At 45.4% G+C, this 127,030-nt stretch overlaps 2 protein-coding genes across 5 annotated transcripts; both read left to right on the forward strand.

The window, feature by feature from the left end:
- Nucleotides 1–20,931: 20,931 nt before the first annotated feature.
- HPCAL4 (hippocalcin like 4) lies at nt 20,932–51,367 on the forward strand. 4 transcript variants are annotated; one of them, XM_069971411.1, is made up of 4 exons: nt 20,932–21,110; nt 44,704–44,881; nt 46,810–47,025; nt 50,071–51,367. In XM_069971411.1, the coding sequence occupies exons 2-4, from the start codon at nt 44,720–44,722 to the stop codon at nt 50,266–50,268; spliced, it is 576 nt and encodes a 191-aa protein (XP_069827512.1). In that variant the 5' UTR covers nt 20,932–21,110; nt 44,704–44,719; the 3' UTR covers nt 50,269–51,367. The 4 variants fall into 4 exon arrangements, with proteins under 4 accessions (XP_069827512.1, XP_069827511.1, XP_069827513.1 ...); XM_069971410.1 differs by lacking the exon at nt 20,932–21,110 and adding an exon at nt 31,384–31,466; XM_069971412.1 differs by lacking the exon at nt 20,932–21,110 and adding an exon at nt 34,205–34,262.
- A 32,423-nt stretch (nt 51,368–83,790) lies between these two features.
- Nucleotides 83,791–115,258, forward strand: NT5C1A (5'-nucleotidase, cytosolic IA). Its single transcript, XM_069971414.1, has 6 exons — nt 83,791–84,351; nt 90,212–90,379; nt 96,863–96,992; nt 106,932–107,054; nt 113,242–113,426; nt 114,903–115,258. The coding sequence occupies exons 1-6, from the start codon at nt 84,211–84,213 to the stop codon at nt 115,245–115,247; spliced, it is 1,092 nt and encodes a 363-aa protein (XP_069827515.1). The 5' UTR covers nt 83,791–84,210; the 3' UTR covers nt 115,248–115,258.
- Nucleotides 115,259–127,030: the final 11,772 nt, after the last annotated feature.

Below are 127,030 nucleotides of genomic sequence, written 5' to 3' on the forward strand. Positions count from 1 at the left end.
GAAGCTGGGGGAGTAGGAGGAGCATCAGTGGGGGCAGGGGGAGCAGCTGTGGGGCAGAGGGAGCAGATGGGGTGACGGGGGAGCAGATGGGGAGGCAGTGGAAGCAGATGGGGTGACAGGCTGGGAGAGCATCTGGGGGGTAGTGGGAGCAGCAGGGGGGCAGCTGGGGTGGCAGGGGGGAACTGGGGTGACAGAATCTGGGGGGCAGGGGGAGCAGCAGGGGGCAGCTGGGGTGACAGAATCTGGGGGGCAGGGGAGCAGAGGAGAATCTAGGGGGCAGGGGGAGCAGAGGAGAAGCTGGGGGGCAGGGGGAGCAGAGGAGAAGCTGGGGGGAGGGGGAGCAGCAGGGGGGCAGCTGGGGTGACTGAATCTGGGGGGCAGAGGGAGCAGAGGAGAATCTGGGGGGCAGGGGGAGCAGAGGAGAAGCTGGGGGGCAGGGGGAGACCTCAATGGTACACAGGCTCTGCACACTATAGAAGTGATTACAGTGCAGTTACTAATGACTCACAGGTGATGTCTTCTCGAATTGCCGTAGCTCACTTTTCGCTTTCTTCTCCATCTGACGCAGCATTATGAAGACTTCTCCGACCACAACTCAACTGCAGACGGGCAGCTGGGGGTGACTGGAAAAGGGAGGAAAGCTGGGGGTGGCAGGGGGAGAAACTGGGGTGACGGGGAGGGGGAGAAACTGGGGTGACAGGGGGAGGGGGAGCAGCTAGTAGTGGCAGGGGTCAGGGAGAATCTGGGGAGGTAGGGGGAGCAGCTGCCGGTGGTAGGGGAAGAAGCTGGGGGGGGGGGCAGGGGGAGAAGCTGGGGGAGTAGGAGGAGCATCAGTGGGGGCAGGGGGAGCAGCTGTGGGGCAGAGGGAGCAGATGGGGAGGCAGTGGAAGCAGATGGGGTGACAGGCTGGGAGAGCATCTGGGGGGCAGTGGGAGCAGCAGGGCGGCAGCTGGGGTGGCAGGGGGGAACTGGGGTCACAGAATCTGGGGGGCAGGGGGGCAGCTGGGGTGACAGAATCTGGGGGGCAGGGGAGCAGAGGAGAATCTAGGGGGCAGGGGGAGCAGAGGAGAAGCTGGGGGGCAGGGGGAGCAGAGGAGAAGCTGGGGGGGAGGGGGAGCAGCAGGGGGGCAGCTGGGGTGACAGAATCTAGGGGGCAGAGGGAGCAGAGGAGAATCTGGGGGGCAGGGGGAGCAGAGGAGAAGCTGGGGGGCAGGGGGAGCAGAGGAGAATCTGGGGGGCAGGGGGAGAAGAAGAGAAGCTGTGGGGCAGGGGGAGCAGCAGGGGGGCAGCTGGGGTGACAGAATCTGGGGGGCAGGGGGAGTAGTCGGAGAGGGGCAGGGGATGCAGCAGGGAGAGAATCTGGGGGGCGGGGGAGCAGTCGGGGGGCAGGGGATGCAGCAGGGAGAGAATCTGGGGGGACGGGGGAGCAGTCGGGGGACAGGAGAAGCAGCAGGGGACCAGGCTTCTCCTTCTGCTTCTGGGCCGTGTGAGCTTCCGACACAGCCTGTATTACACAGGCCGGAAGCTCACAGCTGCAGCCCCGCGGTCCCGAAACTTCTCTCCTGCTCGGCCGGCACATGTGACGTCACCATCACTGCCGAGACAAGTTCGGGCACTGCGGGGCTGCAGCTGTGAGCTTCCGGCCTGTGTAATACAGGCTGCGTCGGAAGCTCACCCGGCCCCAAAGCTGCAACCCGGCCGACCCATCAACCTCCCCACGACCCCCTATATGCCCGTCCGGGGAGAGCAAGTAGCCGAACGTGCATGTAGGGGGTTAGGACTGGCCCAGAGGGGGTCGGCCCCTCTGGCAAATGCCAGAGTTGCCCTATGGCCGGTCCGGGCCTGCTTGAGAAAGGAATCGGAGCGGTTCCGAAACGTGAGTCTTTTAATAAATTTTATACATATATTTTATACATATCTTTTAGTTTTATTTTTTTTTTGTTGGACCTGCGCCCTCACTCCCGTGTGTTTGTGGTTGGAGGAATCGTTGCTCTATTGATCCCTGGAGGATATCGGGAGTGGCTGCGGTCTGTCTCACTTGTGCTTCTGAGTGTTGTGCCTCCTAGCTAGCACAACCTTACCAGGTGAGGGTTACCTTGTTTTTTCCTCCCCTTTGTTTTATCTGGTTGATTCTTGCCATGGAGCGCTGTCTCCTTCTTCTTTTTTGTCTGACCTGACAGGGGCTTTTCAGCGTGTGATAGACCTAGATACCTTTAGCTGGCATCTCCTTGGATCATAACAATTACATCAAGCTGTTTTACTCAGGGCCGTCCCATTGGGCATGTTAGGCGGCTGCCCGGGGGCCCTTGCGTCCTAGGGGGCCCCTGCCCTCTGTGACATACCTGTATTTTTTGCTTTATAAGACGCACTTATAAAACTAATATATACACAAAGGTTCACGGAAGAGGGACTAAATCACCCAAATTTGTATTATAGCCTACTAATTAATTATGGCTATCGGTGTCACTCTCACTCAAATACCAGAAAAACCCACCACAAAGATGAATACAAAAAGGACCATGGGCATAAATTCTGAAGCACTATAAAATTTATTAATCACAGTTATGTTCATAACATGATAGAAATTTCACATAAAATATCATTAAAACGTATTTAAAAAAATAACCAAATACCATATATGTAAAAAGGTAGACCACAACATAAGATAAATGGGTGATAGGAGAAATTAAAATGAACTACAAAGATGTGTCCTGTCTCAAAGTAACCCGCTATTCTAGCAATCGTATGGCATAAGACAGAGCACAAATGATCATAAACCGTATTATCACTCACCCATCAATCCTATGTGGGTCACACACGTCCCTACGTACGTTTCACCACACCGGGCTTCTTCAGGGAACTCAGGGTTTAATAAATTTTATAGTGCTTCAGAATTTATGCCCATGGTCCTTTTTGTACTTATAAAACTAAGTGCGTTCTATAAAGTGAAGACCGCTTCCAAGCAGTGCTGTGCACCGCAAGGAAGCCGTCCCGCCCGCCCCCTGTATTGCCGCTCACTATGCATATGCATAGTGAGCGGCCCTGAGCGACCCCCTCCGCCCGCCCCTTCTATCGCTTCTCAGCTGAGCCGATCAGAAGCCCAGGAAAGTGCAATGAGCAGCACTTTCCTGGGCTTCTGATTGGCTCAGCTAAGGGGCGATAGAAGGGGCGGCAGTCCAGGAACTCACCAGTCCGCCGGCCCCAGCAGCTGATGTCTCCCGTCATCCTCCAGGAACAGGCAGCGGGGTACAGAGACGCTGCCTGTGTCCTGGATGTGTTGTGCAGCCGGACACTTCTGGCATAGGCAGTCTCTCTGTACCCCGCTGCCTGTGCCGGAGGATGACGGGAGTGGCGCGCTGACGGGAGAGGAGCTGCTGGGGCCGCCGGACAGGGAGTAACTGGTTTGTTGTTTTGGGGGACACTGGCTACTATAGGGGTAGTGGCTATGGGGGAACTGGCTACTATGGGGGGCACTGGCTACTATGGGGGGCACTGGCTACTATGGGGGCACTGGCTACTATGGGGGGCACTGGCTACTATGGGGGTACTGGCTACTATGGGGGGCACTGGCTACTATGGGGGCACTGGCTACTATGGGGGGCACTGGCTACTATGGGAGGCACTGGCTACTATGGGGGGCACTGGCTACTATGGGGGGATTGGCTACTATGTGGGTACTGGCTACTATGGGGGGCACTATATGCAATGATGTGGGGGATTTGATGGGGGCGGTTTGGGGGGGGGGCAATTCGCACCTCTGCCCAGGGGCCCATAATGCTGTTAAGACGGCCCTGGTTTTACTTTCTAATGAACTAAACCGTTAAGTAAAAGATGTATCAATGAATTTGGTTTCTCTAAATACATAGGAATGTATTTTGTAGGAAAACTTGGCACACTGACTATTTAGGGTGGGGAAATGCTTCACAGAGCTGTTAATGGCAGATGTTTTTTTTTTTTTTTTTTTTTTTTTTTTTTATTATTTCAATACCTAATGTAAAGATTTAGGTGAAATCTATCCACTTGAAAGTAAAAAGGAAAATAGATTTTATTAACATTACAGACATTACATTTTAAAAGCATATACTCTATTCATGCTTCTATACATATTAACGGATGTTGCAAAATTCATTACTGGTGGCCTGATTCACTATGTGATAAATTATTCCTGACTAGACTCTGGGATTAGAAAGTTGTAATTGTCTGCCACCTAGTGGTTGTTTCTATTACTTACATTACAAAAAGCTACATAGCTGAAGCCAACACCATTTACATAATAAGTATTTGTAAGATTTCCGACAAATCATGTCATCAATTCATTGAGACTGAGGAGGGGGGTTCCATATTTTGTGGATGCTCCTTTTACCTTCCAGAAACCAGTAGTGCGACTTGACCTCTGTTATCATTATAGAGAGGATGTCAGTCATCCAATGCAATAAATTGATTAAATCTTCTTACCTGAAAACTATTAGTAATACAACTCAGGCTCAAGCATGGGGTCTGGAGTATTTACCCAGTGGGGGAAAAAGTTTGTCTGTGATGGACACACAACTGTATGGCCCATTACTGTACAGCTAGCACAGCTTTGTCTTGTACTGAGCCATATACCTGGTCATCACATTGTAGAGACCTGGTATGGGCCTCTAAGTCTTGTTGTTGTTTCTTATTCACGGCTGAAGGAGACAAAGGGTTAACTGTTTGTATGTCACATGTGTTGTTTCATCCACTCACACACACGCTGCCCCCGTGACTAGTTTTGTCCAGAACATGGGTGTCATCAGACACAGTACAGATATTGAGTAAGAATACCTCAATAACAGGAACATTCAGCACATTCTCTATGGGGAGGGGTAAGCTGCAGCTCTTGCTACAGCTTGTCTCTTTCTGAACAAAGGGGTCTTCAGTGGTCTTCCATCATGGGCGACCCCTTACCACCACCGACATTATCAGACGTGGTGGTTCTAGACAGCCTCGTACAAACTAGATTGACAGCCAAATACACTGCAAGGGGAGTTGACCAACTGAGGCCAAGTTTGAGATTGAGGCCAAGTTCACATGTGGTTTCCCACTAGGGGTGTTACTGTTACATACACCCTTTGCAGAAGTCTGTACTTTTTGTGGTCTTATTATGAAGAAAGTAGTATTAAGAGTTGGCCACTAGATGTCACTGTATTGTGTATTACAGTATGGAGGCTGCACAGCTGAAGGATCGCAAAGGGTTATTGTGTTTATATGTTACCAGAATCTGTAGACCAGTAGGATTTCTGCTTTCTTCTTTCCTATCACCTCTCCCCTCTGTTCTTCTATTGCACTCTGTTCACTCAATCACAGCGCACCCTACACGCTATAGAGGAAGTTAGTCTCATGGGTGGGAGAGGAGCTAGAGTCTTCTGTTCAGGATGGTGTGGAGAAAGGACGCAAACTAGACAACTCTTCACAGCGGTCCTATCTGGGCCCTGGCCCTCTGCCAGGGTCCAAGTAGTCAGTCTTAGCAAGTACCGCACATGGGTAGGATGCAAGACAGTACACTGTTACCAACCTTCTCACAAGTACCTACACCAAGCACTATGCAGTGTTAAACCTCTCAGGAGATGACTAGCCGAAAGATAACTTAAACCCTCACTATGGACAAGGAGAAGTCACAGAGCAGGACAGTATCCACAATAGAGCCACAGAGCCAGGAACTGGTCTGGACAGAGCAAAGTTGCAGTAAGCCTAGGAACTCTGACTGGCAGCGCGGGTGTCAGCAGGGAACCCTTAGCATTCCGCTCAACCCAGCTAACAAGGTCTGGGGCCTGTGTCACCCATTAGTACGGTTCGGCCAACGCTAGTCGGCATAGGTAAGAAGACTGAAGTCAAAGGTCTATACACAGACACAGGTGTTCTTCTAATTCTATTATTCTATTACTTATTACTTATTATTACTACATGGGTTGAGACTCTCACGACATCCTCCTCTCTGCTACTTTACCTCAACACAACTCTATCGACACGACTATCTCCTACACTGCGCTTATCCTACAGATCTGGTCATCCTATGTTCAAGTCTTTACTTTGTCAAGTGTATATCAGAGACCTTCTGTATTACTTGTTGCACCTTTACAAGTGGTAAACCAACTCAACGTTACTCCAAGAGTCTGTGGTCATTTATCACCACCTGCTCAGCATCCACACACCGCAACCTTGGGACGATTCTCCTTTCTGTGGGTGGTGGGTCCTACTATCCGGGAGGGTCATTATACTGCTCTGGCCTCCTGTTACTACACCCTCTGTGACACTATACCAAGGGACCTGGTAGCAAGCCGGCAGGACACTGACCACAGGGGAAAAGGGTACAACCGGCCTTACCCACTAAAAGCAGGCGTGCCATCACATCTGTGTGCCCACCAGGCACTGGCGTCATGTGACAACTCATTTAGGTCCGGCTGTATCTCGGCCATCCACCACTGAAGAAGTGCCACACTACAACACCTAGCAAGTGACCGGCCGTCCCTCTGATATAACACCTCTGGGGTACACCACACACATACTGTATTTTACATTAAATAATTGCCGTTGTTGAAGGTTTGCAATAATGGCCATTGTTTAATGACAGTGGCCGATTACATTACAGCCTATGGAACCACGGCTGTAGTGTATACACACTGAAAACTGACATGTCTATTTTGTGTGGCCGCTATTCAGTGAACAGAGGCCACACAAAATAGACTGTGTACAGTCTACTACGGCTCCCGGCCGTACTTTACGTTGTGTGCTATGGCTAATTGGAGTGTGGTATATTACACCTATAAATGTATTCGGCGCCAACATAACAAACTATATCATACAAATTCAGATATAATTAACAAAAGCTTTATTAAGAATTATTGCAGAAAAAAAAGATTAAAAACAAAGACCTGGGAGGTGGGAGACCATATATGAGGACAAGGTATATGTTGCCAAATAAAGTGCAAGTGCACATATCAAATAAGTGTCCAGTACCTCATTGCAGCATGGTTACATAAAGGTAAAATAAAGTGCAAGTGCCAAACAAATACATTCCTCAGGAAGCGGGTGTGCGAAACGGCGTTGGAGTGTGAGGTGGGAGGCCTGAGGCTTTGGGATCTCTATCCCTGGCTTACTTTGTTCATGTGCATCTGCATACATTTTGTCGAGCACTTATCATATACAGCTTAGTGGTTCATGTATTTGTTTGGCACTTGCACTTTATTTTACCTTTATGTAACCATGCTGCAATGAGGTACTGGACACTTATTTGATATGTGCACTTACACTTTATTTGGCAACATATACCTTGTCCTCATATATGGTCTCCCACCTCCCAGGTCTTTGTTTTTAATCTTTTCTTTCTGCTATAATTCTTAATAAAGCTTTTGTTAATTATATCTGAATTTGTATGACATAGTTTGTTATGTTGGCACCGAATACATTTATAGGTGTATAATTCATAAGTAATGGTTATTCGGAGACCCTCTTTGGATTTTGATTTCAATAGCAGATTCTAGAGTTTATAGGTGTATTTAATTGGAGTGTGGACCAACCGAAAGTGCCCGCATTCCAATTCAAATAAAGTGATGTTCACATGGCCGATACTCTAGGGATGGGGATACAATACCTATAAAATCCCCCCCCCCCCAAAAAAAAGTAAGCGTTCCATGCTACTAGGTTAAACACCAAAAACAAGAATGAATGTGTGTGGACAATAAGATCCAAAAATGTATACTTTATGTATACATGCCATGGCTCGGGGTGCTGAGATGGCAACAGCAAGTGGGCTCTGGTGTTTTAACTGGGGCACTTGTCACAGACACACTGTCACTGGGTTTTGTAAGGGTAGCACAAGTGTGGGTGCAGGTTCAGGTGCAGCGGAGAAAAATGAGTCCAGGACTTAAACAAGGAATGACTTTGACTCAGTATCTTCATTGCAATACAGACAAAACACTTTTGTAGGTGCAGGTACAGGTGTAGGTTGTGCTTGAGGTAGTCACTTAGGGCCCTATTCCACTGGACGATTATCGTTCAGATTATCGTTAAATCGTTCGAATCTAAACGATAATCGTTCGGTTGAAATGCAGTTAACGATTAACGACCGAACGAGAAATCGTTGATCGCTTTATAAGACCTGGACCTATTTTTATCGTTGCTCGTTCGCAAATCGTTCGCGTTGAATAAGACATCGTTCGGTCGTTCGCAATAGATACGAATGCAATAGCGAATAAATAGCGAAGAAAAAACGATCGCAATTACGATCATAAGTAACGATTATCGTTCAATGGAAATGAGTGAACGTTTTCAGGTCTTTCGCAATAGTGGTCGTTTGCGATCGTTAATCGTTAATGATATGCAAACGATAATCGTCCAGTGGAATAGGGCCCTTAGAGTAGAAAGAAGTAGAAAAAGGGTTGCTCAACTTGGTAGACTGCCTTGTGTCAAACGAGTCCAGAGATTGTCAGGTTTGGTAGCACGAGTCCCAGGCTTGGCGAAGCTAAACCCTCAAGATTACCCGAGGAGTCCGAGTAGATACCAGTGGAATACTTCGGCTTCGGCCCTTTGTTCCGCTGGAGATCAATCCTTGACTTTAGATTGTCCTGGCTTGTTAGAAGGATCCCAGACCTAGGTTTAACCCAGGTGACAGTTGACAGGTGACCTTTAGGATTAGCAGTGCATAGTCTCTTCCTCAGACAAACTCTGGAAACTATGACTCTGTCTCCTTCCAACTCCACTACTGACAACAGACCCCTCCCACCAGGAACTAACTAGCTTATATAAGGGTGACTGGGTCAACCTCCTATTGGTTGGGAACATATTGGAAAGAGGAGAAGGAAGAAGTGTAATAGGTTAGAGTGTGTGCGATGTTCCAGGCCCCTAGGGGCCACTCCGCAGTGTAGATGGTGCTAACAGGCAGGAACCGGGGCAGCTGTAGGGTATAGCGTTGTCACAATGTAGGCACGAGGGTGATACAGCTGGAAACCGGGCTCCTGACCATGCAGGAATACTGGGCATGCGATTCCTCGTTTTCCTTAGTCAGGGCACCAATTATGTAGTTGTAGTTGTATATTTATTGTAACGGTGGTAACTAGTAGCAACAGTCTCTCCGGATGCAATCTGGAATAAGGCAATCTTGAATAAAGCAGAGTAATGGGTGATGCTGCAATAGGCTGTGAGAGTAGCGTGCTGAATGATGGGAGTAGTAGTGAAACTGAAGTTGAGATGCTGGGTGGAATGAGACTTGAATGAAATACGTGCTGTTGATGATTAGAGAAGATGATGAGAGGAACGACTGAAGAATCGACACCCAGATGAGAATCTTGAGACTTGAGACAGGAACACAGCCAGTGGACTGGAGCAGCAGAGCACACGCAGGCCTCTCTCTTAGCAGGGAGAGAGGACAAACAGCACCTATCCCCTCTGTGGTAGGGAATAGACTCACAACTTGTCTCCTGAAGGTGGAGGACAAGACTGAGGTAGAACAGGAAGTCACATGGTAACCCCAGCCAAAGCTCGATGACCATTGGAGTTACTATGGAAGCAGGGCACAGTCACGTGACATCCAGCCATTGCATCATCACACCATTAGGCATACACAGAGAAATATACATGAGAAGTACTATACTTGAACACTGGGGGGGGCGACATAATACCATTAGGCACTGATACCTGAATAGATATACAAGAAATGAATGGAATAGCAGACCTGAATACTGAGAAGGGTAACACAATACACGCAGTTTGCAGTGGACCATAGCTTTCCAGAACAGAACTGGTTATAATACAAGTGTGAGCATGAGAAGGGCTGTTCTGGGACACTGCATGTGTGTGGTACCTGCACCAGTGACTGGTCAGAGCAGTGAACAGAAAACCAGGCAGTTAATTTTAGACCTTCAGCTGTGCTTAGGACAAACAGGAAAAAGTGAGACACAAAGTGGTGCGAAAGGCACCCATCATCCCAGAGTATGATACATCACAGAGTTACCTTTGGACAGATTACAGACAAGACGTAGTGGCACAACTGTTCTGGGACACTACATACATACAAAAGGGGGGGTAAATTATATTATGTGTTTTCCCCACTAGGTGTCACTGTTGTATTTTTTTGTATGTACTGCACGGGGTATTTTTTGTATGTACTTTGCACAGCTAAAGGTCTAACTACTGTTAATCACATGTTATGTTTCCTCCTGTCACAGGTTCAGGCCTGTTTCCCTCACTTTTCCTCCTATTCTGCCTCTTCTTTCTTCACCACACACAACCCCACCAATCACACCCTAGCTAACAATTATAAAAAACTATAGTAACAACTATAAAAAAGAGCTAGTTACTGATAGGAAGGTTTTTTGGTCTCAGTAGTAGTGGGAGAAACACAGAGAGCACAGTTCCTGCTGCAGTGAGGCCAGGGCCTGGCTTAGGCCAGGACCCTTGTCAGGAACCAAGAAACATTCTTCTCAAGCAAGTAATGACTACTAGCATGCAGTGCTACAATCCCTAGGAGGCAATGCTCTGAGGAAAACTTTGTCTACGCCAGGGATACCTTCTGCAACACAAAGGGCAGTCACCTGGAGTTAGGTAATGGCCCCAGTAGGACAAAGAGTGTGTATGCCGACGTATCCTACTGCAACGCAAGGCTGTTCCGGGAAGTCTTGGAAAGTCTGCTCGACCCAGCGTAGGGACCTGAGACCTCATATTACCCTAGCAGAATGGGTTACTCAACACTGTAGGGAAAAAGGCAGTCAGATTACTTAACCTATACGTGAGTGTGAGTATCTTCTTCTATTACTTCTATTCTCTACTACGCTATCCCGGCAGAGTACATTGCTACATTGGACAGGGCCCCCCAAGATGTTCATGTACTCTGCCTTGCTGTTACAACCTTCTTACTACCTCTTGCCTGCATTTGCAGTTGTCGACGTGTACCTAACTTGTATTGCACTGAAGTTTATATCAGTAAACCAAGCTCTTCTAGTTAAGCCATTGGTCAATTATTTCTTGCACCTGCACCTCTACACCAGTTTACACTTGGGTTTTCAGAACCACAAGGCCAGTGCCCGTTTGTCCAGGGGTGGGTTCCAACACCACTCCTGGCCACCGTGACAAGTGCTCAAATGACCCTAAACCCACGCAGCAGCTGCAACACTGCATAGCTGCACCGGCATATGAATCAGGTAGTCATTAGGCCAAATTATCAATGGTAACATAATGCAACTACTGACCTTGCTCATTCCAGACTCTGATTTATTTCTAAAATTTAGTACCAAGTTGTTAGGAGAAAAGCAAGTAGCGTTCTGGCAAATAGTCTCCATTCTTCTGTTGTAGCTGGGATGGGACAAAATGGTAATCAAAGAACAAACAAGGTAAGAATTTGGAAACTGAGAGATCAAACAATACCAGCACTGTATAGGGCCCCTCATATGTAATACCAGCAGAGGACCCCCAATACACTGTATGGAGACCCTCATATGTAATATCCGCAGAGTACCCCAATGCACTGTATGGAGACCCTCATATGTAATACCAGCAGAGGACCCCCAATACACTGTATGGAGACCCTCATATGTAATACCAGCAGAGGACTCCAAATACACTGTATGGATATCCTCATGTGTAATACCAGCAGAGGACCCCCAATAAACTGTATGGAGACCCTCATATGTAATACCAGCAGAGGACCCCAAATACACTGTATGGATACCCTCATGTGTAATACCAGCAGAGGACCCCCAATACACTGTATGGAGACCCTCATATGTAATACCAGCAGAGGACCCCCAATAAACAGTATAGAGACCCTCATATGTAATACCAGCAGAGGACCCCCAATCAACTGTATGGATACCCTCATATGTAATACCAGCAGAGGACCCCCAATACACTGTATGGAGACCCTCATATGTAATACCAGCAGAGGACCCCCAATACACTGTATGGAGACCCTCATATGTAATACCAGCAGAGGACCCCCAATCAACTGTATGGATACCCTCATATGTAATACCAGCAGAGGATCCCCAATACACTGTATGGAGACCCTCATATGTAATACCAGCAGAGGACCCCCAATACACTGTATGGAGACTGAAGAGGAAGACCATGTAAGCGGAAGATATGCAGAAAGAACAACTGGGCCAGACGAGGAGCGGACGGTAGTCCAGGAAGAGCCACAAAGTGAGACATTTTGGAGAAGCGGTCTGTGACCACCCAAATGACTGTGTTACCCGCAGACGGAGGCAGGTCTGCGATTAAGGCCCTTCCTATGTGGCACCAGGGACGGTCTGGAACTGGCAAGGGCTGTAGTAGGCCGGCAGGTCTTAGACAGGAGGACTTGTTCTTGGCACAGATGGTACAGGAAGCCACAAAGTCCTTGACATCTTGGAGTAGACTAGGCCACCAGTAGTGGTGGGAGATCAATTGCCCGGTCTTTTGGGCTCCTGGATGCCCGGCCACCAAAGAGGAATGTCCCCACTTTAAAATCCTTCTTCGGAGTGCAGGGCGCACATAGGTCTTTCCGGGAGGTACTCTCTGGAGGGCCGAGGTGGCGACTGGCATAAGACGATCGGGAGGTATGATGTGGCGTGGAGACTCCTCTCGTCCCATGACATCAGAAGCTCGAGAGAGGGCATCGGCTTTCACGTTCTTCTCAGCCGGACGAAAATGGATGACGAAGTTGAAGCGGGAGAAGAAGAGTGACCACCTGGCCTGTTGGGGATTGAGGCGTTGGGCCGATTGAAGATAAAGAAGATTCTTGTGGTCTGTGAAGATGTTAACCGGATGCCTAGCTCCCTCTAGGAGATGACGCCACTCCTCCAGGGCCAACTTAATTGCCAAAAGTTCTCTGTCTCTAATAGTGTAGTTCCTCTCAGCAGGGGAGAAGGTCTTTGAGAAGAACCCACAGGTTCTGGTCTTGCCTGAGACGTCCTTCTGTGAGAGAAAGTCTCCAGCGCCCACCGAAGATGCGTCGACCTCTACAGAAAACGGCTTGGTGGCATCTGGGCGGACTAAGGCAGGTGCAGAGGCGAAGGCCGACTTCAAACTGGTGAAGGCTTGCTCAGCCTCGGGCGGCCAATGCTTGGGGTCCGCCTTTTTCCTAGTGAGAGCCACGATGGGTGCGACCAGGGTAGAGAAATGCGGGATGAACTGCCGGTAGTAATTGGCAAATCCCAGGAAGCGTTGGATTGCTCTGAGTCCCACAGGACGTGGCCACTGAAGAACGTCCGAGAGCTTCGTTGGATCCATCTGCAGACCCCGGTTGGAGACAATGTACCCAAGAAAAAGAAAGCTGTGCTGATGGAAGACGCACTTTTCTAGCTTGGCGTACAGATGGATGACCCGTAGTCGTCGCAGAACCTGACGTACTTGTGTCACGTGGGTCTGCAGATCAGAGGAGAAGACCAGAATGATGTCAAGATAGACAATGACACAGACGTAGAGAAGGTCACGAAATATATTGTTGATGAATTCCTGGAAGATCGCTGGGGCATTGCAGAGGCCGAATGGCATGACCAGATATTCGTAGTGCCCATCTCTGGTGTTGAAGGCGGTCTTCCATTCGTCACCCTCACGGATTCTGATCAGATTATATGCTCCCCTGAGATCCAGCTTAGTGAAGACCCGGGCTCCGCGGAGACGATCGAATAATTCGGGGATGAGCGGAAAAGGATATCGGTTCTTCACTGTCACCTTATTAAGGCCCCGATAATTGATGCAAGGGCGGAGAGAACCGTCCTTCTTCTGCACGAAGAAGAATCCTGCGCCGGCAGGGGACGTGGATTTGCGGATGAAGCCCTTCAGCAAATTCTCCCGGATATAGGAGGACATCGCCTCAGTCTCAGGTACGGAGAGAGAGGGTACACTCGACCACGAGGAGGAGAAGTCCCGGGAAGGAGGTCAATGGGACAATCATATGGCCGGTGAGGAGGTAGAGAGTCAGCCTCTTTGGCAGAAAAGACGTCAGCCAAGTCTTGGTATTCTGCCGGTAGGCCTGATAGAGGCTTGACGGGGTCAGGTGACGTCACAGAGCACTTGAGCTGAGGGGACTTCAGACACCGGTTTAAACAGTCTGGACCCGAACTTAGAACTTCCTCTGTTCTCCAGTCTAGCTTAGGGGCAGTGGCGTAGCTATAGGGGTCGCCATGGCGACCGGGCCCCTACGCTAGGGGGGCCCGCACGGCCCCCCCTTGCCACTTGTGACAGTGTCACTTTAAGCATCCCGAGAAGCTGCGGCCGCGCAGCTTCTCGGGATGCACAGATCGCTTTGATGTTCCGCCCGCACACTGAGCGGGCGGAACATTAAAGCGATCAGAATGCAGGAGAAGGACCTGTCAGCGTCCTCCTCCTGTATTCTCTCCCATAGGCTGCCGGCACTTCATACCAGCAGCCTATGGGAGGCCGGGCCGTGACCTCTCCGGCAGGCGTGAGGATGTGACGTCATCACGTCTGCCGGAAGTCCCGTCCCTTCGGCTCGCAAGATGGAGCCCGAAGAGGAGGAGGAGAGCTGCTGCCTGCAGCTACACAGCGCCGATTAGGTGAGTAGGATGTTTGTTTTTTTAGGGGCACCTCTGGGGGCATTATTAGTATATGGGGGCACCTCTGAGGGCATTATTAGTTCTTGGGGGCACCTCTGGGGGCATTATTATTGTATGGGGGCACCTCTGGGGGCATTATTAGTTCTTGGGGGCACCTCTGGGGGCATTATTATTGTATGGGGGCACCTCTGGGGGCATTATTAGTTCTTGGGGGCACTTCTGGGGGCACTATTAGCTCATGTGGGCACCTCTGGGGGCATCATTATTGTATGGGGGCACCTCTGGGGGCATTATTAGTATATGGGGGCACCTCTGGGGGAATTATTATTATATGGGGGCACCTCTGGGGGCATTATTAGTTCATGGGGGCAACTCTGTGGGCGTTATTAGTTCATGGGGGCCACCTCTGGGGGCATTATTAGCTCATGGGGGCACCTCTGGGGGCATTATTAGCTCATGGGGGCACCTCTGGGGGCATTATTAGTTGATGGGGGCAACTCTGGGGGCATTATTAGTTCATGGGGGCACCTCTGGGGGCATTATTAGTCCATGGGGGCACCTCTGGGGGCATTATTAGTTCATGGGGGCACCTCTGGAGGCATTATTAGTTCATGGGGGCACCTCTGGGGGCATTATTAGTTCATGGGGGCACCTCTGGGGGCATTTTTAGCTCATGGGGGCCACCTCTGGTGGCATTATTAGCTCATGGGGGCACCTCTGGGGGCATTATTAGCTCATGGGGGCACCTCTGGGGGCATTATTAGTTGATGGGGGCACCTCTTGGGGCATTATTAGTTCATGGGGGCACCTCTGGGGGCATTATTAGTCCATGGGGGCACCTCTGGGGGCATTATTAGCTCATGAGGGCACCTCTGGGGGCATTATTAGCTACTACATGATCTGTACTCAGATCACTACTACATGATCTGTACTCAGAGATATCACTGTGTTATCTGTGGTGTTACATAGGACTGCAGGTGACATCTACTACATTATCTGTACTCAGAGATATCACTGCGTTATCTGTGGTGTTACATAGGACTGCAGATGACTACTACATTATCTGTACTCAGAGGGATATCACTGTTATCTGTGGTGTTACATAGGACTGCAGGTGATATCAGGTGACTTCTCCAGGTTGCAGAAGTTCAAACTTCATCATGCCCTGCTGACAGTTTATAATGGGAGTTGTAGTTTTGCAGCATGTGGCTCTTCAGGTTGCAGCACTACAACCCCCATCGTTTCCAACTGGCAGTTCATGATGAGAGTTGTAGTTTTTCAGCTGTAGAGTCAAAGATTGGAATACAATGATTAGACAATGACACAGTACAGTCCATTAATTATAGGGGGCAGTAGTGCAGTACATGAGGTGGAGGCAGTGACAGGGCATTAGAACATGGTGGCACATTAGAGTAATTGGATATAACGTTAGATAGGACTTTGCCTGATCGGGGGGAGATGGGGGGGCCCCATGCTAAAATTTTGCACCAGGGCCCATCAGCCTTTAGCTACGCCCCTGCTTAGGGGAATGTAGTTGCAGCCAAGGGAGTCCCAACAGGATGGCAGAGGAGGAACGGGGCAGGACGTAGAGGGAGATCTTCTCCTGATGCAAAGCGCCAACCTGGAGCGTTAGTGGTGCAGTTTGGTAGTGCACGACATCAGTCAGAGTCTCGCCAGTGACCGAGGAGATAGTCAGGGATCTCGCAAGCCGGGTTACTGGTAACTGCCATCTTTGGACTAGCGTTGCTGCAATAAAACTGCCGGCAGACCCAGAGTCGAGGAAAGCAGTGGACTGGTGACTCTGTCCAGAGGGTGCCTGAATGGAGACAGGCATAGACAACCTTGGAGAGGAGGCATTTACACCTAGGGAGGCCTCTCCTACCGGACCTAGGTGCGAGCGTTTCCCGGATGCTGAGGACGTTGGGGACAGCTCAGCCGGAAGTGACCAGAGCCACCGCAGTAGAGGCAGAGATTCAGCTCCCGACGGTGAGTTCTCTCATCGGGAGCCAAGCGAGCTTGTTCCACCTGCATGGGTTCCTCAGATGTCGACTGGGATGCAGGGGTGATTGGATTCTGGAAGACCGGTGCCAGCCGGAGATGGCGACGAGGTAGGCTTAGTCGCCGTTCTTGCCGAACCTCCTCCTCTCTCTCAGAGAACCGCATATCGACCCTAGTATCCAATAGGATGAGGTCGTTCAAGGAAGTCGGAAGATCTCGGGCGGAGAGCAAGTCTTTCACCCGACTGGACAGGCCCTTCTTGAAGGTGGCTACTAGAGCGGCCTCATTCCAATTTAGTTCCACTGCCAGCGTGCGGAATTGGATGGCATACTCGCCAACGGAGGAACTCCCCTGTACGAGGTTGAGGAGAGCATTCTCTGCCGATGAAGCACGGACTGGCTCTTCAAAGACAGAGCGAAATTCAACCAGGAGATTGACAACAACCGGGTCATCTCGATCCCACAGCGCTGTAGCCCAGGCCAGGGCCCTACCCTCCAGGAGGCTGATGATGAATGCCACTTTAGAGCGCTCGGTAGAAAACTGGTTGCTTAAGAGTTCAACATGCATAGTGCACTGGGTAAGGAATCCTCTGCACATCTTGGGGTCTCCACCGTATTTACTTTACGGCCAGCCGAAGGTTCGGAGAGGATGCAGGAGGTGGTGCAGTTGGAGGCGAGCGTTGAACTATAGCACGCTGCTGTAAGGCGGCAGTGAGTTGTTGGATCTGCTGCGACTGTTGCTGGATCTGCTGAGCCTGTTGGGCGACCACTTTGGCGATGTCACAGATATCGGGCACTTCGTCGGGATCCATGGTTGGAGCCTACTGTCACGACTGGGGAAGTGGATCCTCTGTACCGTCACCAGCGATGGCATAAACTGCACCAGGGAGCGGAGTCTAAAGGGCCACTGGTTTTAACCAGAGCCCGCCGCAAGGCGGGATGGGCTTGCTGCGGCAGGCGACCCCCAGGTCACTACCCCTGGCTTGGTTTGCTGGTGACGGTGGGCAAGGTAAGCAGGAGCAGTAGGCAGTAGTGCAGATGGTGGTCTTAGGCGTAACCGCAGGTGGCAGAGCAAAGGACAGGAACAACGGACAGGGGCAGCGGACAGGAACAACAGGGAGCTCCAACACGAGGGACAGGGTATGCTGGGATTTATAGGGAGTGATAATGAGCATACACCAGTTAGGGGCAGACTGGCCCTTTAAATCTGAGACAGCCGGCACGCGCGCGCCCTAGGAGTCGGGGATGCTCGCGCTGGCCAGGAAAGACAGTGACAGGAGGGGGACGAGGTGAGATGCCCCCGGGGGCCGGCAGCGCTGGGTCCCTGCACGTAGACACCGGTGGCTGCATGAGACAGGGAAGGGGTGCGAAGGCGGCCCGGAGCGCGGGACACCGCCGCAGCCCTGACAATTAGTTACTAATTGGTGTTAGTGGCGCAGATGGGGCAGCAGTGTAATCAGCTAGATTCAATGTGCAAGATTCAATGTTTATCTTCAAGGAAGCAGTCAAGATGCAACAGACTAGAGATCGAGATAGAGGTGTAGTCAGGAACGGAGTCAGGGGTCATAACAAGCTCTCGAGAAGTGTAGAACAAAGAGTACCAGGCAAAGAATACAAAGAGCAAGGCATGACTGAAATATAGAAACATGGTATAGATCAAAATCAGAGATGAGCAAACCTCGAGAATGCCTTCCAGGGCTCCCTGGGCTGCTTCCAACTTTTTCAGCCACCAGTAATCAAATGCAGAGCGTGTGGGTTCAGATGAAGATCCGTACCGTACCCATACATCATGCTTTTGCTAGGGAACTATAAAGCGAGTGAGGACTGGATGATATCAGTAGCTAGGTCCTCACTATTAATGAAGGTTCGTAAAGATCACCCTGCAGCCTGTCATTAAAGGACAACTCCGGCCAAAATCTATTTTTTATATGTTATTTCATAATAAGTTAGACAAATTCCTAAAGTACGCTAAGGGAAATGCACATATAGTTTCCTATATATTTCCCTCAATTTAGTAGATCAGGCAGGCTTCGATTTCACTAAAAAAAAAGTGATGTCACAACCCGGTCTATGCCTGAAGTGTCCAGCAGGGGGTGCAGTATATATAGACCTTACATTTAAAAAATAACAGGGCCCTTCTTGTGTTTTGGGCACGAAATTTTGTAAACAGGTCATGGTAGGAGTTGTAGTTTTGCAGCCTTTGACCATCCAGGTTGCACAACTACAACATCCATCATATCCTGCTCACAGTTCATAATGGGAGTTTCAGTTCTGCAACAGATAAGAGGATGATACAGTATAGGAGGTCGGAGGCAGTGGCGCAGTAGAACTACATCTCCCAGCATGGTGTGTGTTAATATGCAGGATTACATCACATAATGGGAGTTGGAGTTCTGCAACAGATTAGAGGATGACACAGTATAGGAGGTCGGAGGCAGTGGCGCAGTAGAACTACATTTCCCAGCATGGTGTGTGGTAATATGCATGACTACATCACATAATGGGAGTTGTAATTCTGCAACAGATTAGAGGATGACAGTACACGAGGGGGAGACAGTGCCACTGTACACAAAGGGGAGACGGTGGCACTGTACCTGAGGGGGGGACGGTGTTAAGGAGACTGTACCACCAGGCCCAGGCTGAAGCACTGGAGGCGGGCTGGCCCACCCCCAGTGGGAAGAAACCCCAGCCCCTCCATGATGTGAATCCATTAGACTCAATGGAACCCTATCATAGAGGGGCTAGGGTTTCCTCCCACTAAGGGTGGGCCAGCCCGCCTCCAGTGCTTCAGCCTGGGCCTAGTGGTACAGTCACTTTAAGGTACACTAGGGGGAGACAGTGTTTTAGTACACTAGGGGGAGAATGTGGCATGATACACTAGGGGGAGAGGGTGACACAGTCTACTAGCGGAAGAGAGAGTAGCACAGTATGCTAGGGGCAGACGGTAGCACGGTACACTAGGGGGAGAAGGTTGCACGGTACCCTCGGAGGAGATGGTGGCACAGTATACTATGGGGAGACGGCACGGTAAACTATTGGGAGGCGATGGCATGGTACACTAGGGGAAGATAATGGCACGGTACACTCTGGGGAGACTATGGTATGGTACACTAGGTGGAAAACGATGGCATGGTACACTAGGGGGAGACGGTGGCACTGTACACTAGGGGAAGACGGTGGCACGGTACACTAGGGGGAGATGGTGGCACGGTACACTAGGGGGAGATGGTGGCATGGTACACAAGGTGGTAACAATGGCATGTTACACCAGGGGCCATGTGCGTACATATGATGTATATCATGCATATATGTATGTTGGCATACTAGACCATTACCTATTTTTTCTTTCCTGATCAGGATTTCCTGACAGTAAAAACTGACACGGACGTATAAAAAGGGGGCCCAAGATTCACAATCATAATTTATTGCAGAGAAAGTGTAAAAAATAGTAAAACATTAGAAAAGGTATGAAAACATGCATATTGTGTTCGGACAAAGGCATAGAATAAGGATAACATGTCAGTTTTACCATAAAGTGCATTGCCTAGACACGGTAACCCCCCCCCCAATGTTACAAAATGGGTTCTTTCATACATTTTATAATAGATTCCAAGGCGCCATTACACGGTACACATGTTCCTAAAAACAAACAAACCCTTACATGGCCCTGTAGATGGAGACATAAAAGCACTCTAGCTCTTAGAAGACGAGGAAGAAAAATCAAAATTGCAAAAATCTAAATTGGCGCCTGTTCATTTAGGCTACATTGGGCTGGGAGATGAAGGGGTTAAAAGTCAATATGGTCCTTTGTGTTCTGTGCAGATCCATCATGGTTCCTATGTTCCTATGTTCCTAGGGTTTCTGCTGCTGATCCATCATCGTATCTCTTTTCCTAAGCAGAACCTTATGTACAAGAGACCTATATATCATTTGTATCTTCATACACATACATCGCTTACGTCGTATTATTATACGGAAGCTAGATGGAACGGCAGATGAACAGATGTCTGCTTTTTGAAAATCAGAAAAAAAAAGGAAAAATGCTTCCATCACGGCATGCATTGTACCATTACTACATACGACATACTATGTCTCCTCACTACATACATGTGCGGTAGTCGTCCACTGGTTGGGGTGGCATTGCTCTATCCCAGTGCATTAGTAAATGTATGTATCTCCGTATGTGTACACATGTGAATATCAATTGCATCATTCCACCGGAGCGCTGCACATTTTCTTACAGAATCTGTTTCCATGGAAACAAGTCAATGTGTGCAGCTTCTTAATACCCTTACTGAACTAAACAGTCATTTGCAAGCCCCTAAGCTACCAATAGCCAAACCTGCCCCTGTAACAGTGTAATACTGAGCCACAAAGGCATCACACCTGAATGATTGATAGGCCCACCAATGACAGAAGCTAATCCGGACAGGAGGTGGGACTATGCAAATAAGTGACTGGGAAACATCGTGATCCAGGTTCTGTTTATTGCCCCCCAAAAGCAGCTCTTCGTGACCATTAGAGACATCTCCGACACGAGAACCAAGAACCAGATCGAGACTGTGGGAGAAAATCAGACGGAAGGCTAGCTATCTGTAAGGTGAGTCCATTCCTATTCAGCACTATACCTAGAGGGGGTTGTGTAAAGGAGGGTGTGCACTGTGCCATATGGCTGCTACTTGGACGTTCCGCACAAGTGATTTGACACTAGAACTCTAATCTACCATTTTCTAGACCTTTATTTTATACATCCGACCTACGACCGGTGAACAGTTACCTCCACAATAGACAGACTGTGTTAGTATTCATAGGCTTCTATGGGAAGGAGAATGGATTACCATAATCAGGGAACGCAATTGTGTTGTCTTTTTTTTATTTATTTTTTTGGACATCAAATAGCAGAGCGCACGTAGAACGCAACAGGTGTGACAAATACCAACAGACGGAAATGCGCGGCACCATCGTATTCATCGCTCGATGCGACGTATATCGATCGGAATACTTAAAAAGATCCATTTGCCCCCCCCCCCATAGACATCTTTAGACGCGTAAAAAAGACATAGTGATATCGCTATAGGCATCATTTTTTTGCTACATACACATAAACAAACAGGAGACAAGACCCTCCCTTGACAGAACCGTGTGGGCTTTCAGTGTGAATATAACAAGGAGGGGGGGGGGGGGGTGACAACGCTTTGCGGGGAAAGTGAGGCATATAAACACCCTCAGAATGCACTCTGGGAGCTCTGTGTGTACCAGGCAGTAGTTACCATGGAAACCACCTCAGCACCAGCTCACACTTCCACAGGACAGAAGAAGATGGGGCTGAGGCTGCATTTCTGAGCGAGTGGGAGAGAAGAAAGGGAAAGGGGACATTACCAATAATGTGTCTACATGCAGAATGCGCATTGCACTCCGTAGCGTCTGAGGTGATCCGCCTGAGTAGTGCCAGTCACACAATGAGAGGAGGCATCCAGTATTAACCCTAGTGACATTCATGCAATAGAATACAGGGAATAAAGAAGGAAACAGCGCCATCCACAGACATATATAGTAATGCACTTCATAAGGAATAAAGCACAATCCTTGTATAATTAAAAAAAATGGGAAACATCGAGTACATTATGTTATTTTATAGCATTTTCAAGATTGCGTCTCCTCTCCTGACCTCTTAGTTCTCACAGCTTAGGTGCTGCCACAGTGTACAATCCTATTCCAGCTATACTCCCACTAGGCTGGTTTCACACAGGGCAGTTTTTTTTATTGAAAGATGCTGCTGCAGTGTTTTTTTTTGCCAAAACCAGAAGTGGATTCAACAGGAACTAAAAGTACAAGTCCTCCCTTTATATTTTTCATCCCATTGGAATCCACTTCTGGTTTTGGCACAAAAAAACTGCAATGTGTGAAACCAGCATTATTTTATCTACACAGATTCATTGTAATAGACTGTGATTATTGTATTTATTTCACCAAGGATTACCTGGACTGGATCCATTCTATTAGCTGTAATACATGGTACTGACATTAAAGTTAATCTCTATTTCTAATAGGCACGTGTCTCCAGGAAGCCAGCGTGAAAATAGTGAGACTAAGGGCCCATTTACACAGAAAGATTGTCAGACAGATTATCTGTCAAAGATTTGAAGCCAAAGCCAGGAACAGTCTATAAACAGAGATCAGGTCATAAAGGAAAGGCTAAGATTTCTCCTCTTTTCAAATCCATTACTGGCTTTGGCTTCAAATCTTTGGCAGATAATCTGTCAGATAATCTTTCTGTGTAAATGGACCCTAAGGGCCCTATTACACGGAGCGATAATCATCCGAATCAGACCGATCGCACCGTGTAATAGAGACAACGATCAACCATACCTAAAATCATCAGGCGTTGGGCACACATCACTATGAGTAATAGCGTGGCCAATGGCTAATGATTAAATAAACTCCATGCTCCTGGTCTTCTCCTGCCCTCTGCTTTCTCTGGACCGCCATGGCCAGTGATTGGCTGAGCGCCCTGTCAGCTCAGAGAAGCTGCAGCGCATGGTGCCGGGAAGCAAGCAAAGGGCAGAAGAAGACCGTGGGAGCGTGGAGAAGACAAAGGGAGCATGGAGAAGACAAAGGGAGCGTGGAGATGTAGTGTAAAGGCTGAATGGACATCGTTAATGATGTCCGTGCAGCCCTTGCTAAACGATAATTGGGCCTTGTAATAGGCTCAGTAAATGAGCACCGATCTAGTAGACATTATTGATGGGCCCACCATCAGCCCGTCTAATAGGACCCTAAGGGTCCATTCACACATAAAGGATCTGCATCAAATTTTATGTCAAAGATTTTATGCTGCAGATGTCAATGTAACTAAGTGACTGTACACAGCATCAAATCTGCTGCAGATCCTGTACGTGTGAATGGATCCTTACAGTAAATGTACTGTCTAATTTTTTCAACTGGTCTATCTTTTCTAAGCTGTTTTAAAAGCATTTAAAAATATGCATTACAACCCTGTCCGCATAGGCATAATAGACTGGAGGAGATCCTGTTTACTTCTATGGGACAGTGTAGGCATGCTCTGTAATGGGTTCACACTATGTATATTTGAGGCTGTATTTGGTCCTCATGTAAGGTCCTCATAGCAACCAAAACCAGGAGTGGATTGAAAACACAGAAAGGCTCTGTCCACACAATGTTGAAATTGAGTGGATGGCCGCCATATAACGGTAAATAACTTCCATTATTTCAATACAACAGCCGTTGTTTTAAAATAACAGCACATATTTGCCATTAAATGGCGGCCATCCACTCAATTACAATATTATGTGAACAGAGCCTTTCTGTGTTTTCAATCCACTCCTCGTTTTGGTTGCTATACAGCCTCAAACATATAGCCTCAAATATACGTAGTGTGAACATAGCCTTGCTGGGGTATGCCACAGAAAAAGTAAGAATCCGCCTTTCTATGGTGTACACTGGGGCGTAACATTATTGAATCCCCCCTCCATCCCATTGAGTTTAATAACATTATTTCTGTGCTGGCTGCCACTAGAGATGTCCCATATGTGTGGATTTATATGCTAATATTAAGATTAATATGAGCTGTATAAGACTGTATGCATTGAGCTCCCCCTAGTGGTTGTTGCAAGCAATAAGTATTTTCTCATTTAAATGTTTAAAGGTTCTAAATGGACAGATAGCTTTCCCCTTTTTTTCTTTTTCTTTTCTTTTTTTTCATTTACCAAAAACATAACTATTCTTGTTAAAAGAGAAAATACAAAAATGGATAGTGTCTGTTAATGTATTAAAACAAGGCAAAAAAAAAAAAAGAACATGATCGGTGGAAAAATCTAGGCAATTTAGAGCATGACAAACAAGGTGGTCTGTGAACAGAAAATAAGTGAACAGCAGTATCACAGCGAGCACTGAACCCTAAGCACTGAACAGGCCGCACTATGCTGGGGTGATGATTTATGCAATACTATAGATGGCATGGGGGGCTACTAATGTACTGTGATGGCTTTGCAAGGTCCTGTGTGAGCAGAATTAAAGCGCAAGCACAGCAAACAAATAAGCCCTGTTGCTGAGATGGGAGGGAAGCCTTTACTTTGTATGAACAGTGCAGAAAACCTGGATGCTTAGAGCTTGCAGGTACACATGCTCCCTATCTTCCTGTAATTTGTCTTGCTGAGGCTGCTGATAGAGACAGATTTACCATAACAACAGTCAGTGGACAGCAGATTGCAGGGAATAGAGACACATAAAGATAAAAATTTTACACCAGTCGTTCTGGGAATCATTTTTGATAAATAAAGTCATTTACAAAAATGTTAGAAATCACATAGGCCATGAAGTTGTATAAAACTACAGGGACCATTTAAGCATACTAAACCAGCAGGAATGTTGTAACCTAAAAACTCCTCCAGTAAAAAATGGATATTAAACCATAATCACCATAAAGTGCCAATAATAATACATTTAACCTCATGGATAATAAACTCTTAGGCTATGTTCACACAACATGTGAGCCAGGCCTTAGGCCATGTTCACATGGCGTAAGACACCGACCATTCTGCGACCCGGCCGGGTCAGAGAATGGCCGGTGTCAGAGAAGATCATCCCAGCTGGTACTGCAGTACTGGCCGGATGATCTTCCCTTCTGATGAATTGGGATGTGGACGCGTCCGTGCACGCCTGCATTCCAATTTGCCGGTGCACACAATGGAGCGCGTGGCCGGAGCCGCACGCACCATTGTGTGAACTGACAGGTTCTTTGCAGCCGCTTTTCAATGAATAGCAGCCGCAGAAAACTGACATGTCAGTTTTTTTCTGCGCCTCTAGTGATCCCGGCCGGAGTGCATACTATGTGTATACACTGCAGAAGACAGGATTCCCTCAGCTGCAACACAATGTAAGTAAAGTATTAATCATGGCCGTGTTGCAAATCGGCAACAACGACCGTGATTAATACTTTATTTACGTTGTGTGAACATGGCCTTAAACTGTACATTTTTTAGAACTGCTTGCACCTGATAAATTAAGTGAAATGAAACATGATTCAAAGGTACAAGCATTACTGAAAAGTATTGTTATATGTACTTACCAATCCTCCATGTGCCTTCTTTGTTTTGCCCTGTTGCCCTTGGTTTTGACCATCTCAGGGTATCCACTGAGACAAGTCAAGTGTGCTCAGTTCAAGTGCATATTGCTTGTTTGTCATCACTATGTTTTCAACCAAGGGGGATTGTGTGAAAGTGAAATGAACTGTGACTCTGCTGTTGCCATTCAACAGTGCAAAGAAGAAGTGATCAAATCCATGGAGGAGAAAAACAGTTCACGTTCCCTCACATATATGTATATGGTACACATTTGATTTTAACAACTTTGCTTTGTGGGAAAACCCCTTTAACAGCTAAATAAATAAATATTATGTGAAACGTAGTAGAAACAGAAAGTTTGTCAGTGAGAATCATGGGAGGCATTTTGCTAAATCTGTTGTGGGTACCAATAGGTTTGTAAACCTCTTTAAAATTAATATTTAGACAAGAATTTTAGTTACACCCTTGGTTTTTATTCCAGTTTTGGAAACCAGTGTCTAAAAGGACTCTGTCAGTAGGATTAGGCTGTCCTATCTAAGGGTAGCATAAACTAATGACAGAGAAGCTGAACAGAATGATGTATAATTATATTTATACTGTGCAGCTGATCCAGAGATATCCTCCTAAATAACATGGACAATAAGTAGTCCTCTCCATTATGTGCATGAGCCCAGTAGTCCTCGATATTCATGAGAAGCAGAAAACTCTGCCCACCAACTTCTGATTGGCTGTTATCTATCCATGCTGTGTATAGGCAGTCACCTGTCAATCAACAGCTGGAGGGCAGGGTGGGGGGTTTGGCAAGAATCCTATTTTCCTGGATATTAGGAGAACGGCGGAACAAAATATGTAAGTAACACACTGATCTGTTCAGCATTTCTGTCACTAGTTTATGCTTCCCCCGTTTAAGACGGCATAAACCTAGTGACAGATACCCTTTAAAAATGGATTTCGTCTACTTTTATTCAGTTCTCCTTTTAGACCTTATTACTTTGGCTTCTTAAAGGGGTTACCCAGCGCTACAAAAACATGGCCACTTTCCCCCTACTGTTGTCACCAGTTTGGGTGGGGTTTTGAAACTCAGTTCCATTGAAGTAAATGGAGCTTAATTGCAAACTGCACCTGAGCTGGAGACAACAGTAGGGGGGAAAGTGGCCATGTTTTTGTACTGCTGGATAACCCCTTTAAGAGCACAGTAGCCCAGATGAACTAAAACTCTAAGACTGGGCCGACCACAATGCCTCATGCTGTGTCTATCTAGTCTAAGTTTGCTTTAACTGCACCAGAATGTTATGCCATTTTTTTCCGCAAAACAAATGAATGAGTATTCAGCCCAAAGTACTGTGGTGCAGAACATAACAAACAAACTCATCCGGCAGTGACAGCCTGCTCAGCCAATTACTGACCAAGTAGCCAGTGATTGGCTGAGCGGGCTGTCACCCTAGACAAGTCAGTCTCAGAAGTGAAGGCGGGATCTCTCAGCCTGGGACCTGAAGATGATGTAAGAGGACACAGTAGGAGCGTGGAAAGGTAAGAATAGCTGTTTGTTGTGTTCTCCCCAAGGGCAGCAACATACTGAAAGTTTTTTTGGGGTGGAATACCTCTTTATTGAACAGATCTGCAAAGGATCTTTACAAGTAAATCGCTCCTGAACCTATAATCAGGCCACATAAACCTGGACTTCTTGTATTAAAAACTCTTAAACCATAATTAATAGAGTATGATGACCAGGGTACCACAACAGCAACGTTGCTACCTGCAGTTATTGTATCACAAAGTCCCTTTTCTGGTTCAGTTCACACTGCCTTCTAATGCCGAAGCTGACCTCATTGATCCTTTACCATCATCTCTTTAAGAGGTTGTGTAGGTCATACCACAAATTTTCTACCCTCCTCTCCCCTAGAATTTTTGCTGCATGTTTTTTTTTAATTGTTCTTCTCAAATGCAATATTTGCTGCGGTAGATTCAGTGACACTCATTCACATAGCTGGATGTCCTGCTGCTTCTGGCATACATCTGACAGTATACTGCTCTTGGCTGTATCAGCTTACTCTGCTCTCTATTTCCTAACAGCAGAGAGGGGGAGGAATTCGTACATGGCAGAGATGCAGAAACAAAAGGATTTTGACTAGAAATTACATCAGTTATCTAGATGAGGATTATTCCCCAGTCAATGGGGTTCTAATTCCTGTCCAAATTTGCAGCATGAGGCTTTGTTCACACACTGTCAAAATGTCAGACATTTTTGTTGGACGGTGGTCATATAATGGCAAATAACAATCGTTAAAAATAATGGCTGTTATTTGAGGGTAAATGATGACTGTCCAATAAACATGGGCTTCACTTTCACTGTGTGAATATAGCCTAGGGGATCATAGCAGGGAAAGGTGAAGTCTCTGATTCATTAAAGGGAACTGCCCAGAGCAGGAGAAGTTTTCTATGGTGATTTGCTACTGCTCTGGACAGTTCCAGACATGGACAGAGGTGGCAGCAGAGAGCACTGTGTCAGACTGGAAAGAATACACCACTTCCTGCAGGAAATACAGCAGCTGATAAGCACTGAATGACTGGACATTTTTAAATAGAACCAAACTACAAGTCTATATAACTTTCTGACACCAGTTGATTTGAAAGAAAAAAAAATTGCCAGAGTACCCCTTTAATAAAATAGCAGCTGTTATGGAGATCATGGGTTTCTCTCAATAGGGAAATATTAAATGTCCCTTTTCAGAAATCAATAAGTATCAACAGTACAAGCGATTTTAAGAAACTCTGTAATAGGTTTTATTAGGCAAAAGAGTTTACTTCTGTACTAATTTTTTTTTCCTACCTCCCCCTCACTTCAGAAGCAGCAGGATTACTGTGTCCATTATGGTCTATGGAGGGGGGCGAGGGGGATGAATGAGCACAGAGAGGAGAAAACGCAGCCCTGCAAAACACTACATCCTGCAATCTTATCAGGTTTCCAGATATCCACTGAACTTTCTGACCTGTAAATCCAACAGGGCTGGTTCTCTCCTCTTCCTGCTTACTCATCCCCCGCCCCCCCCTCTATAGGTTATAATGGACTCAGCAAACCAGTCTTTACTTTGCTTCTTTGTAATGAGGCCGGCTTTGATTTGATTTTTGCAAAAAAATAATTAAATAACAGTTACACTTTAAGTAAAACATGTACATGACACATATATTAGGTTCCGATCTGATGGGCTAGAATTGGCAGATGAAGTCTAACCAGAAAGAATTTTATGGCTTCTGCCCCCACCCCACCTCTTTTTTGTTTTCCCACTGTGTGACCCTTCTTTCCCCCTTCTCCTCTCTCTTTGGGACAGGAATCTATGTTATGATTTATTGTGTCTGACTGTTCTATGTATACTTTTCCAGAGTTTGTCATTGCTGTCTTTAAAGAGGTTATCCAGCGCTACAAAAACATGGCCACTTTCCCCCCTACTGTTGTCTCCAGTTCAGGCACGGTTTGCAATTAAGCTCCATTTACTTCAATGGAACAGAGTTTCAAAACCCCACCCAAGCTGGAAACAACAGTAGGGGGAAAGTGGCTATGTTTTTGTAGCGCTGGATAACCCCTTTAGTGTTTTGCATTCTGAATCAAGACAGGACCAAAAACCTTTTTGTTACTATTGTTTTATTGTATTTAAATATAAATATTTAAGAAACAAATAAAAATACGTTTAAAAAAATAAGGTGCATAGAAATACATGAAAAATAAATAATTTTACCACTTTACAAATCAATACTCAAAATGCAAAAGCTTAAAAAACTGACCATGTGTGGTTTACAGGGAGTATGGTTAGTCTACTATTCTTAGACAAGCAGATGTCAACTAAAGCAGATGTCGACTAAAGCCAGCAGATGGTAGAAATTTTAGCACAAATCTACTCCTACTAACAGTCCAAACTGTGCCAAATTTGATAAAAGTTTGTGCAATTCACTCCGGCAGTTAATAACTGTGGGTCATGGGGGGATTTCAGAAGCTGGTCTTGAAGAGGACATGCGGTCAGTAGAAAAATTGAGTTATACTATTTGCAGCTTTGTGTGCCCAACTCCATATTTATTATTGTGTCCCCTCCACCCTTTGGAACACACCAACTCCCGCTAAGGCTCTTTTTTTGAAAAATTATATGCTCAAGGAGGGGGTGACTGAAAAAAGTAACCTACACTCACCTCCCTGGTTTTCTTGTTGCTGCTGGTATCGTACTGCTCTGTCCCTGCTGTGCGGCCACTTCCCGGTCCTGGGGTCATGACATTGCAGGCATTCCCAGCCAGTCAGTCGGCAGCTGCAGCGGTGTCCTTCCTCAGCTGCTGATTGGCTGAGGGGGCCTACAACGTCACGACCAGAGAACCTGAAAGCAGCTGCAAAGTTACTACAAACATATTCGCCCATTTGAGGGGAATGTGTGGTCAGAAAATAACTGATTGTTCAAATTAAGTTTTTATGTTCAATACATTTTTAAGAATTATTGGCAATTAGAGATGAGCGAAGGAGAGGCGTCGCAGACCTGGGGCAAAGACACACCAGTTGTACACAGAGCTGAAGATTAAAAGATCATTTTTTGCTCTAACCAAGTCACTGGGAGCATTTTAAAAGACACGACTGATACGGATTTACTCTCATCAACTGGATGGTACTAGCAGTTTAGTGTGGTGGGTTGGTGGATACAGAGTCGCTTTAAGGCTATGTTCACATCTGCGTCTGTGATTCGTTCTGAACAGACATAAAAAATGGATGTGCAAAGGAATACAAACTAATATAAGCCGTAATCCGTTTGTGCTTATTGAGCATATGAATGGACTATTTACATCAGTTTGCTTCGCTTTGCACATCCTGTTATGTGCAAGGCTCAGTTCGCTCGGTTCCAAAAATGATGGATGGATAGTAAACAAATATAAATGGAACTGCAGCCTCCCATCCGCTGTAGAATGACCTTTGCACAAGTCACAGAGCATGCTTACAAACCTGCCCCACACTAAGAATAGGGTCTGGAAATGCCCATTGTCTCTCTGTCCATCGGGCTTGCTGAAAAGCTTATCTTTATATGCATCTGCCCTTAAAATAATGTACAAAAAAATACAATTAGAAAATAGAAACAGATTACAAAAAAACATGTTTCTGTATCTGGACTCACTGAAAAGAAAAAAACTAGGGAACACCCCTAGAGACCCACATCTATCAGATATTCATGGCATATGCTATTGATATATCATAAATATCCAAGATGAGAATACTCCTTTAGGTTGGCCACTTTAGGCCGGTTTCACACTGAGCAAAACTAGTGGAATTCTGCGGCAGAATGTTCGCCGCGGAATGCCGTTAGCCTCCCTCTCATAATGGGAGTCTATGGGAGGCGCGCGCTGCTGTTCTCACAGCGTCTCTCCAAGCTGAAGAATGAACATGTTCATTCTTCAGCTTGGAGAGACGCTGTGAGAACAGCAGCGCGCGCCTCCCATAGACTCACATTATGAGAGGGAGGCTAACGGCATTCCGCTTGTTTGCTCAGTGTGAACCCGGCCTATAGTAAAATTGTTAAGTGTTCAGTATTAGTAAGTGTACTGTTTGTACTGACAGCAGTTCCCTGTGTACTCCATAGAGCTAAAATCAGATTCCCCTTCCTTCAGGCTGTGCTGCCCTGCTCTGCGGTGAGTCTGTCCATAAGATGGCCGACATGGAGGAGTATGTGACCAGGCCCCGCCCCCCAGTGTCCACCACTGAGCCTGTATATGTCTATGGAGGACACGGGGGGCGGGGCATAGTCACATGCTCCGCCATGTCAGCCATCTTATGAACAGACACACCACAGAGCAGGGCAGCCCAGCCTGGAGGATTTTCTCTCTATGAGGCACATAGGGAGCTGCTGTCAGTAAGTAATGTGAATACACTTACCTATACTACACACAGAACAATGTTAGTAGAAAATCGCCAACCCTTTTAAGTACAGTAATACAACATATTCCTATTCAGGCTACACACAGTAAAATTAAAAACAAAATACAACATAAAAATATATGGTATAAAGTGTTGTTTAAAGTCTATGGAAAAATCTCTGTCCAAACAATTTATATATTTTTTGCAGTGTGCACAGACAGCTGTTTTTCCATAATCTTTAGACTAGATCCCAAATGCAACGGTGTTTTGTATTTATTTTACCGTATTTTATCATAGTTTGCTTTTATCTTACTGTGTGTGAACATAGCCCTTAATGTTACGTATAAAGCTTGTTTCAATCTGAAATCTAATAAGAGTATTATGTTACTAAGTGAAGCAGTAGTTAGTAAAGGATTAGGATTGCCCAAGGATAAAAAAGGATCAAGATATCTAACACTATAATACTAGTCCAAAGCTGTTTCCCATGAGAGATTAGCGACCAAGGATGTAAAATTATCAGAAATTAATTTTGCTAATATACTAGAAAATTACCCAGCGCTACTTAAGATTTGTCTTTTTGTGTGCTCATTGGATTTCCTCCAAGTGGTCCCAGGAGTATTATAAATCCATGCCCTTCTTGTTTTGTTTAACCCCTTAAGGAACCTTGAGGACATAGCCAATGTTCATTTTTAAATTTTTAGGTAATGCTTTTTTATAGTCAAACCGACATGCTATCTATATTCTGTAGGTCAGTCTGAATACAATGATACCCATGTTTATGTAGCCATGGTTTATATAATTTTTATAGATACCATATTGAGGTAGATGGGGATTTTTTATCTCTTTTTATTAAAGTGACTGTGTACCCACAATCTGCCCACCCCAAACCGCTTGTACCTTCAGATAACTGCTTTTAATCCAAGATCTGTCCTGCGGTCCGTTCGGCAGGTGATGCAGTTATTGTCATAAAAAACAACTTTTATACTTGCAGCCCTGTGCCAAATGGCTGTGGCCTGGAGTATCTGTGCCCTAACTTTGTACCACCCCTCCATCCCTCCTCCCCACCGTCTTCATCATTAGGAATGACACTGGCAGGATTTTTCCTATTCCTTTGCAGTGAACCCTGCACAGGTGCCGTGTTCTCACAGCTGATGAATAGTATAATATCTGCCTGAAGCATTCCTAATGATGAACAGGGCGGGGAGGAGGGACAGAGAGGTTGTGCCAGCCTAATGCACAGTCACTCTAGGCCACGACAGTTTGGCACAGAGCTGCAAGTTTAAAAGTTGTTTTTCAGGACAATAACTGCATCACCTGCTGAACGGACCGCAAGACAGATCTTGGATTAAAAGCTGCTATCTGAAGGTACAAGTGTTGGGGGGGGGGGGGCAGATTGTGGGTACAGAGTCGCTTTAACTTTTTGTCTGATATATTGATATATATAAAAAATCTGTAATCCTGTCTTTTCTTTCCGCTTTTATTTTTTAACAGTTTGAACTATTCCGCACATTACAGTACCAAATTTTTTTTTATTTGCATATTCTAGTAACAGATCATCGATCAAACTGCAGGAGATGAGTAAAAGTCCTCCGGCTATCAACGACACACTAAGGGCTTATTACCACACCACGTATTCCACAGATCCTACAGATAGGTTAAGCCCTGTAGTGGACTCTTTCCCCGACTGGCATCATATATCAATATGATATCAATATCAATATCAATCTTCGTGGCAGTGTAATGAAATAGCCGCGCAGCTGCTTCATTTAAGTGCTGCGAAGATTCAAACACTTAACTAAATACTATAGCAGAAGCTCATGTACAGTTATGCGTTGAGCGTTAAAGCTCAGGCAGCAATGCAGTAACTGTAGATCATGGGAGAGATTTATCAAACATGGTGTAAAGTGAAACTGGCTCAGTTGCCCCTAGCAACCAATCAGATTCCACCTTTCATTTTTCAAAGAGTCTGTGAGGAATGAAAGGTGGAATCTGATTGGTTGCTAGGGGCAACTGAGCCAGTTCCACTTTACACCATGTTTGATAAATCTCCCCCCATGGGTTGTTAAGGGGAAAATACTAGTGGCCATATATATACTGGCAATTATACACTGTTAATTTTTAACCGCATAACTACCTAACAACCAAACTGGCAGACAATGAAGTCATAGGACATTGGCAGTTTTATTTACCTGATCCACCTCTGGAGCAGGCAACATACAATCGTCCATACTAGAAACATGCAGAGTCACCTACAATAATTTTCATTTGTTCTTATTTATCATCACTGCAAATGACAGTTTAGCTAGGAACTGTAATTATTTAAAATGGATTTCTCTAAACTGGTGTAAAAGAAAAATAGGACCATTGTCCCTAGCAACCCATTTTGATTTAGAAAATGACAGTAGTAATATGGTTGCTATGGGCAGTGGCATCTCTGTACTGCTGCCGTCTGCCTGCTCTGTGAAATTTAAGGGAGAAGTTTTATCAAGCTGCCTTATTGCCCATAGCAACTAATCACAGCTCAGTTTTTATTTGTCCCATTGCTCTGATAAAATAAAATCTCAGCTGTGATTGGTTGCTATGGGCAACAAAAACTAATTTCTCATTTTCTAGACTACTTGATAATTCTCTTCTAAACTGTTCAGGCATTTGGATGCCTATAGACATCAGGCTGATAACAGAGAATCACAGTTAGCGAGTGCTGTATGTTCAACAAGTTTAGGACCTTTACCTTTAAGCCTTCCCAGGCACCCAGTGTACCTACTTGCCAAATTGGGGTCAAACAGTTGAGGTGCTTAATAATACAGATTCTTGTCTTAACATATCCTTGATCTGTTCTTTAGGCTGTGTTCACTCATTGCTGTTTCATTGTATTACTGCATCATTTAATTGTGTTACTGCATCATTTAATTGTGTTACTGGAGTGAAACTCCAACCCGATTGAACAAAAACCTAAGGGTACTATTACACCAGATGATGATCAGCTGCACATGGCTGATTACCGTTCCGGCCGACAATCGTTTAGTCTAGGAGTTCATGTTTAAAGGCAACGATCAACCGTGATGCACGAAGTTGGCTGATTGCTGTTTTAAAGCTCAAACCAAAACTACAATCCCTATATCTACAGTCAGCAGGCCATTGCTCCATTTAATAGAAGTGGCGAGAACAGAAACTCACACCCAAGCCCCGCTCAATGCCTGTAATAGCACAGACACAGAGCTAGGAACGAGGACCAAGTGAGTGCTGAACTGATAGTGGTCTTTGATGTTTTAATTACTTAAGTGGGTACTCCAAAAATGAAATGCTTCCAAACCTAGTGTCAGGAATAGCAGGTGAAGACAAGACACTTGACAGTGGGCCCTGAATCTTACCCCACCCACTGTCACCTGCCTACTTGCCTCGGTCGACCCTAGGCGGTCGCGGACAACCACGAAGACAATCCCTATGCTGTATACGTGCAAAACATAAAACGCAGACAGACAGACAAACACAATGCGGGGAGTAAACTAGCCGAGTCAGAAACCAAACGAGCAACGCAGTACAAAATCGGAACCGAACGGAGAGTCAGGGGTCAGGCAAAAGGTCAAAATCCAGGCAAGACAATAGAGGAAGGATAGGGCAGAATACAAGGGACTGGGGAGCTGGGATCAGAAACAACTAATAGCCAGCGATTAGAGGCTGGTACTGACAACACTTTATACTGGACCAGGAGTCCGGACCAAAGGCTGATTGGTCCGGCCTCCTGAATCCAGACACATAGCAGCTGGTGCACTGCAGGCTGAGTGGCAGAGAGATCCGTCACTCAGCCTGAGTCCAACAGCACTCAGCTGCTCGGCCGGGCGGCGCTCACTGATGCGAGACCCGCGGCTCCCCTGGTTACTAGGGACGCCGTCGGGTCTCCGTGACGTCACCCGGCCCTGCCGAGGAGGACGGCGCTGCGCTCCAGCCGGCCCAGACGACGCTGGAGCGCGGTCAGGTAAGTTACTGACATTACCCCCCCCTTCAGGAGGGGCCTCCGGACCTCTACCTAAGGGACCAGGCTTAGATGGATTATGCAGATGAAATTGTCTAACTAGACGTGACGCATGCATATCCCTACTAGCTACCCAAGTGCGCTCCTCTGGCCCAAATCCCTTCCAATGAACTAAATACTGCAAAGAATTCTGAACCCGACGAGAATCCAGAATTCTCTCTACCTCATATTCTAGTTCACCCTGAATAACCAACGGAGCGGGAGGAGCAGACGGTAACACAGGATTAACATATTTTTTCAACAGAGACTTATGAAAAACATCGTGAATTCTTAGACTCCTAGGCAACAGCAACTTAAATGATACTGGATTTATGATCTCTACTATAGGATAAGGACCAATGTATTTTGGAGACAATTTACCAGATGGTGTCTTTAATTTCAAATTTCTAGTAGAGAGCCACACCTTGTCACCTACCCTGTACTCAGGGCCAGATATGCGTCTTTTATTAGATTGTTTTTTACAATTTTCTTGGGCTTTAACCAGGTTCTGCAGAGCCTGGGCCCAAACTGTGCACAGTTTTCTGTAGATTCTTTCGGCGGATGGATTAATGGATTCGGACGCATGTACAGAAGAACAACGAGGATTAAACCCAAAATTACAAAAGAACGGCGACATTTTAAGAGACTGACTTTCATGATTGTTTAGGGCAAATTCAGCCAATGGTAAGTATTCTCTCCATTTCTCCTGTGAACCTGCAACAAAACATCTTAAGAATTGCTCCAGTGACTGATTCACCCTCTCCGTTTGTCCATTGGATTGTGGATGAAAGGCTGAAGAAAATGACAAAGATATACCTAGGCGACCACAAAACTCTCTCCAGAATCTAGATATAAACTGTACTCCCCTGTCAGAAACAATATTCTCTGGTACCCCATGCAAACGTAAGATATGACTGATAAAAAGAGAGGCTAAGGTACGAGCATTGGGAAGCTTGCTGAGAGGAATTAAATGACACATCTTCGAGAACCTGTCAACAACCACCCAAATCACCGTTTTACCCTTAGAGGGTGGTAAATCAGTTATGAAATCCATGGAGATGTGGGTCCAAGGTCTAGCAGGCAGAGGCAGGGGTTGAAGAAGTCCCTCCGGTAACCTGCGAGGAACCTTGGACCTGGCGCAAATCTCACAAGCTTCTACAAACAGCTTAGTATCTGTAGCCCAGGATGGCCACCAATAATGGCGAGACAGTAGATATTTGGTGCCAGCAATACCTGGATGACCTGCCAGTACTGAACAATGTGTTTCTTCCAACACTTTTAACCGAAGATTTGGGGGAACAAATAGTTTGTTTTCCGGGGTGTTTCTAGGCGCCATAGACTGAGACTGAACCACCTGAGCAGCCAGATCGGGCTGCAGTATAGCCACCACCACCCCAGGGGATAAGATAGTTTCGGATTCCTTTACGGGGCCTTCGTTAATATTGAAACTACGAGACAAAGCATCAGCTTTTATATTTTTGGAACCCGGCCTGAAGGTGATTTCAAAATTAAACCGTGTAAAAAATAAAGCCCATCTGGCTTGCCGTGGAGTAAGGCGCTTGGCTTTATCTAAATAAACGAGGTTTTTATGATCGGTTAAAACCTTAATTTTGTGTTTAGCCCCCTCTAAGAAATGTCTCCACTCATCAAATGCCCACTTAATGGCAAGGAGTTCTCTATTGCCTATATCGTAGTTGCATTCGGTTTTGGAGAATTTTCTAGAGAAGTAGGCTATGGGTTTGAGATTAGTGAGTGTTTCTGGACCTTGTGACAGGACAGCCCCTACACCCACCTCTGATGCATCTACCTCGACAATAAAAGGCAGTTCAAAGTCAGGTTGAATCAACACCGGGGCTGTAGAAAAACATGTTTTGAGTTTGTCGAAGGCCAGCATGGCTTCAGGAGTCCAGTTCTCCATATCAGCTCCCCTTCTGGTAAGATCAGTTAAGGGTTTAGCAATCACTGAGAACCCTTTAATAAATTTTCTGTAGTAATTGGCGAAACCCAGGAATCTCTGAAGAGCTTTCAGATTCCTGGGGCGTTCCCACTTTTCAATGGCTGCCACTTTAAGGGGATCCATACCAAAAGAACTAGGGGTGATCTTATATCCCAGAAAAGAGACCTCCTGAACACCAAACTGGCACTTCGACAACTTGGCAAATAACTGATTTTGCCTTAGAAGTTCCATAACCCTGCGGACATGGTTGACATGTGAGGACCAATCTGGGGAGAAAATCAAAATATCGTCCAAGTACACCACTACAAAACGACCCAGGTACTCACGAAACACATCATTGACAAAGCGTTGGAAAACTGCGGGTGCATTACACAACCCGAAGGGCATGACCAGGTATTCAAAGTGTCCCTCGGGGGTATTGAATGCAGTCTTCCACTCGTCACCCTCCTTTATACGAATCAAATTATAGGCCCCCCGGAGGTCGATCTTAGAAAACCACCGGGCTCCTACAATCTGATCAAACAAATTAGGAATCAAAGGAAGCGGGTGTTGACTTTTAATGGTGATTTTATTTAACTCCCGGTAATCAATACAGGGGCGTAATCCACCATCTTTTTTACCTACGAAGAAAAATCCGGCCCCAAGAGGAGAACAGGAGGGACGGATATGGCCCTTATGCAAACTTTCCTTAACATAATCCCGCATAGCTTCCCTCTCTGGTCTAGACAAATTAAAGATTCGCCCTTTTGGGTATTTAGATTCGGGAACTAAATCAATAGCACAATCGTATGGACGATGAGGGGGTAACTCGTCCACCGATTTTTCATCAAAAACATCAAGAAAATCAGACAGAAACTCGGGGATCTCCCCTTCTAATGCAGAACAACCTGTTAAATTTAAAGAAAGACAGTGAGCAGCACACTCTGGCCCCCATTGAACGAGTTCTCTGCTTGCCCAATCAAAAACAGGATTATGCTGGGTCAACCAGGGCAAACCTAAAATAACATTAGAAGACAAATTGTCCATAACCAAAAAATCAAGACACTCCGAATGGATCGACCCCACTTTCACTTCCAGAGGAGGAGTGATATATTTCACTCTACCTTGAGCCAATGGGGTAAAGTCCGCCCCAGTAATACTCAGCGGGCACTTAAGCTGAAGTGGGCATACCCCCAGACTGGACCAAAACCCGGAATTAATAAAATTAGCTGATGCCCCTGAATCAACATGGGCAAACCCCGAAATACATTTCTCACCCAAACATAGTGAGATAGGGACCATTAGCTTATTCTTATCGAGTGGTACCTGTGCGCCTGAGTGACCCCCTCGATAGTCACTCAGGCGCTGGAGTTTTCCGGCGATGATCCAGGCTTGGAGGTACACTCCCGAACACGGTGTCCAGCTTTGCCACAGTACAGACAGAGGTTATGTTGAATGCGATGGGCTCGTCTAGTTTTCGCATCGGTAGCACCGATCTGCATGGGTTCCTCCGGTGGTGGTAACAGGGAAGGAGGAGGTTTAGAAGGAGACAGAAAAGAGGTAGGGGTTTTACAGAGTTCAGCGGTACCTTTCTCCCTACGTCTGTCCCGCATACGACGATCCACCCTGATGGCTAACGTCATGGTCTCCTCTAACGTTTCAGGGGGTGGATAAGCTACCAACAGGTCCTTTAGCTGCTCAGATAGGCCCACCCGAAACTGATAGCGCAGAGCAGAGTCGTTCCAACCGGATGGGATACACCACTGGCGGAACTCTGCGCAGTATTCCTCAACTGGCCTTTTTCCTTGCTTTAAGGACGTCAATTGTCGCTCGGCTACCGCAGTCCTGTCAGGGTCGTCATACAATAATCCTAAAGCTGAAAAGAAATAATCAACAGAGGTTAACTCTATGGCATTGGGAGGGAGAGAAAATGCCCACTCCTGTGGTGGACCCTGCAGCAGCGACATGATAATCCCCACTCTTTGAGACTCGTCCCCTGAGGAGCGAGGACGTAGTCGAAAAAACAATCGGCACCCCTCTCTGAAGGTCAGAAAATTCCTTCTATCCCCCTTAAATTTTTCTGGGAATTGTACAGGTGGTTCAGGGGGAGAAGGGGTGGTCATGGTAACTTGTCGGGGAGCAGCCTCCTGCTCCTGGACCCGTTCAGCAAGACTCTGCACCACTGTGTTTAGGTTCTGCATTTGTTCCACTAATGCTTTCATCGGATCCATAATAGAGATCCTGGTGCACGTCACGAAACTGTATCGGCTGGCTATTCTGTCAGGAATAGCAGGTGAAGACAAGACACTTGACAGTGGGCCCTGAATCTTACCCCACCCACTGTCACCTGCCTACTTGCCTCGGTCGACCCTAGGCGGTCGCGGACAACCACGAAGACAATCCCTATGCTGTATACGTGCAAAACATAAAACGCAGACAGACAGACAAACACAATGCGGGGAGTAAACTAGCCGAGTCAGAAACCAAACGAGCAACGCAGTACAAAATCGGAACCGAACGGAGAGTCAGGGGTCAGGCAAAAGGTCAAAATCCAGGCAAGACAATAGAGGAAGGATAGGGCAGAATACAAGGGACTGGGGAGCTGGGATCAGAAACAACTAATAGCCAGCGATTAGAGGCTGGTACTGACAACACTTTATACTGGACCAGGAGTCCGGACCAAAGGCTGATTGGTCCGGCCTCCTGAATCCAGACACATAGCAGCTGGTGCACTGCAGGCTGAGTGGCAGAGAGATCCGTCACTCAGCCTGAGTCCAACAGCACTCAGCTGCTCGGCCGGGCGGCGCTCACTGATGCGAGACCCGCGGCTCCCCTGGTTACTAGGGACGCCGTCGGGTCTCCGTGACGTCACCCGGCCCTGCCGAGGAGGACGGCGCTGCGCTCCAGCCGGCCCAGACGACGCTGGAGCGCGGTCAGGTAAGTTACTGACACCTAGTTGGTCTTATTCACTAAGTTCCCCTGAGTATTTTGGGCCATCTCCCATCTTTCTAGTTGCTGCTGTTCCTAAGTTCCAAGTTTTTCCAAAAGCCGGTCTATATCCAAGATCGCGCCACCTGGGAAACTACATCTCCCAGCATGCATTGCACCACAAAGCCAACTGCCAAGTATCTGCCTCATCTTGTAGTATCTGCCCATCGCTGGCTCAATCTGCCTCTCCTTTTCACTGTAAACAAAATATCTATTTATCTATAGCTATCTATCTATTTATCTATATCTATCTATCTATCTATCTATCTACATAGATAGGTTAGAAAGATAGTGATAGATTAAACAAATGTGTTTCCTTTCCCCTATACTGCTCAGGAGGCTGTCACTGTTTTGTTCTTTCCCCTCTCCTTGGCCAGGTGCTCACTGATTGGTGGGGTGGGATGTCAGTGGTGGGTGGGGTTACAGATGAGGTGTTACAGCTTGCCTGGCAACAGAAGAGACAGATCATGTGACTTTGGTCTCAGAAGGGAGGGGGAGGACAGAGGATTGGAGACCAGGAAGTGGAACAGTTGGACCAGGAAGTGAGGATTTTCTGCAGCTTCACAATTCATGTAATAGAAACCTATTACAAACAAGCTTAGATTATGTGTAGGAATTCAGCAGGGTTACATTTTCTTAAGTGGAGGACCCCTTTAATTATGCACTGTTATACATATTCACAAGATGTCAAAGGGCAAAAACTGCACTGAAAATATCACCTTAAAATCAGCATGAAATCATTTGAATACTGTGCATCTTTTCTACATATCCCACTAAAATCAAAGCAGGGTGGTCTTTAAGGTCAAATTAGTAGCTGCATTGAATGGCTTACATAGTGGATACTGATTAAAATAGCTGACATCACCGTGCAACTAGTTACGCTCCACCAGGAGCGTCATCAGGCTAAGGAGAAAACTTCTGAGAGAAATAAGACATTCTCCTTGGACCTCCCGAGAATATTCAAACTCAGCATCAGGTCAGGCGTGTGGTGTCGGGTGAGGCGTGCAGCGTCTGCGTCGGGTCAGGTGTGTGGTGTCGGGTCAGGCATGCCTCAGCATCGTGCGTTGGGGCATTCGGCATCAGGACGTGCAGAGGACTTGAAGGCCCTGGACCCGACTGCCGGTTTCATAGGTCCACAAGGGGATTAGGTGAGTCCTAGGTAGCAGGGAGGGGCGGAAATGGGGGGTGCCTTACTTTCGGGGGGGGGGGGGGGGGGGGGGGCCTAGTGTAGAGTAGGGGGTGCCTTACTTTCTGGGGGATGCCTTACTTGAGGTTAGAGTAGGTGTGGTGTCTTATTTTCGGAGGGCGTCTTATTTTTGGGGAAACACAGTAAATTACAGCAACTCTTTCTATTACCTTTTATTATGTGTAGAATTATATGACTTCAGTATTAGATGGGTTGATACGGTTATGTCTGTAATTTACTGTCTGTCATAAATGCAGGGACTACCACTTGTTTTCAGTGATGTTTTCAGGGGTATGCTTCTGGTGGTAGTGAAATTTTCATCACATACCCAAGTCATATCAGCAATGACTGTTCACTCTTACATAGGAAGTAATCGCCTTTGAATAACTGGGGTTATCAGTGTTTGTGGGTCTCAGCATTGACTGGTAGGAGAAAATCTGACTTCATACATTTTCCTTTGAAAACATTAGAACGTTCAAAAAATCAAACTCAAACCTTATAGAATGCACCATACTGATCTTTAGTCTAGAATGATGAATTGTATGTGATGTATGAAGGCCTACATGATAAACGTTCTTTTAAATAGTATTACTTATTATATAATGCATTTTTGTGGGGACATACCTCTCCAAGCTTCCTGTTGTCCTATTAGCTTCATCCCGCTCCCAGCACTGTCTGAAATGACACTGCCGGGAGCGGGACAAAGCTAGCAGGACATCAGGGAGCGCGGAGAGGTATGTGTCAGCCGCACATCACTATTACATGTAGCAAGGTGCGCCCAGCGGCTGATGATTTTAAGTCAGGACAATATGACCGGTGTCATTGGCTGATCGTTGTCTTTTTTACACGGATCGATGATTGGCTGATTATTGCTCTGTGTAATAGGGCCCTAATGCTAAAACAACCTCTTTCCATTTAAAGCGACTCTGTACCCACAATCTGCCCCCTCCTAACCCCTTGTACCTTCTTATAGCTGCTTTTAATCCAAGATCTGTCCTTGGGTCCGTTTGTCTGATGATGCATATATTGTCCTAAAAACAACTTTTAAATTTGCAGCCCTGTGTCATATTGGCTTAGCCTACAGTGTCCGTTCTCTAGGCTTGCATAGCCTCTCCATCCCTCCTCCCTGCCCTCTTTCACATTAGGAATTCCCCTGGGCAGGTTTTTTTCTATTTATTACTAGAGATGAACAAACCGGCCGAGGTTCAGGTTCGTATGAACCTGAACCCTCGGCTTCTGATTCCCGCTGTCTGCCCGCTCCGTGGAGATGGTGGATACAGCCTGAGGGACGCCTGGAAAACTGGGATACAGCCATAGCCGTAGGCTGTATCCCAGTTTTCTAGGCGGTCCTCAGGCTGTATCCACCCTCTCCTTGGTGCGAGCAGACAGCTGGAATCAGAAGCCGAAAGTTCAAGTTCATACGAACCCGAACCTCAGCCGGTTCGCTCATCTCTATTCATTACCTGTCTAAACACTGCACAGGTGCCTGATCCATCACATGTGCAGTGTTCAGACAGAAGTGATGAACAGGAGAAACTGTTCTAGGTGCATTCCTAAAGAGGGAGGGGAGAAAGGACAGAGAGGTGGTGCAAGTCTAATGCACAGACACTAGGCCACGCCAATTTGACACAGGGCTGCAAGTCTAAAAGTTGTTTTTTAGGACAATAACTATCAATATATAAGGGGTGTACACCTTTAAAACTTTACTTTTATTAAATTTTCTAAAAACACACAAAGGAACCCCACATAACAAAACACAAGTCCAATAAAATCCGTATTTACACCAGTCCACAATTCAGCTCAATCTACACAGTCCCAGCCGGGATATATGAAAATAAAACCGGTTAGATCTCACCAGTCTGTCGTCCCGTGGTCTTGCTGGTATCTCTTCAGTAGACAGTGCTGTTAACAGGTTGTGACCAATCGGGAGTTGATTTTAACCCTAAAACGCCCTTTGTATGTATGCGTGTTGGTCACTATCCCTTCTCGCACAGGGAACTGTCGGGGCACTCGCCCTAAAAAGGGCGACCCCTGCCCCGGTCTATCCCTTTGTTCAGTCCCTGTACAGTTCAGTCGGTACCGAGGTCTGTAGATGCCACTGCACCAGACACTTTAGCTGATCATCTGCACGGAATGGCCGAGACTCTGATAGGCATTAGATTGCAACTGCACTTTACGGAAATAGCGGCTGAGCACTAGACACCTTTACTTTTGATTAGCTGCTAAATGCTTTTGCACTTTATGGTAATAGCCACAGAGCACTAGACACTTTATGTGAGGCCAGGCGATGTAGGCAATAGGGCAGTTTAGCACCACTGTGCATGCCATAGGTACTTCTGTTCTAAGTTATGTGTATTTTTCATGTATTTGATTTAAATTTACAGTAGTGTTTGTTACCCTAATCAGTGTTTTCCCCTGATGAATTTGGTTACCCAGAGGAAACGTGACACGATGGGAGTAAATATAGGGTATAACAGGGACTGAACAAAGGGATAGACCGGGGCAGGGGTCGCCCTTTTTAGGGCGAGTGCCCCAACAGTTCCCTGTGCGAGAAGGGATAGTGACCAACACGCATACATACAAAGGGCGTTTTAGGGTTAAAATTAACTCCCGATTGGTCACAACCTGTTAACAGCACTGTCTACTGAAGAGATACCAGCAAGACCACGGGACGACAGACTGGTGAGATCTAACCGGTTTTATTTTCATATATCCCGGCTGGGACTGTGTAGATTGAGCTGAATTGTGGACTGGGGTAAATACGGATTTCATTGGACTTGTGTTTTGTTATGTGGGGTTCCTTTGTGTGTTTTTAGAAAATTTAATAAAAGTAAAGTTTTAAAGGTGTACACCCCTAATATATTGATTCAATTCACCGTGAGGGTGGTGATTTTTGTCCGCGGTAAGACACGGATATTGGTTGTTGTTAGGACAATAACTGCATCACCTGCCGAACGGACCGCAGGACAGATCTTGAATAAAAAGAAGCTATCCAAAGGTACAATCGGTTTGTGGCGGGCAGATTGTGGGTACAGAGTCGCTTTAAGAGCTAATGAAAACCATAAAAAATAATAATAAAAAGATTATTTACGTGTGATTTTCTTTTTAAGCCTTTCTACTGCCGAAATGGGAAAACCAAACAGCAAGCTAGCTCCAGAGATGCTACAAGACTTAGTGCAGAGCACAGAATTCACAGAGCAAGAATTGAAGCATTGGTATAAAGGATTTCTAAAGGATTGTCCATCTGGTATCCTGAACCTACAAGAATTCCAGCAGCTCTATATTAAGGTATTTATGACCATAACTAAGGAGATCATCACTAGAACTTGGTTGATAACCAGTAAATTGAAGTAAATGGGGAAAAACGTGTGTGTGTATTGAACCCCTATAGTGGTCTTTTCAATGAAGAAAGTAATGCTGGGTTTACAGGGAACGATTATCGTGCGGATTTGCACGATAACGATCGAATTCGAACGATAATCGTATGTGTAAACGCAGCGAACGATCGCACGATGAGCGAGAAATCGTTCTTTTTGATCTTTTAACTTGTTCTTAAATCGTCGTTCGTCGTTCGCAAAAAATTCGCAGATCGTTCCGTGTAAACAGTCGTCACGTGAAAGTCCCGCCGCCTGCCGCCCAAAGTCCGGCCCCCCGCTTGCAGCCCGGCCCCCCGCTCATCTGCAGCCTGGCCCTCCGCTCATCCGCAGCCCCCTGCGCCAGCTCGATCACCACCCCCGCCGCTCCGATCGCCACCCTCGCCGCCAGTGCTCCGATCGCCACCCCCGCCGCCGCTCCGATCGCCACCCCCGCACGCCCACCCGCCGCCGCTCCGATCGCCCCCGCCGCCGCGGCCAAGAACATACGTTACCTGCTCCGCGTTGCAGGTCTTCAAAATCCCCGGCTCCCCTCTTCAGCGCATTGATTGGCTGAAGAGGTGAGCCGGGAATTTCAAACGGCTCCTCTTCAGCCAATCAGTGCTCCTCTTCAGCACTGATTGGCTGGAGAGGAGCCGTTTGAATTTCCTGGCTCCCCTCTTCAGCCAATCAATGCACGGCAGCGATCGGGGCGGCGCAGGGGGCTGCGGGGGGCGGGCTGCGGGCGCGCGGTCGCAAAACTATTTTTTTGTACGATATATCGTACAGTCTAAACGCTGATCGTTATAAAAAAAAAATTCGTTACTTCGAAATCGTTAATCGTGCAATCGGGCCAATAATCGCCTCGTGTAAACTTAGCATCAGGGTCCATTTACACAGAAAGATTATCTGACAGATTATCTGCCAAAGATTTGAAGCCAAAACCAGGGACAGACTATAAACAGAGATCAGGTCATAAAGGAAAGCCTGAAATTTCTCCTCTTTTCAAATCTTTTCCTGGCTTTGGCTTCAAATCTTTGGCAGATAATCTGTCAAATAATCTTTCTGTGTAAATGGACCCTTAGGGTCCTATTACACAGGCAGATGATGGCCCGATCAATACTGTAAACGAGGGCTAATCTGCTAGATTGGCGCTCGTTTACTGGGCCTATAAGGGTCCATTTATACAGAAAGATTATCTGCCAAAGATTTGAAGCCAAAGCCAGAAACAGACTATAAACAGAGATCAGGTAACAAAGGAAAGCCTGAGATTTCTCCTCTTTTAGAATCCATTCCTGGTTTTGGCTTCAGATCTTTGGCAGATAATCTGTCAAATAATCTTTCTGTGTAAATGGACCCTTACATGGCCCCATAATCATTTAGCAAGGGCTGCACGAACATCATCAGCGATGTCCATGCAACCCATGCCCAAACAGTTTACATTACCTGTCGATGTTCCTGGTGTTCTCCTGCGCTCTGCTTCTTCCCTGGTCCCGCACGCTGCAGCCAATCACTGGCTGGGACCACCACAGCCTGTCGGCTCAGACGGGCCTGCTCTGAAGCTGCAGAAGCAGAGTGCAGGAGGAGACTGGGAAAGTGGACAGGTAGTGTAAACTGTTTGTTGAATGGTCAGCCATCAGCCGATGATCGTTTCATCAGCTGATCATTCTATTACATTATCATTCTCTATTACACTATGGTTCTCGCTCCGTGTAATAGCGCCCTAAATATGCATAAGATTAAAATCTTTCACAGGAAACCTGCCCGGTATAACAGGTTGGTCTTGTCAAAGAGTTGGCCTTTTGAAGGGCTTTCCCATGTATGTATAGTTTACCAATGTATCTATTTATATTGTTTTTACAGTTTTTCCCATACGGTGATGCTTCCAAGTTTGCTCAGCATGCCTTTCGTACATTTGACAAGAATGGGGATGGTACTATTGATTTCCGGGAATTCATTTGCGCTTTGAGCGTCACATCACGTGGGAGTTTCGAGCAGAAGTTAAACTGGGCATTTGAAATGTACGATTTAGATGGCGATGGGAAGATTACGAGACTGGAAATGCTGGAGATTATTGAGGTAGGGTTCATAAAAGTGAGGTTTGTATGGCATAATGATACTACTGGGAAAAGGAGAGAGCATATGCATGAGGTTTTTCAATCTGTGCACAACCAAGAAAAATAGGCATTTATGACATCACAGGGACTTACATAGGAAATAACATCATAGTAGCGCTGGCACTTAGATGAAACTCTGAGTGTCAGGACAGCAATTTAACCCCTTAACACCCCTGCCATACCTTGTACCTGTTAGGGGAGTTCAGGGAGGGGTGGCGCTGCGACCCAGCTCTGAATCCGCTGTGATCCCTGCTGCTTTCTGCAGCCTGGGACCACAGCTATTAGGCAGCTGTCAGACATGTAAGACAGATGCGATCGCACAGGGGGGGGGGGATCACTTCTCCTTACCCAACCAGGCCCCAGCGCCGGAATAACACTGATGCCAGCTCGGCAATCGATGTATCTGGTCTGCAGCAGACCAGAGTAATACAGCACTGATCTAAACGATCAGTGCTGTATTATGTATACTACACTGATCTATATGATAGATCAGTGTAGTTGTATTAGAAGTCCCCCAAGGGGAATTCTACTTAATGTGTATGTAAAAAAAAACCCTTTTTTTTTATTAATAAAAAAAAATTCCTCCCCTAATAAATGTCCTCAAATGTTTCTTGGAACAACCTTAGGTCCGCTTTAAGGCTGCACTTTTTTTGTGGAGTTTACTTTAACGCCACTACTTTGTGATCTAGGTGAGGGTGTCTATAAGCTACATTAAAAATGAATGAACCTCTTGGACAGCCTGATTATCTTAATAGCAGTTGGTAGAAAAAAGGAAATACTGTATTCTCTCCAGTCTGACACAGTGCTCTCTGCTGCCACCTCTGTCCATGTCAGGAACTATCCAGAGCAGAAGAGGTTCGCTATGGGGATTTGCTCTGCTCTGGACAGTTCCTGTCTTGGACAGAGATGTCAGCAGAAAGCACTGTGCCAGACTGGATAGAAAACACGATTTTCTGCAGGACATACAGCAGCTGATAAGTATTGGAAGATTTTTAAATAGAAGTATTTTCGCCGGATAACCCCTTTAAGCACAAGACAAATAGAGATTTTACTCTTGAATGTAAGAGTAGCTGGTAACTGTACCTTTAAGACTGGGGTGGGAAACCCTCTGCCCTCCAGCTGTTGCAAAACTACAATTTTCATCATGCCTGGACAGCTTTGACTTGTAATTTTGGGAGTTGTAGGTTCCTGCGACTAGCAGGTTAACTTTAGAATGAGGCTCTAAGGCACTTTGGTAGATATATAGCTTGCTATAGGTTATGGAACTACTCCAACAGGTACAATTAGAAAAGACTCTGCTTATAAAGATCATGTGTTTATAAGAAAATATTCACATCCACAGCAGAAGTTTCCAGATCTGTCTCAATATTCCCAGAAAGACGCATGAGGGGGCAGGATCACCACATAGATGCTGATCAACATTGTCTCCAACCTGGGGCCTACTAAAAAAACAGCAGATGCCAGAGGGCCCTTGAGCAGAAAATTATCTAACCCAGGACAAGTAGAACGTAGAGCTTATCCTTGCAGCATGGACTGGAGTAGTGTCTTGGTTGTAGCAGGTTCAAGGCCTTGAAGATGAAACATGTCTCAGCGCTGTGGGGGAAAACATTTTCCCTTTGGGTGGACCTTTACTTCCCAGTCAATTGAGCTTAGCGGCATCTGTCTCACTGTTTCTCTCTCCATGCCTATGCTGGTACACATTATACTGTGAAAGCTTTAGCTTTATAGCTGACTAACAGAAGCTAACAGATATGTGTGCTGGCTAAAGCCAGGCTCAGATTTGTGCTCAAGCTGAAAGTCAGGCTCAAACTTGTGCTCTGGCCAAAATCCAGACTCCAGGCTATGTTCCCACTCAGTATTTTGGTGAGTATTTTGCAACCAAAACCAGGAGTGGAAGGCCGTTATTTAATGGCAAATAATTGAAATTGTTTCGAAACAACGTCTATTCTTGTAAAATATAATATTTGCCATTAAATGAGGGCCAGCCACTCAATTTCAACAGTGTGTGAACATAGCCTTTCTCTGTTTTCAGACCACTCCTGGTTTTGTTTGCAAAATACTGACCAAAATACTGAGCAAAAATACAGTGTGGGAACATAGCCTCAAACTGGTTTTATTTCCAACCATTTCCAGTTTAACAGGGGCTGGAGTGGGTATTGATTTCATTGGTTGAGAGGCATTATGTGACCAAAGCATCTTACTTTCATTCATGTGACCACTGGTAAAAACAGACCCCTCTGTGGGGGTTCTTTGTCAATTTTGATGGCAGGAATAGCAGAGCATTCAGTGTTATTTTGCTTATGCTTTGACAAAACCCGAACAGACTACACTTCGAGTCATTAGGGTAAACATTTGGATTAAAGATGAGCAAATTACAATAAGGGTATGTTCACACTGAGCAAATGGTGCGGAATTCCGCGGCGGAAAGTTCTGCCTTCTTCAGTGTCAGACGGCTCTCCACTGAAAACATTGACATGTCCGCCCCATTTGCTCAGTGTGAACATACCCTAATAACGAAGGGAATTGCTTTGTTATCTCTGCAGTCCGCTAATCAGCCTGCTGCCTTTTAAACTGACCGCCGCTAGGAAAAGCTGGATCCAGTCCTGGGAAATTTCTCCCAGTTTCCCAGGACTGGATCCAGCTTTTTCCAGCACCCGGAGAGGAGCAGCAGAGAGTTAAAAGGCAGCCGGCCGCAATTCCTTTCTTTATTACTGTAAATTCGCTCATCTCTAATTTGGATCCATCATACATAGCAGTGATCTCGAAACCATGATAGTTTTGGTTCCTTTCTCATTCTGCACCAAGAGCAGGAACTTACATTGTGAGAACAATAAAAGGAGATAACAGCCGAGGGAAGTAGACTGGATCTTCTATTGTGGGTATTCCCAAAGGAGCAGAGTGATTTGTTCTGGCTATAAATAGTCGCAGTGTTACACAATAGGACTTATTAGCTATATATATCACCTAATAAAGTGTTTCCTTTTCTCTCTCCCTATTTAACCCTTAGGCCATTTATAAGATGGTCGGCACTGTAATTATGATGCGCATGAACCAGGATGGCCTAACTCCACAACAGAGGGTTGACAAAATCTTCACAAAGATGGACAAGGACAGAGATGATCAAATCACGCTGGAAGAGTTTAAAGAGGCAGCAAAGAGTGACCCCTCCATAGTGCTTCTCTTGCAATGTGACATGCAGAAATAGCCTCTTCTCCATTTCCGCAGCTCTCTTGAGCACCCTGCATGCACCTCACTACCTTTCCCATCCCACAGTCTCCTGGGACTTTCTTCCTATTCAGTAACAGAACATCTTACACAGTCCTGATCTCATGAAAAGAGGAAGGTGGTGAATTAACTTCTCGACAAATGATGATATGAGACTGACAATGCCGGCGAGTATAACACACATGCACAGGAAGTTACACACAAACCTACACCGTTTTGTCGTGTACAGGATTTCAGCTCTCTCATAACCTTTGCTGGATTTAAAGTCTAGATATTATTAACAAAGTATGACACATGTGAGCCCGCCTGTCTCTGCCAATGCCTAAGTTAACAAGAACCGTCTAGTTTTTCATAGTAGAAATTGTTTGTATATGCTGTCATGGATGAAGTCATAAAATTTGTGTGGTGCTTGATATGTAAGCGATGTCCATTATACATTTTGTCTGTTGCTTGACGTTAAACACATGATCAGCAAGGTCCTTTTGCTACCTAAACTGCAGTCCATTTTGTAGCCGACATCATTGGGGTACATTTGGTGGAACCACATGAACATATGAGAGAATTAGGTCAAGGATATCTGCCACTTTGCAACCATTTTAAAGGAATGTCCAAGGCTGCTATAATTTTTGGAAGCAGCAGGGGCAGAGGGGGTAACATATTAAACAACACTACTTACCCGTTCCCTGTCTGTCCAGCGCCAGATCGCCACTCTGGAACCACCGCTGGCCTCCGAGATAGTCTTCTCAGCCGACGTCACAATCTGGCTGACCAGTCACTGATTGGCTGATCGGGCTGTCCATCAGCCAGAACAGGCATTTTCCCCCGAGTCGTGATGTCATCAAAACTTGGGCAAAAATGTGTCACTGAGGGGAGGAGGAGGTGCGGTAGGAAGGAGAGAACTTTGAGGGAACCAGTATTCCCTAACTCTAGTCCTTAAGGCCCACCAACAGTTCATGTTTGGAGGATTTCCTTAGCATTTCACAGGTGAAACCTGTTTGTGGGCCCTGAGGACTGGAGTTGGGGAACACTAACCTAGACAATGAGCTGTAAACAATAGGAGGAAAAGAGCAGCATATCAAGAAAAGGAGGCAAATTTGCTAAATGAATGTATTTGTAAAAATATTTAACTTGAGAAGTCTTACAAGTATAACTATATTAGGTTAGATGGTAATACTCCTTTAACTCCCTGAGAAAAAAGAGGTTGGACATGCCTGACCATCCTTTCTCATAACATCTGCTGTTAGGAGGTCCTATACAGAGTAGCTGGGTGGCCTTCCCCACCAAAATGAATATGTTTGCAGAGTTTGTAGAGAATTAGGATGTAGAGAAACTCATGACTACACATATGGCTTGTAGTCTGTAACCATGGAGACAAATAACTATGTATAGATACAGATTTTTGAACATATTTTGAATTTTAGTGGCATTGGAGCAATGCAAAAAAACACACACTGTACCCTTAAAAGTATTCCTAGAATAAAAAGCTAATGTGCTATACAATAAATGTCTAAATATCTAAAGTATTTGGGGGTGGGTATATAGCTGGTCAGAATGCAATTCCCATACAGACTGGAGGCAAATGTTATACTGCTATTTAGGCAGTTTACTTTAGTGAACCTAAAATTCCAATATACATGGGAGGGGGCATAGAAAGAAAAGTGACATGCTTGGCAAATGTGCCCTTTTATGAAATGCTAATGTTATCTACGTCTTTTTGTCATTATGGGTTGGGTTGTATATGGATGCCCGCTGCATCGCATGTGCTTTTATTTTGCATACATATGAATATTTGCATGTACCTAAGTAGAAAATCGACATGCTATTTCTTATCATTATGTTTTCTATGTACAGTGCAAAGTTGACGTGTCTGAGTGTTCTTCAATGTGATTTTGTGGCAGATACCACATAAGTGATTGAGAAAATTGTTCTTTTTCTATAGCGATATCAAAACACCAAGCGCATGGCAGATACATATTGGGAGCATCATTACCACATTGCTAGGTGTTTCGAGAGACAGGCACAGAATTTTGTTTGTAACAAGACTTCTATGGCAACAATAACTATTGAACATGAAAACCCTTATATGCCAAATAAAAGGATAAGCAAACAAAATGTTAGCCCTAATTGTGTTGCTATAACTAACATGGTGCAATTCTGCCCAAGAACTCTTTGTCAGCACTTTAGGGCCTGTTGGCCCCATACGTTCCCATAGCTGTCCCAGCAGAAGATACCCAGACCCTTGCCTGCTCTGTGTGTGAGTGTATAGTCTGAACAGTACAAGTTGACTTGGTATATTTTTCTATTTGAAAATAAAATATATTAAAATGATTAAAACATTTTGCATTTTGACTAAACACATTATAAGACTGAAAGTGGACCCGACAGGGCTATACCCAAGAAAAACTCAAATTTTGTATGGACATAAGTATAGGGCTATGTTCACACAGTGTATTTTTTATGAAAAGTACGGCCGCTGTTTGCAATGAAAACAATGGGCGTTTTTTTCATTGTGAAATGTGTTGCATTGAAGTCAATGCAAACAGCGGCCATTGTTCACACGATGTATTAAACAACGGCCGTGGAAATAATTGACAAATTAATTATTTCTGGACGTTCTGCCCAACATCAATGCTATTTTCAATGTCAGCGAAAAGAGACAGCCTTGTAGACATACATTATGAGTCCGACTTATCACATGACAGAGAGCTGAGAGCAGACTTCTCTTGGCTCCTTACAGGTCGGAGCACTCGGACAGATCCACGTCTCAAGTTTTTTTTTTTTTAATATCAACAGTGACACTTTAAAACTCTTTATTATGACACTTGAAATTTATCTCTGGAGACCTCCTTTTTTCCCTTGATCATCTTTGAGATGAGAAATCTAATGATTACTATGGCTGAACTCCAAAGATCTATGTACAGATGGTAGAAACTTCCGGAAAAAAACACATGAAAGCCCTCCTGGAGTTTGCAACAGAGCACCTGAAGGACTGTCCGACTATAGGAAGCAAGATTCTCTGGTCCTGATGAAACCAAGATTAAACTTTCTGGTCTTAATTCTAAGGGCTAATGCACACGTCCACAGAATCCCGTCAGCCGCACGGCTGTGTCAGTACACTAGCGCAAAATTTTAAACAGTATCTGAGCACTCGACATCATAATTATTCAAGATGCTGGTGGCTCCAGGGCCGTCTTACCCATTGGGCAGGGTAGGCGGCTGCCCGGGGGCCCTTGCGTCCTAGGGGGCCCCTGCCCTCTGTGACATACCTGTATTTTTTGCTTTATAAGACGCACTTATAAAACTAAGTGCGTCCTATAAAGCGAAGACGGCTTCCAAGCAGTGCTGAGCACCGCAAGGAAGCCGTCCCGCCCGCCCCCTGTATTGCCGCTTACTATGCATATGCATAGTGAGCGGCCCTGAGCGACCCCCTCCGCCCGCCCCTTCTATCGCTTCTCAGCTGAGTCGATCAGAAGCCCAGGAAAGTGCAATGAGCAGCACTTTCCTGGGCTTCTGATCGGCTCAGCTAAGTTGCGATAGAAGGGGCGGGCAGTCCAGGAACTCACCAGTCCGCCGGCCCCAGCAGCTGATGTCTCCCAGCAGCGCGCTCCCGTCATCCTCCAGGAACAGGCAGCGGGGTACAGAGACGCTGCCTGTGTCCTGGATGTGTCGTGCAGCCGGACACTTCTGGCACAAGCAGTCTCTCTGTACCCCGCTGCCTGTGCCGGAGGATGTCGGGAGTGGCACGCTGACGGGAGAGGAGCTGCTGGGGCCGCCGGACAGGTGAGTAACTGGTTTGTTGTTTTGGGGGACACTGGCTACTATAGGGGTACTGGCTATGGGGGAACTGGCTACTATGGGGGGCACTGGCTACTATGGGGGGCACTGGCTACTATGGGGTGCACTGGCTACTATGGGGGGCACTGGCTACTATGGGGGGCACTGGTTACAATGGGGGGATTGGCTACTATGTGGGTACTGGCTACTATGGGGGGCACTATATGGGGGGATTGGCTACTATGGGGGGCACTATATGCAATGATGTGGGGGATTTGATGGGGGCGGTTTGGGGGGGGGCCCAATTCGCACCTCTGCCCAGGGGCCCATAATGCTGTTAATACGGCCCTGGGTGGCTCTGAGGTCCACTGGTCTGTGCACGGCCAGAATTCTGTGGACACACATGTGCATTAGCCCTCAGTGTCATGCCTGGAGGAAAACAGGCACTGCTCTTCACCAGCCCAATATTATTCCTGCAGAGAAGCCTGAAGGCATCATCAGCATCATCATAATGCGATGGGTGGTGACGGGTTAAGCAGCCGTAACAGGGAGACTGGTCAGGGTTCAGGAAAAGATGAATGGAGCAAAATGTATTATATGTACTTTAGCACAAGGTTGTAACATAACAAATGTAAAAAGGTAAAAAGGGTGTGAATGCAATATATATATATATATATATATATATATATATATAGATAGATAGATACATACATATATATATATATATATATATATATATATATATATATAGTCCAATCAGATTCTACCTTTCTGAGTCTGTGAGGAATGAAAGGTGGAATCTGATTGGTTGCTAGGGGCAACTGAGCCAATTTCACTTTACACCATGTTTGATAAATTTTCCCCTTAACAACCCTATTACACATACTGTCCACCTACTTTTGGACATATATATATATATATATATATATATATATATACACACACTATATATATATATATATATATGTATATACTGTATATATATATATATATATATATATATATATATATATATTAGTAAGATCATCTCAGGGCAGGTCTTGTGTGGCTAATAGTTAGTACTTACTAAAAGCGCTCCTATGATGGACTACTAGTAAACTGGCAACAAGGTCAAAGGGGTCCAAGACTCATTGAATTGCATGGGAAGTGAAAGGTAATTGTATGCCTGGTCTTATTCCACAGAAGAGTTACCGTAGCACAAATCACTAAAAATAATAACTCTGGCTATCATACAAAGTCAGAACCCACAGAGCATCGCTGTTTGTCCCCTAGGGGGCTGCAGAACCACACTCCATGCAGGCCCTGTCCACTATTGGAAGCATCTACAACGAGCATATGAACGAGAGAGCTGAACTATGGAGATTGTGGCCCAGTCTGATACATCATGTTTTCTTTTACATCATATAGACAGCAGGGAGCTTTCGTGTGACTTTCTTGGGTAACAGATGTTGAAAAAAGGTATACTTTTGGTATTTTCAAACTATTTGTGCGAGAATCTAATGTTGTTACTTACTCGGTAGTCTTGAAACTCTCAATCGCAATGAAGTTCTGTGAGAAAATACGCCCAAACACAACTATTTCTACACCAGCTGAGTGACCCATCATACAGTATGTAAAGTTACACATGGCTCTCGACAATGTTTGCCTCTTTCTCATAGTGGCTTCTTCCATAGCTCCCAGCATGAGACCTATGAGAAAATAAGGAAACAGAACAGATGTGCAATGAGTCAAAAAGTATCTAAATGCAATATTCTAATATGATCTGTAGATATGCTATGCAGCTTTAGACTAAGTTCGCACAGCATATAATTTCATTAAACAACGGCTGAAGTTGCAGTTTAGCAACCACGGCCGATATTTTATGAAATTACTGATGACATTAAAGTTTATGGAATCCCGGCCAGAGTGTACACCCTGTATACACTCCGGCCAGGATTCCAATCGGCAACAGAAAAAACTGACGTCAGTTTTGTGCGGCCACTATTCATTGAACAGCGGCAGCACAACACTGACAGTTCAGACAATGTAAAGTTCGACTGGTCTACCCAAAAGTTCTCCAGATTTCTGAATATAGGAGCTCCAAATCACCCTATGAAGTCAGAGAATGCTGAAAACTCCAAACTGTTCAGATTTGGTTGTCAACCTAAATGAAGGTCCAGCTGCTCATTCTCCTGATTGGTGGGGGTCTTAGCAGGTCTGAGACCTTTGACATGCTAAAAGTTTTTTTTAGTGACTGGTACGTGAGACTTTTGACATGTGAAAAGTTTTTTTTAGTGTCTGGTACACTTTAAATATTTATGGCTTCAAACTTCCACTGCATGGGTAATTGAGTTCGTAAGTGACTTCTGTTGGGGGAGGGATATGTGTAAAATTTTAGACTTATGCAAATAACAACGTAAGGAAGTAAAAACCTAACTTGCAAAATAGAGCTCACAGCTTCTAAGACTATTTGCAACTAATATTTCCTACTGCTCTCTATATAAAGTTTCCATGTAGATGTATATGTCTGTAAGGTTACATACAAAACAGCAACCCCCCCAACCCACCCCTGGACAGGGGTCTGCATACATACTCAATCCTGCATGTCACAACTCTCAGTGCCGGTTTCGCCACAGCCCATCTGTGCGTTTGATATGCAAATGAACGGAGATGAGTCCGATGGCCATAGGAAATCACTGCTGTCTTGCTGCATGATTATTAAGCTGAGTAATAGGCTTGGTAAGTGACCTTCATTATAGCAGATCGGAGCTCGCTTATTCGGCAAATTGGACCGTGTAATACGGAACTTACTCTTCAATGTCCTTTCCATGACCATTTGGCATCACCTCACCTCAATAATGCTACAATTGTTCTATATGAATGGCTCTGCATAACAGTAGCAAAGTAAATGGCACCACCCATGACTTGGTGCCCTTTCTACAAGAATCCTGTAGCAGCAGCATGGCCCGTCTCTGTGGTACATATGTCCTTGTAATCTAGCGATAACCTTGGTCCCTTAATACTACATTACTAGCAGACTAGCTATGCCTTTTACTTTGAGTTGTTATGAATACTATAGGAACTGTCATCCAATGAATACTGATAAATAGTAACATAATTATCCAGAATTTTTGGGGGACTTTTTTTTTTTTTTTAGAAATGTTGTGATCAAACAGGGCACCACAGGTATTGTAGTCTTAAAGAGGTTGTGATGACGCAATGACTACATTGGTTTTGTTCTGTGACCCCTTTAGTCATAATTGGAGGGGCTAACTGGTAGATGGTCATCTTTATTCCTCTTGGCCACTTCCTGGTTAATAATGTTGTGATATGTAGCAATTAGGGTGCCCTTAATGGTGTGTACTGATGGAAACCAAGACACAGAGACTCGAGGAGGTAACTTTACTCAAACATAAAAACTTTATCTACAGCTTGGAGGCATTAAGCTCAAACAATTCTAACTAGTGGTACCTGTGATGGCAATGGATTCCTAAGGTGTCGGAGACATCTTGCCAGTTGATTCCTGTCGGTAGATGGTGGTCTGGCTGAATGGAGCTCCACAAAGACACCGACAGCTTACAGGCCCTCAAAATTGCTATCCCTTCAGACTTGAAGAAGAAACTTTTAAAAAAATGACTTTTAGGTCAGGGCAAATTTTGTACACAAGATATGTTTTGCAAGTCTACATGATAGCCAGTCCTGGTTACACATGATCCTGGAAAGTTTTATAAACTAAATAAAAAAGGGTATTCCCTTTTTGTAAGGATACAGCAAAAAACACAAAATCATCTGATGATATTGCACTGTTCTGATGAAGGGAGAATTACTGACCTCCTGAAACGCGTAAACTCTGTGCTTTGCTAATAAATTATATATATATATCAAGTTTCTCATGGTGCACATTTGGATTCTTTTTGGGACAGCGCTGTATCTAGTACCATTTTTTTCTTGGTTTTTGCTGTTACCTTACGGGCCCTGTTGGGAGTATCCTGTCCTCTGTATTTTTGGCTTTGCAGTCCCGGATCCTAGCCACCTGCCTACCGCTATATCCTCACAGATTTACAGCTACCCCAGAGGGGTGATATGCCTACAGCCCAAGGGGCACAAAGGCGAGTAGAATCACCCACTCCCCCTATTCTAGTGTCATCTCGGTAAGACACGAGGCGCTGGTGCCCTTGTTTTTTTCTTTTTCTATTTGCAGTTTTTGTAAGGATGGCATCCTGGCCCGCTCCAGCCTGTTTGTGGGTGTTGGAGGTTGTAGGGAAGGTGAAAATAGCCAAATTGAGGGACTTTTTGCATAACTCCCATTGACTTTAATAGGAGTTTCATAAACATTGTAGTCCTTTGAGCTACCCTCTTTACATAGCTATTGAAGTTACTGAAACAGCATAGCTTCCAGCGCTATGCCATTTGTGCAACTCCCATTAAAGCCAACAGGAGTTGGTTACTGCTGAAGAGGGTTTCTTCGCTGCAATGGTAATGTCTAGACCTCTGGAACAAGTGCAGCTGCAGATGTCACACCGGGGTCTCTGGGTGGTGATAAAAGAAGAGGCCTCAAGTGCAGCCCTTCTAGGTCTTGCCGGCTGCTGTGGATATTGCTCCCCCTCCTATGATGATGTACTGGAGGTAGGCGGCTCTGGTTGAGCAATTCTAGGCCGTGTATTTGCAGCTGCGCACTAGACACGCTGCCCCAGCATAGGTATAGGTCCTCAGGTAGGCCCTCTGTGGCGACTGGGAGCAGCTGGTGGAGACACAGTGGCTGGGGGCTCTGCTGCGGGATCCTGAGCAAGTGGTGAAGTTTCATGTCCTGCAAAGAACAGGTACCCTGGTTTGTGAGGCTCATCAGGTGTGGGAGCGCCAGTAGTTTGCTGCTGCATTAGCCTTTACATGTTACAGATGACTCAGGTTCCACCCACTTCCTGTCGTGGTTTCTCCTATTAGTGGACTTCTATAGCCTTAAAGGGGTTGTCCAGCGTGGGGGCAATTTTTTCATATGGCCGGGGAGGAGGTGGCTGAAAGAAAAGACGTCCACTCACCTCCCCGGTTCCAGCGGCGGGTTCCGCATCGTGTCGCTCCGGTGCCCGGTTCCCGGCCGCTTCCGGGTGTCTGACGCGGGCCCGAGACGTGACGTCTCAGGTCCGCTCAGCCACTCAGTGAAGGAGGCGGGATCCCGGGAAGGTCTTAGTTATTTTATAGAATAATTAGGAAGCTTTTACTTTCTAACTTTGAAAAGTACAGACCATTTTACAATTGTTACAGGCACTAGCATCTGGCATGTTATTGGTGGGAAAAAATAAGTACCATGCATCTTTTCCTCTTAAAGGAGTACTCCAGGCACCCCCTGTAAAATCTAAACTCCTCACACACTGGGGGATGGTTACTGGTTTCCTCTCTGTCACATTTCTTCCCACTCTGGCTGCTCTCGCTGCCCCCTGCACTGTTCTCTGTTGCTGCTGATTACATATCCAGCTTCCTGTTTGGACCAGTTCCTGTGTGCTGCATATTCCTACAGTCCCCACAATGCCTTGTTTCCCTGGCCTGCCTCTTTAAACCTCCCACCCACAAACATGTTCATATCCCCGCCCCCCATCCCTAGCTCCTCTATTCCCTGCCTTCCTCCATCTATTCCGCTCCCACTGCACAGCTTAGTCCACTACACAAGCAGTAATGGGAAATACTGACAACCCAGCCCCCTTATTTGGGTGTCCAGTGAATAAAAACTGCAGCCACCATTGTCTACTTTAAGGCTATGTTCACACTGCGTATGAATCCGTACGCAGGTCTTACGCTGCCGTACATGTGCGGCTGAAACTACGGGCGTGCGAAAAATCGACATGCGGCCGGATGCGTACGCACCACGAACATACGCCCGTAGTACAGTTATGCTTCCCTAGCTTGTTTCGAAGCAATCGGAGGCAGGTCATTTACTTGGAAATCTTCGCCCAGCCCCGTAAACCACACAGAACCTTTTGGATCAAAAAATCTAGTTCAATTTGACTGAAATAAATACTTCGTACGGGACCGCATGGAAATCCACGGCCGTGAGTTTCAACATTTCCGTCCTCAAAAAATGGTCTTGTTCATTTTTCACGGCGCCGCATACGATCCGGCCGTAAGCTCATACGTAGAGTGCACTGTGCGGGCGTATATCGTATACTTTCAAGCGAACGCATCAACCTCAAAACTACGTGCGTATATTCGCGGTTCACACTACGGACGGATTCATACGCAGTGTGAACATAGCCTTAATATGGCATGATGCTGAAGGTTGTGGTTGTGCAACCTGGAGTTGCACAGCTTAAAAAATTACTACCAGCATCTTGTCCAAGAGACAATGATGGTGGTAGTAGTTCTGGAAGTGTGTGCAACTCCAGCTCGCACACATACAACCCCCACCATCATGCCATGCTGATACTTGATGATGGTGATTGTGCTTATGAAGCACTGGAGACCTCAGACACCAGATTTAGCTATAACACATAGTCCAGCAGCTGAGAGCAAGCAGCTGCAGATCTCCTTCACAATTACTCAGAAGGGGCAGGTTCACACTGCGGAATTCTCGCAGAATTTCCGCTGGCCCCATAGACACCATTCTATGCGCCGGCGTATTCCGCTATACGCTGAAAGAAGTGTCATGTCACTTCTTTCAGCGGATCGCGGAATACGCCGGCCCATAGAATGGTGTCTATGGAGCTGGCGGAAAAGCGTGTGCCCGTGCGGGCGGACAGCTGACGGAATTCCGCGGACATTGTCTGCGAGAATTCCGTAGTGTGAACCCGCCATAGCAGAGGAGACCTGGGACCAGTAGTGGATTATAATAGGGGCGTTTTGGGCGGCAGCCCGTGGCCCTGAGCTCCTGGGGGGCCCATGACCACCCAAAAAGACTTATACCTTCAGTGGTGTACTGTCTCCTGGCTACACTTCTGCCATGATTTGCAAAAAATCACAGTTTTTTATGGCAATTTTGCACAAATCAGGACATCATGACAGTATCTATCTAGTACTATGAACGCCAGGCTAGTGCTGCCATAGTTACAGTGGGGTGGGGGGGCCCAGGCTTGGTGAACAGCCAGGGGCCTATGGTAAAGTTAATCCGCCCCTGCCTGGGACACCAGATTCAGCTGTAACACATAGTCCAGCAGCTGACAGCAAGCAGCAACATCTTTCAGGCGCTTGAACTCGGCCAGGATCTTCCAGGGAGCATTGAAACAAACCCTTTCAGCTCCAGAAAGATGTTGCTGCTTGCTGTCAGCTGCTGGACTATGTGTTACAGCTGAATCTGGTGTCCGAGGTCTCCTCTGCTTCTCAGTCATTCTGGAGGAGAATCCTGAAGCATCAGACACCAGTGATCTCCTAGCAGGCATCTGGCATTGAAAGGGTGCCAAATGGCTCCTATTAGATCTGTGACATCTGATGCTGCAAGCAGCTGCCGATCTCCAGGATGACTGAGAAGCAGAGGAGACTGAGATCGTGCAGAGGAGGGGGCCCGACAGATAATATAGTATGTATTGTAAAACTGGGCGGGCAGAGGAGGAGTGGGGCGGGCAGAGGATGTGTTGAGGGGCGGGTTTCCCTGTGACAGAGAGGAAATACATCACGTCTCAATATGGCACCTGTGGAACAGCACTGAGACGTGATGTGTTTCCCTATTGGCCTCACAATAGCTGGGGTGTTCTCACCCCTGTGGGCCACTAGGACGAGTGGAATTTTAATGATTACAAACTTGTAGCTCCTCCCACCCCAGTATATAAGGCCCCTCTACCTTCCACCTGTCAGTTTTTTATTTCGTCCCTTTGGGTACCGGGGGCGAGTAGTTATGTCCGGTCCTGGAGTGTCCGGGGCCGGAGGTAGCTCCGCTATTGCCTTCGGGCATTATTGCGGTGGTCCGGCATCTTGTGGTGTCCGGGCCGCTGTGTTTTTAGATTTGTCTCCTGGCTGGAGGCCACCATTTTGGCGGAGCCTGGGAAACGGAAGTGTCTGTGACGCACTTCCGGTTTAGGAGGGCGACGCGCCCGTATAGTCTCCCGGGCTTGGTATGTGCTACAAATATGCGCCGACTGCTTGCAGCACTTTTCCAGGAGGGCGGTTGAGGCCCTGCTGGTCTGAGGTCTGTGTGTTTTTCTGGTACAGGAATTAGGTTGTAACATGCGTTCTCAGCTCCGCCCTAAGGGGGCGTATTAGGGGTGGGGCTTGCAGTTTTGGCGCCAGTTTAGCGTTCTTTAGGTCTCCGCCTTATCCAGATCATTACCAGTTTCTCTAGATCTCTCTAGCTGGTGGACGTGCCTAGAGATTGTTGCTGCTTCCTTCTTCCCTCAAGCTAATGTAAGTAAACGCTCTTGGAGCTAGTTTTTTTTTTTTTTCCTTTTAGATACTTGTTACTCATTTTAATGTATGGTTAGATGTCTTCCAAGGAGGGTTCTGAGAGGAGAGCTTCTGATGGTAGAAAGACTGTGTCTAAGAGAAAGCATTTCTCATGTGCCGATTGTGAAAGAGACCTTCCTGATGGATGGGAATATTTAAAATGCCAAGAGTGTCGTAGGACAGCCTCAAAGGAGGAACCTACCATCCATGATGTGGTATGTTTACCCCTTCCTGACATTTTATCCCTGTTGTTTAGAGTCCATAAGTGGTACTTACATATACCTATCCCCACAGGTGGTGTGGGTAAAGCAGTCTCTGACGGGGATCCAGGACTCTGTGTCCGAATTAAAGGAATCCTTCCAAAAATCCAAGAGGTCAAGGAGGGATGAGCAGCCTACGTGTGTCTCGCCATCTGGACGTGAATATAAGATTGTGGATGAAATTGGCTGATCTACTGATGATGATGATGACATTGAAACCATAGGAACCTATTTTCCTGTTGAAAAAATGCAAAAATTTATTAAGGTGGTTAAGCAGCAAAATGAACCAGATTTTGATAATGAAGATAGACCATCCACATCTAGAAGAGCTTTTGATGGGGATGACACATCTATGTTTATGTTAAAAAATGAATGGCGCAAGCCTGAGAAGGCTCCTGTAATAAGCCGTAGGTTTAAGGCTATGTTTCCATTGGTAGATGACAAGGCCAAAGAGTGGCTCTCGCCTCCTAAAGTTGATGTAGCCGTGGCTAAACTATCTAAGCGTACCATGGTTCCAGCTGAGGACGGGTCCAGTCTGAAAGACCCCATGGACAGACGCCTAGAGGTGTCTCTTAAAAGAGCCTACTCTGCGGCCTCTGCTCAGGGTGCTGTTTCCATTTCAGCCTTTGAAGTAGGGAAGGCCTTGAGAAAATGGCTTATGAAAACGCAGGAGGATATCGAGTCAGGAGTGGGGAGAGATGAGATACTTACCGCCTTCAAGAAAGTTAATCTTGAATAGATTTTCTTTGTGATGCGGCCTCGCAACAGGTCAGGCTGGCCGCCAGATCTATGTCCCTGTCCACTGCGAGCCGTAGGGCTCTGTGGTTGAGGCCCTGGTCAAGTGACTGTGCCTCCAAGTATTATCTGTGTAACTTGAAGTATAGTCCAGGGAGACTATTTGGAACGGAGTTGGACCAGTTAATGCTTGATCTCTTGAGTCTCCCTTATGAGCAGAGAAAAAGTCGTTGCCAGTTTCGCAGAGATAGAACTCCCCAGAGAGTGCGACAGTTTCGTTACTCCACAAAGGGTAGAGGTGGTTATGCCAATAAAAAAGGTGGACAGCAGTCCAAAGGGAATAAAAAGCCAGATTTCTGACTATCCCCAACAGGTAGGGGGACGTTTAAGTTTTTTTGTAAAGATTTGGGAATCCAGGATAAAGGATCCATGGGTACTCAGGATCATTCGGGAGGGTTACTCCCTTTCTCTGGAGTCTCCCCCTCCAGAGAAATTTTTAGTTTCAAATCCTCCTCCTTCTCCAAGAAAAGAAATTCTAGAGGAGGAAATCAGAACACTAGTCTCCAAAGCAGCCCTGGAAGACGTTCCCCCTTCAGAAAGGCAACAGGGAATATACTCTCCGGTCTTCCTTGTGCCAAAGCCTTCTGGAAGGTGGAGAGTTATTATAGATGTCAGATTTCTAAATCGTTTCATAATAAAGAAAAAATTCAGGATGGAAACAATGAGGTCTGTTCCGTTTATTCTTTCACAGGGGGACTTTCTGGCGTCTCTGGACTTACAGGACGCTTTTCATTTTCATTTTCATATTCCGATTCATCCACAGTTCAGACGATTCCTGAGGATTGTGGTGTATCTCGATGGTCAGCTACCTACAATTCAAGGTACTCCCATTCGGCAAAACCACGGCACCCTTTGTTTTCACCAAGGTGGTTTCCGCGGTGGTAGCGGAACTCAGGCTTCAGGGAATGAGAGTCATCCCTTATTTGGACGACTGGCTAATCATAGCCCAGTCTGCGGAACTCCTAGACTCCCAAGTCCGTATAATTCTCCAGTTTCTACAGGAATTAGGTTGGATTGTCAACGAAGACAAGTCGGACTTTCTCCCAGCAACATCAAAGATCTTTCTGGGGTTTCTTGTAGACACTCTTCAGATGAGATTATTTCTATCACCACAGAGGAGAATGAGAATCCTTCAGGGTTGTGCTTTTCTTTCAGTGCCAAGACAGGTATCGTTGAGAACACTAATGAGATTTCTAGGTCTACTAACCTCCTCTGCAGATGCGGTTCCCTGGGCCTTGTGGCATATTTGAGTTCTTCAGATGGAAGTCCTTCAAGCATGGGACAGAGATCCGGCTACGCTGGACAGGAAGATAGTGTTATCTTCCCGAAGCAGACAGTCCCTGTCGTGGTGGAAGGATCTGAAAGAAGGGAAGAGTCTAGAGGAGCCCTGTTGGACCATAATTACCACAGATGCTTCAGGCACTGGCTGGGGAGCACATCTACAAGATCAACAGGTATCGGGAATCTGGACCAAGGAGGAGGCAGAACTTCCCTCCAATACCAGGGAACTGAAGGCAATATTTTACTCCCTCAAACATTTCTCTTCACAGATCAGACAGAAAGCGATTCGAATACGGACAGACAACATGGCGTCGGTTTGTTACATCAACAAACAAGGTGGCACGAGATCCCAATCCCTTCTGGAAGAAGTGGGGAGGATCTTCAACTGGGCAGAGGGGAGGATAACCAGGTTATCAGCATCCCACATCAAAGGAGAGCAGAATGTATTAGCAGATCGCCTCAGCAGGGGTTTGACGGTGCCGGGAGAATGGAGCCTCAATCAGGAGATATTCTCACAGATTGTGAAAAGGTTTGGACTTCCCCAGATAGACCTAATGGCGACAAGACACAACACAAAACTCCAGAAATTCTGCTCCCTTTACCCCACAGACAAACCTGTTGTGATAGATGCCATGACCATTTCTTGGGCATACGACCTGGCCTACATCTTTCCACCAGTCTCAATGATACCGCATGTATTGTTGAAAGTTAGGCAGGATCAAGCAGCTGTCATAGCAGTGATTCCATTCTGGCCCAAGAGATCTTGGTTTCCTCTCCTTCTAGAGATGAGTCAAGGGAAATTTTGGAGACTCCCACTCGAACTGGACCTTCTCTTGCAGGGGTCTCAATTATGCAAGAATCTGAAATCCTTCAATCTAACTGCCTGGCTCCTAGTAGGTCCCTATTGAGAACCGAGGGTCTCTCAGTGAGGGTGTTGGTGACACTTTCTCACTCAAGGAGTGAGGCAACCAACAAATCGTATGCAAGAATTCAGAGAATCTTCCAGACTTGGGCAGCCTCCAGACAGGTTGATGCTCAAAATCCATCTATTGCACAGATTCTGGAGTTTCTTCAGGATAGCTTCGACAGGGGGTTAAGACCTAACTCTCTAAGAGTACAGGTAGCAGCCATGTCAGTCTTTTTAAACAAGAAACTTTTGCAGGTACAGTAAATAAGAGACTTCTGTAGAGCAGCCGACAGATTAAGACCTCCAGTGGTAAGACCGGTTTCACCCTGGGACCTGGTATTAGTCCTCAAAGGTTTATGTGCGGCTCCGTTTAAGCCTCTGCAGGAGGTGGACTTGAAGTACTTGACTTTAAAAACTGTTTTTCTCCTAGCTATTTCTTCAGCTAAGCGGGTAGGAGAGCTTCAAGCACTGGGTTCTAAGGAACCATACGTTCTCTTTCTCAATAACAGAGTTGTACTCAAGCTGTTGCCTTCCTTTAGACCTAAAGTCGCTTCTTTTTCTAATCTTAACCAGTCCATATCTCTTACAGTATATACTCCTGCTCCTAATGAAGGCGGTATGAATTTCTCTTCCCTGGATATAGTGCGATGCCTAAAGATCTATCTGGACAGAACAGCCCAGTTTCGCAGGGACGAAAACCTTCTTGTCCTTTTCCAGGGAAGGTACAGAGGTAAGAAGGCTTGAAAACCTTCCATCTCTAGATGGATATGTGACTGTATAAGAGTCTGTTATAACATGTCAGAAACCCCAGTTCCTGAATTTTTAAGGGCACATTCTACCAGGTCGGTCTCCACCTCATGGGTGGAGAGGAATTCTATTCCCATGGAAAACATCTGCATGGCTGCTACCTGGTCTACCCCTATCACGTTTTTAAAACATTATTGGATTGATTCTTTACTTTCAGCCACTACCGGGTTTGCAAAATCCGATCTCAGTTCTGTGTCTGATGTCCCACCCTAGGGGATTCGTTTTGCTTGCTAATTCCCCAGCTATTGTGAGGCCAATAGGACGACAGGGAATTTAACATTTATTATGTTAAATTGTTTTCCCTTAGTCCTATTGGCATCACAAGAGTCCCTCCCTTTAATAATTTGACTTGTTAATAAACTGACAGGTGGAAGGTAGAGGGGCCTTATATACTGGGGTGGGAGGAGCTACAAGTTTGTAATCATTAAAATTCCACTCGTCCTAGTGGCCCACAGGGGTGAGAACACCCCAGCTATTGTGATGCCAATAGGACTAAGGGAAAACAATTTAACATAATAAATGTTAACGTCCTTCTTCCTGAACTACAGAACTTCCTGTGGGACTTTGATTCTTTAAAAAACGGGTAACATTACAGCTGTCCTAATGAGTGTAAATGGCAATGTTATATAACTTTCCTTTGTAAGTGCAGTGTTAAATTATGTAATTTGCCCGGAGTACCCCTTTAACTTTCATCTAATTTGTATGGACAACTTTAGATTGGAAGAAACCAAACAGATGCAGCTAAACAGCATACCAAGTCTAGCATCAAAAACAATGCTACAAATTCAGCATGAAAAGGATTTTCTAATATACATATACTGTATAACAATGTTTCATTCCATTATCAATTTTTTCACTGGCTATATTAAATATTATTATTACTATTATTATTACCCAATATGATTATAAACATCACTCACTGGGCTCTGCAAAAACAAGTTTTATTGGTATTACAAAGGCTTCATAACGAGTTCCTCATGCGCATTATTTCCTGTGAAATATCTACACTTTGGCCTTTTCTCTAAACACTTTACTTAGTTCCCTATTTTAGTGCCCTTTTCTCCCCCTTCACACACTTATTACTATACAGTGGTCCCTCGAGTTACAATTAATTGGTTCCAGGACGACCACTGTATCCTGAAAATATTATATTTTCAGACCACAACTCTATGGGAAACTGGTTATTGGTTCTAATGTCGCCAAATAGTCATGCCAAAATGAGAAAAAAAAAAAAAAAACAGGGGTACTCCGGCCAAGCTTACTTTGTGTGCATCTTACAGCGGAAGTGTGACGTAACAATACTGCTGGGCATCTCTTGTTCCAGGTCGTGCCGCCCTCCGCTTCAGACACAGCACTTGTGTGCCGTACTCTTGCTTATTGCAGCTGCACACAAAGTAAGCTTGGCTGGAGTACCCCTTTAAGTAACTAATATAGATAAAACAAGTTGTTACATGCAACAGTCAGAGGCTACGTGCAATGGATGGACCAGACACGAGGAGGTGGATCCCCTGGATCACTGAGGAGGGCGAATGGACCTTCCCCAAGGAGAGGAGTCTGAGGAGTCCCCGATTTCCACCAGAGCCCACCATAAGGCAGGATGGACTTTATTGTGGGAAACTCCCAGGTCACTACCCTAAGAGAAGGTCACCGGTGACCACCGACTAAAGGACCTGAAGGAATGCTGGAGTCCAGGACTAGATGCTCCTCTTCTGCGGTCGAACTTCAAGATATGATGGAAGAATAGAACTAGGAAGAGCAGAGAACTAGGAATTAAACAAGATCCAAATGGCTAGAAGGGCACCAGGAAGCCAGGTAGAGGCAGATATCCAGGGAGCACAGATATGGTTTGCTGGCTAAAACACACCAACCACTGAGCACAGAGGTCTGGAGGTGATGGCTATAAATACCCTCAGGTGATCAGCCTAAAATTCACTAGAACTTGCGTGTTGAGTCGATAAATACAGGTGAACACGCGTGCATCTGCCACTAGAGGGAGCCCAATCCCCCAAGAAGCCAGCTCGGCAGGAGAGAAGCTGCCGGAAGACAAGCACACAGACCTGCAGCAGATAGGGGATAACGGACACAACCGTGTGAAAAATTTTAACATGAAAAATGTCCATAAGAATTATCATGATCATTATTTATGGCCGTCCTTATCAAATGAAGACCGTTATTATAAAGAATTGCAAGCTTTTTTCACTTTAAAAAATGGTGTGTCAACTAAAGAAGCTACTGAGGATTTTCAGGCTCCTGTACAGATCCCACAGGGTCCCAGAAAAATAAAATGGAGAGGCCCTCATCTGGTGGCCAAAAGAGCAGTGCACAACACGTAGTACTGCACTGTGCTGTAGGGAAGCACTGTCGTTCAATACACTGTGAACAACGGCCACTGTTTGCATTTCAATGCAGTGCATTTTTTAATGACAAAAATGGTCCTTGTTTTAATTGCTAACGTTGTGTGAACACAGCCTAAAAATGTAATCATATTCCAGTATCTGGCTCTAATCAGTAATATCTATAATCTTAAATATAATGTGGTACTCGACCGGTGACGTGCTATGATGTTACTGGTAATGTACAGCTCAGTCAGTTGTGACGCCAGTGCTAGTCCAGCACATAGGTATGATGGTGGTACCTGCTTTGTATTGTGGCTGGCTGTACTCACCAAAATGGTTGGGACCTGCCGGGTTGTGATGGGTCCCTTGGGCTCTTGTCACGGTAGTGCTGAGTGGCAATTGACCCACCCGGACTATCGGTACCGCCACCCACAGAAAGCTGTGCGGCTAGTGTATATAGGTGGTGGTGTGGAGGAAAGGATGACTGAGTCCCAGTGGTATAAAAATATAACAGCTTTACTGTACAGTCTCTTGGAAGTACAATACAGTTTTTCAGAAAAAGATAAACTCGTTCTCTTAGGGTGATACAAGCCCCAGTTGTGGTTACCTGGGCGAAGCTAAGTTCCCGGGGCATCCCACTTACCTGCACTGTGAGATAGGACACGTAGACCTCTGGTAGCTTTGTCCTATCCAGGGTAGTTTCTCTTTTGTATCAGGATGCTGCCCTGCACTTTTTAGACTTTTTCACGGTGTGGGAAAGGATGTTCCCAGACTCTTCTCCCTTTGTACTGTTTAGCACTGCATAGTAGATATAGTAGTAGTCTAGAAAGAACTAAGTGTCTTTAGTTGCATCTGACCACGCGTGTCTTAGACTAGACCAGACTAGACTGAACTGACTTGTCCTGGATGAGGGTCCTGGCAGAGCCAGGGCCTGGCTTGGCTACAGAAGGGAAGTCTGCTCTGTGTGTCCTTCTCCCACGAGAATCTGGTTAAGAACTGTAGCTACACCTCCCACCAAGTAACTTCCTACAGGGGCTAAATAAGGTACCCTGTGAGTGGTGGAAAGGAATGTGTTCAAAAGAAAGAAAAGAAGAGAGAGGTTAGAAGCAAAGAGCATCTCCTATAGGTCAGCAATAGCATGTGGTACATGCAAAACAGTGATCCATTCCTGACTTTAGCTGTGCAACACATAGGAGCATACATACAGAAAATACTGACATCTAGTGGCGAAACTTGGTAGCTGCAAGTGGGAAGTGCAATCCATAGATATACTTTCTGGATTTGTAAACAACATATAGTTGTTACCTAATAGATGTGAGTACTTGTTTACACCATATTGCTGCTATACACGATGTTGCTACTGGACTGCATAACAGTGTTGATTGTCTTTACAATAGATAGATTATTTTGATTTGAGTATCCTATCCAGTATATTAATTATGTGATCTTAGATACAATCATGTGTCGTGACTTTCATGTCTCCTGTTTTTAAATTGTTCATTTGTGTTTGTGTATTTTATAGGACTGCGAGTTGTTGTACATCAATAAAGTATTTATTGGATTAAATTAGTGGTTTGGTATATAAGGTAGGTATATACATCACCACTTAACCTGGAGTAAGAAGCTTTTGCAACAGGTGTACAAGAGAAAAGAACACCCGTGGTGGGACACCACATATAATACACAGCGTTTTACCACAGTTACATTCTAGATCAAATGCTTTAAAATCCCACCATCCAGCAACGAAGTAGATGGGTGTTAGTATGTGTTCTATGACATTTTTGTGGAAATGTGCATTGACTTCAATGGGTGGGAAAACTCAGCAGGTAAATAATGGAAAAGAGAAAACACAACCACATCCACTTTGAGGTTATACAGCTGTAAAAACACAAGCTAACAATTTTGGCTTACATCCATTTTAAGAAAACAAAAAGTTCCAGAAAACAGGGCTCAGGTTTGTCACACAAGATATTAACCCCCTAGGCGACCAAGGACGTACCGGTACACCATGGGTGACTGTCCCCAGAGGACCCTGGGCGTACCGGTACGTCCTCCACTCCGGAGCGCGCTTCATAGGAGGTGGGGGCTAGCTGCAGTGAGCAGCCTGGCCCTCACCGTCAATGACAGGTGTTTAAGTGACTCGGCTTTAAAGGGACTGCCCCTCTCACTTACCAATCGGAACCCCGTAGTCACACTGCATCGGACCGCCGGAGGTCACTTACCTTCCTTCGTCCAATCGGCTTTCTGCTCATTGAGCCTGACACAGGCAGGCTCAATGAGCAGAATGCCTATAACACTGATCAATGCTATCCCTATGGCACAGCATTGTACAGTGTTTGCAATCCAATGATTGCAGGTAAATGTCCTCCAGGGGGACTTAAAATGTGTAAAAAATAAAAAGTAAAAATGTTCTCATAAGTACTCTAAAGCCCCTCCCCCCAACAAAAGTTAAAATCACCCCCCTTTCCTATTATATAAATAAGCGTTATAAGCGTCACCATAGGGCCATTTTATTAATGATAAATTGCAAAAAAAAAGGGTTTAATAAAAAAAAATATATAACATTAGAGAATCTGTGTAAACCTGCATATGGTTTTGCTCAGACTGAGCTATAGAATAATAGTATAATGTCGCTTTTACCATATAGTGCATAAGGTAGACACAGAAACCCCCCAAAAGTTACCATATTGCATTCTTTTACGATTTCACCAATTTATATCTTCATAAATAATATTTTTGGGGTTCCGTCATACATGTTATGGTAGAATGAAAGACGCCATTAAGAAAGTACAACTACTACTGTAAAAAACAAGCCATTACATTGCCCTGTAGATAGCAAAATGAAAGTGCAAGGCAGGAGAGGAGAGGAATGTGCATTACCTCCAAATTTTTACATGTCGAAGTCCAAAGGAACTACAGATACACACTACAGATACTGTCGGTTGGGACAATCTGTATTAAAATTTGTCTGTATGTGTCTGGATGTAGCAGAGTTGTTTTTGTATGATGATGTAACAGTGGTGTGTGTCTGTATATTAATACAGCACTGTGTGTGGGTATGTTTATGTAGCAGAGCTTAATGTGTATGTTGCAGCAAAGCTATGTGTGTGTGTTATGCATGATGCAGAGCTGTGTGTTTTGATGTAGCAGAGCTGGGTGTGTATTGTGTATACTGCAGAGCTGGGGGTGTTTTTATGTAGAAGAGCTGGGTGTGTATTGTGCATGCAGTACTATATACCTATCACTTTAATAACAACGTTTGACATGTTGTAAAAAAAACACCCAGACCCCAAACAGGGAGACGTGCCCATTTAAAGAGTCACTGTCATTTTTATTTATTTATTTATTTATTTTGCAGAAATCAATAGTCCAGGCGATATTAAGAAACTTTGTAATTGGGTTTATTAGCCAAATATGCCATTATCTGCATGTAAAAAGCCTTTTCCCAGGTGCCCCCCCCCCCCTCCCTCCTCTTTTCCATCCACTGCAAAAAATCTGGAAATTGTGACTTGTTGCATCAGACACAACCTGTCTGTTCTAGGGAGAGGGGAGGATGGAGTTAGCCGACAGCAGAAAGCTGAGAACAGAGGATTACAGGCACCGAGCTGGATGACAGCTGTAATCAGAGCTCAGTCAGTGGTGACTGTCAGAGGAGATAGAGGGTGATGTATTTGTAGATTAACTCTTTGTTGTCCTGTTTTGGTCTTTTATTTAGCTCTCTCCATAGGAGAACAATGAAGACAGGGGGGAGAGCTTCAAACTGCTTTTTCATGATAAAAATGCATTTTTCGGCTAATAAACCCGATGACAAAGTTTCTTAAAATCACCTGTACTATTGATTTCTGCAAAAAAAAAAATTTCACGACAGTGACACTTTAACTCTAGGTTAGCTTTATAGTCTAATACAGGGTGAGGAACCTTCAGTACTTTGAGATGATAAAATAGCTGCATTGTCTTTAACCAGGGAAATATAACTGTATAGGAATATGTATGATTTGTGGTTGCAAACTGACCTTCTGCATTTGGCCACAAGATGTCGCTGTTTTGTAACAAACGGCTTGTGATGTTAAGGCTATGTTGTTGTCAAGGGAGACAAACCTGACAGAAAATATAATCCGAGGGAAGAAGGAGGAGCTGAGGGAGGTCTGGAGCAGCCATTTTGATGAGAGATATGCCTGTAGTAGATGCAGACCTGATGCCATCAATGTGAAGTATCTTTCTTCTGGGACCCCAAACTGCTGTGGAGAACAGTTATACTAGTCCTGTTGAGAGAGGAGAGATTCGCCGGGTCAGCATAGGAGCTGTGTCAAATCCAGTTGAGAAGAGAAATGACCACCATCTTTGCTACAGAACTTTGGCATGAGGGGCCCCTTATTCAGTAACCATGCCCGGCCGAGACCTGGGTCAGCAAGCGTGCACCCCAAACTTTCTAGGACTTATATCGGGCCTGTAGATAGTAAAGATAGGGCAATTGTCTGTGACAGGCCCCAATAGGAACATCACAGCTGTAGAACATTAGGATAAATCCTTCACCATAATACCAGGTTATGTGCTATTTCAGTGCACATCTCCAGGGGCGGCTGTCCCAAGGGTAGGGTGGCATTTGGTCCCTCGCAGAAGGGGTGCACTTGCAGAGCTTGGAGGAAGAGAAGATAGCAGTGGCCGGTCCACGAGCCAGGTAACTATGTGCACATCTACAGGGGTGTGGATACCTACAGGGAGATGTCTACATGAGGGTGGGTTATCCAGCAAAAGGGGTTACCTACAAGCAGGGGTATTTATGGGGGTGATATCTTATGTGGGCTGGAAGGGTGGTTTATGTGCCAGGGCTACTTTTTAGTCTGAAGCCAGTATTACACATAGCGATTATCGTTTAAAGATTCAATATAACGATCAATCACTAGTGAAAACTAGCGATTTTGTGGCAAACGATTCTGAGGTTATTACATTCACCGATTACTGTTATGAACTATCGTTTTTTACCTCGTTAATGGTCGCTATTCGTTCCTCAGGACAACCTAGACAACAAGTTTTATCGGTGAATGATTAATTACACGATAAGATATGTTAACGATCGGCAAACTACCAACGATAATTTTTCAAAAACAAAAATGAATGATTTTTCGTTCGCCATTAGATCGTAGGGTGTTATTACACGGACAAATAATCGCTCATTTTCGATCGTTATAGCGAATTTCTAAACGATAATTGCTCCGTGTAATAGGGCCTTTAGGATTAGTTCATGCGTGTAAGCACATGAATGAATTCAATTTGTCTGCAACTCTCTAATAACCAATGACTAAATGTAGACGCTGGAGGTGCTGAATAGAACTAATTTGCATTTCTCTGACCAAGTGAAAATACGAAAGACGCCAAGGCCTCTTCATTCTAGGAACTGGCCGTTCCCACGTTCAGACTCCCACCAGTCAGAAAGGAATGGAATATCTTTACTCAAGGCTTTCTACTCGTCTTTTCTTCTAACAATAAACAAAATCAATGACATTTAAAGAAATAACTTTGAAAATAAAAGTAAGCATAGATAATGCCATTGAAAAGATGTTATTAATAAAAAAATACAGGAAGTAAAACCACGGACACAATAATTTCTGTGGTGTTAAACAACGATCAATGTGTACACATGAGCTTATTTAGAAGACAACCTAATGAGATTATTGACAACCCAAATAGGATTGTCCGTAAATTACAGGTTGAGCCTAAAGGTTCATTATCCCTGATTGTGAAAAGCCTCAAGGCATGACCTGGCCACCACACCTATTGATGCATATCTGATTTTGTATGCCATTCTCTAAATCAGTGATTCATCAGTCCAATCAAAAACTGTGTAAATCCTAAGGTTCTTTTACATGAACTGCTGATCAGGCAAATAAGTGTTTCTAGGAACGATAATCGTCTCATGTAGAAGAGCCAACGATCAGCTTAAGAAATGAGGCTGATCTTTTGTGTGACCTTTTAGGTTATCACTATCAGCCATACATCTATCCTGTGTAAACAAGTAATGTGCGTCTGACAGCAATGAATTTAATGGGCCATGTGACTGATTGAGCCTTGTGAAACCTGAACAAACGAGCAGCGATCAATGAGATTGGCTCTTGTTCCTTGCCTCCCTTGGCCCATGTAACAAAGTACCTAGGCAGCGTAAAGGTAGGATCTTATTACATGGGGTTATCTGCACAATCAGGTAGTATCTGGGAGATATCATCCTGAGTAATAAAGACAACGGTCAGCCAAGTAGCCGATCATCAGCTGATCATTGTCTTTCAGCGAGTTTAAAAAGGATGTTTGGATATGTTTATTAATGACCTTGTAGAGGGGCTACAGAGTAGAATCTCCATTTTTGTAGCTGATACTAAACTGGGTAAAGTAATCACCACAGAGAAGGATAGTATAATATTACAGAGGGATTTGGAGAAGCTGGAGGCTTGGGCAGAGAAATGGCAAATTAAGTTTAATGTGGATAAATGTAAGGTTATGCACTTGGGCCGTAGAAATAATAAGTACAGTTATGTGCTTAATAATAAAACACCGGGTAAAACTACTTCCAAAAAGGACCTGGGGGTATTGGTAGACAGTAAACTAAACTTTAGTGACCAGTGCCAAGCAGCGGCTGCAAAGGCTTATAAAATAATGAAATGCATCAAAAGAGGCATAGATGCTAAAGATGAGAACATAGTTTTGCCTATTTTTAAATCGTCTGCCGACCGTGCATGGTTCAGTGTAATAGGAAGTGCGTGGTTGGCAGCTGGTGAAAGAATATAGAAAATATTAAAGTTACTACTTACCTGCTATTGTAGTTTGGTTACCCTCCGGTGCTCGGTGGTATGATAGAGATATTCCTACAACCATCAAAGTAAATCCTCAACCATAAAACCTCAAAAGTTAGTGACTTTATTGGTTTTGACTAAGGAAAGTTATTTTTATAAGTAGCAATGTGTTTGAACAGAATTTACCAAACAGATCAACCCTCCTGAGCCTTGTTCGCAGTGGATCTGTAAGATCAGCGGTATGCAAATAGAGTTGATTGTATCCTCTGAGCTAACTGGTGCCATTGTGTTTTCAAATGCTACTGTCTTGTGACAGCATTACTTTAAGTTCAACGCATTCCCCTACGTTTCATTCACTATAATGAAGAATGGTTGTGTACGTGTCTCCACAAGGACCCATTGTCAAGAGTCCATAAAATAGATAAATAATATGCCACTGAACTCTATATTGAAATAAATGTATAAACTGTACCTGTCACTATGCTTCATTCCACAGTTTGACATGGAGACGCAACGGACGCCGGAATATCGGGTTACCATGGAATCATGCCATTAGGGCATGGGCCCAAATAACTAGAATAAAGCTCATGCACTGAACTCGCCAGGTGTGGGATGTTCCTACAGCAACCCGATCTTCTAGCATCAGCTGTATACTGTGGTTGGAAGCATGGTGACTACTTCCTAGAATGTCACCTGGACACATGCGCTAGTGAGACGTGTTCTGTTATTTCATTGAATTTTTTGAAATAATTTTTTATATACACCCCTCTGAAATTCTCATCTAACATCATCGCTGTAGAAATTAAAGGAGTTGTCACTCTATCTCTGCATTGTTCCCTGCTGCCGCCACCATCTGTAGGACTACTTATCTGTCTTAGCACAGATAAACCACTGGACTGTATAGTAAACAAACTTTTCTCCCCAATCTCCCCCCACCTTCTCTGTAGCTCTTCCAGCAATCTTTAGCTGATACTTAGAACTGTAAAGAGGAATCTGTACACACTGCACCTGATCGCTGCTCTCTCTACTGACCAGCGGGGTAAACAAGCAAGGAAACACGTCTTAATTCTTCTGCTCCTTCTCCGCACAAGCAGTAGGGGGAGCAGCCAGAGCTTTGTCAAAGTCCTATGAACTATAAGGGGCACTGAAGTCAAAGAAAACGGGAAAATCTTTAATAAAGGTATATTATAGGAATATATAACTTGAGGTTTTAAACACTGCCCCTTTAATGACTAAGCATACAGAGTATATGCCTTATTCTCTTATCAAATAGCATACATTCTTCCTGTATGGTGACTATGCAGGAGTAATGTTATGTACATAGAGATTCTGCAGAAATAGTGAAATAGTATTGTTGAAAGGCAAAAATAAACCTATAAGGCCTGAATGAAAAAAAAAATAAAACTGAGAAAACTTTTCATCCTGATTTCAAGTGGCAATCAGAGTAGATCAACAGTAAAAACAACAATTCTGTACATTTACATCAGGGTCCATTTACACAACTTCAGAAACTGTAAATCAGTTCCATTCATCTTTATGGGGTTGTTTCACTGACAAGCACACAGATGTCTCAGCATGCTACATCCAGATGGAAAAGGACACAATTTACTGTGTAAATCCAAATCCAGTCATTAAAGGGGTATTCCACTCAAACATAACTTTTGATATGTTGCTGCCCATGGTGAGACCAACAATTCCTTCCATACTTGTTATTATCTATTCAGTCTCATTCCCCCAGTTCTGAGCTGCTTTCTGCTGAAGACTCAAAAATCTGTGTGTGGGTTTTTCTCTCTGTCTCCCCCTCCTCCCCCCTCCCTTCTGAGACAGCTGATGTAAACAAGTCCCTGAATGGCTTTATCTGAAACTTTGTAGCTTCTTATACTGGGAGGGTTATTCTGAGGTCAAATTGCTAATGAACTCACTGTGATTATTCCTCTCAGCATTACAACGAAGCTACAATGTTGCAGATAAAGCCAGTAAGGGACTTGTTTACATCAGGTGTCTCAGAAGGGAGGGAGAGACAGAGAACTCAGAACTAGGGGAAGGAGACTGAATAGATAACAATCTCTTCATGGGCAGCAACATATCAAAAGTTATGTTTAATTGGAATACCCCTTTAAAGGCTCCTACAACCAGCTCTTGAGGTGACGATTCCACCTTTTTCTATATATCTTGTTACTAATTTATCATGTACCCCTCATATCTAGGATTTTACATACCTCCCTTTTTGTTCCTAAATACAACATGGGGCACAAGGTGGGCACTATTGCTTTGTGTTGTAATACAGATGGGGCATTTGTATAGAGGTTAGGATGGTGCTGGAGCGAGGAGCCAAAAATGATTGTCTGGCAGATTTACCGGTTGTCACCAGGAGAGGCGCAGACCCAGTTAATGAAAAAAGAGCCAATCAGAGTACAGAATATATGACCTGTGAGTCACTGGATGTAACTACACTGTAATCACATTTACGATGTCCAGGATCTCTATAAACTCAGTGTATGGAGGAAATACTGGTCTTTGTATAGGGGATTTTATTTAGCAATAGTATAGTGTTATTAGTCGTTATATTTGTTTCTTATATACATAGTTTGCTAGCAGGGCCTTTATTTCTTTTGTTTCAGTAACTAGCGTGTAATTCTGTAATGTCTGTGTCCATTTACATTGTACAGAATTGTACAGTGCTGCAGAATTTGAAGGTGCTATATAAACATTATTATCATTAGTAGTAGTAATATTAATCTCAGTATAGTGAATTTGGTCATACGGTATGGAGATAATATGTTCATGTTATATTCTGGTCCCTTACAAAGCCTCTAGTGTACAATGCACCTGTGACCTTCCAGTACACCTGTGATATTCCAGTACACCTGTGACCTTCCAGTACACCTGTGACCTTCAGTGCATGCTGGGATTTGTAGCTGCAAACACTGCTGTGTTCTCTTCAGAGAAGGGAGGGGTAAGCCGCAGCCAGAGAGTGGTATACATCAGGAGAGCACTATACACCCTATACTGTGAGCTCAAAACAGCTGTCTGTGGATGGATACCTTGCTTGGGTATTTCCCAGGTCCTATCATTTTTGACTATGGCTTGTTGGAAGGTGGTTTCCTTGACTGGAGACCTCCCCCCTTGCTGTGCCTTCCCGGTAGAAGGACTGGTTACTTCACTGACGTTGAGAATAACGTGATGGTGTCTCTGCAGTATTTTTGCATATTTGATTTCCCAGGAGGCATTGTTCCTAGAGTCAATGACGTTGAGAAACACATGATGGTGTCTCTGCAATGTTTTGGTTGATCTCCCTGAGGTCAACCACAATTCTCTTGAATACACCCTGTACTGACGTCCAAACAAAAATAGGTCCAAACCTATATCAACGATCAGCCGATGATCGTTGTATTTATTACATGGAGCGATAATCGGCCGGATCGGGCCGATTCAGCCGATTATCGTTCCGTGTAATAGTACCCTTACTTGTAAGTCTAGAAGGCAAGAAAACCAAAGTGACCTATTCAGCCAATATAGACAATATAAATACAGACAACAGATGTGTACTTATCTACTATATTGTCATATTGTCGCGGTGTCTTTTCTATTTCTTGTGTGACTTTGTTACAAAAACTGTTTTTGTTGTTATAAACATCATGTAATGCAGCGGCTTCTTTGAAAGCCTGGTTTATATTAAGGACACTGGTCTCAGGGAAGTATTCCTTCCCATTATGAGCAGCACTCAGTGGTCCTTGATATTCATAAGGAGCCTATAGCACAAAGATTTCATTAGTCTAGCTTTGTGGTTATGATGAATATAAGTCTGTTTTTATTTGATTTAAAGGGGTTTTCCAATTTAATATTACTTGTCCCCTATCCACAGGATGAGATTGTGAGGGGTCCGACCTCTGAACCCCCTGGGGATCTCTAGACTGATGCCCGGCCACTTTGTTTTGAATGGAGCCCCGGGGGGCTGCGCATGGCCCGAAACTCCACTAATTCTCCATAGAGCCACCGGAAGAAAGTCGAGTACAACAGTTTAACCTTTAACCTCTGTGTGTCTTCCTTTTGCCAAGACAAAGAAGGCTACCCCACTTTATTTCAGGTGCCCCTCCATTTTTGTGCTAGTTCTGTTGTGTTCTACTACCACTCACACGCGTAGGTGGTAGCGGTGACGGCACTTCTATAGTGGTTGGTAGTGCAGTACAGCCTAGCCAGTGATGGTACTGCGGTGATACCAGTGCGAGTTCAGCACACAGGTGGGATGGTATACCTGCTTCTAGTTGTGGCTGACTATACTGTTCCCCAATGGTCAGTGACCTGCCGGGTTGTGATGGTTCCCTTGTGATGTGGTCCAGAGTGGGGAGAAGACACACCTGGACTGTTGGTACCACCACCCACAGAAAGGGGGGAGTAACCCAAGGAATATATATTCGGAATGTGTAGGTGCTGTTGCAATGATCACTCAATCCCAGTAGAATAAATAGAATGGTTTTACTAATAGTCTCTTGTGATACAGGATACACTGGTAATAGATAACTTCTGTTAGGTACAGACTTGTGTTCACTGGATCTGTGCTGGGAGATACTTTAAGTGCTAAGGTATAATAGCGGTGCTTGTGTAACTTAGTGTTGAGCGGTGAAGAGAAGAGGAGAGGAGTTTGTCATGAGAGCCCCAACCCAGGGTAGTAGTGTGCTCTGCCAGAACTTGAGAAAGATACTTGAGAGAAGAGAAGAATACTTGTGCCCATGTTTCATCTAACTACCTTCTGCCCTGCAGTGTCGGGGACCCGTCCTATCACGGTGACACAAGCCCCAGACTAGGTTACCTGGGCGAAGCTAAGTGTCCGAGAGTGTCCCGGTTTCACCTGCGCTGCGAGATAGAGTACATAGACCTTCGTTACGGTAGCCGCACTCTATCCGGGTTCTTCTATCCTACGACTCTGCCCTGCACATTTTAGAGAGGTTCACTGCATGGGCTGGGGTGATCTCTGACTTGTCCTCCTTTTGGGGTCTAACACTGCATAGTGTCTGTAGTTGTAGGCTTAGAAATGAAAGGCTCTGAACTCTCCATACACGCGTGTCTCTGACCAACTAACACAGCTGGACAGTCTCGGACAGGGATCCTGGCAGAGCCAGGCCCTGGCTAAGTTCAGCAGGGATTCCTGTTCTGTGTGTGTCCTCCTCCCCAGATAGTCAGGGAGAAACGGACGCTACACTTCCTCTCCCCAAGTGACTACTTCCTACCAGGGTATGTAAGAGCCCCTGTGAGTGGTGAAGGAGAGAGTGTGCAAAAAAAGAAGTATAGGGATAGGTAGACAGAAAGAAGCATCTCCACTGGACCACAGAATCAAAGAATACAAATAAATCAGTAACCCTAAAGTGACTACAGCTGTGCAACACATAAATACAAGTTTATACATACAATAATGACATCTGGGGGCCAAACTCATAAATATCTCCATCACCACCTTACTTTTGAGGACAAGGCTTTTGCAACAGGTGCCATACAAGAAACACCCGTGGTGGGACACCACATGTCCACTACTCAATATACCTTTTTATAGGTTTCTCTCTTATTCCAGAGATACTGTGGTTATAAGTTTTGTTATTCTCACTATTTCACCTGTTTATGGGGCTCAGGCTGGGTTCACACTGTAGTTTTGATACACTTAACATATATGTTGTATACACTTGAAAGGGATTACTGGATACTAAAAACTGATACTGCTGTATACCGCACTGCAGATCTGTTTCATATTGACTTACATAACAACAAAGAAAAGAATTATAACACATATTTTTTTGCTGTATGCAACAACGTAGTTGACTACACTTCTGTATACAGCAAAATTAAATGTAGTAAAACGGAAACAATGAAACGTAAACATAAAATGCAATCTGAACCCAGCTTCCTATCTCATCAACAGTTTTCATGACCTAAAGGCCCTATCACACGAAGCGATTACCAGCCGTATTTGGCCGATTATCGTCCATTATGGCCGATAATCGATTTGTGTAATAAAAGGCAAAATCAGCTGACATGCACGATGTTGGTTGATCGTTGTCTTTCATCACTGAAAGACTAACAACTACGATAGCGATGAGCTGCTGCCGCCACTCCGTACGACGGCAGCAGTGGCAGCAAACTCCTAAGGGCTCCCCGGACGATCTGCCCCTCCCTCAACTCCCTGCAGCCCCCCGCTCTTACCCGCTCACTGTTGGCGCGTGCGATAGCTCCAGGAACAAGTTCGGAATGATGAGCAAGCAAATGCTTACCTTACAGGTCGGCGCTCGCTTGCTCCCGCTGATCGCCCCGTGTAATAGGGGCTTAAGTCATACCTCCCAACCGTCCCGGATCCCGCGGGACAGTCCCGATTTTGGGGTGATGTCCCGCGGTCCCGGAACGCCCCCCCTGTGTCCCGCCGCCTCACTGAAGCCATCTGACAGTGTGAGCGGCTCCTGCGGCTGCTTACAGTGTCAGGTGGCTTCCGGGACACTATTTGCACGTGCAGGGAGCTTCTGGAACAGCCGGCCTCACACACAGCTCAGCTGCTGCCCCGGAAGCTCTCTGCTCCAGCCCCGCGGTACCTGCACTCTGCCTCCTCTCTCCTGTCTGTCCCCTACACGCTGCTGATGATGACGTCAGAGGTCAGGGACACCCGGAGAGAAGATGAAAGCAGATACCGCGGGGCTGGAGCTGTGAGCTGCGGGGGCTGAGCTGTGTGTCGGGCTGTCTGCTCTCTCCTGCTCTGTCCCTGACCTGTGACCTCAGCAGCACCTGGAGAAGCTCTGTGACTGATCCCTGACTAGGTGAGTATATATCTTTATTATTTTCTGTCAGGGATGGGTCTGTCTAGAGGAGAGGGAGGAGTGGGACCTACAGTACTATAGGGGGTGGGGGGTACTACAGTGGGACCTACAGTACTATAGGGGGTGGGGGTTACTACAGTGGGACCTACAGTACTATAGGAAGATGGGGGGGGGGTACTGCAGTGGGACCTACTGTACTATAGGGGGTGGGGGGTACTATAGTGGGACCTACAGTACTATAGGGGGTGGGGGGTACTACAGTGGGACCTACAGTACTATAGGAAGATGGGGGGGGTACTGCAGTGGGACCTACTGTACTATAGTGAGATGGGGGTGGGGGGTACTACAGTGTGTTCTATGGGAAAAGGGGGGTTACTACAGTGTGTCCTATGGGGAGGGGGGGTACTACAGTGTGTTCTATGGGGAAAGGGGGGTTACTAAAGTAAGATTAACTAGGGGGAGGAGGGGGGGGGTACTACAGTGGGATATGGAGGCACAGAGGGGTCTGTACCATATGGGGCACAGAGAGTTACTGTGAAGCAGATGAGGATGATACTGAAGAGAGGAGCCTAAAATGTTTGTCTTGCAGATGGCCGGAGAGGTTTTCAAGATGGCCGTGCATGATAGCGATGAAACACAAAAGCGATCAACAAGAGAAGACGTCTCCTGTGACTCACTGAATAACTGCACTATAATCACCTATAAGGTCTGCAGAACCTGTGTACAGCCTCATCTAACGCTATATGGTCACTGCTGAGGGAGAGTACTGCTCTGTGTATAGTGGATGTTGTGTAGTAATGGTATGGGGGAGGATAAGTCACTATGTGGTGAAGATCTGGTGATATTATTTGTTTCCTATATAATGGTACTAGGTGATACAGATATGGGGGCGTGGCTATGGGGCATGGCACATTGCCGTGACTGTCCCTCTTTCCTCCCAGCAAAAGTTGGGAGGTATGGCTTAAGTGGTGATGTTTCCTGATGCTATAATAATGAAGAATACACCACTTCCTGCAGGACATACAGCAGCTGATAAGAAGTAAAATACTGGAGATGTTTAAATACAAGTAAATTACAAATCTCTGGCACTTTCTGGCACCAAGATATAAAAAATAAGCATATAAAACGCAATAAAAAGGCGTAGATAAAATGTTGGCAGAGGTGAAGAACAAAGCAGGAAGTAGAAACTACAGGCATTAGCTGATTTATAATACTATATGTAAGTTTGTATATTACATACAGTACTACAAATAAGAGATATAGATATTAAATATGACCACGACACATTATCAAAAAGCTACGTCAACTGCATCCGAGGTCTGACACATTGGTAGACTATCAGCGGCGAGCAATTTGTTGCTAGGCTATGGGTGGATCCTCCTGCTCTCGAGAGATTCCGACTTTCCTTTCATTTCACAGTTTCTCAGGCAGATTGACCAGCCTATGAGATGTACTGCTCCAGCCTGCGGAGAGGAGGAAACCTTCAGCTGATCTGGGAGTTACACTTAGTATATATTTATCCCTCCCTTCTCCATTTCATGGAATCAGTAGCTGGGAGCACAGTGGGCTTATGGGATGCCTTATAAAGACCTGTCACTGGTGAAGGGGGGGAGGAAAAGGGAGACAAGCTAAGAGAATGAGAAGATAACAGAAGCAAAATAAAGAGGCATCTCACAGAAAAGCTGTCCGTCAGTACGCCTATTGAGAGATGAGAGGGAGGATAGAGAGATCAAGAGGGTGAGAATTAGAAAGGAGGGCATAGAGGCTAGTCTGCTCATCTCCTCTCCATCACACACAGGCATTAGCAGCACCCGAGCCTATCGACTCAGCAATCTGCATTGAAAACATGCTGCCTGGTCCCGGGGACGCAGCCGAGGGAGGACCCAAGAGCAGCCATGGCCCTGCTGAAAGCTCTGGAGAGAAGAAGAAATGGGAGGAAGCCAAAGCATTCTACGAAAACCTAACCCCAACCAAGAAGCCAAAATCGGTACGTGATATCCTATGTAACCATACCTTTATAATATTTATTCTACAGCGGAGAGTACAGAATGTAACGTACTGTTACGAGAAATGAGATGTAATGTACTGTTATGACAACTGAGATACGTGTTGGCTTAGACCACCTAAATACATGTCTACATGGCTTTGGGCACACACTCTATTCATCTTATCGTCCGTCACTCATTCTTCATATTCTATTTTTGTCTGCGTTAGTCAGTAGGGATGGGGTTAAATTCTACTAGGGGAGATATGCTGGTGTATTTGTTGTCTATGCAGGGTGACAGCGGACAGTGACAGAAGCTGATGTCTCTAGTTCTCACGAAGGTGATTGTGCATGAGGCTTTGTGCATGACCTTCAGCTGTAGGTTCAGCAGCGGATGTGGACAGGGAATTCAGCCAAGGTCATTGACCTATGACCCTATTCCAAAAGAAAAAAAAGGTCATGGAGCTATATATACATAGATGGGCAGCCTGTGTAAATAAGAGTATGCGAGTATATACGCATCTATAGTGCTGCGTCTGATGCTAACAGTATGAATAATTTACCTACCAATCCTATTCAACTAGCTGTTGATCAAGCCCCGTCCATTATTTCTTACTGCAGTATCTCGCCTAAACATGTTAACTGAGAAGCTGAGGGAACCATGAACTATCGTGAGAACAGATCAATCTTATACATAGAACATGATGAAATTGTCCGGAGATTAATCAATGGATCTGGAGAGACACAATATTAACTCAGGCTAATGATCCGTTTACACTGAGCGATTATCGTTCAAATCTGGGCAATAGCGATGGCATTTGAGAGATTATCGGCTCGTGTATATACAGCTAATAATCAATAAGCAATGAGCGAGAAATCAGTCATTGGGGTCTTTCAACTCATCTGATAGTTTGCAGATTGCTTCGTCTACGCAGTCTTCTGTAGATTCACCCTAGTGTGTGAGATGGCCTTAAGCGATCGTAAAAACGATTTTTTCTAACGATTTATCTCTTCGTCTAAAATCGTCTAAATTCAAAATCGTAAATCGATCTATTAAGTGATTTATGGCTCCGTGTAAAAGGACCATTAGACAACAAAATATGAAATAGAAGCAGAGGAAGATTGAAGAGAAATAAGTATGCTTAAAATATAGCAAAACCTCGAATATGAAAAATCTTACTATCTACGTAGTATTTTAAAATCAGCAAAGAGCCCCCCTGAAATTTAAGGTTTTATTACACAGGCAGATCGTGTCCAATACGTACACCAATCTAGCTGACTGGGACTCCTTTAAGGAATCTTTAGGCTGTGTTCAAACACAGAGTTTCATTGCAGCACTGTTGCTTTACTGCAGTGTTTTTACTGAAATGGTGCATTACCGCACCAGTACTGCAATGTGTAAGCACAGCTTTACACGGCTCAGTTATTATCCAGACAGCTCTGCACAAAGGTTTACTTGCTCATTCTTCCAGTCCTTTACCTACATCATTGTCAGCCACCCATTTGTTCGTGCGCAGACCGTTGTGCGCAGGAACTGGGTGGCGGTTCAAAAAAAGGACCACACCATCAGCACCTGCGCGCCAGTGCTGTCTGTTAATGTAAAAAGCCCATAGCCATGTACCTGGTGGTAAATTCACTTTAATGTTGCAACTAATAATTATTATGTTTTTCAAACTTTCCTTGGGTGGCCGTAATATAGACACATATTATCTTGTAAAGACTTGTACATCTTGGCCTTAAATTCTATTTTGTGCATTCCCAACCACCAGAATTATTAAAAAGACATGTCTGTCAGAGAACACAAACACATCTCTCTGATGTGATACAGATAAAGAAGTGTCATATGTCTATAGGGCTGTTCATAGCCACGGACCAGCAGCTATGAACAGCGCTAGGGGTTTGCACTTGTAGCCATCTGCAATTGACGGACCTATTCATAGGTAAATCGTAATCCACTTGACTATTCAAATAAATAGGTCCATAGTCTGTTTGTAATTGCAGGCCCGCAATCGAAGACAGAAATTACGAATGAATGGCCTAATCTGTGCTGGACAGATTGGGTTGGACATATTGATAAATCTGGGTCAAGGCTCAAGGCTCATGTACTAACTGCCTATGACAAATTTGGCATGCAGGAACACCAAGGCTTATTCTGAGGATTATTTTGTCAAAGAAAAGTCAATGGGCTAAGAAGTGATAGAATAAGGCCTCCCCTAGAAACCTATAAGTAATAAGGAATCTGCACTAGGAGGAATTGTGTGTATAGCCTTACTATACAGCTTATCTGGACCTTCAGCAGAACAATATGGTTGTCTCTGAATCCCTATAGTGATAATGAAATGACTCTTCGCATTCTACCCTAATCTATACGGCAGAGCTGCAGGAAAGAGGAAGCCAAAGGCCATTTTGCCTGCTCTAGCGACTGTGTGAAAGGCTGAATATTTCAGAATAAATAAAACATCAACAATTTAAAAAAAAAGGATATATAAAAAAAACCATACATAGAATAACCTACTGAGAAGGAAACGACTAATGCAAACATGAATAACTTCTGCAATCTCCTAAAAAAAGTGTGCGTTTTTTTAAGCTGCAATGTGAACTGCTATTCCTCAAACTTTACATATATGAGATAGCTGTCAGCCATGTCAGCCTGCACACAAGCATGTTTGTCTTCCCTATGTTTTCCATCTGGCCCAACCCAACTCAACATTAAAGCGCATGTACAATCAGGTACATCGTTTTTTTGTTTTTGTTTTTTTTAATTAGCCAATCAGCATCGAGATGCCGTAGTCCTTTTTTTTTTAAATGCCACCTGGGTCCCGATTATTTCCCGTAGACCTGCCTGGCTCAGAGGACTGGAGGCAGGCCCACCGGCCCCCAGTGTGACGATTTCCCCTCCCCTCTGTGAAGGGGCTTTATTATAATCAATGGAGCCGTGTAACAGAGGGAAGGGGATATGGTCACACTGGTAGTGGCGGGCTGGCCCCCCAAACTCTAGGCCGGTGTTGATCGGCTAATGTTAAAACAAAAACCAATGTACCTAATGGTACATTCCCCTTAAAGCTTCTTTATATGACTTTTGGGGAAAGAACGGCAGAAAAACGCCAATATTCCTACAGACATGACAATTGTTTTGCTGTTTTTAACCCCCCTATAAAGGTTTATGGGGGGATAATGCCAATGTTTCTGTGATAAAATACACAAACACAGAGCCTGCTGCGCTTTAAGAAAAACTTCAAACGCACTGAAAAACGCCAAACCAAAAAAGTTGCATTTCATTTTTCTCATTGACTCTCAGCTAAAATCTGGCTGAAAAAACACCAATTATGAATGGACACCTAGTTCATTGTTTTAGTAAAAAAAACACACACAAAAAATTATTATAATTATCAATAAATTTTTTGTCATTGTTATGGTATAAAAAAAGTTAACAGAAGGGACCTGACCAACAACTTTCCATCAGATTTATTATTACTAAGGACAGAAAATGGAGCAAATTTTAAAGGAGAAGTCTGGCGAAATTTTTTATTTAAAAATTTTATTTCCCCCCAAAGTTATACAAATTGCTTATATACACTTATTACGGGAAGTGCTTATAAAGTGTTTTTTTCCCTGCACTTTCTACTGTATCAAGGCTTTACTTCCTGGATAACATGGTGATGTCACGACCCGACTCCCAGAGCTGTGCGGGCTGTGGCTGCTGGAGAGGATGATGGCAGAGGGATGCTCAGTGTCCCTCCAGTGCCCTGTGTTCCTCTGCCATCATCCTCTCCAGCAGCCACAGACCGCACAGCTCTGGGGAATCGGGTCGTGACATCACCATGTTATCCAGGAAGTGACATCACCATGTTATCCAGGAAGTGACATCACCATGTTATCCAGGAAGTGGAGCCTTGATGCAGTAGTAAGTGCAGGGAAAAAAGCACTTTATAAGTATTTCCCGTAATAAGTGTATATTGGTGATTTGTATAACTTTTGGGGTGCAATACAATACTTTAATAAAAAATTTTGCCAGACTTCTCCTTTAAGTATAGATTTCATTTCCTGTCTTTAGAACAGCCCAAGATGTTCCAAAATGTTTATGACCGTCATCATTTGCCTTTCCATTGCATGGATATTTTGGCAACCTGTCAGACTAGCGATGTATTTGTGCATTGAGATGTACAGAACGTAGTCAGCTATAGACTACATTTGGCTCATCTTTCGAACGTATACAAATGTTGTCTTGGCCCCAATAGCATGGCTTCCTGCATGATGTGAATACACCCATAGAGGCTAGCACTTACACTTCAACGCTAATTGCACAAGTCATTTTTCCAAGGTGCAGCCCAGCAATTATTGGCAAATTGCATGCACTCACCGCAGCCATAACCGCCGGCGTAAGATCCCTCTAAGAAACGACAGTTTAAATAAATCTTACGCAATAAGCTTTATGTAATGAACCAATAATTACCTGCCAGAATAGTCTAACCGAGCCCAATAATAACATTAGTCGGCCACATGGCCTAAATTATATTGATTCAAACTGTGACATCTTGAAGCAAGAAACATTCAATAAAAATAAAACTAATTTCTGTACATTAAACAAGCAGTATAAGAAATATATATTCTTTGCTTATACAATGCAGGATAAGCTATTATTAAATAATAGTTACAGTAGGCCTCTTGTGTATACTGTTTATACCTATTTTAGTCAATGTGGCATTTATGGGTTGTTTGCCCTCTTGATTCCTGTTTCCGTTATGATGCAGCTTGCCTAATACAGCCTACATTTCCCAGGATTCCTCTGGCTCTGTAGAGGCAGAGAGAGCCGATCCTTCTCATTGCACTTGGGGCCAAACGATTATCGGCCGCACTTGTTTGGTGTAATAGGTCATATCAAAAGGCAAACGATTAGCCGACACGCACAATTCCGGCTGATCGTTGTCTTAAAGCGACTCTGTACCCACTATCTGCCCCCCCCCCCCCCCCCCTACTGCTTGTAGGAGGATTTCTCCTAATCACCACTTGTTTGAACACTGAACATGGGTCTTAACAATCCAGCACATGTGCAGTGTTCAGACAAGTAATGAATAGGAAAAACCCTTCCTAATAATGAAGAGGGTGGGGAGGAGGGACGGAGAGGCGGTGCAAGCCTAATGCACAGTCACTCTAGGCCGCGCCAATTTGACACAAGGCAGCAAGTTTAAAAGTTGTTTTTTAGGACAATAACTGCATCACCTGCTAAACGGACCCCAGGACAGATCTTGGATTAAAAGCAGCTATCCGAAGGTACAAGCGGATTGGAGGGAAATATTGTGGGTACAGAGTCACTTTAAAACATGTTCAAAACCATAATTTATACATATACACACACAAACAATTACAGTGCATGATTGATTGACAACTAAAGTGAGCAAATCTACAGTAGTAACGAAGTTAAGCGTGACGTTTCCCAGGACTGCATCCAGCTTTTCCAGGCACCCAGAGCAGAGTTCAAAGGCAGCAGTCTGAAAGCTGGCGGCCGAGCATAACGAATTGCTTTGCTTCGTTACTACTGTAGATTTGCTCATCTTTACTGACAACATACTGTACATGTATGATGAACTATGGGGGAGATTTATCAAACATGGTGTAAAGTAAAACTGGCTCAGTTGCCCCTAGCAACCAATCAGATTCCACCTTTCATTCCTCACAGACTCTTTGGAAAATGAAAGGTGGAATCTGATTGGTTGCTAGGGGCAACTGAGCCAGTTTCACTTTACACCATGTTTGATAAATCTCCCCCTATGTGTTTGGTAACATTTTGTTTTGTATAAAGAAAGTTCTTGTCTTACGATTGATCAACAAACTGATGGACTTCATTTGGTCTTTTTACCTTCAGCCAAAGCCACACAATGCAATAACGATTGCTGTTTCTTCACGGGCACTTTTCCGTATGGAAGAAGAAGAGAAAGTTTTTGAGGAACAGGGGCTAGAAGAATATGTTAAATATCAACTGGAGCATGAGAATGAGCCATTTAAGCCCGGAGCAGCATTTCCCTTTGTTAAGGTAAGCCCTTAAGAATATACCTAGTAAACAATAATGGCACGTGTGCAGTTTTTCCTCTCTACAAATGCCTTGTCAGACCACACATTCATGAAGGTTCACCAGGTTCACTAAGGGACGCACTTAGTGAAACCAGCCTGACCTGCACCTGCCAAACAGTGAGTGCAGAAATCTACACCTGATCCTGAGTAGGTGTAGATTTCTGCCATTATTTCTGCTTGCAGGGTGTACACCAGGGAGAAGGGGAGACTCTGCGCCTTTTCCCCGGAGTCCACCATTGGCATGGCCTTCATAAATGTGTACAATTTTGGGCAACTGTATAGAAGGATATATTTAAAGGGAACCATTCACCCCGTGGCCCCCGGCAGAAACTGACATACAGTGACATAAAGGTCAATATACTTACCACATCGCTCCCGATCCCGCCCCGGATCCCGTTGTTGACACGGAGAAATCGCTGATTCTTCTTCTCCCGCCCATTATGGTAATGAACTGAGATGAGTCCAACGTCCATAGGAAACGACGGACGAGTCCAACTTATTCATGAGGTCCTCTTCTCGTCGCCGCCCATCCACGCCTCCTGGAACTTAATTGACGTCTTCAGTCTTCTGACGAATTCCCGCGCAGGCACAGTTGCGATGGTCTCATCACCTCTTCTGCACCTGCGCGGTAAACAGGATACGTGATCGAGACAATCGGTGCACGCGCAGTAAACAGTGAAGCTGCGGAGCGGCTTCAATTGTGAACTGCACATGTGCCGAAAACAACTGTCACGGCGCCTGCGCGGGATCCGGGGAGAAGAAAGAAGACGAGGAGGAAGAGGACCCGGCGTCAATCAAGTGTCGGAGGCGGAGATAAGGCTTGACTTCGGACCCAGCGGCGCTCATTACCATAATGGGCGCGAGAAGAAGAATCGGTGATTTCTCCTTGTCAACAACGGGATCCGGGACGGGACCAGGAGCGATGTGGTAAGTATATTGACCTTTATGTCACTGTATGTCAGTTTCTGAATGTGCGAATGTGCACGATAACGAATCGATAACGATCAAATTCGATTGATAATCGTACGTGTAAACGCAGCGAACGATCAAACAACGAGCGAGAAATCGTTCATTTTGATCTTTCAACAAGTTCTCAAATCGGCATTGATCGTTCGCAAAAAAATGCAGATCATTCCGTGTGAACAGTCGTTCGCCGATTTAACCATTTCCGTATGAAATATCGTACCGTCTAAACGCTGATCGTTATGAGAAAAAATCGTTACTCCGACATCGTTAATCATACGATGGGGCGAATTATCGTTCCGTGTAAACGTAGCATAATTCCACATCGTTCCTTCTTTTTCTGGGATCAGATGGAGTACACAATCCTAATAACTATCGGAACTAGCGACTATCATTTTGTGTTATATGGTGAACGGTTTATCGTTAATTATTAAAAATTGCTTTGTCTAAACAGATTTAGGCCATGTTACTGCAGTACCGACCGGGATGATCTTCAGTATCGGCCTGCATCTTCATTTCCCGGCCCACACATTGGAGCATGCAGCCGCAGCCTGACATGTTCTGTGCAGCCACTATTCAATGAATATGACATGTCAGTTTTTCCTGCGGCCGGATGGAATTTTGGCTGGAGTGTATACTATATGTATACGCTCCAGCTGGGATTCCATTCTTTGCAATACAACGTATGTTGTGTATAAATCACATGCTGTTGTTGCAAAATGCAGTCCAACTTGTGTGGTAGTTACCCCCGCTGTAATGTTATGTCGGAGGAGAGGCTGGTCACTTGCCAGATGGTGATGTCTGACTCCACGCCGGAGGTGGTTGGCCGAGATACAGCCGGACCTTGGAGAGTTATTTTGTGACGCCAGTGCCGGGTAGGCACACAGGGGTGAGGGCACGCCTGCTTTTATTTGACAAGGCCGGTTGTACCTTTTTCCCCCTGTTGGTCAGTGTCCTGCCAGGCTGCTACAGGGTCCCTTGGGATAGTGTAATCACGGATGGCCAGAGCGGTGTAGTGACCCTCCCGGACTATCGTATCTGCCACCCACAGAAAGGGGAAGTGTCCCAAGGTTGCGGTGTGTGCTGTGTCGGAGGACAGTGAGAAAATCACAATCTCTAACGTAAGGAAGACTGCTTTACTGGTTGCAAATGTGCAGCAGGTCATACAGATTCAACAGTATGAAGTTTCTCTGGATAAAGCACTTGGTAACACACTTGGCAATAGTTGCCAATAAATACTTGACAATACAGCAACCTGATCTGTAGTAGAAGTGCAATGTAGGAAACAGTCGTACTGACTGGGTAGCGTGCTGAGTAATACGAAGAAGCAGAGTAGTAGAGAGGAGGATGCTGTGAGAGTCCCAACCCAGGTAGTACTGTGCTATGCCGGGATGTTGGAGGATGAGGTAGAATACTTAGAAGAAGAAGAACAACAACACCTGTGCCCGTGTATTGACCTTTACTTAGTCTTCACACCACTTTGTGCCCACTAGACTCGGCTGAACCTTCCTAGAGGGTGACACAGGCCCCAGACCTTGTTACCTGGGATGAGCGCAATGCTGAGGGTTCCCTGCTGACACCCACACTGCGAGATAGAGTTCATAGGCTTGCTGCAACTTTGCTAGATCAGTTCCTAGCTCTTTGGCTCTTGTGGATACTCTCCTGCTCTGTTACTCCTCCTAGTCCACGGCGTGGGTTGAGGTTGTCTCTGGCTTGTCCTCTCCTAAGAGGGGTTTAAAAAGTACATAGTGCTGTGTAGCATTACTGAAGGTGAAGGTGTACTGTCTTGCTTCCTACCCATACAAGGTTCTAGCTAAGACTGAGCTGAGGTACTTGGACCTCAGATAGGACCACTGTGGAGAGCTATCTAGCTTGTGTCCTTCCTCCACAATGCCTAACACAAAAGACCTTTGCTCCTCCTCCACCCATGTGACTTACTTCCCTAGGGTAACTAATGTGCGCTGTGAGTGGGTGAAGAGTGCAACAGAAGAAATAAGGAAATAGTTGATAGGAGAGAAGAAAAACGGGTTCCTACTGGTCTGCAGATTCAGGTGACATATAAAGAAACAATAAACCTTTTACATCCTTCAGCTGTGCGGCTTCCAAATACACATATACAATACAGCGCGTCTAGTGGCGAACTTTAGTATTTCTTTCATCACCACACAAGTTCAATAAGTACAGACTTTTGCGAAGGGTGTATATAACTGTAACACCCGTGGTAGGACACCACACTTGTAGAAATCATGTTATTGAGCAGGAGGAGTTGAGCAGATTGATATATAGTTTTATAGGAAAAGTTCCAGGATAACTTGTCATTTACTCATGTAAGTCTCTGCTCGTTCTGGGCCAAGTAGTCACATGGGCATTCCTATTCAGACATTGACAGCTCTCTGTGTGTAGCTATGTGGGTAGAAAGAGCTGTCAATCACTGTGTAGAACCACCCAACTGACTTCTTAACCCACAATTTAAAGAAAAGACAAGTGGCCCTAGTCAATGATTGACTACCTGTACACTTACACACAGATAGTTGTCAGTCTTTCAATAGGACCGCCCACATGACTACTTAGCCCAGAATGAGCAGAGATTTACATGGGTAAATAACCAGTTATCCTGAAACTTTTCCTACAAAACTACATATCAATCTGCTCAGCTCCGCCTGTTCTACAACAAGATGCCTGTAGATTGGCTAGCATTTTCATGGTGAGGTCCCCTTTAAAATCATTAAATCAGAGTCTGCATGTGTCAGCCAGAACTACATGTATAAACAGGTAACCCCATTATCCAAATAGTATACTAAAGTACGCCTCCACCTGTTCCTTCCCCGTTCTCCCTGCCAATGTCTATGGGAGTTTTCGTTTGCTAACAAATTGAAGAGCACGGTGGTACAGATTAGGACATTCTTCTCAGTCTCCAGCATTGCCTCCCATCTGATTCTCATTTTACTCGGCATGGCTTTCCTCTCCACAGTCCCCAGCATGACCCCACATTTCTTTGAAGTACCCAGAATGGCCCCACACTCCTATGTCTTCAGGATGGCTTCCCAGCTTCCAGTAAGCAGTGCATTACTTCCGTGTTTTGTAATCAATTGATATGTATTAGTGCTGTGAAGGAGATAACAAGAGATTTAAAGGGGTACTCCAGGGATTTTTTTTTCTTTCAAATCAACTGGTTTCAGAAAGTTATATAGATTTGTCATTTACTTCTATATTAAAAAAAATCTTCCGTCTTCCAGTACTCATCAGCTGCTACATATCCTGCAGGAAGTGTTGTGTTCTTTCCAGTCTGACACAGTGCTCTCTGCTGCCACCTTTGTCCATGTCCAATTTCCAGAGCAGTAGTAAATCCCCACAGAAAACCTCTCTTGCTCTGAACAGTTCCTGACATGGACAGAGGTGGCAGCAGAGAGCACTGGGTCAGACTGGTAAAAATACACCACTTCCTGCAGCACATACAGCAGCTGATAAGCACTGGAAGACCTGAGATTTTTTAAAGAGACGTAATTTACAAATCTCTAACTTTCTGAAACCAGTTGATTTGAAAGAAAAAAAGATTGCAGAAGTCCCTCTTTAAACCTTGGCAGCTGTCTATCCTTTTCGGACTGGAATTTATTGAACACAGGAGTGCAGGAAAGGGTCAAAAAAGTAATTCATGTGGTATTCACAAAGGGGGTCATAGCAAAAAAAAAACATGCATCGTAAGGGTGCCCAACAATCAGAATTTACTATGGTAACAGTACAGTCAGAAAGAAGAATGGAGTGCACTCACTGGAGTAGTCTTCGTTGCTTTATTTTCTCAGATGAAAAAACACATAGGACATAGTGCGGACATGGACAGGGTGAACGCTGACTATGGTCTTTTTAGAGAGTCACTGTACATTGACTATATCATATATTATACTTAATGGGGAGATGTACACCCGCCTGCTTGAATCCATACATTTACTGTATGTGTCTATCAGTGTAAATGGTCATTCAAATCCAGACAAGGTATCTGGCTGCTTTTAAAGGTCCATGTCGCTTTGTGCTGTTCCACCCTGTGTGCCTGGAAAAGCTGGATCCAATCCTGGGAAACTTCTCCCAAGACTAAATACATGTTTTGTTTGTACTATAAATTGGTTTATCTCTAATCATGATCATTATTTGTGTCTTTTGCTGGTGAGAAAAGAAGAGCTCACACAGTTTTTTGTGTCTTCAGTAGAAAGCAGCAGCTCAAAATTGGGGGATGGAGGCTGAATAGATAATAACAAGTATGGAAGGAATTGCTAGTCTCACCATGGGCAACAACATATGAAAAGTTATGTTTGAGCGGAATACCCCTTTAAGCTATGTGAATGGAAATATTTTATAGATACTTCTAGTTGGCTAACACAATTATACAGGTTATGCTTTGTAAAAAAAAAAAAAAAAACATTATAATTATACGGGTTATGCTGAACGACTGCAGTAAGCAGCGCTATTTGACACTAAATAGGAGCATCAGTATGGTCCGCAAGTTAGGAGCAGAGAAGGCTTTGATGGAATGCCTGGGTGAGGGCCCTATTACACAAGGTGATATTCTGCCAAAATATAGATATTGCTCTGTGTAATAAAGGGAATTAGCCAAGGAATGAGCAATCATTTAACAAGTTCTGTTTGATAGCTGATACGCAGCTGGCGGCTGATGAAAGGGTATCGAACATAGTAAAGATGTAGTTACACTTACCTCTCCATGCTCCCCCCCCGTTGTCTTCCTGCCTTCTCCCCACTGACACAGCCAAGTCCCACTTTGGACTCAGTGGGTCAGTTATTGGCTGAGTGGGCTGTTACTGCTGAGACAGGTTGAGAAGTGTCAGCGGCGGCTGCAGTCACTGAGGGACAGGCAGACGGACATCGGGGAAGCGTGGAGAGGTAAGTATAGCTACATATTTATCATTTTTTAGCGCAAGGGCTATACAGACATCGCTAACAATATCTGTGTAGCCCCACACATGCAATTATCGAGCCATGAATAGGCTTGGTAAGCAAACACCAATCTAGTAGACTAGTGCTCGCAGACAGTGCTGGGATGAGGTTCGTGGTCAGGATTACTACAGTGCTTACAACTGAAAAATATGTTGCAATATGTACTTTCATGACTGCAGCTGCCATTATTGTCACCTGTGATTGGTTATTATTCGAATACATGTACATTTTTAAAATATTGTAAAATTATTGCATTTTTATTATATATATTATCTCAGCTGTAGCCAGAGGAATGTTCTTCTAAGGGTTATCAAGGATGTGTACTCTAAAATGATGTCTGCAGCTTATCAGTTCCTATGTAACAGGAACTTGGAACTTACACTTCCTAAATAGGATGTAAGTGGGATGAACATACAGTCGGGGAAAAAAAAAAAATAAAAATACACAGAATACCCACGTATCACCTGTATATTTCTATTCCTGTATTTCCATCCTGACCTCTAGGCATTAATCTCTATCTTTCCTTATTCCATGCCAGGCCCTGGAAGCTGTGAACACCCAGCTACGGGAGCTATACCCAGACAGCGAGGATCTGTTTGATATAGTCCTCATGACCAACAACCATGCACAAGTTGGAGTAAGACTTATTAATACCATAAACCATTACAGTAAGTATTTACTATGTCCATCACCATCCAGTGCTGGCCTAATAAACTGTGTGTATGTAAATGACAGGGGTGTAGCCATGGAAGAATGTGGGACAAATATATCAGGCCATTTGCATGATTGTAACAGAAAAGTTACAATGTATGCGTCATATCTGCACTATTTGCTCTATCTGCTATTGGTGCTCTATCTGCTATTTTTTTTTTTTACTATTCTTGCCAGTTTTAGATGAGCAGGTGGGGTTTATCAGCAGGGTGTGGCCAAGGACAATCCGACATTTTCAAGCTACAAAATGGTTCAAAAAGTAGTAGTAGATTTTATTCTCTGGTCGAGAATGCTTTAAAAAAAAGGGTGTTTTTTTTTTTTTAAACTGGCAGCCAGCAGGGACAAGGGGGAATTTGATCAGGAGTATGATCTTACCTCTCCCTGTGCCCACAGTGATGGGTGGGACCGGCTGATGGAATGACTGCTCAGCAGGGGCGTAACTAGAAATGGCTGGGCCCCACAGCAAACTTTTGATTGGGCCCCCCCCTCCTCGACCAACCACTATGCCATCAACACACCCAGCTCTACACAGGTTCTATACACCATATAAATTACACTGCAGTTATATTAAGTGACTCACAGGGGACGCCTTCTCTCATTAGAGTTGTTTCCTTTTCATTTTCTTCTCCATCTGTCCTGGGCCATTATAAGAACTCCGAGCCACGAATCCACAGAATCTGCCAGACAGACAAATTAGGCTCTGTGTAGACAGCTTATAGATTGCCCCTTGTTCAGTCCTCCATATAGATGGCCCCATGTGCATCTACTATAGTAGAGATCCCCCTCTGTGTAATCCATTTATAGTAGATGACACCCTCTGTGCATCACCTATATCAGAGGTAGGGAATCTCTGCTCTCCAGCTTCTGCAAAACTACAACTCCCATCATGTGTGGACAGTCAAAAATAAAGCTGTAGTTTTGCAATAGCTGGAGAGCCAAGGTTCCCTATCCCTGCCCAACAGTATATGGTCCCCTCTGTGTAGTCCTCTTAGATGACCCCTCTGTGTCAACCCCCCCAGTGTAGTTCCCCTTATAGATGCCCCCTAGTCCCCTTCATAAATGGCCCCTTTTAGATGGCCCACATTCCCCATAAAGGTAGCCCCCAGTGTTGTCCATCCCCGTCCCGCATATAGGTAGCCCCCAGTGTTGTCCATCCCCCATATAGGTAGCCCCCAGTGTTGTGCATTCCCATCCCCCATATAGCCCCCAGTATTGTGCATCCCCCCCATATAGCCCCCAGTATTGTGCATCCCCCATATAGCCCCCAGTATTGTGCATCCCCCCATATAGCCCCCAGTATTGTGCATCCCCCATATAGCCCCCAGTATTGTGCATCCCCCATGTAGCCCCCAGTGTTGTCTATCCTTAGCCCCCAGTATTGTGCATCCCCTTCCCCACATAGCCCCCAGTATTGTGCATCCCCTTCCCCACATAGCCCCCAGTATTGTGCATCCCCTTCCCCACATAGCCCCCAGTATTGTGCATCCCCTTCCCCACATAGCCCCCAGTATTGTGCATCCCCTCCCCCACATAGCCCCCAGTATTGTGCATCCCCTTCCCCACATAGCCCCCAGTATTGTGCATCCCCTTCCCCACATAGCCCCCAGTATTGTGCATCCCCTCCCCCACATAGCCCCCAGTAATGTGCATCCCCTTCCCCACATAGCCCCCAGTATTGTGCATCCCCTTCCCCACATAGCCCCCAGTATTGTGCATCCCCTTCCCCACATAGCCCCCAGTATTGTGCATCCCCTCCCCCACATAGCCCCCAGTATTGTGCATCCCCTCCCCCACATAGCCCCCAGTATTGTGCATCCCCTTCCCCACATAGCCCCCAGTATTGTGCATCCCCTTCCCCACATAGCCCCCAGTATTGTGCATCCCCTTCCCCACATAGCCCCCAGTATTGTGCATCCCCTCCCCTAAATAGCCCGCAGTGTTGTGCATCCCCTTCCCCACATAGCCCCCAGTATTGTGCATCCCCTTCCCCACATAGCCCCCAGTATTGTGCATCCCCTCCCCCACATAGCCCGCAGTGTTGTGCATCCCCTTCCCCACATAGCCCGCAGTGTTGCCCCTCTGATTAAAAAAACAAACACATAACTCACCTAACCCCACGCTCCCCCGTCGGTCGCCGGTCTCCTCTTCTCTCTGCCTCCGCCCGATGAGCAGCCCTCTGGTGAAGTCCCGGCAGCGTCATCGCTGAGCGCTCAGTGTGCGCCGCGGCGGCTGGGACTTCCGGTTTGTGTTCTTAGTACCGGAAGTCCCAGCCGCGGCGGCGCACACTGAGTGCTCAGCGATGACGCTGCCAGGACTTCACCAAAGAGCTGCTCATTGGGTGGGACACTCTTGTGATCGCAAGCAGAATGCTTGCTTGCTGTCACAAGAATGATTGACAGGGCGGGAAGCCTATGGCTTCTCGCGCTGTCAGTCAGAACACTGAACACCCGGGAGGCCCGCTCGGCCGCCGGGTGTTGCAAGCGGTCATCTTCGGGGGGCCGAGGCCACGGGCCCCCTGATGTTAGGGGCCCCGTAGCAGCCGCTAAGGCTGCTACGGCGGTAGTTCCGCCCCTGCCCATGTGCATCTACTATAGTAGAGATCCCCCTCTGTGTAATCCATTTATAGTAGATGACACCCTCTGTGCATCACCTATATCAGAGGTAGGGAATCTCTGCTCTCCAGCTTCTGCAAAACTACAACTCCCATCATGTATGGACAGTCAAAAATAAAGCTGTAGTTTTGCAATAGCTGGAGAGCCAAGGTTCCCTATCCCTGCCCTACAGTATATGGTCCCCTCTGTGTAGTCCTCTTAGATGACCCCTCTGTGTCAACCCCCCCAGTGTAGTTCCCCTTATAGATGCCCCCTAGTCCCCTTCATAAATGGCCCCTCTGTGTAGTTCCCCTTTTAGATGGCCCACATTCCCCATAAAAGTAGCCCCCAGTGTTGTCCATCCCCGTCCCGCATATAGGTAGCCCCCAGTGTTGTCCATCCCCGTCCCGCATATAGGTAGCCCCCAGTGTTGTCCATCCCCGTCCCGCATATAGGTAGCCCCCAGTGTTGTCCATCCCCCATATAGGTAGCCCCCAGTGTTGTGCATTCCCATCCCCCATATAGCCCCCAGTATTGTGCATCCCCCCATATAGCCCCCAGTATTGTGCATCCCCCATATAGCCCCCAGTATTGTGCATCCCCCATATAGCCCCCAGTATTGTGCATCCCCCCATATAGCCCCCAGTATTGTGCATCCCCCATATAGCCCCCAGTATTGTGCATCCCCCATGTAGCCCCCAGTGTTGTCTATCCTTAGCCCCCAGTATTGTGCATCCCCTTCCCCACATAGCCCCCAGTATTGTGCATCCCCTTCCCCACATAGCCCCCAGTATTGTGCATCCCCTTCCCCACATAGCCCCCAGTATTGTGCATCCCCTTCCCCACATAGCCCCCAGTATTGTTCATCCCCTCCCCCACATAGCCCCCAGTATTGTGCATCCCCTTCCCCACATAGCCCCCAGTATTGTGCATCCCCTTCCCCACATAGCCCCCAGTATTGTGCATCCCCTCCCCCACATAGCCCCCAGTATTGTGCATCCCCTTCCCCACATAGCCCCCAGTATTGTGCATCCCCTTCCCCACATAGCCCCCAGTATTGTGCATCCCCTTCCCCACATAGCCCCCAGTATTGTGCATCCCCTTCCCCACATAGCCCCCAGTATTGTGCATCCCCTCCCCCACATAGCCCCCAGTATTGTGCATCCCCTCCCCCACATAGCCCCCAGTATTGTGCATCCCCTTCCCCACATAGCCCCCAGTATTGTGCATCCCCTTCCCCACATAGCCCCCAGTATTGTGCATCCCCTCCCCCACATAGCCCCCAGTATTGTGCATCCCCTTCCCCACATAGCCCCCAGTATTGTGCATCCCCTCCCCCACATAGCCCCCAGTATTGTGCATCCCCTTCCCCACATAGCCCCCAGTATTGTGCATCCCCTTCCCCACATAGCCCCCAGTATTGTGCATCCCCTTCCCCACATAGCCCCCAGTATTGTGCATCCCCTTCCCCACATAGCCCGCAGTGTTGTGCATCCCCTTTCCCACATAGCCCCCAGTATTGTGCATCCCCTTCCCCACATAGCCCCCAGTATTGTGCATCCCCTTCCCCACATAGCCCCCAGTATTGTGCATCCCCTTCCCCACATAGCCCCCAGTATTGTGCATCCCCTTCCCCACATAGCCCCCAGTATTGTGCATCCCCTTCCCCACATAGCCCGCAGTGTTGCCCCTCTGATTAAAAAAACAAACAAACACATAACTCATCTAACCCCACGCTCCCCCGTCGGTCGCCGGTCTCCTCTTCTCTCTGCCTCCGCCCGATGAGCAGCCCTCTGGTGAAGTCCCGGCAGCGTCATCGCTGAGCGCTCAGTGTGCGCGGCGGCTGGGACTTCCGGTTTGTGTTCTTAGTACCGGAAGTCCCAGCCGCGGCGGCGCACACTGAGTGCTCAGCGATGACGCTGCCAGGACTTCACCAAAGAGCTGCTCATTGGGTGGGACACTCTTGTGATCGCAAGCAGAATGCTTGCTTGCGGTCACAAGAATGATTGACAGGGCGGGAAGCCTATGGCTTCTCGCGCTGTCAGTCAGAACACTGAACACCCGGGAGGCCCGCTCGGCCGCCGGGTGTTGCAAGCGGTCATCTTCGGGGGGCCAAGGCCACGGGCCCCCTGATGTTAGGGGCCCCGTAGCAGCCGCTACGGCTGCTACGGCGGTAGTTCCGCCCCTGCTGCTCAGCCAATCTGATAGGAGCAGCGTCTTTCCCCAGTCCCTGACTGGATGAGTGGCCAGTCCATCAGCTGGGTTGTGACGTGTTGGTGCCAGAGAATTCTGGAGCCCGGCGGTAGTCCTGAGGCCGGTCCCACCATAAGTAAGTCCATGCTCCTGATTAAATTCCCCCCTGCCAGCTGACAGATAAAAAAAATGGCCGGACTTTAAGGAATAGTGTATAAAATGTGGGCCTCCAAGAGTACCAGTCAGAGAGACATATCACAAGTTTTTATTGGTCAGGGTATAAGTTGTCAGACCGTGACCAAGTGGGAAGACAGCCGTTTGCTCCCAACTTGCATTGGTCACATGACATCTAAATGAGTGGATGCGCTGCGTGCAGACTTCTCCCCCCTTGTCCTCCTGATTGGACGTGGTCTGACCATTTAAACAAAAACCGATCAAAACTCTCTCTAACATATCAAAAGTTTTTTTAATGACAGTTTCCATTTAATCAACCTAAAGCCGGATCTACTTACACAATAATTATATTTACAAATGAAAAAAACCTTGAGATAAATTTTTCATCTCCTGATCAATGCAAATTTTTTGTAATGTTGTATGCATGATTGCTCTAGTGGTATGAATACCGTACACTGATCACCTATAACATTAGTTATAGGTTGAAATGAATAACATCGGTAACATTGGTATCAAGGGGTGGGACTGAAGTTGATGCATTGAAAGCAGGAAAGTGTGGTGGTTAGGCTGCAGATGGGATATGTAGCGGTGGTATTACTACAGTACTTGGCCAGTGATGGAAATGTTGTGACGCCATGGTAGGCCAGCACACAGGTGTGATGTTGATACCTGCTTTGTAGAGTGGCTGGTCTGTGAAAGTAGGATATGGTAGAGGTAGTTGTAGCTGTGCTTGGAGAGTTTAGAGTGGAGCAGAGCAGCGTAGAGGAGAGGAGTTTGTCAACGGAGTCCCAACCCAATGTAGTACTTTGCCGGAACGTTAGAGAAATACTTGAGTGAGAGAGATATTTGCACCCGTGTTTACACTATAGTCTGACCACCTTCTGTCCTACAGTGTTGAGGTACTCGTCCTACTAGGGTGATACAAGCCCTTAGTTACCAGGGTGAAGATACGTGTCCGAGCCTTCGCGGTTTACTTGCACTGTGAGATAGAATACGCAGACCTTCTGGTAGCTTTGTTCTATCCAGGCTAGTTCCTCTTGTATAGTAGGATACTGCCCTGCACCTTTTAGACTGGTTCACAGCATGGGTTAGGATTATCCCCAATTCTTCTCTCTGGGTAGTGTCTAGCACTGTATAGTAGATATAGTGGAGACTGGAGAAACTGAGTGTCTCTGGTTGCTTCTGCATACACTTGTCTTAAACTCAGTTCACTAACACACTGTCTGAGCACTGACTTGACTAAACTGAACTTGTCTCGGACAAGGGTTCTGGCAGAGCCAGGGCGTCTGCTGTGTGTGTCCTCCTACCACGAGAATCTGAGTAGAATTGACGCTACACATCCTCCCACCAAGTGACTACTTCCTACAGAGATATATAAGGGACCCTGTGAGTGGTGGAAAAGTGTTTGCAAAAAGGAAGAAGAAGAGTGATAGGTCAGAAAGAAAGTGTATCCCCTACAGAACAATAAAAGCGCATAATACATAGGAAATAATAACCCGTTGTTAAGTTCAGCTGAGCAATCCATAAGAGCATACATATAAAATAATGCCATCTTATGGTGAGGTATAAAATACCTTCATCACCACAGCAAGCTTTTTCAACAGGTGTAGAACACAAAACCCCATGGTGGGATACCACATAAGGGGTGACCATGATGATCTGAGCAACTTTTACAAAGGCCTTATTGATCCAGAGAAAGAAGTCTTTGGTGCCCAATCCTCAGACAAGTGCTGAGCTGGCTACCAAAAAGCTGCAAATTTTTGTGCAACCTGGTTCGCCTTCCAAGTTACATTCATACCTTCTCTTACCGGTAAATTGGGTCCTGACATTTATGGATGTTACTTTTACGTGTACCACCTACCTAAACAATGTTACAGACTATGTTATGGCAACTGTGTTCCCTAATGGTGGTGTTTTTTTCCAGCAGTATAATGCACTATACAACACTACAATGTACAGGAATGATTTGAGAAACATGGAAAGTTTCCTGATATCTTAATCTGGTCGAGCATCTGTAGAATGAGCTAGAAAAACAAGTCCGGTCCATAGAGCCCCTAATTTACAACTTACAGAACTTAAAGGATTTGCTGGTAACATATTGGTGCCAAATGGCACAGGACACTTTCAGAGGTCTTGTGGAGTCCATGCCTGGACACTTTTTTGCTGGCAGGAGAGGGAACTACCCAATATTAGGCAGGTGGTTTTAATGTTATGTAGAGTATGCAGCTAAGGCAGCAGTTTATTCTAAGACTCATTATCGCTAATAATAGCAGTTACATAGCTTTTTCTGCCCCTTTTTAAGAGTTCAAATAAATTATGTTTATTCAGAACAAATTCATAGAAGGGATAAGTGTTATTCTTGGGGTGTTCATTTTTGGGACCTCAGATGCAGGAAAGGGGTGACTGCTGGATTGTTCATTTTCAAACAGAACGAAGTGTTGCTGTCATTATACCTAAATCTAAATCAGTAGATGTGATAAAGCAGGTTTTCAATTTTTGTTCATTATTGTTTTCTAGTTCTCATGCTTTATAACAAAGCTATACTTACTGTACCCCGGTCCAGTCTCCTAAAGGCAGCTACGTAACAGCTATACTTACTGTATCCAGGTCCAGTCTCCTGAAGGCAGCTATATAACATCTATACTTACTGTATTCGGGTCCAGTCTCCTGAAGGCAGCTATATAACATCTATACTTACCGTAGCCAGGTCCAGTTTCTGAAGGCAGCTGTATAACAGCTATACTTCCTGTATCCAGGTCCAGTCTCCTGAAGACATGCTATATAACAACTATACTTACTGTATCCGGGTCCAGTCTCCTGAAGGTTGATATATATAATAGCTATACTTACTGTATCCAGGTCCAGTCTCCTAAAGACATGCTATATAACAGCTATACTTACTGTATCCAGGTTCAGTCTCCTAAAGACATGCTATATAACAGCTATACTTACTGTATCCAGGTCCAGTCTCCTGAAGACATGCAATATAACAGCTATACTTACTGTATCCAGGTCCAGTCTGCTAAAGACATGCTATATAACAGCTATACTTACTGCATCCAGGTCCAATCTCCTGAAGGCAGCTACAGAACAGCTATACTTACTGTATCCAGGTCCAGTCTCCTGAAGGCAGCTACAGAACAGCTATACTTACTGAATCCAGGTCCAGTCTCCTGAGGGCAGCTATATACCAGCTATATTTACTGTATCTAGGTCCAGTCTCCTGAAGGCTGCTATATAACAGCTATACTTACTGTATCCAGGTCCAGCAGGTCAGGGATAAACTTTACTTTAAAATTTTTTGCTACAAATTGCACCATATAATGTCATATACCATTTATCACGTAAGCACAGCAGCCTTCACTTCCTATGGATTTACCAGCCACATCAGTTAGATCCAAGCATCCACCACTTTTCTGAAGTTGTCTTTGATCTTCCTCTCAGCCGACCTCAGAATGTCCCCCTGATACTTTAGTGCTGAAGGATGTTTTTTTTGTTTTTGTTTGTTGCTATTTGATCGGTATTTGAGATACGCTGTGTGATATTTAACCTCAGTTTGGCCTTTTGACATTCTTTTCTTTGTTTTTCTTGGATTCATTGGGTAGATCTTAACCTAACCAAGCAGATGAACCTATAATACAGTAACAGAAAATGATAGTTATAATCTCTTATAGTTATTTGTATTGATGTGAACGTTTGTTATAATTCAAATTGATGAACTCAGCTTCTCCAGCTTAGTATACGCACATAATAAAAACAAAGATAGACATGTCTTTTACATTTTATGCTGCTTTTACACCTCTTACCATTACTACAATTTCACAATTTGTTCATTGAATAGGGAAGGAAGGGATAAACAGGAAAAATCAAATGTAGTTGGAAATATCTATGTGTGCAATATATGGACTTACATAATCTTGCATGCATGCATACACTTCACCATTATATTGCATTTGTTGCTGCAGTTATTGCAAAATCATGGCTAAACATGGCCTTTTTGAATTGTATATGCTATGTGTAAAAATGCCCTTTAATTCTTTATAACACCATATCTTATGCTGCCAAGCTGCCCATATTAGTTATGGTATAATGCTATAATGAAGCCATCAGAAATTAAAGAAACCCCAGTAGAAGTGGCTAATGCCCCCCCCCCCCCCCCCCCGTCTACCCTGTGAGTAGGACTGGTTGTTTCTAAGCATTTGTGTGAGGTCTGGTCCTTAATTATAAGCTATTAGGTAGTCAGAGAAGACCTTAAAGGGGTATTCTGCTGAAACACCTTTTTATATGTTTCTGGCCATTTTGCCCATATTGTTATTATCTATTGAGTCTTCTTCCCCCAGTTCTGAGCTGCTGCTTTGTGAAGACGACAAAATAAACAAAAAACTGTGTGTGAGCTCCTCTCTCCATCCCCCCCCCTTCTGAGACTGTTGGCGTAAACAAGTCCCTATCTGCAACTCTGTAATGCCAGGAGAATAACTACATTTCTCCTATTCATCACTTGTATAAACACTGCACAGGTGTCTCAACAATCCAGCACATGTGCAGTATTCACACAGGTGATGAATAGGAGAAATCCTGCCAGGGGCATTCCTAATGGTGAAGAGTGCAGGGAGGAGGGTTGGAGAGGCGGTGCAAGCCTAATGCACAAACACTATAGGCCACGCCAATTAGACACAGGGCTGCAAGTTTAAAAGTTGTTTTTTAGGAAAATAACTGCATCACCTGCCGAACGGACCCCAGGACAGATCTTGGATTAAAAGCAACTATCTGACGGTACAAGCAGATTTGGGGGGTCAGATTGTGAGTATAGAGTCGCTTTATTGTTACATAAGGACAGTATATTGGTTGTTGTGTGATGGTAATGCAGACATGTTTTTTGCCACATGTGCATCTGTGTTTAAATAACATAACAGTGACAACAGTTTTCTTCCGTTTCAGACCTGTTTATTGAGCGATTCTGCATGACTGGAGGTAACAGCCCTATTGGCTATCTAAAAGCATATCATACAAACCTATATCTCTCATCTGATGCTCAAAAGGTACAGGAGGCCATAGAAGAAGGTGAGTAAAACCTAGTATTTGATGTGTGCAAACCTAGTATTTGATAAGGTGTATTTACCCACATATACAAAAAACAAAAAGTAGTCATCAAAAGCTATGGATTGAGAAAGATGACAACTGAAACGTTACAATCACCTTCTGATAGTTTATGTAGAAACTGTTTGAAGTCCTAGGCATCACTATGTGACTTCACTATTCACTCGTAATACAGACTGAGGCCATGTTCACATGGCGTATGACACCGGCTGTTCTGTGACCCGGCCGGGTCACAGAATGGCCGGTGTCGGAGAAGATCATCCCCGGCTGGATGATCTTCACTTCTGATGAATTGGGATGCGTGCGCAAACGTGCGCGCCCGCATCCTAATGGTCAGAGACACACGCTCCATTTTGTGAACTGACTGGTTCTCTGCGTCCGCTATTTAATAACATGTCCTTTTTTTGCGGCACCGCTAGCGATCCCGGACAGAGTGTATACTATGGGGGAGATTTATGAAAGGGTGTAAATATACACCTGATGTAAACTGCCCACAGCAACCAACCAATCATTGCCTCTGCATAAATCCCGATCGCAAAATTTTGAAAACCTACGCCAGCTCAGAGCTGGTTTCAGTATAATGTTTTCACGGAAAAAAATTATAAATGCGCCGCACGCAGAGGCCGTGTCCCCTCTGCGTGTAGACGAACCCCCTGTAACGCCCCCTCTCTGCCCCACTGGCGAAGGTGGCACAGATAGGGTGCCAAAAAAATATTCCCAAAAATACCCTTTGCAAATATTTTTACACCAAACAGCCCCATTTGCGCCAAAAAAAGGCATTTTCGCATTTTCATACATGTCCCCCTAGGTGTATATTTACACCCTTTCATAAATTTCCCCCTCTGTGTATACACTCCGGCCAGGATTCCCTCAGCCTGCAGAACAATGTAAGTAAAGTCATAAGGTCTCTCTTTTGCAAATTCTGTACCTCTCAGTTTGTGAGTCACGTCAATGCAGAGAAGGCAGTGCCCAATTATACTGTACTGACTTGATGTAAATTCAGAGGTTTTATGTGGCTGAAATTTTTTCTCTCGATCTGACTCTTATAAGATTAAAGCCTCTCCAACATGCCAGAGATTAATGAGCTGGAATGCTGGGGAAAGGGGCAGCCTCTTGTGACAGCAGACAGCATTATACCTGGACTGAAGGGGCAGGGAGCCAATGGCTCCTTGCTCCACATAGTGCCACATTTCACTGTAAGCATTCATTGCAAATGGTCACAGTTAAAGCGCGAGTCGCAGCACCCAGCGGCTAAGTGGGCCACCCCAGGAGTACAGAGCCCCAGCACTGGTCCCGGTTCCCCAGGTGCTGACACTGGCCCGGTGGGAAATCCACTCTAGCTCAGGGCCCACCAGGGGATTCCCCAGTGGGCCAGTCCATGCCTAAATACTAGGGCTGGGCGGTATACCGTGAAAATACCGATACCGTCTCTGGCGTCGGTTAACCGACCTCAACTTTGCCAGGACGGTATCTGCGGTATTTCCCATGTTTGTGTGCTGAGCAGCGACGCAGGGATGCCGGCAGCCAGGCAGGATGTGGCTGCAGCGGATCGGATGAAGGATCACTGAGCTCTGACACTACAGCCTGGGGAGAGCAGCGGCCAAGTGCAGCCTCTAAGTGTCCTGCGCTCTCCTCCTGGGTCTCTCTCCCCGGTCAGCACATGCAGCACAGAGCCGAGGACCGGACTGCTTCTGCTGGAGTGACCGCTCTGCCCCCTCCCCCTCCTGTCACTGCCAGGACCCGTCCTTTCAAACAGGGCAATTGCCGCACAGAGCAGTGACCTGGAGCCAGAGCGGTTCCAGAGGCTCCAGTCACTGTGCACTGCCACACTTCTCCCCCTCCGAGTAACTAACAGCAGCAGCTCTCATGAGGTAACCTCTTCCTACTGTGTGCCGCTGCCGTCCACACAGCCCTCCCCCGTCACCAGTCTCCCGGAGGTACACTCTACAGCCGCAGGGTTGTAAATCATCCCCCCCCCCAGGCCAGATAACTATCGAAGCTGGGATAGGGACAGTGTCTGTGTAGCAGCAGGTTATTGCACGGAGGAGCCGCTTTCTTGTTTAGCTGCCATGCTCTGTCTATTATCACTGACACCCGAGGCAGAGGCTAAAGGAGGCAGAGGTTTCTCAATTCTCTATGTACACAGAGCGTAGCAGAGCTGTCTCAGTTCATGGACACTAAAATAGCAGAGCTGTCTCAGTAGTCTCCTGTGTGTAGAGACCTGTCCCCCCTCCTATGTGTATATACAGAGACCTGTCCCCCCTCCTATGTGTATATACAGAGACCTGTCCCCCCTCCTATGTGTATATACAGAGACCTGTCCCCCCTCCTTTGTGTATATACAGAGACCTGTCCCCCCTATATACAGAGACCTGTCCCCCCTCCTATGTGTATATACAGAGACCTGTCCCCCCTCCTATGTGTATATCAGAGACCTGTCCCCCCTCCTATGTGTATATACAGAGACCTGTCCCCCCTCCTATGTGTATATACAGAGACCTGTCCCGCCTCCTATGTGTATATACAGAGACCTGTCCCCCCTCCTATGTGTATATACAGAGACCTGTCCCCCCTCTTGTGTGTGTGTGTATATACAGAGACCTGTCCCCCCTCTTGTGTGTGTGTGTGTGTGTATACAGAGACCTGTCCCCCCTCTTGTGTGTGTGTGTGTGTGTATATACAGAGACCTGTCCCCCCTCTTGTGTGTGTGTGTATATACAGAGACCTGTCCCCCCCTCTTGTATAAATAGAGCTGTTTAAGGGTGTTCACATCACGTTTTTCTCCACAAGTCGGGCTACACGTCAGGAATCAGTGAAAAAAGGATGCGTGCAGCCCGACGTGCGACTGACGGCCACATTGACTTTAATGAGCAGGACAGAGCCATTATGTGACTGTGTTCTGCTCATTTGCTGAACGTACACGGCTTTTGTGCAGGACTCAAAAGCACGGTCGACTAGATCCTGCGCAAAAGCCGTGTACGTTCAGCAAATGAGCAGAACACAGTCACATAATGGCTCTGTCCTGCTCTTTAAAGTCAATGTGGCCGTCATCTGGCCGTCGGCCGCACGTTGGGCTGCACGTCCGCATCCTTTTTTCACTGATTGCTGACATGTAGCCCGACGTGTGGAGAAAAACAAGATGTGAACATACCCTAACTCTGCTGAGACCCCTAATAATAACAAATAGACTAATTTCACAGCCTTGTGTTGCTGCTGAGTAAGTTACTTTTTTTTTTTTTTTTTAAACAAAATATCCTGAGTTTGGCACAGACAAGTGGGTGTGGCTTACAAAGGGGCGTGTCATAATTATCGTTCAATTATCGTTACCGCAGCTACATGTGCGATAAACCGCGATATTGATTTAGGCCATTATCACCCAGCCCTACTAAATACTGATATATATGACATCTACTCACATTATAACATATCAAACTGGAACTAGAGACAGCCTCTGCTGCAACAAACATCCTAAATGATCACCTGTATTAGAAAAGAATCATCGTGCAGTAAGTAAAACAGAGCAACTGAATACAACCTTGGGCCAAAAATTAATTTGCAAGAAACTGATTATATCACGATCAGGCATTTTTTTTTATTTTGGTAGCACGCATGGCTAGAAACAAGAGCGGAGATATACCGAAGAGGCAGAGAGAGCCAAGATGTAAAAACTGAGCTTAGGCTATATACTGTATATATTCCAGTACAGTAAAAAATATTATATACAATCTTATTCATTCAGGTCAAGAGCCCTGAGTCAACACTGGTTCATATTGCAATCACAATGAAAGGACATCTGGGTGTGAAAGTAAATCCTAAGTATAGATTTCCTTGAGGAAGCATGCTGTTATGACCATTGCTGAATGAAGCTGAAACTTTTCCAAGGATGAAGCTATAAATCAGCCGCAGGGTCTGTAGCAATCGTCTAATCGTTTTTATGCCAGCGCTTGCAGTGGTAATACGATACCAAATGCTAGATGTCAGCTGAACAAGTAATCGGCAGGTACTAGAAACCCGTCATTTATAGAAACATGGAAGACTGTTGGCAGATATACAGTGTCGGACTGGGGTATCTGGGGCCCACCGGAGGATATGATCCTGGGGGCCCACCAATGAAGAACAATTGGTAAAACACATGGCTGGCAGTGTTAGTGCAGATTCTAAAGCTGGGGGCCCACCGGAGGATCCTCTGGTCCTCTGGTGGGCCGGTCCAACACTGCAGATATATACATTGTCCGTCTGGTCTGCCCTCTTGAATTATATTATTTTTATCTTGGGACATATAAATATGCTTATCCCATGCTTGCTTAAAGGGATTAACCCATATTTGACACTTATGGTGTATAAGCAAAATATTGCGTAACTTACCAGCTTTGGGTAGCTTCACACGTAGCAGAATCACAGCGGATTTCCTGTGGCGAGTTCGCAGCTGCGATTCCTGTACTGTCACTTTGAATAGGAATACATACTCACAGTGTAATTTTTATCTCGCTGCGAGGATGTAAACGCCGTTCCCCTTAACCCACGACAGCCCGGTGAATACATTACCGGTCCACACTCTGCTTCTGTGGCTTCCAGCTTCCTGACATCCTGCTTAGCCAATCGGTGCACTGCCCCGCCACACCCAATGATTGGCTGAGCAGGATGTCAGGATGAAAATTCCGCTGCAAGTATGTTTACAACAGTGTAGGATTATAGCCCTGGTGGTATGGTGATGTAGGATATTTATGTATGAGGTACGTAGTTTTGAAACCAGAGATTTTCCAGAGACGCTTTGTTCAGGTAAAGAAGTTATCTAGGACCAGAAAACAGGTCTGCTTTTTCTTTATAGACAGTGTCACGCATGTCCCTAGGCTTTGTCTAGTACTTCAACTTTTAACAAAGCTGCGCTGCAATACAAGACGGTCCATTGACAAGATGACAGTTTTCTTTGGGATTTAAAAGGAACCAGTCATGTTGAAAGTGCAGTCCTATTCGCCAGCAACATGTCATAGAGCAAGAGGGGCTGAGCAGATTGATTTAGTTTTGTGGGAAAAGATTCAGCAGAATGTCTCTAAACCTCTGCTCATTCTGGGCTTGGTGTCCCCAAAGTTAAAGAAGGCCCCCCTCCCCCTCGGAAGGCATTGCTCCCCTAGTTCTTATGACGTCATCACAACTCGGGGGGGGGGGGGGGGGGGGGAGGGCTGTCCCGGCTGATGGACTGGCCACTGGTGGACAGGTCCCTGCGTTGGGAGCAGGTATGCATCAAAGTGGACCCTGGCAGTCGATATGTATTTATTCATGCATTTGTACAAGATATTCCATATGTTCTGTTTACCACCCCTCCAGCGTCCCCAGATATCATGCATCAAGCTATTGCGTTAGCTGCAGGTTATCCGAACGCCTGCTGCATATGTCTCGGTGACTTTCACATGGCTCCCAATACCTCTATAGACTGTTATAGTGGGGTTAAGGTGCCTCAAGGGCAGGTGAGTGGGAGAACGCCGTCCCTGCTTCTAAAACTAATGAATGAGGTGGGCTGGATTGATATATTTTTTTTCAAATCCATGATTTTATAGACTTAAAGCGAATGTACCATCAGATACATAGCTTTAAGTTTTTACATGAATGGATTGGCACTGGTGCGGGGATGCCATAGCCACAGACCTTTTTTTTTTAACTACTGCCTGGTTCCCACCGGCATGAAGCTCTAGGTGTCGGCAGGCCCAGTGTGATGAAACTCCCTCCATTGACGGCTCCATTGATTCTAATGGAGATGTGTCACAGAGGGGTGAGGGGTCGTCATACTGGAGGCCAGCGGGTCTGCCCCTAGTGATATAGAGGGATGATAATGTTCAAAAATGAGAATGTTACCATGTATGGTTTCAATGAGTGTTATATGTTTGAAAAAATATAAGTTAAATTTAAAAAAAAAAGTGCCGCACGATTGTGAACTAGATTTTGGTGCATTTTTACCCAGGTGCACAGAATTGAATCTTAGGTACAAATCAAATACAAAAAAATGCATTTTTTTCTGTCTGTGATTGCCCAGAAAATGGACATACTCAACTTCTCAACTTGAGTATTACTTAAAGCAATGAAGAATGCACAACCTGCCTTTGATTTAGATTTTTTTTATAGGACTTCTATTCATACATATTTGTTTTAACTCCAGGTATTGCTGCTGCGACAATTTTCAACCCAAGTCACAACGTGTCTATTAATGAAGATCAGCTGCGGGTGGCATTTGATGGAGATGCCGTCCTGTTTTCTGATGAGTCAGAGCAGATTGTGAAAGAGCATGGCTTGGACAAATTCTTTGAGCATGAAAAGGCGTACGAGAATAAGCCACTGGCACAGGTAAATACATACATGTGAATTTACTGTCCACCTTATTGTCTAATATTATATATTTACCCACAATAAACAAGGCAGGGCCTAAGTGTATGAACGTGGAGGTCTGACCACTGGCTCAGCCCAGTATTCATGTGTTTGTAAAGAGGGAGGAAGCCACTTCCAAACACCACTGTGGCAGCTTATTGCCCTATGAATAAAAGAGGCAGCATATCTCTAAGACAATAGATGGATAGATAGGGGGCCAAACTATTCTTCTGGACCAAAGAACCTTAAGCTAGGCCCCTGGATTCAACTTATGTTATTGCAACTGGAACTCTGCTGGCTGACTGCTGCCGTCACCGACTGGCCTCAGATATCAGTCATTTAACCCCTAGATACCGTGATGACTAGCAACTGTGGCATCTAGGTGATTTTTTGATAGTTGGCTGTACCGTTGGGGTGCTGACTGGTTGCCATGGCTACTGTAGTAGATCACCGCTAACAGTACACTGCAACACATTAGTATTGCAGTGTATTATATACACAATAGAAAGATTATTTTTCAAGTCCCCTACTGCATTGTACCCCAACTTCAGTTCTCATGGCTCGCCAACAGGTCATGTTTTGAGGATATCCAATGTAAAGAACACCTGAGGCACTGACTATATCACCTGTGAAATACAAAGGAAATACTGAAAGCATGACCTGTTGGTGGTCCTTGAGGACTGGAGTTGGAGGACATTGCTTTAGAGGAACTACTGTATTGCATTGATCTGTGAAACCAGCACTGATAGCTTGGCTGAGGCAGACTGCATTGGCAGAGTCTACATGGCAGCTATGGAGGCCTTCAGAACGACTTACACTGCAATTTAGACTTTTTCATGCCTTGATCGGTATTATTTAAGGTGTTACACTGTGGGTAGGAGTGGGTGGAGGAAAGGGGAAAATAAATACGGGAGGCGGAATTGAAGATTGTAAAATATAAGCATTTTGTATTTGATGTAGTACAATGTATTTATGTGAATTTCTGCTATTTATGGAAAAGAAAAGGAAAAAATTATTTTAAAAAAAGACAACTACTGTATATACTGTAACGGCCATCAGTGTGCAAATAATGTCCGTTATTTAAAAAATAACATCAGTTATTTGCTAAATCCCGGCCGTTATTATAAAATGCCATTTTTACATAGTGTGAAACTAACCATAAACACATCCCTTAATTGAAAACAGGAGCCAAGAAAACACAAGCAAAAAATATCAGCTAGATGCTGCATGGTGTACATGCTTATCAACTCCGTCTACTGTAAAAAAAAAAATAAAAAATAGCTCAGCTGTCATGAACATGGCAGACCCTGGTAACAGCTGCATCTTTTTTTTTTTTTTTTTTAGCCCTTTGGCCGCTACAAATCAAAATTCTGCCACTTTGCTTTTTATTTGTCATTGTTGCAAGAAACAATGTCAGATATAGTAAGTAAATAATTCTATTCCTTCCATCCTCAGGGTCCACTCAAGGGTTTTCTGGAATCCCTCGGCAAATTACAGAAGAAATTTTATCAAAAGGGAATGAGAATGAACTGCCCGATACGCACATACTTGGTTACAGCACGAAGCGCGGCCAGTTCGGGGGCCCGGGCCCTAAAAACCTTACGTAGTTGGGGCCTTGAGACTGACGAGGCTCTGTTCTTGGCTGGAGCACCAAAAGGACCTATGCTGGAAAAAATACGCCCACATATATTCTTCGACGATCAGATGTTCCACATAGAAGGAGCTCAAGAGATGGGAACGATAGCAGCACATGTTCCTTATGGCGTGGCACAAAGACACAAGCAGAAAAACACCAAGTGAGACGGATGGAAGAGCTGATGCTGTTTGCCTCACTGCCATGGAAAATCTATATCTTATATCAGTAATGAAGACGGGTTGTAAATTTCAAAAGCTATGTATCACACTGTACAATGAAGCAGGAAATATAGTCAGAATGTCTGCAGTAAAAAACGGTTACTAATGGGATTGTTTGCTGTGAACGTGTAGGAACGTGAAAAAAAAAATGGAAGCCTGGTATGTTAGTGTGTGTATAGGTGACAAATAGAAGATAGTGAGTGCATGTTTACTATGTACTATATGCTAATTAATAGGACAAAGGGCCCTTTTTGAATAGGTACGTGCACCAGAGCCATTCAGTTTTTGAGGGTTTCGGTGCCTTAATTAGCATATTACATACTAAGATTTGCACCCACAGATCTGGGAACTGTGGGAGCTCTATGGGTGGGCGCTCATGCTTTTAGCCAGGGTGGCTTTACATGCTTCAATACTCTAATAAAATAAAATATAGCATGTATACATGTAATTATTCTTCGATATTGTAATTAAATTGTATCTGTAGTTACACCCATCATAATTATAAGCCTATATGGTGATCTTTATTAGTGATTACAGCCATCGAAAACAGTCGTGTACAAGTATTTTAGTGGTGAGACAGTTATAAGGCTATGTTCCCATGACGCTTACAACTGTAGTACACGTCGGCAACCTGTCAAAAAAGGTCGCAGACCTATAATACGGTGTACTCCCAACAGGCCTGTTTAGTTTAATAGACCGATGTTGTTAGTTTTACAGGACTTGGTACAATAGCTAACCATGCTATTGAGTCCTGCAAAATTACAATACACATTCGAAAAATGGATCTAGTGTAGCCACTAAACTCAATGGCCCAGATTTACTAAAACTGATTTCCCAATTAAAATTTAAGTAAGGGATTGCGGGGGCTCCAACCTTTATGCCCCTCGATGACCTCCAGATTGGCCCCTGGCTCCTTTGTTTTGAACTCAGCCACAGGTCGACACGTGACCCACGGCTCTCTACTGTGGATAGGGAACAAGTTTTAATAGGGGAACCCCTTTAGGAGCCTTTTACAGGGGCCAATTATCGGCCAGGATTGTTCGTGGATCCCCGCTCAAGATCTTCAGGTGTAAAAAGACCCTTATAGATGTGACAGATTTACCAAGCAGTCTGCATCACCTTGATAAATCTGATGCTTTTGAAGTCTGTCTACTCTAAGTTGGCTTAGTGCCAGAATTTTAAGCTCCTAAGCTTGTGTGCCCAATGCACCAAACCTACTCCTGCTTCCAGCAGGTGTAGATTTGTATCATGATTTATGTCTTAATCATGATAACTGAGGTGCGGGAGAGAGCCATGCCTTGCCGCCACCCCTCCCCCCATTGGGCGAGCAGGGGATATGGCAAAAAGGGGTGAATCTGCGCCTTCTCCTTGGCGTATGCCCCGGCCGTAAGTTTGACAAATGTTTAACATTGTGTAAGGGGCAATTACAATTAGCCATATCCCACACATTATATAGAAGCATGCAAAGGCACCTCTACTAATATTGGTAAGGGCATCTCACAAATGTTGCTATCAGTGCCTCCTGTCATATCAGTTTACAGAGGCCTTAGAATGTCATGTCTCGTCATCAGCTGTCTGATAAAGTGTGAGGCTTTACATGTCTATCAGTGTGGTAACGTCTGTGCTTCCATACAGTGTTTTTCTATGTGTGCTGGGAATTTTATTTCTTGGACCCCTTATCCTCCAATATTTATGGTGTAAATTCAGTGCAGGTATTTTGTGTGTCCAGTTCATTAGAGTAAAATTTAGTGACAATATTCATTTGCATTTGGAAAGTTTGGTGGCTCTTATTAAACAGTTTTGCGCCCAATCCCTTTCCGACAGAAGAAAAACAAGATAGATTATGTTTAATATAAACACTAAAGTCATAATAGGCACATACAGCACAACCAATATGTTAAAGAGGGTTTCATCACAAACCCCATTCAGAATGTAGCCATCTTATCACCGCAAGGTTGGCTCCTAGACAAGGGGAAACCTGTAAAGAAAATCCAGGAGAGGTCCTTGCAATACATGGACAGCAGTGTTCAGTGGACTTGCTGAACTGTTTGGGTTCGGCAATGTTCTTTGAACCTGCACACTCAGCATTTGAATCATGGCACCTGGAGAAGTTGGATGCCACCCTAGGTCTGCCAGGAAAACATGGATACAGCCTATGGCTGTATCCATGTTTTCCAGGACTCCCTAGAGCGGCATCCAACTAGACGCCAGAAGACAAATGCAGAGTGTTTCCGAGAATGTTGCTGAACCTGAACAGTCTGGCAAGTCTGTTCAACACTAAGGGTCTGTTCACACTGAGTCAAACCAGCAGATTTCTGCACGGAGCCCACGCCGCGGACTCCGTTCTAAATCCTGCCTGCCTCAGTGTGTCAATGTGATGTGGAGGCACGCAAGACTTCCCATTGACACACTGAGGCAGGGGGCACAGGAGCGGGGACTCCACACAGAATTCCATCTGTTTTACTCAGTGTGAACAGAGCCATTCTCTTTTCTGGCTCATAAAGCCCGTGTCATAGACTCCATTTTATGCACTGGCGGATTCCGTCGTCTGTCCAATGAATGACGAAGACGCGTGCGCCCGCTGCAATCCGCGATCGGGCGCGAGCAGCGTATTCCGCAACGGATTTTCCGAAGTGTGCACATAACCTCACTTAGGAAAGGGTCAGTGTAAAGACCAGTTAGATGGCTGGAAAGGGAAGCAACATAAGCCAGTCTACAGATTAGATGTTTGTATATGTCTTGGCTTTTCTCACATATTTTTATCAGAGTGTTTTGTGCCTTTATGTGATCTTGATTGTGCAATGGACTGTATGGCCTTCCTAGGAATGTAAACCATGAAATGTATAAAGCATCTTCTTGGTATTTAAAATAAAAAAAATAATCCAAAATGTGAGAATTATTATATTTTTTTTGGACAAAACTTTAGGATTTTTCTATTTATTTCCTTGGAAGTAGCTGAATTAAAATACTTTTCTTTCCAAATTAGTCCAGCATTTGTCTAGGCTACACAGGGAACATATTGTTCTTCTTCCCAACTCTGCTCTTTTGCACTTTATATTTGCTGCACCCAAAGCAGCACTAGTACAATATGATTTTCATAGCAGCGCTCGCTATGTGAGGTCAACAATTCTCTATTTATAGATGAATTTTTTACTCTGCTATCGTGACTTTTCTGTTATTGTCCTAATTTGGCTGGAATTACAAGTGAATTTTTTTTTTACTTTTGAATACAGTTAATAAATAAAGCTAAAAGTGCTGCAGTTACATTGTGGTTAGTAACTGAATCCCATAATGGAATTTCACTCCTGTATTAGAAGCTGCAAGGCAACTGCAAAACCACCTGATTGTTTGTTTTCACCCTTAGAGTCCTATTCCACGGGCCGATGGGGGCCTGATCAGTAATGCAAACGAGTGCCGATCTGCTAGATCGGCGCTCGTTTACTGGGCCTATTACACGGCCCGAGAATAGTTTAGCCAAGGTTGCAGGGACATCGTTACCGATGTCCTTGCAGCCCTTGTTTAAACACCATACTGAGCTGACAGACCGCTCAGCCAATCACTGGCCACAGTGGTCCTGGCCAGTGATTGGCTGAGCGGTCTGTCAGCTAAGATAGGCTGCACCGAAGCTACTGCTGCGTGCTGGTCCGGGAGGAAGAAGGAGCACAGGAGAAGACCTGCAACATGCTTAGGTAAAGCATGGTGCTTGTAAAATCCTCAGTCGCCAGCCGCCCATCATTATTCCATGCAGCGATGCTCGGTTGGTGCCTGATGATTTTCCGTTTGAACCTAAATAAACGATCAGCCGATGACACGATCATCGGCTGATCGTTGTCTTTATTCCACAGAGCGGTAATCGGCCAAATCTAGCCAATTCAGCCCATTATCGCTCCGTGGAATAGGAACCTTAGGGTATGTGCAGACTACGGAATCCGCGCATAGAACTTCAAGCAGATTCCGCCGCACACCACCGCTTGAAGTTCCACCCAGCCCATAGGCTCCATTCTATGCTCAAGCAGATTACGCCAACCGCCCAAAGAATTGACATGTCCCCATGGGGGCAAGACTGTGACATTCTGCCTCCCCCCCAGCACACACACAAAAAAAACGCCAAACAAAAAGGATTTGTGAGGGCACCCTTAGATCATCCGGGTAGCCCATGGGAGATAGTGATGGTCTGCTGCCATCGCTTCTATTACACTGAGCTACGGCCAGCAGACCACCGCTATTGTCATCTGCTCTTTGGTTCATGCAGGTAGACAACAATCAGCCGACATTGTGTATGTCTGCTTATTGTTGCCTTTGTGCATGAGCTATTACATGAAGCAATTATAGGCCGATAAGTGCGATTAAGTGCGGCCGATAATTTGTGTAATAGTACCCTAAGGCTATATACACAATATAAACAGAAGTGCAAATTTATGTTATGTTAATGTTATTAATGTTCAAGTTCATTAATTATGTTTTTTTGCATTGTGTGAACATAGCCTAAAGGTGGCCATATACCTTCAATAACTGATAGTCGAGCCGTCAGTTAGATAGTTTGGCCGTCAGTTATCTCTCCATTCCATACCTTAGCTATCTCTCCAATCCGCCCCTTGGCACAGACGAGCGTTCTTGTGTTCTCTATAAAGCGACTTTTAGATTGCCGCTTTTAGTCCAAGATTAGGGATGGTCCGAACCGAGTTTGGTTCGGGTTCGTACGAACCCGAACCCTCGGTAATGATTCCCGCTGTCTGGCCGCTCCGTGGAGCGGGCGGATCCAGCGGGAGGACCGCCTGGAAAACTGGGATACAGCCATAGCCATAGGCTGTATCCCAGTTTTCCAGGCGTTACTCCCGCTGGATCCGCCTGCTCCACGGGTAATCATACGAACCCGAACCTCGGCAGGTTCGGACCATCCCTATCCAAGATCTGTACTGGGGTCCGTTTGGCAGGTGATGCAGTTATTGTCCTAAAAAAACAACTTTTAAACTTGCAGCCCTGTCAAATTGGTGTGGCCTACAATGTCTGTGCCCTAACCTTGCACCGCCTCTCCGTCCCTCCTCCCCACCCTCTTCACCATTAGGAATGGCCCTGGCAGAATTTTTCCTATTCCATACTTGTCTGAACACTGCACATGTACCTTAACGATCCAACACATGTGAATAGGAGAAAACCTGCCTGGAGCAGTCCAAATGATGAGGAGAGTGGGTAGGAGGGACGGAGAGGCGGTGCAAGCCTAATACACAGACACTCTAGGCCACGCCAATTTGACACAGGGCTGCAAATTTAAAAGTTATTTTTTAGGACAATAACTGCATCAACTGGCACCCGGACTACCGGGTGGCGCCCCTGGATGTTCTTGCCCGCTTTATACAGTTGGGTTCAATACAATTTATTCTTTTTTAATAAATTGCTTAATCCCTGTGTGTTCTCTGATAATCGCCCCCATCACAATTGGATCAAGGGGCCAGCATCCCCGTTTACAGCCGACAGACCGACATGCCCAGTCAAACTATTGTCTGAATTTAGGGGGGGGGGGGGGGAGCACTCTGGATATTTGCCCTGGGACCCCAACCCTAAGGGGGGCCCCAGAACAGCTCTGGCACCTCACATAATATTGTATTTATCAGCTACTTGCTCAAAATCAAGGTAATTGACACAATTCTGCACAAATTCGGAGAGTTTGAGAGCTAATTTGCTGCTCTGAGCACATGGATGTCCCACAAACTCTCTTTATGTACCTGCAAGGACCTTCCTAAGGATGTCAGCAGGTATCACACAGTGTGCAGAGGACCAGGGTGTGCCATAGGGAGCAGAATATGTAGGGTGGAGGGCAGCATATGAGAGAGGGGACTGTGGATGCAGTATTTATGATAGCAATGGGAGCAATATATATGAGCTCAGGGCTACAGAAGTATTATATAGGGGAGAGGGGCCATGAGAGCAGTATATAAGAAAGAGAGGACCATTTGCAGTAGTATATGGAGTAGTAAAAGCGAATGTATATTGCTTCTTTGTTGTTTACATAAATAGGCCCTTTTTGAACCGCTGCCCTGGCATGAAGCACTGGAGGCTGGCCGGCCCCGAGTGTGATGATCGGCCCTCATCTCTATGACATGGCTCCATTGTTTCTAATGGAGCAGAGTCACAGAGGGTAGGAGGTGTCGTCACACTGGGGGCCGGCCGGCCGCCAGTGCTTCATGCCCGGCTAGTGCTTGGTAATAGACTGGGACCATGTGCCGGAACCGGATGACGGTTCAAAAAAAGGACTGCAGCACCGGCATCCCTGCACGGCGCTAGTCTATATGCGATCTTCTCATACAGTTTATCCGAGGCAGATTCTATGAGAAGATTACAGATCAGACAGAGGTAAGTATAGGAAAGTGACAGGAGCCACTGCTGACACTTATTTGCCATTATCAGTGGCCTTTAAGAGATTATTGACAGATGTCAGCACTGTTGCTACTGCCTGTCACTGAAGGTGAGGACCCGGCTGCCAATAGGTCTTCAGCCCACTATGAAGTGAGCACAGCTGCTAAACAAGCTTGACCGCCTGCCATGTTCTCTCTGTGCCATTTCCCCCTAGTACATAACTTCAGTAAGGCAGGTACTACACACTATGCTATTCCCACCAGCACATTGCCCTGCAGTGAGTCTTGCAGACATCGGGTCATCCGAGATGCCGTACCACGTAGCTGCCAACAGCAATTTTTAACACTCACCACTCCTGCCTCTCAAACCACCGTGGGGGACACCTGTGCGTCACTGTGGTGCTTGGCAGCCGCGGTAGAGGGGGCGTTCTATAGGCTGAGATGAGGGGCACCAAGAACTAGGCACAAGCTTCCCCCACCATTGAGTGATTAAGCACCAAGGGCTGGTCCCGGGTCTGTGACCACAAGGAGTACACTGGGTCCCGGGTCTGTGTCCACAGGGAGCGCACAGGCTCTCAGGTCTGTGTCCATGGGCTGCCCGGGTCCTCAATATGACACAGACAGTTACCCCTCAGCAGACAGGCTTATATACATTAAAGATGACACCCATGGAAGGATTAAACAGAGAATCTCAGACATATTGTGACATCACTAGTGGGACGCATGGCTGGAACTAAGCATTTCCCATAAACAAAGCATAAACATAGTATTATGCTGCATCTCAAAGAAACAAAGAAATGCAGTAAAAAAATACAATATAACTCTAAAAGGCACATTAAATGTCTTTGTGCCATTATTTTGGCTAATTTGGTGCTTTTACAAGGCATTTGTGCTATTTTTGAGCAGTTTACGCCGGCGGTGCCTTTTTTCACTCTGAGAGGGTGCGGTTTCATTTTAGCTACTTCAATAGCCAGATTTATCATGTGCGATTTGCGCCAAAAATTGTGCAACAGTACTCCGCCCCTACCACAGCGTAGAATTTTATCTGTATTAGCCAAAGGAAGGGTGCAAAATTGCTAAACATTTATCAAGGCACATGCGCCTAATGGTAAACTATGCTTATGGACCTGAAGTTTTTGCACAGCACAGGAAAATCGCACAAGTGCAAAGGAGGTTACGCAAATGGTAAATGTGCCCCTAAGTGTTAAAGGTATGTCTCATGAAGCCAGTTAATAATACAAACAGTGCTTTGTCATATCTGTGATTTGTTGCAAAGTAAAAAAAGTTGGAAGACAAAGTTGTACAAATGTACTTAATGGAAGCTGAAAAATTTATGCAGTGAGTTCCCCCTGGTGGTTGTTGTAAGAAAAGCTTTGGCCAAAAGCAGTCACATAGTCTGTCTCAATAGAAATGACACAACAGAGAGCTTAACCCTTTAAGGACGGAGCCAATTTTTCTTTTTTGCTCTTTTATTTGTCTTGTCTCCTACCTCCCTTACTAAAGGTGAGTTTACAAGTAACGATTATCATGCAAATTTGCGCGATAACAATCGAATTTGAACGATAATCGTACATGTAAACGCAGCGAACGATCAAATGACGAACGAGAAATCGTTCATTTTGATCTTTCAACATGTCAAATCGTCATTCGTCGTTCAGAAAAAATTCGCAGATCGTACTGTGTAAACAGTCGTTTGCCGATTTAACCAATGTGTGAGATAGGCTTAAGCGATCGCAAAACGATCGCAAAACGATTTTCCATACGATATAATGTACCGTCTAAACACTGATCGTTATGAAAAAAAATCATACTCCGACATCGTTAATCGTACGATCGGGCCAATTATCGTTTCGTGTAAACACACCTTAATTCACCGTCTATGACCAGCCTCAACAGAAGGTGTTGTAACTTCACGGATACGTTCACACATGTTGGAGTTTCATTGCAGTACTGCAGCGTATTCACAAAAATGATGCTAAATGGCAGAGAGGATCAGGGCCGACACTGCCAATCCCACCTGGACAAAAAACAAGGCATTAACAGTATATCCCATGTGAGATAATATAAACTGCTTTTTGTGCTGCTCAGCTTCCAAGATAAAAGATGCTTGATCATAATACGTGCGTGGAAATGATTAGAATTTTTTTTTTATTACATTCTAAACTTATTTATTGATTCCAATATCTGTGTTACAGGTAGACAGCATGCTATGTTGCAGGTAGAGAATACAGTGTGCTGTGTGGTGTTACAGGTAGAGAATACAGCGTGCTGTGTGGTGTTACAGGTAGAGAATACAGCGTGCTGTGTGGTGTTACAGGTAGAGAATACAGCGTGCTGTGTGATGTTACAGGCAGAGAACACAGGGTGCTGTGTGGTGTTATAGCTAGAGAATACAGCGTGCTGTGTGGTGTTACAGGTAGAGAATACAGTGCTGTGTGGTGTTATAGCTAGAGAATACAGCGTGCTGTGTGGTGTTACAGGTAGAGAATACAGTGCTGTGTGGTGTTACAGGCAGAGAATACAGCGTGCTGTGTGGTGTTACAGGCAGAGAATACAGCGTGCTGTGTGGTGTTACAGGCAGAGAATACAGCGTGCTGTGTGGTGTTACAGGTAGAGAATACAGTGTGCTGTGTGGTGTTACAGGTAGAGAACACAGTGTGCTGTGTGGGTGTTACAGGTAGAGTATACAGTGTGCTGTGTGGTGTTACAGGTAGAGAATACAGTGTGCTGTGTGGTGTTACAGGTAGAGAATACAGCGTGCTGTGTGGTGTTACAGGTAGAGAACACAGCATGCTGTGTGGTGTTACAGGTAGAGAATACAGCGTGCTGTGTGGTGTTACAGGTAGAGAACACAGCGTGCTGTGTGGTGTTACAGGTAGAGAAATGCTGTGTGGGTAAAAACACAATGAAATGATAATGTACTGAAAATAATTCAGTAACACATAACACGTAATACAGCCCAGATGTTCTGCAACAGATCTGGCGGGGAATGTGCAGATGGAGGACTGTGATGAACAGCTGAGGGAAAGCATTGCATTCTGGAACCTGTAGTACTGTGTACAACTGCTCAACCAGGAAGTACAGCCACACAATACAGAGCAAAGACCCCGAAAACAGATAGATTTTTGGTAATTTCAAAACTAGGTTAGATAGGTAAGCAATGCTATTTTTTGTTCCTCTACCTGGAGTTCCCCTTTAATGCACACCTTTTGTTAAGGGTAACTATTCAGGTTAAGCTGTTGTGTGTGTATTTTTCACTATATAATAAAATTCAATATATATTTTAAACTTTCTTATATTCGCTTGTACTATGCAACATGATTTATGCAAAATTTGTTTAACCCCTTAACTCACCATAACATGCCTGTACATTATGGTGGCACTAAAGGAGAAGACCTGTGAAATTCTAAACAGGCAAGCCAGAGGGAACTTAATATACAAGTTATACTTACCAGTAGGGATGGTCCGAACCGAGTTCAGTTCGTGTTCGTACGAACCCGAACCCTCGGTAATGATTCCCGCTGTTTGGCCGCTCCGTGCAGCAGGCAGATCCAGCGGTAGGACCGCCTGGAAAACTGGGATACAGCCATAGCCATAGGCTGTATCCCAGTTTTCCAGGCGTTCCTCCCGCTGGATCCGCCCGCTCCACGGAGCAGGCAGACAGCGGGAATCTGCTGCCGAGCGTTCGGGTTCATACGAACCCAAACCTCGGCAGATTTGGACCATCCCTACTTACCAGTCCTCCTGCCTCTGTTGCATTGCTCCTGGGTCTGAAGGCCGCCGACTGTTATTTTTGGCTGGAATCCGGGAACGTTGCATACCTGACTCTTCCAGCTGCAACGTCACGGCACAGCTAATCGATTGTCCGCTCAGCCAATCAGTGACTGGGGCAGTGTCCCACCCCAGGCACTAATTGGCTGAGTGGGCAATTGCTTGGTCAGGTATGTGATGTTGCAGCTAAAAAAAGCGTCAAGAAGCCAGAGGCTGTCAATGGGAGCTGGGAGTGGTGCTACAGGGCACGAGCATAGGCACATATACTTTGTTTATGTCCCCTTTTTTTCCACGTAGGAACTCAGAACTCAAGTACATTGAGTTATACAACATCATGTCTGACGCAGGGATCTAGACTTCTGAAAGCTTACAACCAAACCATACTCAGTTAGCCTCTAAAGGGTATCGCCTGATTTCTTCACTATTCTACTGCTTTCTATGGCTAACACGGTACAACTACTATTCCTAGCAAGGAAAGCCATTGCATTACGATGGATCCAAGATCTCCTACACTAAGATCGCATTCACACATTCCGCGTTCTGCACGGAACACGGACGTGGAATGCCTGTAATGGACTCCCCCCACCCGGGCAGCATCTGTGATAAGATGCTGGGAGCGGGGGAACTGTATTCATATGTGCCGCGCTGTAATGACAACGCAGCGCAGCTGCTTTATTACAGCACAGATGCATGCAGTTCCCCTCCTCCCAGCATTTTATTACAGGGGGCAGGGAGTCCGTTACAGGCATTCCACGTCCGTGTTCCTTGCAGAACACAGTACATGTGAATGCAGCCTTAGGCCTCGTTCACACTGAGCAAAAGCAGCTGAATTTCTGCGCTGAATCAGCGCTGAAATTTCAGCCATTAAAATAGGTGCAGAGCTAATTTCCATTGTGTTGAATGGAAATTCTGCTCTGCAGTTCACACAGTGGAATTTCCGCACTGAACGTTCCGCGGGTAATCCGCTGTCCGCCAGAAGAATGAACATGTTCATTCTTCCGCTAGCGGAAGCCTATACAAACCAATGGGGCTCTGATTTTCTGTTTCAGCGCTGAATACGCGCGTATTCAGCGCGTAATACAAGCGCAATACAAGCGGAAATTACACGCTGAATGATCGCGGAAATGGGGAAAAAAGGGGGGGGGAGGATTTTAGTATATATTCTGGTATAGTCTAGTTTACTCGCCAAATACTCGCTGAATTCATGCGGAATCGGCGCGGAATACTCGAGGAATCCGCGCTGATTCCGCATGAATTCAGCGAGTATTTGGCGAGTAAACTAGACTATACCAGAATATATACTAAAATCCTCCCCCCCCTTTTTTCCCCATTTCCGCGATGATTCAGCGCGTAATTTCCGCTTGTATTGCGCTTGTATTACGCGCTGAATTTTGTCAAGAGCAGATTACGAGCTGAACACTTTCCTAGCGGAATACGCAGGGATTCTGCTTACATTCTGCTTATATTCTGCTCGGAATTCAGCGTCAATTGATTTCAGGCGGAAATATTTCCTCGCGTAATCCGCCTCTTTTGCTCTGTGTGAACGTAGCCTTAGGGTGGGTTCAGACTGAAGAATTCTCGCGGAAAATGTCATCGGAATTCCGT

Source organism: Dendropsophus ebraccatus, chromosome 5 (genome assembly GCF_027789765.1).
Source record: "Dendropsophus ebraccatus isolate aDenEbr1 chromosome 5, aDenEbr1.pat, whole genome shotgun sequence".
Taxonomy (NCBI): Eukaryota; Metazoa; Chordata; class Amphibia; order Anura; family Hylidae; genus Dendropsophus; species Dendropsophus ebraccatus.

Coding starts and splice junctions, on each gene's coding strand:
- HPCAL4 (XM_069971410.1), top strand. CDS start 31,441: ATGAGGCACATAGGGAGCTGCTGTCA. Junction 44,882..46,809: donor TCCAGCAGCTCTATATTAAG/GTATTTATGACC, acceptor TTGTTTTTACAG/TTTTTCCCATACGGTGATGC. Junction 47,026..50,070: donor AAATGCTGGAGATTATTGAG/GTAGGGTTCATA, acceptor TTTAACCCTTAG/GCCATTTATAAGATGGTCGG.
- NT5C1A (XM_069971414.1), top strand. CDS start 84,211: ATGCTGCCTGGTCCCGGGGACGCAGCCGAGGGAGGACCCAAGAGCAGC. Junction 84,352..90,211: donor CAACCAAGAAGCCAAAATCG/GTACGTGATATC, acceptor TTTTACCTTCAG/CCAAAGCCACACAATGCAAT. Junction 107,055..113,241: donor ACAGGAGGCCATAGAAGAAG/GTGAGTAAAACC, acceptor TTTTAACTCCAG/GTATTGCTGCTGCGACAATT.